This window comes from Excalfactoria chinensis, chromosome 3 (assembly GCF_039878825.1).
Source record: "Excalfactoria chinensis isolate bCotChi1 chromosome 3, bCotChi1.hap2, whole genome shotgun sequence".
NCBI lineage: Eukaryota > Metazoa > Chordata > Aves > Galliformes > Phasianidae > Excalfactoria > Excalfactoria chinensis.
The window spans coordinates 87,730,405-87,872,693 of NC_092827.1; the positions used below are offsets into that span (position 1 = coordinate 87,730,405).

General features: G+C 44.7%; 4 protein-coding genes across 15 annotated transcripts; all 4 read left to right on the forward strand.

Annotated features, from left to right (window-relative positions):
* The first annotated feature begins 12,617 nt into the window (after nt 1-12,617).
* MARK1 (microtubule affinity regulating kinase 1) lies at nt 12,618-64,271 on the forward strand. 11 transcript variants are annotated; one of them, XR_011903051.1, is made up of 19 exons: nt 12,623-13,214; nt 32,671-32,874; nt 33,478-33,531; nt 39,445-39,493; nt 40,639-40,704; nt 41,600-41,670; nt 42,639-42,695; nt 46,640-46,876; nt 46,965-47,084; nt 50,903-51,002; nt 51,550-51,662; nt 52,795-52,969; nt 54,109-54,302; nt 55,841-55,941; nt 56,749-56,910; nt 57,686-57,940; nt 60,153-60,197; nt 62,138-62,709; nt 63,002-64,271. XR_011903051.1 is itself a non-coding variant. In XM_072331619.1 (18 exons), the coding sequence occupies exons 1-18, from the start codon at nt 13,164-13,166 to the stop codon at nt 62,490-62,492; spliced, it is 2,409 nt and encodes an 802-aa protein (XP_072187720.1). In that variant the 5' UTR covers nt 12,623-13,163; the 3' UTR covers nt 62,493-64,271. The 11 variants fall into 11 exon arrangements, 10 of the variants coding, with proteins under 10 accessions (XP_072187730.1, XP_072187720.1, XP_072187721.1 ...); XM_072331619.1 differs by having other exon boundaries at nt 62,138-64,271; XM_072331620.1 differs by having other exon boundaries at nt 12,624-13,214; nt 57,689-57,940; nt 62,138-64,271.
* A 1,531-nt stretch (nt 64,272-65,802) lies between these two features.
* On the forward strand, nt 65,803-68,736 carry C3H1orf115 (chromosome 3 C1orf115 homolog). Its single transcript, XM_072332684.1, has 2 exons — nt 65,803-66,169; nt 67,559-68,736. Exons 1-2 carry the CDS (start codon nt 65,915-65,917, stop codon nt 67,676-67,678), a joined length of 375 nt encoding a protein of 124 aa, XP_072188785.1. The 5' UTR covers nt 65,803-65,914; the 3' UTR covers nt 67,679-68,736.
* Nucleotides 68,737-72,900: 4,164 nt separating this feature from the next.
* Nucleotides 72,901-80,776, forward strand: LOC140250559 (mitochondrial amidoxime reducing component 2-like). The gene is made up of 7 exons (XM_072333344.1): nt 72,901-73,223; nt 73,306-73,479; nt 76,419-76,581; nt 76,913-77,053; nt 78,072-78,133; nt 78,229-78,300; nt 78,835-80,776. The coding sequence occupies exons 1-7, from the start codon at nt 72,958-72,960 to the stop codon at nt 78,959-78,961; spliced, it is 1,005 nt and encodes a 334-aa protein (XP_072189445.1). The 5' UTR covers nt 72,901-72,957; the 3' UTR covers nt 78,962-80,776.
* A 24,749-nt stretch (nt 80,777-105,525) lies between these two features.
* Nucleotides 105,526-108,441, forward strand: HLX (H2.0 like homeobox). Of its 2 annotated transcripts, XM_072332953.1 has the most exons (4): nt 105,526-106,226; nt 106,518-106,697; nt 107,085-107,269; nt 108,008-108,441. In XM_072332953.1, the coding sequence occupies exons 1-4, from the start codon at nt 105,653-105,655 to the stop codon at nt 108,344-108,346; spliced, it is 1,278 nt and encodes a 425-aa protein (XP_072189054.1). In that variant the 5' UTR covers nt 105,526-105,652; the 3' UTR covers nt 108,347-108,441. The 2 variants fall into 2 exon arrangements, with proteins under 2 accessions (XP_072189054.1, XP_072189056.1); XM_072332955.1 differs by lacking the exon at nt 106,518-106,697.
* The last annotated feature ends 33,848 nt before the right edge of the window (nt 108,442-142,289 follow it).

Here is a 142,289-nt window from a genome sequence, read left to right on the forward strand (position 1 = left end):
TTTTGCATATATTTTTTCTTACTCTTCAGCCTGAAGCAATCTTAGCCTGATACCCCTCAGTTGTGAAATTTCATTGCTATGCAAACTATAAATAGCACAATATCCTTCTATGCTGTTAGCTCCAAATATGAGTAAATGCAGTAAATGCAAACACATATTCTTGGTTAAAAGACATTCCTTCCAACTATTTTCTCATTGCTGAAAGTGGGCACAGGATCTTGTTTCCTTGACCACAAGAGGCAGCTTGCCAGTGCAGTCTTTTTGACTTACTTATGTCCAGAGGATCTCTTGACCTCTTTCAGTTCTTCAAAATATTTCTCTTCCACTGACAGATGTGCAATAACCAACAGTCAGTTCAGTCAGCTGAACAAGCCCAGCTCCCTCAGCCTTTTTTGACAGGAGAGCTGCTCCAGCCCTCTCATCATCTTCATGGCCTACTAATATCCTCCTGTGCAATGCCTTAGTAAATTGATGCAGCAGCAACCTTCTAACAACACCACCGGTGTCTATATAACAACCCCCCTCTTTTATAAAACTGAATTGCAAAAGCTATTAGCAACCCAGAGTGATGAATGGAAAGGAGCTTTTGTGTCTGTGCTCTGCTCTACTCGCTGCTGCTCCAGAAGTGGCTACGGATGAACTCTTGACTGAAGTATACGCTCAGTTTGATCAAGACCAACACCTAGGGAAGAAACAGAGCCCCTCAACCCTGTGCTTTGTGTTGGCCACCCCATAGTGAGAGAAATCATTGAGTGAGGATGAAGCAGTGCATCATCCCAGCAGAGCTTGCCTTCCTAGAACACCACTCTGGCTATTTCAACAAGGCCACAGCTACGTCAGCATTGATCAACAAGTAGGGTACTATAAGTCAGCATTGTGGCTTGGCTATATTTAAACTCCACAAAGTTTAATGAGGCTTGAGCAAACAAAATCTGGCGGCACAGTATCTATGTGTAAATTCATCGTCGTCACTGAAAACACTGCAGTGTGAGCTCTACTGGGAAGGCCTCTCCCTCACTCACTCCCAGAGTAGACTACAAGCACTCAAGAAGCTTTCATGCAAGCCTTCCTCCCACTAGAAGGAATTGCATGAATGCAGCAAGCAATATACATTCAGCTGTAACCCATGGAAAGCGTTTGAGGAGCCATTTGGCCTCAGGCCAGGCTCAGGCCAGCTGAGTGCCTGTGGGAGCAAGGGGCTCCTCACTGCCAGCATTGTCCTGAGGCTGACAGCTGGGGAGGAGTGCACCGAGGAGGCTTGGCAGAACATTTCACATTACTCAGTTTGTGCAAAATGTTGGTGTAACATACGATGTTTTGGAGCAACTAGCTGAGTTATCATTAAAACTCTCTGAGTGGGGCAATGTTCCTGTGCTGCCCAAGGCGTTGCATAGCCATCTGTTTGCCGGATGGGGATGCGAGGGGCTGCATCACACTCCAGATGTTTTCTGTGTCATCCGAGCATGGGCTGCCTTCAGGAAAAAGAGAGATCGAAAAGGAAATTCCTGAATAAAGGCAAAAAGTTCATACCATTTATGGTCATGAGTATTTGAGGATGACATGACGATAAAAAAAATTGAAGATAATAGCTGCTCAGAATTATTGCCAATTTGTTCTGACAAACACTTCTGGCTTATCTCATATGATGGTGTCCAGTGCTTCTAGAGCTTTAAAAAGAACTGATCTAGAGACAACTAAAATAAGTGGGATCTGTCCTGTGACTCCATTGGGATTTGGACTGTAAGCGCCAAAATACAGTCAGAGTTTTATCTCAAGCTGCAGTACTGCCTAGCAAATATTTTGTCTCTTAGATCTGAAGATTGCAACCTTTGACACAAGAGTTCCAGCACAAGACAGGCAGGGAAACCTTGACAAATATAAAGGGAAGGAAACATAGATCTGGCATACCATAGGTATGACTGATGTGGGCACGGATAAAGATGCCGTAAGGACTGTCTGGTCAAAATCAGAGTTTTTATTTCTTTTGGTAACTGACTGCTAAACTGCCAGTGGTGACATTCTTGGCCCACTGAAACAAGAGGGGTTTGTGTCACTGACTTGAGATGACCAGGAATTTACCCTACGCATTTAGCTGTGAAACCAAGCCAAAATCCCAAGTCTGCCTTGAACTTTGTCTGACTTGATATCCAGTTTTGAACTTCAGAGCTCATATTCAGTTTTGTAGGACAGATGCAAAGCAGAGGCTGTCATCTTGAGAAATGCATCCATAGAGGACTTTGTCTCAGAGACAACTTTGGGAAAAAAAAAGAAAATCACAAATACATTTTTCATCTTGATCTCATTATTGCTACTAACTGTATTGGAGTCAAGTGTTTGTCTCCACTTCTCTCCAATCCAGATGTGTTTCCCCCCTTTCCCTTGATGGAAAGCATGTAAAGCATGAAAAACTATTGCCAAAAATCCACCTGTTAATATCTCAGACTAACAGGGGTGATTGTTATAAAGAGAAAAGATAAAAAGATTTATCACCATATTTGGAAGACAGCCAGGTTCACGATTCTTTCATGGTAGATGGGAATTCCCTCTGGAGGACCTTCCCATGTCCAAGTCCTCATTTAATAAAAGCGAGAGATTCCTCTCATGATGATTCTGTAATACAGAAGAGCTTGGGTTGTAGAGATCATATATACTTATGATATATATGCATGAATATATTTCTGAGTATAATAGCTAGATGTACATAAAGGAAGGGTTGTATCACCTCACTGGAGGAAAGTAATAACTTATTTACACCAAGAATACACGCCCCATGGTTGAGATTCCTTTCTAGAAGGAACTGAGAGGGACCTGGAGGAGCTTCCCAAATGCAATAATCAGAAGGGTCTTTTTTCTGTCCTTGCTCTATCTTACCATGAATCTGTTCTCACATGGCCAAACTCACTGTACACTGATCTTGGAGTTTAATCTCAAGCGAAGGGCAGAGTACTGGATTGACACCTTGTTGTGGGGAACTGAGAAAAATATATTACAACCAGAATGTAATGAAGGATGTGGGGGCTCATCATGGCACAGAATTGTCAGCTGGAAGCTGGGATGCTTTCTGGTCTCTTTCATGACTGAGAATATTGATAAGTCATAGCAGCCTGGAATGAGAGCATGTGCAGAAGGCTGCTCATATGATTTGAGATAGAAGTTTGGAATAGTCAGGACCTAACAGTAGCACCATGAAATTGTTTAGTGTCCTTTATATTGGCAATATGCTTTAAGAAAGCTGTCCTCATACTGTTGCTTGTCAGTCATGTGGGATTATCAATATCCTTTCCCATACACACAGGAGTAAAGACAGCAGCTTTCTCCCACATGTTGTCTATGCAGCTTTGCAGCGGTGGTATGTTTCTGTTTGGTCCTTTTCAGGATTTTATTAAAATCTCAGTGGCAAAAGCACTCCACAGCTCAATGAAATATTTTGCAACAAGGGAAATGAAAGTGTGGTTTTAGTGGAAGTGCAAAGCTGTATCTCAAATATGGCATTAGCCAATTTACCTGTATAAGGAAGAAATGTCAGCCCGCGCTGTGTGTGTGCCACCATGAGATAATACGCGCCTTCTAGGAATTAGGAAACACTCCGCTTTGCTTGTGCCTTCAGCACACAAGGAGTAACTACCATGTGGTAATAAGAGACACGAAATGTCTAATTCCTTCCACAAAATGGCAAGGAAGAAATAAACAATAACTTCCTTGTTATGAAAGATCTTGTTCCTTCCCACTGACGGAAACATCCGTAATGGAAGATGTCTTTAATTGGAATTTGGAATTGCTTTGAACATGTGGCAATATTGCTCCTTTAAAAATGCTCTACATGCTAATGCTGCAGTAAAAGGACAACGATTCCCACTGGAAGGATTTATTTGCAGATTTATAACAGTTTTGGAAACAATATTTAATTTTGCAAATAATTAGGCATATTTTAATGGATTATATCAATGCTGTTGTTTCTATAAGTGGATTTTTTCAGACTTGTAGAAAGAAGATTAAATCCACCTCCCCAAAAAAGAAGAAGGAAAAGAAGAAGAAAAGGTAAAGAAGGATGCTGGGACTCGGCTGTAGGACTTGGAGAGTTTTTTGTTAATTACTGATTTTGTCATTTGTTGTATGTGACATGTCCACTCAGACTGACAGGGAAGCTATAGGATACTGTCGTCCTTTGTCTCAACCCTGAGCAAAATATTAACAATGAAATGGCATTCCTTAAGCCTTCTTCCATTGGTAAGAGATCAGTGAACAAATATGTAGCTCCATAAACACAAGCCTCAAGACACATTACTCTTCCTTGGTGTGAGAATCAGCCGTCTTCATCCAGGACATAGCCTTCAGTGCTAAAAACTGTTTAACGAATGACTGACAAGGCAATTTCAGCCATTGGCTTTCTCATGAGCTATACATTAGGACTACTGCTTAGCACATCAGCTGCATGTCCTTTGGCCTGATTTGTCACATGGCACTGTTTGTAACCCCTGTCTGCACAACTGGCCAATCCATTGGAAGGTATTGAGGTGATCATGTCACACAGTTTATGAATGGTGTGAACACTGGCACAAATTTTTGCAAAGCTTTTTCTCTATTAAGAAATGCAGACCTCAAGAATGTGTGAAAAAACATAGAAGACCACACATAGAAAATATAGCTCAGAAAAAAACATCCTGCGTGTGGAAAGATGTATTTATTCATATATTTATTTATACGGTTCTCTCTCTTCTGTAGACTCTCTGGACAATTTCATTGGTGTTTTCCACACTTCAATTTCCATTAATACAAACGGCATAAGATTTCCCATGAATTCTAATTAAATTTTGTAGTGGCACCAGGCAGCTCTGAAGGGAGGAGGACTGTTACTGTGTGTGATATATGGATGGGGACAGGAAGGGTAAGAGTTTGCTTCCTTTTCCATCACTCCTAAAGCAGAAGCTTTCTCCCTTCCCCTGACAACCAGCAATCCCTACCTATGCCTACTATGCTACCAGTAATAGGTGAAACAAAGCTGAGATCAGGCCTTCATCTTGCTGCAGTAAAGCCAAGAACAAAGATGAAGAGAAGGATGGGATGGGATGGGATGGGATGGGATGGGATGGGATGGGATGGGATGGGATGGGATGGGATGGGATGGGATGGGATGGGATGGCATGGCATGGCATGGCATGGGATGGCATGGGATGGCATGGGATGGCATGGGATGGGATGGGATGGGACAAGATCGGGTGGAATGAGATGGGACAAGGTTGGGTGGAATGAGATGGAAGGGCAGGGGAAGGAAGGGGAGAGAAGGGAATGGAAGGGCCAGTCATTAATGTTTTCTTGATTGCTGGCCACAGCAAATGACTCTACTGTGAGTATGTGACTACTAAATACTAGTCAGTTTCATTGGACCACTCTTCCTAAATTGAACAACCATTTTCTTGGCCTTGTCCCTTTGGATTACATTCTTTCCCTGCTATTTTCTGTGCCCACTTATTGCATCATTTGCATTTTAGACTGTCCTTTCTTTTGTCCTTCACATCTTGGCATGCTGTGTAATAATAACCAAGATTCAGATTCTGAGCTTGTTAACAGAAAAATAAATCTGAAGCATCTGTGTTAGGTTCAGCTGAGGTCTGCACAGCTCACAAGGACCACGATGTTGACACTGAAGCTGTGAATTCACATGGGCTCCCAGCACAGAGCATGCTGTAACATCAAGGCCTTGTTTGTATGGAGCCCTAGAAACACTGGACTCCTGGTCTCTCAAAGGGTATTAAAATAAATGAGTGTTATAAGAAATAAGCAGTGCTCATAATTAGTAACACAGTTACAAGGAGAGTGGAACCCATCTCCACGCGCTATTTAAGCATTATTACTCAGCATTAATGCTTGCCTTGGCCTGACAAATGAATCACAGCGAGGGCTGTCTGGATTGGACATGACAGGGAGCAGCTTGTTTGATGGTGTGTAATGGGGCAGCCCCAGCGGGGTCAACAGAGAGGAGCTGTCTCAGCCCTGGGGTGATAGTGGCCTCAGGGACTCCGCCATGGGCCTTGCTGGGACTGGGATCCAGTGTGCAGCGTGCCTTCTCCGAGAGCACAACAAAATGAATAGCTAACCAGGAATGAAAATTAGGGCACAAAAAAAAAGAGATGCTTGCACAACCGCGCGGTTCACTTTCGGCAATTCAAGTTTATTGTACACGCTACATCAAAACAAACCTTCGCAATTACTTTTTTTTCTAGGGGGAAGGGAGGTATTTTTGTTTTTTCTGAACTCCTACACCCTTGTTAAAAGCTTAAAGCAGGCTGAGTTGTGCAAGGATCCGCAGAGGCTGCTGCTGTGGGGAAGCACCATGCGTGTGAAAGGGATTCGCTCCCGGAGCCTGTCCATCCTCCTGCACCTTCATCTTCCACCCACATGGCCATGTCAGCAGCCTGGCCAGCCCTTACTCAGCAGCATCTGCCATGGAAATCAGAGGGAAGGGTGCGTGCTCAGCTGCTTTTTATCCATCTGGTTGGAACAACTATAAGCTTTGTTCCCTGAAAGAGCTCCATAAAATCAGACCGGAAGGCCTTCAGATTTGGTGGGGTGGATTTTTAATGTGCTTCTGTGGGGCAAATATCAGCAATGCAGGAACAATGCCAAACATTAGGCATGAGAAATAAATTTAACCTGAACATTTTGTATACATGTTTTTGCAGCTGGAATGAACTTTTTTGTTCTCAAAGCTGGGCTTGCATCTCTTATGGGACCTTCCGTTCCATGCTTCATGGCAAGCATGCTGGATCTTTGTAAAAAAGAAACTATTATCTTAAGATAACCGTTGGCTTACTAAACATACTCTCTCCTATTTTAGTTAGCTTTTCAGTGCTCGTGATGATATTTCAGCTGGATGTCCTTAATTCAATTTACACCCCTGTCACCAGCACTGCTCAGCTGTGCTTTGAACAGGATATCCCAGAACAAAGACTGGCATTTTCCTCCTGCCATGTGATCACCACAGAGCGTTTTCCCTGGATCTGATCAGAGCTGATGAGTTACAGAGGGGAACAAGTTCAGCAGCAGCAGAAGCGTGCTGGGTGTCAGGCAGCAACGAGTGGCCATGCTTAACCCTGATAGATCTGAGTAGTGACCTAGATGTGAGAAGCAGCGGATCACCTAACAACACGATATACAAACATAATCCATTATCTTTGTCAAATGCAACGTTGCATTTCAGCCTACTTCAGGTATGTAATGACTGTGCTGTGGGCAAGGGTGAAAATAGCATGCTTGACACTGTGCATTAATATAATATGTCACAATGCTTAGCATATATACAGCACTGCTCATTTTCAGGACATGTAATATCATTCGAACCTCAAAAAGCTGTGAGATAGATCAGTACGTTGCTCTTTAAAAGATTACTTTTTCACCAAAGCTCACATGTAAGTGCATCACATGAAGGAACAAAGCATCTGTGGCCGGATTCTGATCAAATTACTTTGGTGAAAATATTAAGTGTCTTTGAAGTCAATGGAAAACTTCCAGCAATACAACCGAAATCAGAATTGGGATCCTATTTCTGCATGCCATAAAGCTGAACTGTTATTGGATAGCATGGCACATCTAAAAATAAACCAAGAGGTGTATTTTTAGCTCATTCTGGAAGTTGTGTTGACATTGTTTCTTTCTTCCCTGGCTAACTTAGAACATTAAATCCGACGCTGTGCTTCTTTTTTTGCCTTCTGTGTCTGCGTATCTGTTTCCATGCTGCCTCCTTTATTGGGCTGGGCAAGCAAGATGATTTGTTTGTGCAAGACAATGTGTTTGTGCAAAACAAGGAGTTTGTGCAGGATGATGTATTTGTGCAAGACAGCGTGTATGTGCAATGGCACTGGTTACAGACAAAGGCCCTGCAGGGTCTCTTCTCACAGCTCACGGTGAGATTTGCTTTTAACATGAATCTTAGGTGCCATGAAAATGCCCAGGATCAGACCTTATTGACAACAAGGCTCAGGGCAGAAATGTGTTTTCTTGCTAAATGCTATAAGCTTTTTGAAGGAGACCTCTAGAACCTTTCCCCTTTTACATCCATCACTGAAGCTGTGACAGGCAAGGTTATTGCCAGCTCTGGCTCAGCTGCCACTACAGGATGTCTGATGGCCTTTCTCTGCTCCTGATAACCTCTGAGCAGGCTGCACAAATTTCAGCCCAGCCTTTAGCCTGCTGTGAGATGCAGCCCATACAATTCATTGCTATATGCGGTTCTTTGCCGTTTTGTTCCACATACGAGTTCTGGAAGGGATAAAATTTGCTTTCTCTTGCGGGAGTAACTCATTCATTTCAACAGGCCATTGTGGTTTAACTGCTAGAAAGTCCAAGAATGCCTGTGTCAGATATTTCCTTCCAACATTTTACCCTATACTGTCATTTTGTCAATTATCTTTAAAGCTCTTCTGCCAATTTAATGCTGTCAGCAGAAAACAATGCTGGGATACTGCAGTTTTTTTTTTCAGGGGGAAGTGGAAAATAAAGTTCCCAAAATCTCAAGATGTTTGGAAATAGCTGAATGACTCAGTAAAAAAGGAAGCCCCGTCCACTCAGCAAGGTATCTTATCCAGATAAGCCAATCAAATCTTAACCAAACAAGATACTGAATAAGAAATAACAGTAAAATAAAAGCTGTCCTAAATAAGGAAATAAATTCACTCATACACACGCACACACATTTAAATCTCTCCATAAGAAGTTTAGCTAAAACCTTGAAGCAAAAAATAATCTTTACATCTTCTTCCATCTTCATTTCACCTTCTTTGATCAGCTTAAAGAGGGGGAGAGAAAGGAGTGCTGCAAGTGACCCCAGATTTGCTGAGGATTACACAGGGCCTTTGCAATTGATAAAGACCTCCCTGTTTTTAGAATAATTTATTGGATTAATTCATATCAAAACCCCAAATTATTCCTCAGTCAAAACAGGTTCTAGTTTGGATCTGAATGTTTCTGCATTTAAAATCTCCCATTGCACGGCTGCAGCACGGACCTTTGGAAAAAATTAGTTCCTGTGAGGGACAGCAGCTCCATTTAGGACACAGAGTTTATCGTTCCACAAAAACCACAGCACTGAACTCCACAGAGGGCAGATACAGAGTGAGAACATCTGTGACCACTTAGGTTAATTGCCTTTCCCAACTCTTCCCCCACTTCTGGGCCCTGATGGCCCCCTGAAGATCAATGGCAGGTCACCAGGCATCTTGTTGCAGGCATTCTGCCATCCTGCCCCATCTCCTGGGGTTATCTAAATCTGGTTTCAAGTCTGCCTTCAGAGGGTCCCACAGGGCTACTTACAGAGTCTGCTGTCTCTTTTGTCCCTGGCTTCCTCCGGAGAGCAACAGCCAGGGAAGCTTCTCTGCTTCACAACACTAACGTCGTGGCACATTATGTCTCCTGCAGTAGGTTCAGACACAGCTCTGAGAGGAGTCGTGCAAGTACCTGCTCTAAGTTGTTACTTTACTCTTAGCTTTCATAGCAAAAAAAGGCGTTACAGATAATTCAAATGCACTGTGATCTAAATATCCATTTATGCTGTTATCTTTTGCCAAAATATATTGTAGTTTTTCAGAAGAAAGTCCATGTTTCCATAAAATGCCTATCAAAAAAGCATGGTGACAGCGCTGATGCGTGGAAATGATTTGAGCCTTACCTCTTCTTCCATTTTACTGAGTCTAAACCCGACCTACACAAAAGAAAGGGAACTTTTTAAAAAGCAAGTTTGAAATCACTATTGAAACCCACCAAAGGGCAGCAGCAAATGAAAGCAAGCACTGAAGTTCATGCAATGACCGCTGCCCCAGGTCTCACTGCGGTTCTACCTCACCGCTACGGTGGCTTGCTAGCTTCCCTTCTGAAACTCTTCAGATGTGGGAAGTTGGCTGCAGCTGTAGAGACTGGAGGCGTCATGAGAAAGATGAGGTATCAAAGCTGCAGGAAACAATCGAAACTAGTTATTTTTAGGAATGGTTATGAAAGGCCGGAGCAGAGATCTTTAGCGATGTACAACCCTTTTATATCCTCTGTCTGTTTTTCAGCCTATCAGAGGTGTGCCCAGGGACAGGGAGAACCTCCTTGCCAACTGCGTCACACCGCCGACAACCAAGCAAGCTGCCCCGGCTTGCTTCTGAGGGATGCAGCTCTTTTTCAGGTAGCTGTCCTTCTGAAAGACTGATTTGCTAATACTGTTGTAGGCTCCCTTGAGATTTACAACAATAAGAAAGCATTGGGGATACGTTAAGCTTTTCACTGAAGTGTGCTTCCTCATGATTCCTAGGGCAAAATCAGAGTGCAACTAATAATGCATTTAAAAAAGTCGACATGCATGTAATTTCATCTTCTTGTGTGAAAGTAAATAATCCATGGAGCCTCGTACCTGTAGTTTGTAATGACCTCGGGAGTTGGAAATGAGCACAGAAATGAGTTGGGTCTTTCTCTTTTGCCTTTTTAAAAGCGAGGGTTGTTTCCCCTTTCCCAGCCACTGGGAATGTCACTGGACTGCCACGACTTCTCAAGCAGGATGGATTGTGGCTTAGCAACTTCATCCACCAGTCCCTCAGGACTGTCCTTTCTCAGGTCTTTCATTTCGTTTTTCAGAATATAGTAGATGTGCTGGCATAATTAAAGGCAATAATTTAGGTCTGTTTCATTCACATCTAAGTGACCAACTTTTCTTGTGTTATTTCTGAGCCTTCCTCTTTTGCTGCTGAGAACCAAATTAACAAAAAAAATTGTAGGGAAAATTTCATTTGACTTGTATCCCAAATTGCTCATAAAATTGTGGATGGAGTTCTGTTCGGGTGGTGGTAGAACCCTTCCAGCCCTGAATTTCAACCCAGTCACTCAATGCACACCGGAAAGCTCCCACACGGGAGCTGAGGAGACTGCAGTTTCCGTGCTCACCTGGGTGTGCAGCTCCCATCCAGCACATCCCTGCAAACACAAAGAGGGACTTGGCAGCAGCCAGTGGGCTTCCTGAAGGAGAAGGCACCTGGACCTGGTTTCCACAAGGCAGAAGGCAATGAGTCCACACTGTCCATGTGCCAAGAAGCTGGAGCTGACTCACTGCTGGATTCCCCTTGGGAGGGACAAGTGCTTGCAGAATTGACTGACATCTTCATTCCTTCACTAAGCAAAGTTGTCCAGTCATAAATGAAAGTGACGTTTCTGGGAAAAATACAGAGAACGAGCAATGGCAGAACAAGAGCGGTGCAGAAAACTCTGCATGACGGCGTGACCTTATTGCTTTGAAAGCTACAGATGATGACAGTAACAACTCCAGCCACAACAACTGCAGAGCAGGTCTGCAGATAACAAGAATTATTATATACTTTTAATATCTTCTGAACCAACACGCTCATACAACTTACTGACCAACACATACTCAAATGGCAAGGCAGGAAGTTTTTCTAAGCTTTCCCTCAGCCAGCGGTGCCAATGACTGCATTAAGAAGATGTTTGAGTGCACTGCTCTCCTCCTTGACCACAAGTGCACAGACAGATCCATACTGCGGTGGGCTGGCAGCAGGGAGAGGCAACCAAGGCAGGCTGTTGAGCCAGGCCCCATGCGCAGCCCCAGACACAGCCTTGTACTTATTTGGAATTAAAGTGAGCGCATTTTGATGAGCTAAGCAACCAAACTGGGTTAATAGCCAGTTTGTCAACAACTTGTTTTGGCTTGTTGACGAGACCATGGTTGTTCCCAGGAAAAAGAAGAACCCCAAAAGTCCCCTCACAGTGCCAGTAGCAAGCAAGGATTTGGGAGGCTCTGGGCTGAGGACTGGCTGGGCTCCAAACAGACACATCATGCATGCTCAGAGCAATGGGATGCTGAGTGCTCAGAAGGCCTGACCGTACTGCTATGCTAATGCAGCAGTGCTCTGTGTGTGTGTGTCAGTAACCAAGATGCTTTCCCAAACATCTGGAAAGCTCCAGTGTCCTCTGAGCTGCTCTGGGGGGCACTTTCCAAATGACACAACCAGCCAGACCGGAGCATCTTTATAGGTAATAAATAACAAAGTACTTCCTTTCACAAGTGCACGAGGGCATCCTGGTGATAGGTGTGCAGTGCATCAAGAGCACTCCAAAATGGTTTTCCAAAGAGACATGCCTGAGAAGACCAAGGATTGTTTGCTTAATTTATTAACACGTTTACAAACCCAGGTACAAAAGCCTCGACATACCACAGGGGAAGTACAGGCACATCAGTCTGTAGGTTCTGGTCGTGAGCTTTTCTACTTCTCCAGATTGAATTTGACGAAGGTTGGTTGGTTTTATAGTGAAAGCCGCTGTCACGTAAATACTTGCAACTACTCAAAGACAAAAAACGCGTGCATGTTTCTAATATTAAGCACATGAGGTCATCAGCGGAGTGCTCAAGGGCTGTGCGGGTCGGGCAGAGGGATGCGCTGCCCGGTCTTGCCGATCGGATTGCAGCTCCGCTCGGGCTGACTCAGAGGCACTCACACTCGACTTGCTTCACCCAGATGCTGACGCAGGCTTTTACAAGTCTCCACAAAGTCTGAGCGTGGACTTTCCCTAGGAATAAGCGAGGCACGGACAGGCATCACGCCCCTCGCCGGCCCGCCCCGCCTCCCTCGGGCCTCCTCCGTCGCCCCCCAACGCCGGCAGGCCGAGGGGCCCCGCCGAGGCAGCGCACAGCCGCCCCGGCCGCATCCCCGGGCTCACCGCCCCTCGGGGACGGCACCGCCGGCACGGCCCGCCCGCACCGCCCGGCGCTCCCTGCGTTGCGGGGCCGGGGGCGGGGAGGAGGAGGAGAGAGCCGGGGAAGGCAGCGCGGGGCAGCGGCCGCTGGAGGAGGGAGGAGTCGCCGCCACCGCCGCCGGATGCTGCGAGGAGGCGCCGCGGCCCCCCTGCGCTGCCGGCCGCTCACCTGAGCGGGCAGGAGGGCGGAGGAGGAGGAGCCGGCGGCCGAGCTGCGCGGAGCCCGGCGGCGGCGAGGCGGGCGGCAGCGCGGCGGGCGAGGCCATGGCGGCGGGCGCCTAGCGGGGCCGGCAGCGCGGCAGGAGGCCCGCGGCCCGCCCTGAGCGCCCCGCTGCCGGCGGGGACAGCCGGCGGCCTCCACCGCCCGGTCGCGGCCTACGACAGCGGGCGGCCTTCCCGAGCGCGCCGGGCGCGGCGCCGCGGCCCACAAGATGTCCACTCGTACGCCGCTGCCCACCGTCAACGAGCGGGACACGGAGAACGTGAGTGCCGCGTCGTGCCGGCCTCCCCGGCTTCCCCTTCCCGGCTCCGCCGCCCGCCCGCGCCTCGGGACGCTCCGCGCGGCGCTGCCCGGCCGGGCCTCCCGCTCCGCCCGGGACTGCTGGCACGCATTGTTCTGGCCGGGCCGGGCCGCCCTGCCCTTATATGTACTGAGCGCAGCCGGGCGGCCGGCCTCGGTGCTCCGCCGGGAGCGGCCTCGAGCCCTGCCTGTCTGCAGGCCGGCCTGCCCGCGGCTTGCGGGCTCCTCCGGCGCTGCGAGCTTGTGGGCTGCCGGCCGGCCGTACTGCTCTTTGTTTGGTCTGCACCTTGGAGATGAGCTCTCGCTTTCCTGTTGCTGTATTCCTTCCTCTGGTTTGCTTTGTGTTTTATCTGTGTTCTCGGCCTTGGTACCTCCCGAGTTGATTGTTTGGATCTTCCTTTGTGTTCTGCTTAAACATCTTTGCGCTCTTCCTCTGCTCCGCCCGGGCTGGATTGAAGCGTCGTGTTGTTCTCCATTGTAATGACCTTCCCGTGAAAAATAACCCATCTCTTGTCATGGTAGGCAGCATACCCAACCAGTCCTAAAGGCCTAGACAATGTCTGATCCTTTCCGCTGGTGGGAATTACTTAAGCGGGCACAGCATGGGAGGTGTGAAGGTGAGGGAACCAAGATTAGAAGAGTTATGTTTGGAATGCGTGCTTGATACCACTGGTTGCTTTTGGGAAAGAGAAGGTGCAGGAACGGTTCTATTAAATGTCTCACACGTGGTCCTACCCAGTTTCTAGTTGGGTAGAAGGCGATCAGTAGGAAACGAAGGGAGGTGGTGAGGTGGGTTGGAACAGCAAGAGGTGTTTGGGGGTTCTGGCCAGCATTAGGCCTCGCCTGTATAAGCCGAAGAAATTGTGTCTGCTTGATGGGTTATTGAATTATATGAAGTGGCTTTAGAAGGTGAAGGTAACAGAAATATGGTAATGTAGTTAAAGAACTGAAGGCTTTAATCTCAGTTGCTAAGTGGAAATTTAATTGACGAGGCAACATCAGCGTAGTTGCTAGTTGAAACATAAAGCAAGTAGGTGCACTTGGCCTCTCCTCAATATTTGTTCATGCGCTGTCTCTCCTCTGTTGGTGTCAGACTGGAAGCATGCAAGTCCTTGAGATGAAACGAGTGTTTAGATTCAATTAAATGACAAGATCCCTATTTGAGTGATATGTGTTACTTATGAGTTTCTATTTCAAATGCATATAGGAATGTAGAGGAGCGGTAGATGACAGAAGGAGATAAGAAATATTTATGCATCAACCCAGGAGCACAGTACACAAGACTTGCAAAGCACATTTACACAAGGCAAATGGAAAGGTTTTCAAACGTCATCAACTTCTGTGAAACGAGAACTTCAAGTGTTAGTAGTTCATTTAGGAAACATGCTGATTTTGAATGGCGTTTTGACAGCTAGATATAGGTAAGGATATATTCTCTCTTTTTCAGAGAGGGCATTGGGTTTTTAAAATCGGGTTCGTACAGGATATTGAAGTCTTCAGAATTGCACGTTTGCTACTGCAAATCTTGGTATAAGTCTGTAACCTAATACTAATGAATATAATCCTCTAGTCAGATAAACAGTAAAGAGCTGCTCAGCGGTGAGTTCCTAAATCTGCCCCAAGTAGTTCTGGTGCTGTTGTGAATGGGGTTCTAGAACATGGATCCAGGGAAGCCCATTGGGTGTTGTTGCTGGGCTCCCCAGCCTCAGGGCTAAAGTGAGGAATGTGGGGTGAAGGAGCTGGCCTGCTGGTTGCTTCAGAGCAGCAAAATCCCTTGGTTTAAAATGGACTCTCTCAGGGTGAGGTGAAACGCTTAATTTACACTTAATGTGCTTCCTCCTACTAATAAGCGCTAATGGACTGGAGAAGCATTTGTGCTGTCTGGATGCACAAAGGTTAGCTGGTAAGCACTGGTAACTGGGTGGTGAGACCTTGCAACTAAAGGGAGAAGTTGTTAGAAAGGGAGGGCTGGGAAAGCAGGAGCTAAAGAGCAGTGCGTTTTTTGCCTGGTGAACTAAATCCCCCTTTGTAGTGCCTATTTTCAATTCCCAAGCACTTGTATTAGCAGAGCTCTCAGAAGACATGCAGTTAACAGTGATCTTCCTTTCCCTCCGCCACGGCTGCCTCTCAGAAGTGTTGCTCCATTGTGCAGCTCTCAAGGGACAGATTGTAGCTCTGCATCCCGGAGAGAGCTGATTGATGGCTCTGAGTACAGACCTACTGGACGCGTCCAGCTGTGCTCTGCACATGGCCTGAGTTCGTTGCATGGAGTTACTGGGGCCTACGCGACCACTGCCACCCCTGCTCTCTTAGCAGCTGCCAGCAATGTTCCTTTAGAGAGAAAAAAATATATATACGTATATATATTTGTGTATATATTCCAGTGTACGCTTTTCTCTCAGTGAGTATGCAAGCATGTGTTCTGACATTGGAAAAATAAAGTCAGATATAGCACCTGTCATAAGAATATACGTGCTTTGAAGAGTTATGGGAGCTCCTGGCTGGATGTGTGAAAAGCAGGCATGTTTCCACCATTGTTTGTGCCTTGTGTGCCACAGCGCCCTCAGAAGGTAGCCCAGACGGGATGGGGTCCTGCAGCACATCAGCTGATAAGCTCTTATCAGCAAGATGGAGTGAAAGGTAAGAGGGCTGATGACAATGGGCAAACAACAGGTGGAGGGGAACGGTCGTTGTGGAACAGTCGGTATGTGTGTAACTGATAATCCCATGCTATATAAATTCACACCCATTTTTTCCCCTTTCCACTCTTCCTTTTATCAGCCGCTGCAATACTTCATTTTTTCTAACGCGTCGGTCCATAAGTGTTTTTCACTGGGAATTCTGTTTCTCTTTCACCAAAACTATGTTTGAAGAAACAAACTATAGTTGTCAAACATTTTTCTTATTGAATGGTCAGTTGGGAAAGTTGAGGGAAGTTGATGGGTGGAGGCAGCGCAGTAAAGATTATTTTTATGCCTATTATCAGCTTTTTGTTTTGTTTAAAGTGAAGGGTAATAGTAACGTTGAAAATAAGTGTTCTTCCGTGTTTTGATTTTGTATATGTAGCTATTTGCAGCTCGCTCTTGGTAGCGCTGTGTAGGCTGCTGAAGGTAGCGTGTCTGCATTCAAACAGTTGCAGTTGGGGTTAGTTTGGGTGAACGGAGCTTCCTATCTGCTGAGGCTGCAGGAGGAGAGGGATGGGAATCCGAGTTTGCGAGCTTGCAGCTCTTTTGTTTTCACTGAGTTGGGATTAAGGGGGGGTTTTGTGTTTTCCCCTATTATACTGTACAGTGATTAAATTTGGGAATGGCCTTCTTGAATTAAAGCAAAAGAAAAGTTTTGGTAATATATTCTCTTCAGTGTCTTTTGAGAGTTTTTGAGAGAAAAGCCACGTGGAGTGGGCTGTATACCACTTGTTTCAGGAAGGTTAATAAAAATGGGAACGCTGTAGCTTGCTGCCTCTGGCATAAATGTCTCCTAGTTTGGCATAAGAGTTTTGCTGAATTTGGTAGTGAAAGTGATTTGATCTTTTGAAGATACTACTGTCGTTTGTGGAGGTGTGACTGTGCTGTGACTGTGTTGTGGCATCATCTCTGCTGAGAAGGTTTAAGGCACTGTTCTGTGCCATGGTTCTGTGTTGGCCACAGAAGAAGCAACAACCAAGGCAAGAATGCTGGATGGCGATGCTGGGTGAGGAGGAATGTAGGAACCATCTGTCCTTTGGCTTACCTGGCTACTGCCTTATGAGTGTTACTAGATGTCATGGCAGAGGGGAGTCATGGGGAAGAATAGTATGGTGAGATGAGGTGGTGAGATCTGCATCTTCATGTAGGCAATTGCAGCAACATGCACAACTCATCTCAGGCTGGTCAGGAAAGGGGACATCTCAGGTGGCATCAAAAGCAGATATGGCAAAGGGTGCTGTCTGATAGCAGAGCCTAGAAGGCAGCTGCATTTCTGAAGGAAGCTAATTGAACAGGGCAAGAGAGGAGAGGATGGAATGGAGTGATAAGGTCGGGATAATAATAATAATTATACCATGTTTAATTTATTTCCTTTTTTTTTTTTCTTAGCCTGGATTTGCTTTTGCACAATAAGAACACATGGCTTTGATTTGGACAGAGGGGGCGTGGGAGAAAGTATCTGACAAGAATTCTTTCTTTCAGTGCCTTAAGCAGAAGGATGGCCTAGTTTCCAGGCCTTGTGGGTTCAAGAGTACAGCTGTATCTTTCTTATCCACAAGAGAAGGACTTTCGCAAACTGGAGAATGCCTGTGTTTTTTTCAGTATACAACGAATTTCCTTGGTCTTATGAACTCCATTAGGCCGTATGTTTGTTCACTTGGTAAAAACAAGGTATGTTCTCCCAGCCTGAAGTTTTCTGTTTCCTTTGTGCAGATTTTTTGTAAGCTTTTGGCTCAAGTCTTGAGCAAGCTCCTAAGTTGTGGGGAAAACACGTTTAGCTACAGCATAGAGCACAAAGGTGGGAGGGAGCAAGGTCCATTTTATTATGGAATGCATTAACCGTTTGGATTTAACCTTCTGGGTGAATCACAGGTGGGACAGGCAATGCACGTTTAGTTTCTTTTTCTTTCTCCCTTTTTGTAGAGAGAAATATTTTAGAGCAGATAAGCGTACTTAGCTAGCTTCATGCTTCACTGTTTTTCCTAGGTGTCATCAAAGAGCCCACGTTGGCAGAGTTTAGCAAGAGTTAATGTGGTTTGATGGCACTGCTTGTTTCGTTTCACACTCTGTGGGTTTCTGGAGGTAGCATTAGATTGTTTGTGGCTGCTGTTCTGAAAACTGTACGTACGTGGTCAGTGGATTTAAATGCATGATGAGAACAATGAGATTAAGTTGCAGCCAGCATCGGGTGGGGTGGGGGGGGGGGGGAGTCTTTACGTCATCCTGTCCTCAGCCTGCAGAATTGCTGTTTGTGTTAGTATGGCTTTTTGTTTTCTAACCCTGCACTTAGAATGTTTCGATCTTCAGTAAAGGTAGGGTTTGTTTTTTTCCATGGTACCTGATGATAATTGGAGATGAATGTTTCCACCATAACTGTGGTAAGCTACTGCTGTGACAGCTGCTGCTCTTGGGCAGAGGGAACTCCTGCTAATTTCTGCTATCAACAGCTTCAACACTAAGCAAAGTAATATTTCCTTTTTATTTCAAGTGCAAATAGTGGGATTTCTCTCAAATTATGTTCTTGATCAGCAGTCTGTATTTGCACATGCAGGGTTATTTTCTAGTTCCAGAATCTAGTGGAGACCTATCCTTAAGCTCTTGCTGACATCTAAGAAAACTTAACTTCAGTGCAGGTTCATTGAGGAACTGCTGTATAATTAGGACAGAGGTGGTCATACCGTTAATGTGGAGCTCAAAATCTCTGGGCCAAATAAAGCTCTGAAACAGAGTTGTTACAAACTGCCCTGTTAACACCTTGTGCAAACCCTTCAAGTGTTAGCATTGCAGAGCTAGCATTTTATCCATGCTGTTCAGATACTGTCTTTTAGGAGCTTCAACTTTTGTTTCCCTCTTTTCTTCTTTTCCCCATTTTGTTGTTGTTCACATACATGTATGTTTATGCCCCGTGCTGCCCTCTGGGTTAAGTATATGACATCTAATTTGCTGTAGACAATGGTGTGTTTCAAACTTCGCTTATTTGTGTTGTGGCTGTGACATGATGTATTATTTTGTTGTTGTTGGAAACACAATGCGTGCTTTCTGTGTTTGTCTGGAATTTCAGAATCACCATTTTTTTTCCCTTCATTTTATGACTTCAGTAATTCTTCTGGGTCTTCTTTCTTGAACGTTCGCTCTCCTCTAGGTAGTGGTGTGCTAACAACAAATGAGCTCCAGTTGGATACTTTCGAAAACAACTAAGCAAGCAGGAGAGCTCCATTGAAACATTCATATCCTTCAGTGTAATGAATATAACGCAGCTGAAATCTGAGTCAGTTTAACACTCAGTAGTAGGGATGCAGCTCGGGGGAGTTTTGATGGTCATCCTAGCAAAGCTGAGCTTAAAAATTCCAAGTGGCTCAGATGGTTTTGTTTGATCTTACTTTACCCAAGTAGTAACTGAAGATGCTCTAAGTAAAAACACCAACTTATACTGAATGCCGTATGTTCCTGTTCGTAGCAAGGCATGCGCACAGTTGCATTCAGCTGGGCTGCAATTAACCTTTCAGGCAACGAAGTGGATGTGCTCATGGAGCAGTGCCATGGTTTGGACTGTAATGCTCAATCAATAGAGTGTCCTGATGTAAAATCTAAAAGGATAGGCTTTTGGTGTGTCTGTGTAGAAAGTAAGGTTGTTACGCTGTTGTACAGGTCTCCATCTTATCAGGACTGCCACCATTAGGTTCTTGTAAATCATTGTGGAAAACAGACTTTCTGTTCTGCTAGAATAAATGTGTAGTTGGCGTGCCTTCAAATTTTCCTAATTCTGGTTTGTTTCTTTTCAATATGGATTCAGCAAAACTATTTTGGTTCTGTTCTCCTGCCGCCCCTATATTTGTGGGATACGTCAGGTGCAGACTGTGGGTGAAGCTGTGAGAAGTGGCCTGCACTAAACTGCCTTTTTAACATCAGTGCTGCTATGATGAAGATGACTTCTGTAAAGGTTCCTGCTGAGCTGCTTGAGATTTAAGTGCTTAATACCTGTGGCTCCTGGCTCTTTGTGTACAAACTGTTGCAGATTTGGGACATCTTATAGTAGTATAAATTGTTATAGAAACCAATGTTCATAATGGAATAATCCAGTGTGTTGTGGGAAAAAACAAGAGCTATTTTTTTTTCTAGAACAACAGTCCTGTTTTATGTTTAAACATGGAGCCCATGGAATTCACAAAAGTAGCAAATAAGACAAGCTAATCAGAGCAGAGGATGATAGCCAGAATGTGATAAATGTTAATAGATTCAACAACGCTGTATTTTAAGCAAATGCAGCTGTGACGTGGACAGCTTGGATTGCACAAACCAACTGTACTTTTCCCCCTTGAAATGCTGTAGTGCATCCATAATGGCACAGCCCAGTGAACACACAGAGCTGCTGGATAGCCCGTGGCACACTTTGGCAGGAGCGGGTAATGGAAATAATACTGGTGACAAAGTCTAATTGTTTTTATATTATAAAGCAATAGCGGTGCGTGATAACTAAAATCTCAAGCGGAGACAAAATTAGACGAGGTTTTTACATGCTATCTTCTATTAGATAGATGTGGTTGGAAAAAATAACCGAGCTTCTGGATGCAGCAGGCTCCAGCAGGGCTGGCTGGCAGGGCTGTGCCCCGGGCTCACCTGGTGGTAAAACCTGCAGCGCCTCTGCTCAGCTGCCGAGGGAGGGCCCATCCCGGCTGCTGGTGCAGCAAAGCACACACTCCGAGGTGAGCCAGCCTGAGTCACCCCGAGCCGCTGCTATTTTCAGCTCGGCGGAGGCTTGCCTCCTGCCTGCCTTCCTGCACTGCTGGTGGGTCTCATCTTTGCCATCTTAGGCAAATACATGAGGAAAAAATAGAAATAAAAGTAAGGAAAATGATTTTTTGCTTGTTTTCAAGCAGCCACCCTTTCCAAGTGGGAAAAGCCTCTTGATTGCAACCTTAATCTTAATGGTTATTATCTATGTACTTGGTCAGATTCATTTTAAACCTAGTGATAATCTCAAACCTGCTACCACAACAGCTTTCTTACACGCTTCCCAGTATCCATCTGAGATTCCCTTAGCCCATATTCGTTAAGTTGCTGGATGGTTACTACCTGTAAGCTCCAATTCTGCCACCTTCCTCCCCTCCCCCTTTGTTTTTCCCACATTTTGATTACTAAAGTGCTTTTGTACTTGGGCTTGCATAGCCACTGCCAACTTCCTTATGCTTCTCACCCTTTCTGGGACCACTTCCAGCTTTGCTCATGACATAACCCAAATCAATACAAAGCTTTACTAAAGCTATGTAGTTGTATCTCCTGTTTATCCTTCAAGTAACATCCTTTTGTTTGGATCCCAGGGAACATGTTTGTATAGGAATGGCCTGAATTGTCCAGTTAAAGGGAGCGAAAAAGTGCTTTGCTCTGTGTGGGCTGAGGGGAGTTGGTTTTGTTCTGGGGATTCTTTTTGGAGTTACAAGCAGGGAGGATTGTTACCACTTGAAATATTTGCCAGTTACAGACTTGACTGTCCCCACTCTGCATTTCCTTCCTTCCCCCTCCTCCCCTCTGCCCCCCCAGTAACATTACTGGGCTTTTTTCTCTAAACTGTCAGCTGAAAGTAACCAAGATTGTGATATGATTAGTCAGAAGGGATGCACGACTTTATGCTACCCTCTGTAGAGGGTTTTTTGTGATCTCCATTAACACATGAGGAATTTATTGTGAGAGCTGCAGAGCTGGGGGAGCTGAGTGTAGGAGATAGCACGGTATGCATAGCAGCAGTGTAAATTGCTTGTGCTTAAACAGTAAATATCTGAAATTCCTTTTGAGAGTGCCTGCTTGGCTGCAGTTGTATATAAGTATCTAATTCTTAGATGCTGCCGTCACTACTTAAAATAAGCACAAGCGTAGCTCAGAAATTCAGAGAATCTTGCACAATTAAGAAGAAGCTGAGTTTTGCCATGGAAATTACCTTGCCCTGTTAAATGCCACATTGAGCTTTTACAGAGGATGTAGTAGTTTCCCACAAATGGATTGTATGTGTAATGTTTTTATTCATCTCTATTCCAGATAGTATTATCGATTGGTGGTAATAGAATTCTGTAAAGCATTCCGGCTTTTGTTTAGTAAATTTCTTGCAACAAGAGTCGGATGTTCTTGCCTTTGCAGTTATCATAGCAGGGGCTGCGTACCTGCAGCTGCAAGAAAAGAATCAGGAAAATGTTGTTGTTTAGTGACGAGTTACAATAGTATTTTCTCCTAAAGGTCGGACTCCAAAAGGAGCAACTATTGTACTCATTTCACACTATGAGATGTGCACAGAAATATTAGCAGTGCTGTCTTTGAGCAGTCTGTACCAGGCATGTGTGCGCCTAACAGCTTTTCAAATCCTCATCTCTCAATTTGCTATGATGCAAACAAGGCTGGCTGCTTTTTAGACGTCTTTCTTCCAGCAATGGACAGATGATGCACACGAACAAAGAAAATGTGTGAGAGCGTTTCACAGTGCAACTCTTGCTCCATCTACTGCATAGCACAGAGAAATCTAATCTGCAGAAAGTCGGCGTGAGCAATTTGAGTTGATCTAATAAAGGTGCTGGAATGAGTTGATGCGAGGCGTCGTTATTGGAGAACGTATGGCTTATTGTGGTGCTTGTGAGCAGGCGGACAGAAATCTGATAACTCAACCTGTGCAAAGAAAAATATTCTGGTGAAATAAACTATATTGAAAGGTCCTTTCTAATAAAGCTAAATAAAGCTCTTCTTCCTTTTCTGATGAGAATCGTGGTACTGAAATGAAAATCAAAGTATTTTTCAAGCATTACAGGATACGTGTTTTTCTGTTGTTGTTTGTGTGTTTGTGTTTTGTTGGTTGGTTGTGTGACCTTTTGGGGAACTTCATGCTTTGGTGTTGCTGTCAGCTTTTTCACTATTGCTCATTAAATACATTTCCGGTAGTGTATAATGTTTTCTTGAAATAGAATTATTTTCAAACTGGGTGGTTCAGGACTTCTGCAGTAGCAAAGAAGATGCAAACTAGACTCATATCCATCTGTTTGTTCTAATTCCCATCGTGTAATAGTTACTAACCCAGAGAAGCTAAACTAAATACAGCAGTTGGCTATTGGACTAAAACTAGACCTGATAAAATGAAATATCAATAGTACATCATATGTTTTCCTAATATTATCTTGATTTAATTGAAGATATGTCCAAGACTGGCTCAGTGGGACGTGGACAGAAGAAAGCAGCAAGTGAAATGGGAGACGGAAAAATATGTTGACGGGTAGTACTGTCACCATATGAGTAACTTAACCATGGAGTTACGTTTTTACCCTGAGATCACTTTGAGGAAAGGGTAGAAGGCTGTGCCCAACTTTATGTCTGTCGTTGGGTGGTAGGAAGATGGCAGGAAATGAATGGATTCTTCGCTGGCTGCATGTTGAAGAAGATGGTGAACATGAGAGCTCTCGTTCCCGGAGAGTTTTGTTAATTTGGCAAGTTTAAGGAAAAGAAATACAGACTGAGTTTCATGGCCTGTGATGATTATTGATTACATGTTGTGTTTGGGGAGATTCACTGCAGCCTGACGGTGGGGGAGAGAGTATCACAGACTGACCCATCCTAAGGCTTGGGATGATACTGTGACTTCCATTTCCTGTATGTGTAAGGACAGTCCTGCTTAAAAAGTTTGGAGGACAGATTCCTATTTGCTGACACTGTCCTCAGGTTTGCGGGGCTTCTTTCCTGATGTTCTTTTCTGTAACGCTGAAAGAGTTGCTGCTAACAGTGAGTCAGAGGCCACCACTGCTGCCAGAGCTTACTTGCTGTCCCTTACCATCTAGATAGAGAAGTCTGGAAGTGCCTGACTTTGACAGCTTGCAGGCTGGGAGGAGGTTGGAAGACCATAGCTAAGGATCTGTGATTCCTCACCCACTGGCTGTCAAGGTCTGGAGAGAGAAAACTCTGGTTATTTTTTGTCATTTTTTTTTGTTGGATTGGCTGTTTGTGTTTCAATGTCTGTATTCATTTGGAATGCCTGTTAGCTTTTGTTCAGTCCCTTAGACAAAATTACTTACCTTCTTAAGCTTCATCTGTATATGTGTATACACACTCAAATAACATTATTTCTTCCAGTTTTTCATATCTCTTTATTTTAATGGACAGTAAATTCAGCGCCTGTTGTTTTTGTGATGTTTTTCCCTTCACTTCTTTTGCTGGCATGCTTAACACAGACTTTCGTTAGTTATGTTACTTCTTTTTCTTGAGTTTGCCTTTTGCATTTCTTTTCTATGCTTGCATATGACTTCTGTTTGTGGCTTGAATTCAGTACATTGACAGATGTCTGCGGTATGTGTCAGCCTGTTAATATTCATAATCTACTGTATCAGCCTGTTTAAAACTGTAAGGAAATATTTTTAGCCGTGTCACATACTTTGCAAAATCTTTGAGGAATATTGCTGTTGGTTGCTTTTCTTTCATGCCCCTTTCCCTCCCCCTGGATTTTGGTAGTTTGAGATGCTAAATAGCTGAAGCCCAAAGTTCATAACAAATGGTTGCCTGAGTGTAGAAAAAAGGGGCTCCAAGGAGCTGATCATCTGAGCACAGCTCAGCACATACACTGATAGTGAGATAGAAGCTGGTCAAAGGGGCAGTGTTTGGACTGCTTCAAGTTAAGCATAAACACGTGCAAGTTTGGGAATATATTTGTCAAGCTGAAGTGTGTTGTAGCATCACCCACATAGGGGTAAATAGTTACTACAGTCCAACCGGTTATGTGCTTTTTGATCTGATAATTAACAGTTCCATTAGAAACAGGGCAGAGTGCACCAAGCAACAGATTGCCTTCATTTTGCTTTGGCTTTTCTTTCAGTTCTCAGTGTTTCACTACACCTGCTACTTCAACTGTGTCGTGATTATCTTGCTATAGAGATCATAGTTTACCCTTAGAGAAGACCAGTGATTTTTAGCACTGTTCTTACAGCATTCCTTACTGTAACGGGGAATAACTCCATCTCCAGCCATCAGATCAGGCTCATCTAGACTGCAACTGGGACAAAACTGTTGTAATTTTCTAGGAGGGGCTTTGTCCATGGCAGAGGGTTGGAACTAGAGGATCTTTAAAAGGTCCCTTCCAGCCCAAGACATTTTTTCCTTCTCTGATAATGGAGTGCTCTTGAGTGCTCATTGGTAGGAGTGTCCTGCACCAGCTGGCCTGCTTCCTCCTTTTAGGTTGGTTTTCCTGGGCTGGGTTGCATATCCTTTGCTCTCTTCACATAGTCAAACTTTGTATCAATGCTCGTGAAAACAATGTGTCTGCATTATGCAGAGCCTGATTGAATCCTGGCTTAACTGTTGGAACTGCATCTCCTTGGCTGAAGGCTTCCAGAGTCCTCTGTTGACATCGGGAGGAGTTAGGAGGGCCAGGAGATATTAATGTGCTTGACAGATGAAGAAGCTGAGCTGGTGTCCTCTAGCACAGGGGTCTGTGAACATGCTCTCCTGACCTGGAGGGATTCATTGCCTCTACCATGAAGGCTGTAGCACCTGAGAACAGGCAGAAAATAGGCTATTCATCTGCTGTACATCCATGTAATTTTTTCTCTTTAATTCTCAAAATCAACAGGTTGCCCAACTACTTTTAGATATATTCGTGTTATATGAAAGGGAATTAGATGAGTCTCCATGCCCTTTAAATTAGAATTTTGAGAATTTACAAAGGAATATTGCAAAATCCTTCTCAGTATTGGAGATCTTCAATTGAGACACGGTTTAATGGAAATCACACAGCCCTGTGCTGCCCTATGATTTCTTTTGTAGGATGTCGTATTGCTATCAGATCAGATATCGTAATTGGCCATCTCATCGCTTTTCAGCAGGAGGCCGTACTTCAGAAAGTTAATAAAACCTTGAGGTGAAATGTTTTTATCACAATGAGACAGCAGTCCGTCTTGATGGATTCATCATTGGAGTAATACACTCATGGGAATGTAAGGACTCAGGTACACTGTCTAGCTTATGAGAAATACGTTTTCTGTTTCCTGTGATAGAAACGTTAAGTGTTTTACCCATGCATGTCATTTCTAAAGGTTAGCTTCTTAAGCAGGCATTGTATGCTCTTCCATCTCACCAAGCCTGTGTTCATGAACAAAACAAATCAGCAAGTCTCCTTTCTTTGTGGTGCTTTTAATCTGCTTTAGTTAATTTCTTTTTCCTCCAGTTCTTTTGACTCTTTGCTTTGGCTTAGTTGCTAACTGGTTGCTTTTTTGTGAGCGAGCCTTGCAGAGAAGATCTTGCTGCTCTTCTCATCATCTGGATGCAAGCCTCAGGCTTGCAGATTGTAGTTTGCAGAAACAGCCCTTTCCCCTCGGTTTTGAAGCTGGGTATTAAAGCATTTTCCATTTCTTGTACTCTTGCAAACACTTTGAGAAACTCCATGTGCCTGATGTGATCCTGAGCCTTAGGTTGTTTCATGTCTTTCTCCTCCTGCCTTTCATCAGGCCAGCTGAAAAATGGCCTGGCTGCATCATTTATAAGTGCAATAAAAGCTCTTGCCAGTTTCCCATGCCAGAAATTTCGCTTTCTGGTTGTGTTCCTGTTCATGTTTGGTTGGCTCCAATTAACTATCAGCATTAGCTTTTCATTTCATTTTGTACCGTGGAATATTTTGGAGCTAACTGTGGGTGCCTGGTGCCTGTGGGTGCTGGCAGGGGAGCTGAGAATGCTGTCTGCAGCTCGGTGCTGGCAGAAGATCTCCCAGAAGAAAGCAGAAGAGACTGGCAAAGCTTGAATGATCATCTCTGGAGAAAAGAGCAGCAGCTGGCAGGAAGCATTGGATGGTTTAAACGTGCCTAGGAGGCTGCAGAAGGAATGACTTGTCTCCTTCCTTCCCCCTTCGTCTTCTCTGCTAAAAGGATTCATGTTATGTTTCACCTGTGACATATGTTAACCATTTTATTTTGGAAGAAAAAAGGAGACTCTTTTGCTTGGTACAGCTTGACTGGAGCTTCTAGGGGTACAATGAATGATAAATAATTAAGAATTAATAAACACAACAAGATGTTAGGAAGAATTTTTTCCTCCCCTTGGCTGCACCTGTGGCTTATTGCAGCAGATTTTAGCTGTCCTGCCTTAACTTTTGTTGGGTTTGAGGCAGTGAGCTCAGTTGTTTTGCAGTAGCAATTAATGGAGAAGATAAGGGCTGGCTGTCCTGAATTAGCCCTGGAAGATGTTGTTTGTGTGTTTGAGATGAGTCAGGAGCGAAAGCGCCAGGTTGCAATAACAATGCCAATTTTGAGCACAATAAAACAAGCACAGGAAGGTGCTGCTCTATGCACCTGCTGCCAGCCTGCCTGGGGAAGCTTCCTGAAGGAGGGTGAGAAGCAGAGGCATTGCTGGTCTGCAAGGCCTAAAATGCTTTTCAGAGTTAAGGTGTCAGTTAATAAAATGCTTGCACGTGCTTGACTGCAAGCAGCTTTATTCAGACTTATTGTTTCTTACATCTGATGGCTTCAAGCTCTTCCAGAAGTTCATGCCTGGAACTCCTGCATGTTATGTAAATCAGATGTAAACAGAGAGATGCGCATGCGTGTGGTTGATTAGTTTCAGTGAGCACTGCTGGAAAGCCTGTGTGAGCAGGCCCAACATATGGGTACAAGGCAAAGATAAGCTCTTCACAATTTTGTGTCATTCTCTTCCACCATGCATTGGTATCCAATTAAAACATTCCGTGTGTTCTGTTTCCCTTACCGTATTTTTGTGGGGTTCTTTCTTGTTTGCTTTTGAGTTGTGTCCTGCGTGTTGTCCTGTTTCAGTGGAACAGGTTGATCGTTTCATTTCTTTTAGTAACAAAGTTCCTGTCACACGTTCACAGTCTAGTTTAGCTGCTGATGAGGAATTAAGAAAAGAATTCTGTGCACACACACACATTTTTGTCTTTTTAGTTATGCCATTCAGAGTACTTTCTTCTGTGTCCTATGCGGAACGTTAGGGTGGAACGTGCTCTGGGAATCCTTTGAATAAGATCAGAAGTGCTTTAGGAATTGTAGTGTGGCACGATGGTACTTGTGGCAAGAGTAAGCCGTGGTTTTGTGCAGGTGTGAGGTTTACCTGGAGTAACAGGGAATCCTCTTCTGGCAGTAGCTGAGGGATCGCATGCTGTCACCTGCAGCTCAGAGTTGCACCGCACCTCCCACTGTACCACAAGCTCTCCACAGGAGATGCTGAAGAAGCAGATCTGAACATCTGCGTTGGTTTCACGCTGAAGTTTGCCATGGCTTTTCAAAAAAAATCAACTCAACTAGTTTGGTTTGGTTGTTATTTAAGCAAAAGGGGAAAGAGGTGGTTTGTGAGAATCTCTTATGGAATGAATCAGTAGCTACAGACAGCAAGCTGTTAAAGTACAAAAACAAGCAGACATCCAGGATGTGACATCTCATCCTTCTCTTTTTCACCCTGCCCCCTTTGCATTAAAGCTGTTACAAGTCAGAGCTATAGAGAAGAAAGTTTCTGAGCCACTTAGAGTTCTCTCTCCGCACTGTTTCTTTGGATAATCTTGCAAAATATGACCGCTGTTACAAATACTTGTGTGTATGACGCATGCTTGAAAATGCTTGGGGTTATGAACGTGAAAATTGGCTGCAAGAAAGTGAAGTTGAGAGCAGGAGATAATATTGAGAGCAGAAATGTGATGCTGTGCCTTATCTAGCACTATGTGTTCTTTCTTCAGTTCTGTGGGTGACTGCACTGAGGAATTTGACTTGGGTAATTCAAGAAGGGGAAAATTCAGGACTAAGAAGTTTGCTTAACCTGATGAGGTATACTGCTAGGCATATTGATGTATGGAAGTTAGGTGCAGCTCCAGAGGACTGTCAAGGCCTTATGTGTTTAATTGAAAGAGAATGCGGTTTGGTGGCCAGAATAGTTTTAGGGACTTCTTAGGACTATTAGAATGGGTAAAATATTTGATGATGCAAGTTTAATTAAAGGATACAATCAGTGGGAATATATCCCAGTGGTAGCTAAACAATGGAAGGATGCTGAGTAAGTGCAGTAGAGAAGCACAGGCTTTATATCTACCATGACAGCTGTTTCCCATCATATAGATGTCAAGGTAAATTAAGATATCTCGAGAAATATCAGAATCCCTCACTAAAAACCCTTTCTAGGAATTGCAGGTTGTTAGTTAGAAATTGTTATTAGACGGTAGGGATTTGTACTTTTTATTAACAGCCCACTTGTTTCCAGCACCTTGACCAACTTCTCAGAGTTTAGAGGTGGTTGTTGTGAAGTGGCATTTTAAAATAGCCTCACAGTAGCTGATGCATAATGAATGGACGTATTGTAATGGACCAGAAATGTCTTAAAACTACTCAGTGGATATTGTATGCTTCTGTGGAAGTCAGCTTTAGTGCTGTTTGGAAGAAATCTCTGATATGCTGTTACGTGATCTAAGTTTTGTTGTGGGTTTTGTTTTTTGTTGTCTGTTTGATGTCTCAACTTTGTTGTATTTCTATTTCATTTAATGCTGATTTGCAGAAGCCAATGAGTTTCATCTGTAATTTCCCCTGTATTCCCCAACAACAGCGAGCAGTTTGTGTGAAAGAGAGGCTTATTTTAGAAATGCATATCGTTTCTGAATGAGCAGTGAATGTATGTGGCTCAGAACCTAAGATACTTAACCTTTTTTATGCATGTATTCTGAAATCCTGAGCCATAGCTGTGGAGAAGGCCTTACTATGCAGATAAGCTGTCTATGAGTTAAGGAGTTAGGAAGGAACATTTTCTGTCACAAAAGGACCAAAATCCAGGCTTAACATGAACCTTGTTTGCTTTTTTTCCCTCTTCATATAAGTTCTGTGTTATCTTGTCTGATAACTGATTTCCCTCTTAAATCTGCATGAAAACGATCTCTTGAGTGAAGCTCTTTCCTGTTGCCTGTGGCATTGGTTTTGTTGCCCATCCAAATGCTTATCTATAAGATCCTTTCAAGTGCTTACTGGAAGGAGGCTAATCCTATGATGTGTATGAAAGTGGCAATTAATATTAGGATTGCCAAAGCTTCTGGTAAGCATCATATTTCATGACAAGGTTTAATTGTGTGTATAAATAAGCTCAGAGACTTAAAACTCATCAGTGTAAGGCCGTGCTGGAGCTCTGGAGGGGGTTCTTGGTCTGACTGGAGTATTCCTGATCAGTGCTATACAAATAATGATCTTGCGGGATGTTTTCTTTAATCAGATTTTCATTTGGGCTCTGTCTATCACATGCAGGACTGGAGTCCTATGTTAAAGGAATGTTTCACAGCCTGTTAGCCTGGGGCTGTCCTTCTGATCCTCTGAGTCCACAAAGCATTTAATTACGCGCTTCTGAAGGATAAATACTATTGTTAGTGTGTTGTTTTATGGCTGAATAAATTTGACTGATATACAGAATCTGAACATGCCTGACTTGCTTGGTTCTGAAATAATTTGGAAAATGCTCTTTGTCTAAATTAAGCAGTGGGGGTAAAGCGGTGTTTTGCAGAGATGTTCAGATAATGAAAGGCTGAACAGAAGATTATATTTAGGACTGCTGTCCCGGCCATAATGAATAATGATAGAGGTGATGTAAAGAGAGCTGTGCTACATTTGGTAGGGACATTTTGGCTGTGGTGTACTCCTTGTTTTTTTCCAGTTTCATTGCAGCTGTTTGCTAGTTTTCCCAGTTCTACTAATGCTCGTGTACTGAAATAACTCTCCCAGTTTTGAGACTGTCTGTAAGCCTCGCTGTTTACAGGAGCAGGCTGACACCAGTCTGTAATAACCACATGCTAAAATTGGAAGCATCACCTTAAATTCTGTCTTGTACAAGTAAATAAGGACTTGCCTAGTGAATGACTGGGTGGGAGAGCTTACGGGACAACTTAGTGCTGCCTTCTGTCTCTTCTCTCAGCTGAAGGTGAAAGATCCAGAGACCTTTGGTCTGTGAACAGGCTCAGTGCTCTGTACCAAGGCACCAAGATAGCCACTTCCTGAGTGAATCAGTGGATAAAGAAAAAAATGCTACAGTATCTTGAGTTTTGTTTGTTTACTAAGAGCTGAGGGACCTGGGATGAGTAGGTGTGCCTTTCTGCTACAGAATTTAAACATCCACTGTTTCTACCTACAGTATTTGCCTGACTTCAGACCTGTAGCTGAAAAGATGAGAGGCCAAATTTTATACATAAAACATTTCATAGAGTCATAGAATCACCAAGGTGGGATAAGACCTCAAAGATCATTTAATTTGCCAATGTTACCAGAATGCACTTGAAATACAGAAAGACTTAATTCCTTTTTGACATTTTCTAGTACTTTGGTTACTGCTTTAAATGTTTCCATAACACATCTGTATCTTAGAATCATAGAATCACCAAGGTTGGAAAATACCTCCATGATCATCTGTGCCAACCATCCACCAACCACCAATGTTTTCTACTGCACCACATCCCTCAGTGCAACATCCAGACATTTCCTGAGTACCTCCAGGGACAGTGACTCCACCATCTCCCTCAGCAGCCCGTTCCAGCACCTGACCACTCTTTTGGAGAAGAAATTTTTCCACCGTCCAACTTGAATCTCCCCTGGTGCAGCATGGGGCCATTCCCTCTAGTCCTACCCTAGTTACCTAGGAGAAGGGGCTGACCCCCACCTCACCATGACCTCCTTTCAGGCAGTTTCAGAGAGCAATAAGGTCTTCCCTGAGCCTCCTCTTCTCCAAACTGAGCAATCCCAGCTCCCTCAATTGTTCCCCATAAGACTCATGCTCCAGACTCCTCACCAGCTTCGCTGCCCTTCTCTGGATGTGCTCCAGGGCCTCAATGTAGTGAGCAGCACATAAAATGAACGTAGCACTCAGGGTGTACCCTCACGGGAGCCCAGTGCAGAGGAATGGTCACCTCCCTGCTCCTGCTGGTAGTGCTGTTTCTGAGACAAGTGAGGATGCTCTTGGCCACCTAGGCATGCTGCTGGCTCATGTTTAACCTAGCGTTGATCAGCACTCCCATGTTATGTCTTTCACGCGTCTTGCCCATTATATAATGGGAAACTGGGTAGTACAGAAGCATTGCAAGTTTTAGTTACTGACATTTAGCATGAGATAATGTACTGACTTGTGTTAAAAACTGCATTCTTGTTCTTCTTAAGGCTTTTGAGGTCTGAAATGTATTTATGAGCCCTCATGGTATTTTTCTTTCTCCTGACTTTCTATCTAAAGATGTAGATTGTTCATTACTTCATTACTACTTACTTCAGGAACTTCTGTGGTTTGCAGAAAGGTGCAAGCAGGTTTGGGGAACACATCTTGTTTAAAAAATACAACTTTCTTGTAATGTTACTCGAGATGAAGGAAGTTGGGGAAAAAACAATTATCAACTGTTCCAAAAATACAAATACTTCCGTACTGCGTATTTTTTAAGAGTAAATTTTGTTGAGATTGTGTATTTGAAACACGGTGTATAGTTTGGCCTAGTTTTGTACTAGAGGAGGTCTGTAATGGCTTATTGGTTACTGCCTATGTGTCTCGAGTTTTACTTTTGGAGTTGGTAGTCTTTCTTCAGACCTTTTTCCCGAGTCATGCATCAAACTGTACACAAAAGCAGTGTGCTCTGCTTAGGCTGCCATCCGGTTATCAGACATACTTGTAAAAAAGTAAATTCATTCCTTCCCTCCATGCTTTTTTTTGGCTTTTAGTTTATTTAGCTGCAACGATCTGAAATCCAAGTAGGTAAATCTCAAATATTTTATCTTCTTCCAGCATACCTCTGTGGATGGATACACTGAACCCCACGTCCAGCCTATCAAGTCCAGTAGCAGACAGAACATCCCCCGATGTAGGAACTCAATTACGTCTACCAACGAGGAGCATCCTCACATTGGAAATTACCGCTTACTGAAAACAATAGGAAAAGGAAATTTTGCCAAAGTGAAGCTGGCAAGACATGTTCTTACAGGGAGGGAGGTAAGCCATTCCAATAGGGGGAAGAAAAAAAATAACCCATCGCAGTATTTTATATACTTTTTGGCTATCTTTATAATGAGTATTTCTACTTCTTTCTTACCTTCTGAATTAAAGAGCCTCATTTTTTGTATGAATGGTTATTTGATGTTCCTGAGTTTGCTTTCCCTACTAACTTGCCTCTTTTGAAAATATAACTTCTTGGAAAAAAGGCCTGGAAGTTTGTTGTCCCTCAGATGGTATTTTGGGTTTTGGGGAGGAGCTCCATTCATCCTCTCATTTTCAAAACCAAATAAAAACTTATTCATAGAGTATGTCTTGGTGCTCGGGAGGGGTGTTTTTCTAGCAAACAGGATAACATTGTTCTGTCCAAATACTGCTGAAAGTATAAAATGATGCCATTGTGGTACCATGCAGTGGCAAAGTCCTGAAATCCTGCTGGTAGAGCCTTATTGGTGAGAAATTTTGCCTGCTGGAATGTGTAAAAGCATACATATGCATGTCTGAAAGGCACATGTGTGCTTTTGCTCCTAGATATGCAACATATTGTCATTCACACATTTCTCTTAGTTTAATCTGAGTTTCCTTTTTTTTTGTTCCCCCAAGGTTGCTGTGAAAATAATAGATAAAACCCAGCTAAATCCAACTAGTCTGCAAAAGGTAAGCACATTGTGGTATCTGAAACTATAATCAGTTGAACTTTGACCTTCTATTTCCTTTGCAAAAATATTTGGTCATTTTATCTGGTTAAATAAACATCTCTGTGTATCTGTGACCTTTGGAGACACTGGTATCCTACAGCCTTCACTATGATGTGCGTGTGCAATTTGTTCGCTAGCAGTTACTCTGTACGGTTCTTAACTAAGCACTACTTCTTTGCTTTTCCTTCTCTGGCTTCAGTTTTTGCTGACAAGAAAATGTGTATCTAATTAGTTACACAAATAACTTGTCTACATACTAAATCAAGATGAAATGCTATAAAGGACAGTGTTTTTCTTGGATTTTTCTTTAATGTAGTAATTGTTTTTTTGTGGAGTTGTGAGAGGGCCAGTTTCTATGGCTTTAATGTTTTGTTTTTTTACCTTTGTTCTTTCAACTTCAGTAAAACATTTGTTAAACTCAAGTGACCCTTGGCAATTACTTCTGTGTACAGAATTGAGTGGAGGTAATTGGAACATTCTGGTTGGTTTGTTGCACTGTCAGTACCTGCAGATAGATATTCAGAAGCTCTATGTAGGCATTGCCATGCTGTAGTAAGTGTCTTACCAAAATCCTGGATTGTTGTGTTGGTTTTTTTCTTGTTCTTTGTCTTCTGTTTATTTGTGCTATTTAACTGTGTGTATATTTGTATGTTGACTGAAGCACAGAAAGGTTTTGTCCTACTGGAGATTACTCATTAAAAAAAAAGGATGTTTTTTGTTTGTATGTACTTGACTGCTGTTGTAACTGTGGATTGAGAAAGAAACTGAGGGTTATTACTGTTCCATTATCTCTGGCTGTTATTGTTCTGGGGTTTTTTTGTGTTTGTAACTTTGTATATGGAGAGTAGTGAATAACTTAGCTTTAATTTCTTTTAGCTCTTTTAATTTGTTTAATTTCTGCTCTGCAGTATTTTTGTTGAGTGTAGGTTCTCGAGGATTTTCTTAAATTCAGCCTTTTGGGCAGTGTCCATGCAAAAGTGTTGCTGCTCTTAAGGCCAGTCCTGTATGAAGCAAATCTCTTTGCAAGTTGGTGAAGAAGGACCCATCAGAGCAGTACTTGACAGAGTATTCAGAGGAAATCCTGTCCTGCTCCTGTAGCTTGTTTCCTGCCTAGCTTGTTATTTGTACTTGAACAGGTAGATGAGTAGGGCTGAGCAATAAGAAGGTGAAAGATGTGTTTTGCCAGTGTATTTTAATTGAGTCACCTTTTAGTTCCAGCCTCCAAATGAATTGTTCCAGCTATTTTCAACACTACTTTACAAGAATGCAGAAATTAACACCCAAATCTACAGAAAATACTTAGTTCTTAGGTCTTGAAATGACAGTTTGGGACAAAATCATGAGGAGCCGTTAGTGGAGATGTAAGGGTCAATATGTTTCTGTCATAAAAGAGGAGTATTTTTGTGGAAATAATCAACATATCCTTCAAAAGTATTGGATTTCTGATGTTCAAATTGATACATTCACTTACAAGGCAAAAATTGCAAACAAAAACAGGATGAATGAGTGTTCAATGAACTTTGTGCTCTAAACACTGTTAGGTTATGAGATAAGAAATGCTTCAGTCTATGTATTGTGGCATACGGTAGAGTTCAACTACTTTTGAGTTCTGTGTGTATATTAGGGTAGGAAAAATGAAAGAATTGTTCTCACTGAAAGAAAGATCTAGATACTCTTTTAAAAACGATGCCTTTTAAAGTCCTGCTTAGATTGAAGAAGTCAAAAGAAGCCACTAAGTGGATGTGATGCTATTTGGGTTGCTTTGATCTTTTTACTTCTAAATTTACATGTAATTATTTTTAAAGTTCTGAGCTTTTTGTTTGGTGTACTTCAGAAATTTACATATTAACAGGGTAGGTCTTACTTATTTTAACTCTCTCAGCATACTTTTCTAGCTTTACAGACTTCCCATTTAAGTTTTCCAGGAGGTTTTATTTCAGCAGTAGTTGCGTTAATGATAAGTGAGTTATAAGTAATGCAAGTATTTGGAGTTAGAATTACTAACCATTAGTATTCGATGTCATTTATGCATTAAAAATAATAAAAATATGTAGAAGTTACTCTGAAATCTCCAAGTTTCACCATCTTTTATAATGGTAAGTACAGAAAGAAAAATAGAACCTTTTGTTTCCTTGTGTTTTATTGAATCTGGGTGTGGCCTGAATTTTGTTATTTTATGCATCGAAGTTGTGCATGGGACTGCTAAGCAGTCAACTTTTCTTTAAGATGTAACATTGGAAGTAGGGAATGGTGATGGTACCGTGATTTAAATAGGAACAGATACTTCTCTAGCGATTATTTATAGCAGAATGCTAAAGCAATTTACTACCACAGAAATGCCACTTCTGAGTCTGAGCTCATCAGAAGCAGCATAGCCTAGAACGCTGTCACTTAATGGAAGTGGTTTGTTGTGTGCAGGTCAGCAAAACGTGTAGGCCTTCAGTAACTTTTGGGTGTGTGTTATTAACCAGATGTGACAAATGCATAGTTATCGCGGATTTTGTGAATGAGCTCTGTGCTTTCCCTCTCTATTACTCCCGAATAAAGGGCACAAATGGCAATTAGGCTTTGCTTTAGTACTTGCTACTGACCTAATTGGGTAGAATGAGCTGAAGCGTCCTCATTTCACATGTACTCTTCTGATTTGTAAACAGAAGAATCTGAGCACATACTGCAGTCACTGTTCGTGTCATGCACGCAGTGAAAGATTAGTTTGACCTTAGCCACTTCTTGATGTTATTTGTGCCGTGTTGAATGGACAAGCAATTTTGCAGGCATAGTCAAATAAAAACATCAGGTATTAAGTGATGACAGAAGCAAGCTGTCCTTGTGAATTTTCTGTTTGGACTCTGACATGCAGCGTGGTGAGTTGTCTTAAGTTCTGATGTTCTTCTTGCTTCAGGACCTCCATCTCTTTAAATAGGTAAGCAGCATTGAATGAAGAGCACTATCTTTTGTTTGCCTTTCTAATTTTTCACTGTGTGGTTCTCACTGTGAGCACCTGTGTAAGAGACAAAACTGACTTTTATTGTGGACTTTTGTCCAGGTAATAGTGTATTGTTCTGACCTGGCTCTTTCCACTGTCATGACAGTAACATTTTCCCAAATGTAGGCAGTTGAGTTTCATCATAACTTGAATTTATGTCAATAGCTGTTCTATTTTCTGTATGTCAGTCACATGAAAGCATCTTCTTGTATCAGCTTTGCTGGCGATGTTTCTGAAATAGCATGCTGGTCCTCCTAGGTATAACACTGTTGCAGAGAAGGAAGTGCTTTTGCTCTGAGTAGATGTCATTAGTGAGTGACATTTCCAGGTTTCCCCATTTCAGCAGTTCACTGGATCTTGTACTCACTAATTGTATCTTAGGCTACATCTCAGGTTCTTTTGAGTTTTCTTAATAACACAACAAAAATAAGTGGCTGAAATTGTTCCACATCTTGATGATCTTCAAGGTCTTTTCCAACCTGGGTGATTCTATGTGTTACCTCTGTGTAGCTATTGTCTTTTTGTTTGTCTGTTTGATTTTTCAGCCTCCCTTCTCATAATGATTTAGAAACTAGATTGACTTGGCTAAGATTTTTAGTTTGATTTTGAGTGACTTCAAGCAGTAAATCCTAATTGTAGATGTCAACCTGACAGCAATCAGATCTCTATTTCCTACAGTATGTGCCCTGAAAAAATGGAACTGTCAAAGCAGGAGTTGAATTTTCAGGCCTTCTGCCTTGTCCACAGGTACAAGCTCTACAAATTGAGTTTGGTGTTTGCTGTCCTGCACTGTAAGTGGAGCTATTGAGGCTATTACCCATTTGCAAAATGAAACATTGTTTGAGAACTTTCTGAATGGGAATGCATTTAGGACTGAAGAGCAGTCTTAGAAATTTGTGGTAGGCAGGGAAAAGGGAAGGCAGAGTACTTTCACCTTTTGAGTAAGCAATATTATGGTGCTACCTGCATTTGCAGGGAGGCAGACACCATCCCACTGGTAAAATAGCAAGTTTCTATTCAGCTTCTGCCTGATGTAATCTGTTTGGGTGAGTATCACCCAAGATAAATTGTGCTGCTTCAGTCTTACCCTGTTACTGCTTTAAGCATGCGTGCACATTTCAGCCTGCAGGAGAAATGCTTTGGAGTAAATAACAAGCAAAACAAGTGCCCCCCTCCCCCCCCCCCCCCCCAAGAAAAACAAACAAACAAACAAAAAAACGAAACAAAACCAAACAAACAAAAAAGCAAAACAAAACACTGGAATCTCAAAATTAATATCTCCAGCAGCAGCCACCTCATAACTACTCTCCTATATAAAATACCCTGTTTCACCTTGTGAGTTGGTTTGGTTCTTTTAAAAGGTTGAGACTTTTAAAGGGTTGAAGCTGTTAATACCTCTTCATGCATTCTTGATTACTACTACCACCACTGTGCATCTGTTTGACAGGAGAACATGCGCTTTAGTTTTCAGAAAAAAATTCTGTTCAAGAGGATATGTAATATGAGGTGCTGGGGATGAGAGAGGGGGAAGTCTATTGGCATTTGTGTGGAATAAACCTAGGCCCCAACTCTGGGTCATAATGATATTTCCTTGCTCAGGCTCTGAACAGAGTATGTTTCACAGAACAAAGTATGTTGATGAGGCTAATGGTCAGTTCTGTTGTCCTCAACACAGAACTGATTTTTATGTCCATTTCCTTTCTGGAACTAAAATTCCATGTGTAGAATGAAAGTTCTTGTTGCTAGGAAGACAATGTGAATCTTAAACCAATTAGTAAACTTCCAAATCCTTTGAGAATATTGGGTGGTACAACGCATGTATATTTTGACAGTGACGTGCTTCATGTTGCACCTAAAACTGTATTTCTTGATAGTGTTTTTTCGGAATTTGAAATTGTTTATAGAAATCAAATATTAAATACTGCCTATGAAGACCCGTGTACATGGCCATAACTTTCACAGCAATATTAATACTGTTGTGAAATTCTGTTCTGGTCTTCTGGTGGGAATGGCATTTTTGCATGCATATCTGCTTAGTAGCCTTTCTCAAGTAGTCCTGTTGCGCAGTCCGTTGGTTTTGATTTGTTAGCTTCTGATGAATTAGTTTACAACTTGATGTGATGGTTTTTTAACTGCCTTTGTGAACAAACAAGAATATTTTGCAAAAGCTCATTCCAGTGCATTGTATTACACACTCATGCGTTCCATTCTGTGTTGCTCATGTTTTCCCAGAGAAATATTTCTGTTGTCTCAAGCATTAGATATTAACTGAAGTGCTACTCCACTCTTTGAAGAGGTATTCAGTCTCCGGCTTCCATCACTGTACCTCTTTGTAGCCTTTCACATCAAGACTAATTTTAAACATGGTGAGACGTTCTCTGAGACAACAGATGAGCAAAACAGCCGCCAATCATTGAGCTAGATTTTTATGCAAGGAGGGATGTAGTGAATGTTTCCAAAATAGCTGAACATTGTGCTGAAGATAGTGAGCTTTTCCCTGTATTTCATCGACCTACTGGCACTGGAGTGTGTGTAGCACAGTAAACAGGTTGGATAGTGGGGATATGCTGCTCAGTGAAGTAAAACAGTACAAACTTACATGGTTCTAAAAGCTGTAAATACTGCTAAACAAAACTGCGTGGTCACTTTGGATTCCTTCTGTTTGTCTTCTTCCCTTCCAGCCCCTAGGTCAGTCTTGCAACATCTCTTATTTAGTTGGTAAAACCAAAAATGCAAGACCTCTTAAAGCTCTATCTTCTTTCTGGTACTCATAGATAACTTTTTCTGCTAATGTTAATTCCTATGGCTTACACTGTTCCTCTTCACCTTATCAAATCATTTATCTTGAGTAACATGCTCTAAGAATGTTTTCTTACTTCCCAACAGTTGTTTCGAGAAGTACGAATAATGAAGATACTGAATCATCCCAATATTGGTAGGAGTCCTGCATTTCTGCAAACTTCTTTCTTTTTACTATGCTGTTTACACTCTGGGCTTTATTTTGAATGTACTTTCACAGTTATGCTTTTGTTCCTTAAACTTCTGAGATAGTAGGACAGTAAGTATTGAGTAAATATATTACTGTCTCACTTTATTGATCCTGCTTGAAACAAGATTATTGACGTGAGGAGATAAAATGTTTAGTCATCAAAAACATCAACAATGAGCACTCTGGTCAGCCATGGGCCCAAATTTCCCTCTTTACACTGAAATGATATGAGTTTCTTAGGTGAAATGAGCAAAACTCCATTGTTTCAGTCTAGGAAAGACTCCTGCCACCTGATATTTCCAGAAAATTAGACTTGCCAAGTATGTAATTTTCCCTTTCTGCTTTAGTTCTTTCACCTACCCCACAGCTTCAGGGCCCTACTTTGTGATGACAATTCTTCTGGCTGAGGAGGGCTGGACAGTCTTGTTCCAGAGACACTTAATGTTCCTGAATCGGCCAGAGGGCTTGTTGCATACAAGGTATGGACAAGGCATACAAGTTACTACATGCTAGGCACTCCCTTTTCATCCCTTGAATCGTTTGTTGCTTTTCCAACATTCTTAGCTTCTGCTGGTTTTTGTTGGGTTATCTTTATTTTTTTGGGGGGGAGGGGGAAGGGAGGGCTGTGGTGGTGGTGTGTTTGTTTTAAATGAGTGCTGGCTATTGGTGTCTGAGGGAAGTCTGTCAGACTTAACAGTTCTGATAGCTATGCAACTTATAGTTGGTCAGTATACCAGTTTTCTAACTGAGAACAGTTTACTGGTGAAACAGGGAAGGTTTGTATGGTCTTACAGAAATCTGTCAAATTAAACACTAATTCTAGCATGAACCTATTTGTATAGTATGCATAAACTTCTGAAGAAATTATGAATTAATGTGCTTTGTTATCAATCCTGAAATTAATTTTGCTTTCCCTCCCCCACCCTCAGAAGAGTGCTAACCTGAAGGATATACGATTTCCTTACAGTATAATGTTCTCATTGGCAATGAATTATACTCACTTCATGAATAAGGGTTTATTGTTGGTTTTTTTTCCTGTTTGTATTGTGCTTTTGTTCCCCACTGCAATCTCTTATTCATTTTTCTTGCAGTAAAATTATTTGAAGTCATTGAAACTGAAAAGACATTGTATTTGGTAATGGAATATGCCAGCGGGGGTAAGTGAAAATTCTGCTTTCAGGATGAACTGAAATGCAGAAAGCCATGCTGCTTGCATGCCTAGGAACAACTTACGGATTTTATGCTTAATGGGTTATTCCAGCCTACTCTTCAGAACCATCCTAGTAGACATCCCAGGTCATACTCTTTCTTGCTTGCATAATGCTCTGTAAAGTAACCTATTAGATTTGTGCTTGAGGGTAGTTACTGGTACATGGTTTACTGCTGAAAACCTGATGCTGATTCAGAATGAAAACTTGACTCAGTATCTGCTATGTTTAAGCAAGCACCAGTCTTCAGATGTGTGCTAAAGCACTTGGAGAGGCAAGTCCAGGGGGCGTGAATAAGGAGTAAGTGGGACCAGCAGGACCATAAAGAGCAAAATGGATAGTGAGTGCATGCATGGGAAGCTGCTTATTGACTGAATGGAATTGTTTGAATGTGGGAAGGGAACCCGGCACAAGGCTGGTGACCAGTTAGGAAGGTCTGGAAAGAATTATAGCGACTTTTATCATGGAGAACAACTAGGAAGAAAGAGAAGCAAGTAGTGCATACACTCCTGAGTGAAGTGGCTAGGGATAAGCAGTATATTTTATATGCAACATAAATTTTTTTAACGTAACAAGTCATTTTATTCTGTTTTACAAGTTGCATTGGAGAACTGAGGAAGTCTTAGTACAAAGGTTTTTAATGTTTGTATTTGTTGACTGTTAAATGTCTCAAGAAGAAAGTGAATGCAAGTAGTAAAATGCAGTTTTTCATGTCTGCTTCAATTTCTCTGTGCTGTGAAAAGGGGAGGGTTTGTTTTCAAGCATTGCCTGATTGTGCTTTACAGTCAGCTTTGAAGTACAGCTGTGGTCAGTAGGACTGATGTTTTCTTCTACTTGTGTTTAGGAGAAGTGTTTGACTACTTAGTTGCACATGGAAGAATGAAAGAGAAAGAAGCTCGTGCAAAATTCAGGCAGGTATGAAATTAACATTCAGTCCTTCAATTCTATGTATGATATTTTCAGAGCGTGTGCACACATTGTTTGCTTTTTTGTTTAAAAAAAAAAAACAGTTCATTGTTGCCCTGATGTTTATTAAAGCTGGAGTGGAACAAAACGCTATAGAAGAAATACCTGCTTCCTACATACTACCTAAAAATAGCAATAGGCTGCGTTCTGATGTTTCTAGTGGGTGTTCCTAAGGGCCGCATTTGTTATTGTGACTCACTTGAGGTTTTCATCCTTTTCTGAACTTTTAAGAGTTTAACAGATCTCTATCCGGAGTTGTTGATATTATTGCTTATCTCTTGCTGTATCTTGTCACATATATTTTCTATAGAGGATATTATGTCGAAGGATTTTATATCTTATTTACAAACCTTTTCATCCTAACTTTTTCTTGTACTGTTTTTTGTGGAAAGCTTTAATAGATTGATGAGCAAAAATTGGAATTAAAGCATATGCTTAACACGTAAAGAAACTACTGTTAACTTTTTCAGGCTTTTCGTTATACAAATGAAAAAGATGCATGTGAAAATGTGTAATGAGCTGTTCTGTTGATGATGAAATATGCAGGAGGGCTACTGGTATTTCAGAGGATAAAATCTGAAGTGGAACATTCAGCTACTGATTTTTCAAAAGAGAAGAATTATTTCCCATTAAGTCTATTGTGCAATCAGTATTTAAAACAGGTGCTTCTCTGCATCTGTTGTCTGCAGGAGAATGTATTAAACTTTTTAATAAGAAAACGAGTTGTTCTTAGGGATTTTAGAATTTTAGTATTTGATATTAAATGAAACTTAGAAGAATATTTTCTAAAAGGAAAGCTTCATGTATTAACTTTCTTGTTCTGCTGAATCATGTCAGGAGCTAAAATTACTAAATAATATCAAAAATTAATATCGAATTTGAGCTAAAATATTTCTCTGACTGTCTTGGTGTTTCAGATTGTATCTGCAGTGCAGTACTGTCATCAGAAATGCATCGTTCATCGTGATCTTAAGGTAAACTATTATGTGTTCTTCATTGTAACTATTGACAGCATAGACTTAATTTGATTGTATACATTTGTCCTTGCCGTAGTCTCTGAACAGATGAATGTGGGAACTATCTCTGTGTTTTATTCTTGATTTTTCTGAAGCACAGAAACAGTGTGGCTTGCCTGTTGGAACAGGGGTGAGACAAGAACAGAATGTGTGCTGCTTTCATCTCAGTTTTGGCTCTGAGAGAAAGATGCATTCTCTGAAGAATTATACCTGCTGGCATACAGATATCTATGCATTGAAGCTGCAGACGTTCAATGACAGCAGTCAACGCCACTTAATTAAACTATTTTCAGTTTAAAAATGTATTTATTGCAGGATATAGAAAACATTCCCTTACTGATTCATTAAAAAAAAAAGTAACATTTCTAATCCATCTGAATTTTTGGTTTAAACTTCAATTCAGATAAAAAAAATACATTGAAGATAAACATAAATTACTCCAATTTCCTCTTATTTTTATTTAATGCTTTCTAGTGCTTTTTTTTTTTTTTTCCTATATACAGATACCAGGCCCCTATTAAAGAATTCTGCAATTGCATGCACAACCAAAGCCTTTAGTCTGAAGTTGTGTTTGTGCCAAGTTTAGATATCATAGGACCTATTTAAAAGCTGGCTTGTGCTCTTGCTTTTATCTCTGTGTTTACAAGGTAAACACTGGTGTGGGTTCTTTATTGCTAATATATCTAAATAATTGTAAAAAGATGAGTGAATAATTCCAGCAGCGTGCCTTTATCCTCTTTGTTATAAACCTGTCCCCTATTAATTGGATGCCGGAGGTGCTACTGCATGGCCAGTGCTCTTAATTCATAATGGATGGAAAAAGCTGATCTTACAAAATCTTGATTTAAGAATAATTTAATTATTTTTCTTCTTATATGGTGGTGGTTTGGCACTTGTAACGTTCTGTCAAGCTCCCTGGAGTAGCTTCCTCCTTCCACTGTTCAGGGCGTTCTAGAAGGCTGGCCCTACAGGCCTGCTGGCTCAACTGGACAGCTTCTTTCATTGGTCCCCTCTTAACAGCATGAGGGGGAGTGGGGGAGGAGAGCTGGCCACCTCCTTACCCTTTACCTAGCACTTACTTGATCTGCACAGCTACATAATGACTCTTGCTGTATTTATTTAGCATCCTGCACCTTGCTCTTTCTCCTAGAGCCCTTTGCAGCCTCTACCCTTAATTCCCTTCTTAGCTGCTTAGCACAGTGAAACTGGTGAAAGGTCTGAAGCACAGGGCTTACAGGGGATGGCTGAGGGAACTAGGATTGTTCAGTCTGGAGAAGAGGAGGCTCAGGAGTAACCTTGTTGCTCTCTACAAATGCCTGAAAGGAGGTTGTGGTGAGGTGGCGTTGGCCTCTTCTTCTGGGTAACAGTGACAGGACAAGAGGTAGTGGCCTTAAGTTATGCCAAGGGGTGGTTCAGGTTGGATTTTAGAAAAGAATTCTTAGATGGAGTGGCAAGGCATTGGCACAGGCTGCCCAGTGAGGTAGTAGAGTCCCCATTCCTGGAGGTGTTCAAGAAACATGTGGATGTGGTACTGAGGAATGTGGTTAATGAACATGGGTTGACAGCTGAACATAATGATCTTAGGGATCTTTTCCAACCTCGATGACTTTTTGATTCTTTGCATAACTCGGAGGACTATGGAAAACTGCTCTGTAGTATTTGCATGGTATTGCTTTTAACATCTGTCATAAGTGCTCTGCTGCTGGTCTTTTTCAAGATAGGCAGACAGGCTCCAAAATCATGTGCTACTTTGCTTTTCTCTCCACACTGTCTTTTATATAGAGTTATGCATGCTAGACTCATTTGAAATGTTCAGCATGAAGTGTGATGGAGAGCCAGTCAGACTAGCCAATGGAAAATGCATAACCTAGAGTGAAAAGGACGAAATGTATGGTTATGAGGAAGTGTTCTCACTTCCTCTCTCCTTTCCAAACGTCGTGTGTCATCTCCCCAGCTCCACACAAAGAGTTTTAAGTGAGACAGAGGAAGTAGAGACAGCTTTTAAAATTGTCTGTGTTCACATCTGCTTCTATTGCTTTTCTCCAAGTTACGGGTATGGCTGATCGATTAACTTTGTTAGCACCTTAAGACAGAGGTGTAGTACCACAGTGGAGATTTGATGAGCTTTTTTATTTTTTTAAGAGGAAAAAGGATAAACTCGGTGATATATAAATTACTTCAGATTCAAGCAGGAGGAAGCATGAAAGGTGCAAGTGTGTCTAGTCCATTTTGGTAAAAGAGAGGGAGTATAAGGCCCATTGCTATTTAAACTCTTCTCCCATTGATTTGCTTCTGTGAAACTAAACAGCTTGAGTAGAAAGGGTTATAACTGAATCCAGTTTTCTGATCACAATATGATGCACAGCTCTTATCATACCCTTTCAGTGACTGTTAGTGCTTTTTGGTCTGAATATCTAGCCAAAAAGAGTATGGTCTTGTTATTTGGCATATTAAAATTGTGTGTGTGTGGAAGGAGGTGGGAAGAGAGGAGGAGAAGAGAATAGGTGGGCTGTTGGTGGTGGTTTTGTTTGAATAAGAAACCTGAAAGTGCAGGATCTTTGAGTAGCCACATACTGTTCAACTAGGACTATTGTAATCACTGGGCAGCTGCACTGACAGTAATGTTTTCACCACAAGGAAAATGAAGTCTTTGTGCAGTAATGTAGAAGGCTGTCGTATCTGGAAAATATCTCAGGCTGTGTCTGCAGGCACATCAGCTGGAACCAGCTGAGACTACAGGTCATGAATTGGGAAAATAAAATATTAGTGAAAATGGGCTATATTTTATTTCTGACAAAGGAAAAAATCTGTCTCCCAGTTATTGGGTTAATATATTAAGAGCCTCCTTTCCTAGTCATTGAGTTTGATGAAATTATTAAGAATAAAACAAACAGTGGGGGGGAGAGCATGTATTTACTGCTGTTAGCAAAGTAAACAAGTTCAGCGATGCTAAGCCAAGAGATCTGTGCTGGTGGTTTTTTCTGATTGTTTCCTTCTCTGAATGGAAGGAAAGATAATCTGTTTCAAAGGGGACTCAAATGAGCACAGCATCTGATGAGGGAATTCAGTGTTAGCGATAAAGCTGACGTTTGGCAATTAAGAGAATGCTGCACTTTGGCTAATGTCTGACCTGCTGAAAAAGAGATTCCTGCACTTCTTAGTTTCTGGGCAGTTGTGCTGTTGATATCTCCCATCAGGAGCCTGGCCACAGATGAGTAAACACTGTGTGGTTCTCCTGCACGCACTGCATAGCACCCTTGTGCTTGAGGAAATGCACTTCATTCTTCTCCAGTAGCATAGGAAAATTTCTCTAACCTTGTTCCTTTGATCTATGATGTTAAGTATAAGATACTGTTCACTGATTCTTTGGGTTCCTGAATACTTGCATCTGCATATTTGTGATGGATTGTATTCACACAGCGGTTGTTTAATGCCCACTAACATTGAGATGTGTAATACATGCATTTTACATACAGAATGTAATAACTGAATGTTAAATAATATTGTTATTGCTAAAGCGAAACACTAGCAATAAGGTGGGGAGAATTTTTTGGTGCAGGATGCCAAGGAAGGGCGTATAGCTTTTCAAGTCTTGAGTGGAAATGGAAGGTGATGTTTGGGATTCAGTATGTGCTCCATGGCGTCAGAAGTTGCTAGGAAATTATCAAAAACTGAAACTGCTGTTTTGAGAAGTCCAGGTGCTTCAATCTGACACTTATCAGTTCCATTTTCCTGGGTAAATACAGTCGATTTTCAGCCTTAGTACTGCATTAAGGAGGATTAGTTCCATTCTTAATGCAAGAAAGATAGGGAAGGTGAAGCAATCTTGCATTTGTTAAATGGTATGCTGTGATATATTGATCTTATACATAGCTTGTCCTTCTCTTTTATTTTTCTCTTAGGCAGAAAACCTTCTACTTGATTCAGATATGAACATTAAAATTGCAGACTTTGGGTTTAGTAATGAATTTACAGTTGGTAATAAACTGGACACATTTTGTGGAAGCCCACCTTATGCTGCTCCTGAACTTTTCCAAGGAAAGAAATACGATGGTCCTGAAGTGGATGTGTGGAGTCTTGGAGTGATATTGTACACATTAGTAAGCGGATCGTTGCCATTTGATGGTCAGAATCTAAAGGTAGGCTTATAATATGAAATCTAGGCTTTTCTTCTTTTAAGTTTTCTGTGTCATTTGTAGGTTCATCTTTTAACAATTTATTTTAAAGGAACTGAGGGAGCGAGTACTGAGGGGGAAGTATCGTATTCCGTTCTATATGTCCACAGACTGTGAAAACCTACTTAAGAAGCTACTAGTACTAAATCCAATCAAACGAGGCAGCTTGGAAGTAAGTAATTAAACCTTTTTCCTTTAAATAAATAAATGACAAGTATTATCCCACCTGAGGGAGCTGGGCTTGCTCAGCCTGGAGAAGTCTGTGGGGTGACATCATTGTAGCCTCCCAGTACCTAAAGGGAGCTTACGGACAGGAGGGGAGTCAACTCTTTACAAGGGTAGATAATGGCAGAACAAGGGGAAATGGTTTTAAGTTGAAGGAGGGAAGATTTAGGTTAGATAACGGGGAAGCTCTTTATCAGGAAAGTAGGGAGGTGCTGGCACAGCTGCCCAGAGAGGTTGTGGATGCTCCGTCCCTGGAGGTGTTTAAAGGCAGGTTGGATGGGGCCCCGGGCAACCTGGTCAAGTATTAGATATGGAGGTTGGCAGCCCTGCCTGCAGTGGGGGCGGTTGGAGCCTGATGATCCTTGAGGTCCCTTCCGTCCCAAGCCATTCTATGGTTTAGATCAAGAATGAGTGAAATATAGTCACTGCTTAAGTCTTCTTTTATCTTTTATGATAGTTATCTCCTATTTTAAAGAACCAAAAATCTTACTGAAAACGAATAAACAATCCATTCCACCCCACTCCCCAAAACAAAACCTCAGCTTGAGTAGATGTTAGTGAATTGCAACTAACTGAAGACTATAATCTAAGAGCATTTCAAAGTGCAAAGTGCTCCCACTTGTTTGGATCAGATAATAAACTCAGAACATGGAGAAAACTGGACAAGATCATAAATATCTTCAACTTTGAGGAATTCTTTGGGGGAAAAAAAGAAGGAATAACAGCAGCAAGCAGTACCATAAGCATAAGTAACACCTGCTTACCATAGAGATGAAAGTAGAACAGAAGATAAATAAATGCTTTGAAAATAGTATTTGCATGAGTTAATCGCCAGTGACCTTTGCTTTATCTTTCTGTGCATAGCTGTGCAGCAGTGAATAGAGTTCCAGAGATGAAATCCTTTTTAAGCAGCTTTATATTCGTGTTGGTGTGACTTCTGCCTCCTGGCATGGATGCTACCTGTGCAAGGACGCATGCATTTACTGAGCTGTGTCTGCTTCTTTCAAGCTGTTACTGTTTTGTGACTTAATATGAGCAGTTTTAACTTGAATATAATCTGCACAGAAGAGAATAGTGAGTGATGACTTCCGTTTGGGTATTCATTAATTGTATTGTATCCATCCTCATCTAGAGGACACAGTGATAGGAGCTTAACCATCACAAGACATTGAAAGATTGCTCCTCTCTCCTTACAATGTCACAATTCAGTTTTAGGAAGTACGTTTTCATTTTATAGTACTTTTTCTCTGTATTTTCAGCAGTTGCAGTTTCTCTTCAGACGTAATTTCGCTTTCGTTTGAATATCATGGCATTTTCTAGTCCTTTTAAAATTCCTTTTTGTCCTTGGAGAGAGATGTTGCGTAGCAGCCTCACAGGGAGCAGCATAGTAATCAGGTTGTATGGAAGTAAATGTAACATGGGACAGGGGTGTTTTGAGTCAGTACTAAAACAGTGATGATATGGGCAGTAGTCAGTACACTGATGCAAGGGGGAGAGGCAGTACAAACTTCCTTTAAATGCGTGGTCCTAAAATTACATTTGGAGTATATATTTAGTAGTTGGTCTGGAAATAAATAGCCGTTACATTTGTGCGAGCACTTCTAAAAATACATAACTGGAATTAGAAGTACTTACTTAGGAGGAGCTTTTAAAAGGCAGAAAGATAATGTTGTCTTGGGGAAAAGTGTTTTTTCTTTGTGCTTTGTCTTAAAATTGCTTGGTCAGCGCTAGCCATAGATGCACGCATGGCTGCCATGCATACTTTTCCCAGACCATCCAATAGTGTGCTTGTCAGTGACTTAGCAGCAGAGCTGAGGCTGATACAGTATCAGCACTGCTTATGTATCCTGCATATGTATCCTTTACCACTCTTCCTCTGGTAAGAATCAGGTAAACTTCTACTCAGATAGTATGTATTGGTTGCAGGCTGGTTGGCAGCAGAGAGGAAACACTTGAGAAGCAAGAGAATGTTTCTATAGAACTATAAACCTTCCAGGAAGAAATGGAGAAAGAAAACAGTTTTGGAAGATATGTGGAACTCTGTCAGGTTTTCAGGAAATCCATCACCCCACCACCATCCTCAAGTTCTTTGCGACTCAAAACTGAAATACCCACAGAGCAGATCTGTGTTTACAAACCGTAATAAAGCACATAGTTTTGAGACAAAACAGACCTTCGGTCAGGCAGGATTTTTATTATATAGCCTTGACATTCAATAGAAACTTTAATAATATTTATTTGGTTGAAATACAGTTTGGGTTGATGATAATCAGATCTTTAGATACCCTGACCAAGGCTGCTATTCTGTAATCAGCTGACTTTCAGAGATAGAATGTTGATCCTAGAATAACATCATTTGTGTCATTTCAGAATGTTTATAAGAACCTGTTTTAAGAGTGATACACTAATTGAGACTGTCTGTGAGACCCTCTGGTTAGTGAAATATTTAATTAGCAGTATTATAATGATAACAAAAAACAAAAACAAAAACAAACAGCCACAAATGCAGATGCTGTACGCTACGCCTTTGAGAGTCAATCATGTTATTACAAGGCCACAAGTAAATAACCAGAATCTATCACTAAGTAAGCTCAGGGTTTGTGTGCCAGAAATGCAATATAGCAATGTGGTGACAATTCTTCCCCCACCCCAGCCACCCACAAAAGCAAAAAAAGTCAGTTATGTGGTAGGTAGAACTTTGAATAAATCTTTAAGTCTTACTGTCAGCAAATTGTTAACGGGTTCCACTACGAAGTTTTATATTGCACTTGTAAGGATACAGCTATTTGTGTCTTTAATTTGGCAGCAGCACTGCATACAAAGAATTAGGTTATATCAGTGGAAAACTGAGTCTTTTGCTCTATGTTAGAGATAACTTAATTGGATGTTTGCAAGGCATATTTGGAGCCTGTGGGAAACTAGACTTATTGGCACTTGTTTCACTCTTCTGTCAATCTAGTAAGCAATATTAGTATTGTCCCCAAAAGAGGCATGTGTGCCTCAAGCTGTAGGAGGAAAATTGGATTTAGCTGTTTTATAAAAAGATGATGAATATGTCCTTAAGGAGAAATTGCAGTGATGGTTGGGCGTTCCAGCTGATGGATGCTGCAGGCATACAAGGGGTCCAAGCCACAGCAGAAGGAAATTATTTTCAAAGAATGCAGGAGAAGTTTTTAAAGTTAATGTCTGTGTGGCACGGACAGAGTTAAGAGGCATCATCCCCTAAAGACTGTGGAGTCTTTAGTTCCGTTGCAGTGGGAAGATCCATAGGAAGAAAATAATAGTTTGAATCAAGGCCTTGAACGATTCTGGGAAGTATAGACATGCTTATGTATTATTCCTTAGTTTCTTGCTTTGCTATTATTTGAAGGAGTTATTTATTTTGATATAATCTGCTTTGTAGTAGTGGCCAGGAACCATAACTAAGATCAGGGCGTGCGTGTCAATCCTTCAGCCCCACAGGATGAAGAGACTGATGGAAGTGAAGAGTACAAAATGAAAGATTTGAGTTTGTTCCAACTGCATTCTTTTTGTCCCAGTAGTATTTCTGATGCTTTAGCTGGTTGCTTATACTGTATAGGGTAAATAAACTAATGAGAAACAAAGAATGTGAAAGAGAAAAGGAGATACGAGAAGATGTGAGTTGGGGAAAGATGGGGGAGAGAGAGCAACCTTCTAATCATTTTGAATTGCATATTGTTCTATTTCTCAAATCAGCTGGCACAGATTTAATCAAGTACTGTAAATATTAATTTCTTTTCATAGCAAATTATGAAGGATCGGTGGATGAATGTTGGCCACGAAGAGGAAGAACTGAAGCCATATACCGAGCCTGAACCAGACTTTAATGACACCAAGAGAATAGGTAAGACTTCTAGAAGAAGGCTGTGTATTACATACACAGGCAATTCTCTCTTGTATGTCAAATTAAACTCTTTAACAGAATTTAAGATACTTATACACGTAGAATATTTCCTTATTTAAATGAGAAATTTCATTACAACGCTTTCCTTGTAACTGCTACTGCGACAGAACTGACACGAATCTCCATGCACAGGAAAGGACAAATCAGATTACAGAATTCAAAAGGCAAAAGGAAAGGGACTTTGATACGCTAGTAACATTTTCGTTATCAGCTGTGGTCAGAGAATGGTACTGTGTTGGCATTGTAGCAGTTGTAGCTTCTATTTGCCAGTGTTGAATCTGTGGGATTACACTCAAGATGAAAAGAACAGTGAAAGCAAGGAATTACAATCTTTCCCATTTTGCACAGCAGAGGTGCTCAGTGATTTGAATTCTAGTTACCTTTTGCATCATTACATTGTTGTGGTTTGTTTGTTTGCAGTGTTCTGAATTGAGAGTAATCCCAAAAGCTTAATTCTGCTAATGTATCTATCTCTCTTTATTTCTAGACATTATGGTCACGATGGGTTTTTCAAGAGAAGAAATCCACGAGTCTTTAGTAAACCAAAAGTACGATGAAGTCATGGCTACTTATTTGCTTCTAGGTAGAAAACCACCTGAAGTAAGTGATACCTAATTTACATATGTTATCTAGGGCTTTAGGTCTGGTTGATTTGAATATTCTGATGGTCAGTGTTTTATGAAAAATATAAATTAACATATTAAAATGTAATTTAGAATTGGTAACTTCAGTAATGCATTACCCATTCTTTTTATGTCTTCTTGGGTACCTTGTTAGTTCCCACATGAAGAAATAGACTAAGTGTATATCTTCCTGTTTACTCATATATAGTGTTCTTCCTGTCATGTGATAGGTGTTCGCAGTTAAAATCTGAACTAGTTAAGAATTTAACTAAATGGATTGCTTTTCTTAGCTGTGACATCCTTGATTTCTCAGAACCAGACTCATCCTTTCTGACTTATGATGTTACACATATCATTGTATAATCATTTAATCACAGCCATTAGTAAGTCTGTGATAGGAATTGTTTTGGCTGTTTTGAAACTAGTTGTATCTGTAGATCTCCTGGGATACAGTAAAAGAGCTGAGAACATAGGCTTTCTTCTTTGAAGGACTTTCTGTCTTCCTGACGCTTCCTTGGCCTTCCTTCATTTCTGAGATAGTGTAGCTCTGATATGAATGTGCTTTCTCACAAAACCTCTGAAGCAGAATTTCCTTGTGATGGCAGAGCGTGGAGAGAATCTACCTGAAACAGTTTTGACTAGAGCTTCTTGAAAGAAATTTCTTCTTCCACTGCTCTTAATGATTTATGCTGCTTAGGTACCATGAAACCAACAGCAGAGTTCCGTACCTTATAAGGACACTTCAGATCCTGTAGGAAGTCCTTGAATAAGTAATACTTGCCCCTCTGACTTAATGCTGTAAATTTTCTTTAAGATTTTAAAAAAAATGCAAGAGGAGAAATTCTTTGGTTCATGTTTAATGCAGCTTTGACTCCTGTCAAGTTTATCCTGATTTTATTTTAAGCATTCAGTAACTTTTTAGCTTTAAATACGAGTTTCTAAAACATACGAAATTAAGCGATTGGAAACCATCTTGGAAACTGAACTGTGAATATTATTTTAAATATAAAGGATAGTGCCTTTCGTTGGAACTCTTCACTTTCTTATGCCATAAAAGACCCAGAAACGTTGAATCACTTTTATGCTTTGCAAAACTGTTTTTCTTGTAGTTTGAAGGAGGCGACTCCCTGTCCAGCAGCAACTTGGGTCAAAGGTCTCGTCCCAGCAGTGACCTCAACAACAGCTCTGTTCAGTCTCCTGCTCACTTGAAGGTCCAACGGAGTATATCTACCAATCAGAAGCAACGGCGGTTCAGTGATCATGGTGGGGATGACATTCCAACAAGTAAAGTAACATACACAATTTAAGTCTGAATGTGCAGTGTTTTGTGAACCTGGCCGGTCCACCACTCTGTGCATTTGTTGTGTATCTCGTCATGCTCCGCTGTGATGCTTTTATCTGTATGAACGTTTCTATGGTAAATCCGGGTCAATGCAAGTTAGATTTATTTTTTTTTTTGTCTTGCTACTCGGTTGATTCACTAATAATAAGAGCTTGAGGATGTTTCCTGTTTAGGAAGTAGAAGCAAAATATTGATCTGAATAAACTCAAAACGTGCAACCCATTCCATCTAGCAGTGCATTTGGAGTTAGGGCCAAATTGTTTTTCCTAGTGGCAACAACGGTTTTACCAAGTGTTCAGGAAACATCTTCAGGTGCAACTAGTTGCATCAAAATTGAATGTGTATGTAAAATATTGAATGAAAGGTTTCTTCCTCATAAAGAACTCCCAAATGACTTGAATAATTTTTAAGTTGTTTTGCCCTTCTCTCTAACGTACGTTGTTCTTTCCAGTTTCTTTTTTTGCAGTGCTATTCTCCCTGTGTGTTAGCGTGGCATTTAAAAAAACAAATTCATCAATATTGTGAAACATCATTAGCTGATGTGACTATTTCATGAGAGCATAAAATCCTGTCGATGAAGGATTTGGCCCAAAGCTCTTTAACAGTTCTTCCCCCCATAATGATTTTTATTTTCCAAGTATAAATGTGCTTTTAAAGAAAATAGCCTTAGCATTTTTGAGGGAAAAATACCTTTCCTACTGGATTCAGGAAAATATATGCATCAAAAAGTACAAGGAGTCAAAAATGTGACACTTCCTCTCGCTTTCTTAATAATACTGCAGAAATTGCGCTGGTTCAAATGAGAATTATACTGTTCCTACTTTATATCTATACATGAATCTTGAAACTAATTCTCAACTGCACGTTGTTAATACAGGGAGCATGTATAAGAAGGACTTAGACTGTCAAAGCTCAGTTTAATGCTTTGATGTGTGTGCTGAGTTGGCAGTTGTAGTTCTTCAGAAAGTCCAAATATAATCCCCATGAGTCAGGAAAAAAAACAACAACAAAAAACAGAACCAACCCTGTTTTGACCAAGAGATTATTTTTAGGTATCGCTAATAATGTTTTTATTTGACAGTTGGTCCATCAATTCCTCCTACTGTGTCGTACACAAAAAGGGCTCAGGCAAACAGTGTGGAAAGTGAACAGAAAGAAGACTGGGACAAAGATGTGTCACGCAAACTTAGCAGCACAACTGTGGGATCCAAAGGAGAGATGGCTGCAAGTCCACTTGTGGGACCAGAAAGAAAGAAATCTACTACAGTTCCCAGTGTGAGTGTGTGTGCTTTTGTTAATTTTTCTCTAAACATTATTATAGGCAGAATGGTTACTGAACAAGCTACTGATCCTTTTTCTGACATATTCTTCTGGCAAACAGAAATAGGCTACAATGAACATTGTTTAAAATAAACCTTTCCCTTCCCTCCCTAACTATGTTTCCTAACACTGATGTAGTGCTAAGCGTGCGAATATCTGCACTTGGGCAAACTGAAGATCTGTCAAGGCAAATAATGAACACTTAAGGAAAGAATGTAGGATCAGAGCTAATACAGAGTGCTCTGTTCTTGGTTTTTAATGCTTTCCCTGGTTTCTGATGCTTGTGTTATCAACAAGAAAGTCAAAGGTCTTCCTGAATCAGAGAATTCATCTGAATGTTATTTTGCAATATCCCTCATGAACTGTCTATCTGTTTCTCTGCCTGTTTCTCTTTCTTGAAGCTGCTCTATTTTTGGCTTGAGAAATGGGATGAGATGAAGGGGAATAACCCGTTTGTTCCCTTGTGTGTACTTGTTGATATCACAGATTATCCCAAGTTGGAAGGCACCCATAAGGATCACTTGAGTCTGACCATTGGCTCCACACAGCACCATCCAAAATCCAAACCTTATGTCCTTCTTACACTGTAGCATATTTACCATCTTCAGTCATATTAGTCTAACTTCTAAGAGTTTAATTTCAAAAATATTTATTGTAGTTTTTAATCTTCCTTGCAAAATTATTTTGAAACAGTTTATTCAGGAGTTTCTGCAGGGAAATACTACAGCAGAAAAGCTGTAGATCAGGAAAGTAGGTCTTGCAGAGCTGAGTTTAATGTATTTGAAATGGAGCAAGTTTTCATTATACAGTTCTGTTCTTGGCAGGAGGAGAGGATGAGAATGTTTGTATGTATTTAATTGTGTGTGAACTAAAGTTAGTAACAGAAAGAGATAAGGTCTCATCACTGTTCATTGCTACAAGACACTTCTGCCACATGTTACTATAAATTCTCATGGTCAAATTCTTCTCTGTTCTGCATCCTGATCTCAGGTCTGACTGACGAAGACCGATAATATTTTCATTTTTCTCTTCAAAACCCTTTTGACAAGGGAGGTAGCAAGCTTGAAAGTCAGAGCCCCAGTTAGCAACCTAATCTGTGCAGGGAAGCCTTTAAGCCAGCCAGATGCATGTGTTCTTGGGGAAGTTCCAGTTCACTGTTTCAACTCTTGGTCCCAGAGTCAAATAATTCAGTAGTGCATTATATAGAAATTGAGTTGTAATATTTAGTAAAGCAAATATCAGCAAAATTAAGTTTCTCTATGCTTTCTCTTAGTGAACTTGGAATGGTACAGTAAGGAGATGGTGAATAAAGTATTGGGAGGGGATAAAAGTAGCTAGCAATGTAACTGATTTGGGTTAGCATATTAACTTGGTACATTAAAGGCATTGGGAATGGTGGAAATTCTGTTTCGATATCCCAGGCTTGCTGTCTGTACAACATAAAACACAGTAGAAGACTGAAATTAAATGAAATGCTTTAATTTTTCTTCTAGAATAATGTGTTTTCTGGAAGTGGAATGACAAGAAGGAACACTTACGTTTGTGAACGTTCTTCAGATCGCTATTCTGCAATACAGAACGGGAAGGACAACAGGTATTCTTTTCTGTGTGTTAATTTGGGTACACAGACTGGAGCCATAGGAGTGTGTTATGCAGTAATCAGTGTAATTATGAAACATGGTATGAAAAGTAAAGTTTTACTGTGTGTTTTTATCTTCTCATCCAACACAGCATCAATATTTGTGATGAAATACTAACTTGTAGATCTGTCTTTGCCTCTTCTTCTGGATAACCTTTCAATTCCCTTCATAATTGCTCAAATATTGAAGAATTTAGACTTGTTAGTGCTTCTAATACATCTCCTGAGTGTATTTTATAGCTTCCTATGTTTTATTTTGCTTTCAGTACTTGCTTAAAGGTGGGCTGTGGGGTTTTGGTTACCATGAGTTTGGTCTGTAAGGATTTCATCTATTGGGAAACATCCAGCGTCGCAGCTCCAGGTGCTGATCACCAGAAGATCTTTCAGATTTCAGTGCTGTCGTTGTCCAAAGTGTTTTACAGCATGATGACATTCTTTATGGTATCAGAGATGATTTTCAGAAACAAGTACAGTCTTGTGTTGCTTGATAAGTAGCTGCACAAGAAGATGCAAGCAGTTCCTTGTGTGCATAGACAGCTCTCTGAGGTGTTGCCACAATAGTAGTTGAAGTCATAGAACTACGAGCATGAAACCAGATAGTTTTGTAGGCAGCCTCATCACTCTGTCTCCTGACTAAACAGCACTTGCTATGTTCTAAAAGAAAACACAACTTACCATATTCCATACTGCAGGATTTTACACTTAACTGTTCTTTTTCCTTTTCATTTCTCTGTCCCTCCTGCCTTGCTGCTGTGACAAAAGCCTAACAGAAATGTCTGCAAGTAGCACGTCTTCTGCAGGCTCTGCAGTAGCTTCTGCTGTGTCAACACGGCCTCGACATCAGAAGTCTATGTCTGCTTCTGGTCACCCTATAAAAGTCACACTGCCAACCATCAAAGATGGCACTGAAGGTTACCGACCAAGGTAATAGATTGCTTACTATTTCCTTAGTGCTTTAGAAATGATGTTCTTCAGTTCGTTAGGTACTTTGATATGTTTGTACTCAATTTTAAACTTTCGTAACAGAATGTAACGTGACACAGTAACTCACTCAAGTAATTTGGGTGCTTAGAGGTGACTTAAAAACCAATCTTGTTCACGATGCCTTTGCATAAAGTTAAAGAAGTTCCTTGACTGCCTCCCTCTGGAAGCTTCTGGAAAACTGCTAGGTCTAAATGTAACTAATTTAGACAGGGCCATACAACACAGACTGCCATAAGTTCAACTGAAATACTGGAGTGTTTTGGAGATTACTAAGCTTATTTCTGTCTGAAAGCGCTGTAAGGTTCCTACTATTAATTGCCCAAATAACTTTATACATTTGTGACATCTGGCTATTTGAGAAATATTTAAGCTCTCGGAGTACTTCAATGTTGAAGGTTCTGGTTAATGGCTTTTTTTTCAGGCTGGGAAACACTTTCAGATCTCACTAAGACTTTTATCTCTCTTCTTTGTCCTATTATCTTCGTATGTTTTTATTTTAAACTGCTCTTAATACCTGAGGTAGTTGATTCTACACTGAAAATCTCTTGATTCGTTTCCAAGCATGAATCATTGAAACTCAAATCAGTAGCAGATTCAAGTTTGTTTTTAAACAGAAAACTTGAGTGGAGATTTTTCCTATCATTGCGAAATGGTTGTCATGTAGGAGGGTTTTTTAGCACACTCTTGCTCTTTATTTATGCTTCTGTTTTCCCAGCAGTGCAACTCAAAGAGTGCCTGCTGCTTCCCCGTCTGCTCATAGTATTAGCACTACCACTCCAGACCGAACCCGCTTTCCTCGGGGGAGTTCAAGTCGAAGCACTTTCCATGGTGAGCAGCTAAGGGAGCGGCGTAATGCCACTTACAATGGACCACCTGCCTCACCATCACATGAAACCGGTGCTTTTGCACATGCTAGAAGAGGGACATCAACTGGTATAATAAGCAAGATAACTTCCAAGTTTGTTCGCAGGTTAGTACCTCCATTTCTAAGTGCCCAGCCTATAAGTAGGGCCATAATTGCAAAGTCATTGAGAATTTCCAGTTCAACAGCCTGCAATGTATGTAAATTGAGTTAGAATGCCGTTTTGTGTGTTCCTTTCAGAAACTGCCTTGTTTTACTTGTGTATGGAGTAACATTCCTGTTTGACCAGCTATTCTCCTGTTCCTTCATTGTGAAAGAGCAAGAGAATGCTTCTCAATTTTCTTGTTTGTGCTCTATAGCTGAAAGGTAAAGGTGCTACTTCTAAGTTAAAATCAAATGAGCTTAAACGGTGCCTTCAATGAGTCGTTAGTTATGATTTCAGTGTTGTGCAGCCTCTCATGTCATGCCGTTACGGTGTAGTAAAAAGCCTTCAAAATTAAGTTCAGGATTCTGAAAGAAGAGAAAGGACACGTGCAGTGGAGTTTCCTGGAACTGCATTCACCCCTATGGTGATGCTAACAGCAGTATGGCTGTGAGGAGTGGAGCTGGGGAAGATGTTCAATTACTCCAGTCTCACCATGAATTAGTGAAGGTGACATTACAAAGGGAGAGTGAAAGCCTGGAATGCGAAGTAAAAGTGACTTCACCTGGTCTACAGAAAGCGTGCCAGTGTTGTGTCTGTGAAGATGAGGGAGGGAAGGGAAAAGAAGGAGTACGTGAATCGTTTTCTTGTTTCAGAAACCTGAAGATGACAGATCCCCCATTGTTGCTATCTCCAAAGTTGGGGGAGAGAGGCTGCTCTCTCTGTGAGAGTTACAGTAAAGTTACTCAACTACATTAGCAGTGTAGATTTCCAAATGGAAAGAAGGGTATTTTCTGATAAGTAACCGATCAATTTCTTGAGTGCAGGCTGGCTTATGTTGTAGCTCAGGGTTTTCTTATGAGGAATAGTACCTTGAACTTCCTCATTTTAAAGAGAGAGATGGAAGCTTTACTATGTTTGTTATGTTAAGCTACAATAATATTGTCATAAAACACATGGTTAGAATTAATGTATTATAAACAGTGTTGTCTTTTGAAACAAACCTTCTTCTATAGCACTTTTAATATGATTTACTAATGTTTATACTGTGAAAAATGAAGATGAAAATTACATTTGCTTGTAGTGAAGACCTTTATTTTGGGCTGTTTGAGACTTACAATGGCTGGGATTACATAGATGGGTTTGTTTATTTCCAGTTCTTTCAGTTGGCATCATGTAAGTTGCATGCCTTCGACTTCTGTGCTGTTGAGGAAATAATGGTTTAAAGCATACTTTGATCAGAAGGTATCACAAAAGATTTTATCTTTTTTATCTTTTTTTAATCTTTTGGCAAATGTAAATGTCCATTTTGGTAAGTATATCAAATAAATGCGTAACGAGAATGTTTTATGCGTAGGATATCAAAGTATTTTCTATCAGTGTTTTATAACAAACGATACTTCTCTGATAGTGGTTCCTAAAGTGTTTGTTTTGAAGGTATTACAATTAGTTCATTAAGGTTGTGTCCTTTAAATGTTTGCACTGCAGCACTATAATAAACCAGGTGGCTCATATGGTCTGTGAATATATTTGCCAGCTGCTTCAGACTACAAAATATCTCCTAAATGAAGTTCAATTCTAATTCAACAAGGTGGGGAAAAAATGAAACAGTTAACTTCCAGCTCACCAGTAACCTTAACTGAAGTCAGTGTAACAGCTGACGTGCTTAAAGTTGAGCAGATGTTAAAAAAGCCTTTCTGAGCTGGACCCCAAACACTGGAAGATTCTTAGGCATATCTTGTCCTTATTGCCCTGAGTCCACTAAGGGTGGGCACGCACTGAAGTGCTGTCAGCACAGCAAGGCCTGGCCCATAGGGATGCTGAGCTGAGCTCCCCAGCCCACCTCAACTTACCGCTGCTGTTCCGTGCTTGCTGGAGTTACGTGTGGCATCTGCTCTGTCTGCAGTAGGCTGAGAACAACGTGTTCATTTTACCATGAGGTTTAAAAAAAACAAAGAGTAAAAATTACACCTCAGAGCTGAAAGAAGGGAAGGTGTCATAAAGGGAAATAAAAATCACAGATGTGAAGAAATACTATTAAACAGTACTAGATTGACATTATTACACTGATTTTTTTTTATCCTTCAGTAGCTATTTAACATTGTACTAGATGCAGGTTATTCTTAACTTTTATTTTTCACCTTTATCATTGAATCTCAACCTTAACTTTGTTTTGAGGGATCCAAGTGAAGGCGAAGCCAGTGGCAGAACTGACACCTCAAGGTGAGGAGCCACTATTAATACTTCGCTCCTAGGTCTTCTGCATCACGGTTTAAGTGATTTCTTAAAGACTTTAAATCAGGGTGTAAAATAGAATAGTGCTTAAGTAATGTTGTGGATTTGGGGGGAGGGGGGGAGGAGGTTACGGTGAGGTCCTTTGCCAATCATTCTTGCTTTTTTTATTTTTTCTTTTGCAAAATACTTATATAAACCTCTATTCCTTTGAATAATTATGTCCCGATAGGAGTAAACCAGTCATTTAGACATCTAAAATCATGCTTTGGCTTCTCAGTATTTCACGGTGTTTACTTTTGGTTTCAGTGGAAAATGTAGCGTGCTTTGTGTGTGTCTGTGTGTATAGATCTATACACTAAATTCTTACAGTTGTCTGCATACCGTGTTAATTACCGAAGCTACTGTTTGCCAGAAGTAAACACCCTACTGTGCCTGCTTAAATGAATGCCACTTTGCACTGAGAAAGAAAAGTAAGTGACATTCAGACAAAAAGGGTGGTGACTGCTAAACACTGAATTCGTATGGCAGCTGCCATGCACAAATCTGTAGGTGATGCTCTAGTAGCAAAGCATTCCTTCATATGCTCCTTTTCCAGCATACCTGCTCTTTTGCCATCTCTCAGCATTTAATTCTGCATTTTCAGCGTGCTTAGCATAGTGCGTAACTTTTTTTCCTGCTGTCTGAAGGACAGGCTTTGCAGTTTGCATTCTAAGCTGGTCAAGTACAGAAAGTTTTTAGTTTCCAAAAAGAGACACTAGACCCTTATCTAAAAACAAAAACAAACCAAACCTAATAATAATAATAAAATAAAAAGTAAATTTCTGAGCTGGATAAACTGTTTAGCACACAGCACGTTTTACCTTCATTGAAGTCTGTCATAGCTAGAATTCATGACACGATGAAAGAAAAGACATTAAACGTTCAAATGAAATTAAGTGTGAAGTTGCTTTCAGCTCTTGCTTTCATTCTCTAGCTTCCTCTACTTTTTGTCATCCTACATTGTCTGTTTCGGGCTAAAAGTTGTTTCGGATGTTATCCCTGTCATGCTCTATCCTGTAGTATTGATGTGGTTCTTGGGAGATCACAATGAATGTTAAATTTAAGTGTTTGCTTTGGCTTCTCTCTGAGTAGCAATAAATTATAGACTATTAAATGGAGAACAGCACCTTCCTCCCCTCACTTTCAACCGGTGATGGATGGAGGAGGCATCAGGCATCTTACAGACCTGGGACAAGAACAGAAATTGTCGGCTCTGAGACGTCTCTAAAATAACGAGTGCTGTTTCTCAGTGTTGGCTGAGTACTTTGGGAACGTACAAACAAGATGTGCTTGTGATGAAGCACAAAATTCTGCTTCATCAGTTGAAATAGAGCACGTCGTTATAAGGTCTGCACAGAGAGAGGTCAAAAATAGGCGAACAGGGGGAGGGGAGAAGTGGGGGTTGGAAAAGGTAGAGGGGAAATTAACTGAAGACTTGTGAATTGCAGGATGGGGTTACTACTTCCTCTGCTGCTTCTACAGTATGGTTTATGCTTCAGGATTGTGTCCCTCAACTTCAGTTTTGTTGGTGTATGGCATGCTGCAGATCATGAAATCAGCAGAACTTCAGTCATGCTTTTACATAGCTCCCGCCTCCTTTGGAGCAGTATGGAGTAACATGTGTCTGCAGTTACCATTACATGTGTTGTCATCAGAAGGTTTTAGAACAGGGATTTCCAAACTGCGTTTGCTCGTGTGCCACCACTGGCAGCTGCACCAGCTCTGGTAGCAGCTCCCAGTGCGGTGCAATGCTGCACATGAATGCACAACTGTTCAACCAGTGACCGTTTAACGCAGTTTAGAAACCCTTGTTCAGAACCCGTGTTTCTCTTCTCTCTCTTGGTTGTACTGCTTTCGCTTCTGACTGTTCTGTATGTCGCTTCTTCCAGGAGTGTTTCTGGAGAGCCAAAAGACAGAGAGAAGGAGGATAGCAAAGATTCGAAGCCACGCTCCTTGCGGTTCACGTGGAGTATGAAGACCACTAGTTCTATGGACCCAAACGATATGATGAGAGAGATTCGGAAAGTGCTAGACGCCAATAACTGTGATTATGAACAAAAAGAGAGGTTTTTGCTCTTCTGTGTTCACGGTGACGCACGACAAGATAGCCTTGTTCAGTGGGAGATGGAGGTCTGCAAACTGCCGCGGTTGTCACTCAATGGAGTTCGTTTCAAGAGAATATCTGGAACTTCTATTGCGTTTAAGAACATTGCATCCAAGATAGCGAACGAGCTGAAGCTGTAAAGAGAAACTAAATTCTTTTGGGATCAGGGAAGATTCATACACGATCTACACTTTGAATGTACTGGTTACGCCTAATGTGATTGGCCTGTGAAACTCCCATGTAGAAATTGCCCTTATTGCAATAAGGTTATACATAGTTATTCAGAATTGTAAAGTTAAATCCAGTATGACCTATATTAAATAACTGTAGCTAAAGAAGTTATGTTCACATGTACAGGTAAGTATATAGAGCATTCTGTTCATTTTATGTTCATAGGGTTGTATAATAAAAAGATGACTGCTTAAATTCAGATCTTGTATAGTTGTCTAGATTTCTGCACAGAAATGTATGTTTGATGCTTTGAGTTGGAGGAGTTCTTCCCTATCATTTACATATTTTGGTGGTTTTTATAAGTCTTACCTCTATCATGCGTTTTTTAAAGAAAAAAAGAGAAACAGAAGACTTGTGTCCTGAGTCAAATGCACAAACGTAGTTTTCACAACTGTAGCATGACCATTTTTATTTAAAGGTTGCTCGTGATTTGAACCCAAAGTCGACGGATGAATTGGCTTTAGTTTCACACAAGACTGTTCCTGCTGGTCTTTGGCTCTTGTTATTGGACAGCGCTGAGTTGAACGATGCGAACGTGTTTACAGTGTCGGCACTTATAGTTGAAAACCTTTGTTTTGCCTGGAGCTGGCACAGAGCTGTGGGGGAACAGAAACCAGGCGTAAGTGGGGTTTTGTCCGCTGATGATAGCGCTTGCTCCCGTGGCCCATTAAGAAATGTAGCACCAAAACGGAGAACTGTAGTTCTTTCCTTTGAGTATCACGGTGTGAAGTATCACTCGTTGGCTGCCTTCCGAATGCTGTAAATTCCATTCTGTGGAAATAGATTGGGACTGTTTAATAGCACAAGATGATCCGAAGTGTTGACCAATTGTATAAGTTAATTAATACCACCTCAGGAATTAGCTTGGCTTTTGGAATACGTGTCCCCAAAGAGTACATGCAAATTCCGCGTCATATTTTACAGCTGAACATACATTGTTTATAACGATGAATTGTTGAGTTATGCTTTTTGTGGTTGTAAAGTTTGTTCCCACGTAACCTGTTTGTGTTTAAGGTTTTTACCAGGTTTCTTGTATTTATTCCACATCATTATGCCTGTAATGTGCAGCTTTGTCATTAGGCGTTTGCCTACGGAAGAGAGGAAAACAAACAAACAACCCCCTTCATGATTAATGATTATAAAGTATGTAAAACCACTAGTACTGGTACATTTTAATACTTGTTATTTTGTACGGAATTAACCATAGAGGTTGGTTGTGCAATGTTATTTAATGTCGTAATTACTGTAATATCAACATATGGGCCCCATCCGCACACTTCTTGTGAAGAATAGAAAAGTTCATTAAGAAATTGTCACTTTAAAAAATAATAATAATAAAAAATAATAATTAAAAAAAAAAAAAAAAAAAAAAAAAAAGCTGTGGTAAACTCTGTAACCCTACGTTTAGAAGGCTGTAAGTGTAGTAAATGTGCCATTCGGGAATGGCTTCTTGCCGGAGATGGACTTGACATACTGTACTGTGATGTAGCTTTCCTCTGTAACAGTTATGTTCTGAAATGGACGTGTATTGTTGCCTTAGCAAAAGGGTGGTGTCTGGAAAGAAAGAACTGTAGCCCCTTTCTTTTTCTTTTTCTTTTTAAATCTGATGTTCATGGAAACAAAATCTGATGCAAGTCATCTTGATTCACTGGTGCACTCTATTAAAAACTTACTTGAACAGTTCCATACTAAAACACTTGTCGTTGGCCCTTTATGCAAGCACAGCAATTACTGCAGGTAGCGACGCAGTCCAGAGGTCTCTGATGGCAGGTGTGCGTTGTGTCTGGGTGTTGTAGAGTGAAGCCTTTGCGTCCTATGTGCTGTGTCCTATGTGCTGTGTCCTATGGGCTGTGTCCTATGGGCTCCCTGGCACAGCGCTTCTTGAGAATGAATGTGTGGCCATGAGCTGTTCAGGAGTTAATGACCAATCTGGGGAAGGGATGGATTGTGTGTCTGCTCAGTGTGCCCGTAAATGAACCGTGGAGGTTCATTTATCCTCAGAAATACACCGCTAGGATGCAACCGTGGAACGAATCCAGCGTCGCATCTGAACTCTGTAATGAAACAAAACCCTTGGCCTTCTTGAAAGGTTCGGTGTAAAAAATGTAGGTCATGCTCCGGGATGGTAGATTAAGTGCTTAGGATGGCTTCCTGCTTTACGTGCTGTGTTTTCACAGGGCTGGCTTTGCCCCAGATTGTTTGTGTTTCATGTAACAGGAGCTGTGCTGGTGCTCCAGCCTTCACAGATGATGTTTCAATAGGACCGAGGTTATAACTGTTAGTTCAGCCCTCCCAAAGAAACACAGCACCCCAAAACGCCCATTCAATGTTTCCAAAGGGGGAGCAGTCAGTCTGTAAATGACGCTATTGCCTGTAACTGCCAGCAGGGTGAAATGGTGCTGGTTCCCAAATCCCGTTGAATGTGACCTTTTTTGTTCCCTGTTGGAACAGAACGGCTCAGCTGTGAGCCAAGCTGTGCTCCCTGCAGCAAAGCCATGAAAAATGCTTCCGTGCGGGCACAAGCTGAGCGCCAGAGCTGAAGCCGTGCTGCACCCCGACCCGTCCTTAAGCTTTCAGAGAGACCTGTTATTACTTGCAGGGATAAGATGGCAATGGCCACAAAATGGACTTTCAGAGCGGCTGGCTTTATTGGTGAACGGCACCTGCTTAAGCATGGGAGTCAGTAGGATGCTGCGTATTGAATCCTTGGCATGGCTTTAGCTTGCGGAGTCTGGGAGATGGTGAAGTGCTGCAGTTGTAGGAGAGGAGGGGGGTGTCGCAGCCCCTCGGACGGCCCAGTTCATTGGGCTGGGCATGGCACACACCGCTGCCCTCGGAGCCTAACCCTGTAAACGGGGGTCGGCGTGGAGCTGTGTCGGGGGAGGGCCGGGCGGGTCAGGGAACGGTTCTACCCCGGAGGGCGGCGGGCGCATGGACAGCCTGCCCAGGGCAGCGGGCACAGCGCGGAGCTGCCGGAGTTCAGGGGCTGTTTGGGCAGCGCTCTCAGACGTAGGGCTTGGATTTGGGTGGTGCTGCGTGGAGCCTGGGGTTGGACTCGGCGGTGCCCCTGGGTGCGTCCCAGCCGGGAATATGCTGCGACTGGACGATGTTCCCCGCAGTGACGGACCTGAGCTTTAGGCGCCGATCTCCCACCGTTTGGGATCTGGCCGAGCTATAAGGGCGCAGGCGGGGAGCCGCGGGCCGAAGGCTCCGCTCCTGGCTGAGGAAATGCCCGTCAGAGGGCCGCCCCGGTGCGGGACAGCGGCCGCCTCCGGCCACACCTGTGAGGCGGCGACGGCGGAGGGAGCGGCGGCGCGGGCGGGACGGCACCATGACGGTGGGGCCGCGGCTGGGGGCCAAGGCGCGGAGCCGCTTCTCGCGGCGGGGACCCGGCGACGACCAGGTGTGCATCCTGCCTGGGGAGGACGAGGAGGCGGCGGCCGGAGCCCCGCGGCCGGAGCAGGAGGAGGGTGCGGGAGGCAGGAAGGTGCGCTTCGCCCTCCTGCCCGACTCCTACCAGCCCCTGCGGCCGCCGCCCCCAGCCGGCAAGCGGCCCTACGGCAAGAGGCTGAGGAAGTACGGCAAGGTGAGGAGCGGGGGGCCACGCCGCGTTCCCAGCCCCAGAGCGGCGCCGAGCCCAGCCGCGGGACGGGCGCCCGACGTGCCTTCGCTCCGCGTTTCTTTCGGCGTCATTAGTTCGACACCGTTCGTTAGAGCTTCCAGCTCATTAACCTTGATTTCTGCCGGGCAGAAATGACGGAAAGAAAGCGCGGGGAAGTTCCTCCAGCGCTCCTCGTGCTTTCCAGGGACCCAGCAAAGGCCCCTCCGCAGCCGGACGTGGGGCAGGCCCGGGGCAGGGCCGCGGCCGGTGAGCGCGGTGCTGGGCTGTGCGGCCGGCCGGAGTGCCAGGGGAACGAGGTTACTGCTCTTCTTTTACTTACAGGCGTCTGGGCCGTGTCTCGGGCACCCATAGCAAGGAATAGTTGCAGTGCCAGCAGCAGGAGCCTGTCTGGGGTCTGGGGTGGCTTCCTACCTGAGAGTACAGATGTCAGTATGAGAATGGGCGTCCTACCGCACTCCTAACAAAAATGGTGGCTTTCTTCAAGTCCAGCACCCAGAGAACGCCAGTTAGCTTGGCAAAGATATTCCCTATTGAAACTCATAAGACTTTGCAATTGACAGCACAGTCACGAGCTGCCTCACGGGTATTTGTGTTTCATAAAGGAGAGATGAATAGGGACCACTTATTTCAGTGTCCTGTGATGGGTTCGGTATTTGGAGTTTCCAGCATTGCTTTCCAAGTTGCAGGCAATGCACCTCAAGCAGCAGCCTCGAAGCGGGAGAGCTCGCCGTGCTGCACATGGAGCAGTTTGTGAGCGTGGTTGCATTGCAGGGGATTGGTTTTGCCCATTGCTGCTGCTGCTGTGCAGATGCTGATAGCAGCCCCGGGGCCCTGTGTGCCTCTCCCATTGGCATTGCATGGATTCCGTAGCACTGCCATAGGGTACAGCGCCTGAAGGTGCTGGTGAGTGCAGCTGGGGTGTGGGGCATATAGGGATCAACGTGGATCAAAGCGTTCGGTTTTGACTAAAAAAAGATCATGTTTTGACACAAAATGTGCTTTTCACAAATTGCTTTTCAGTTACTAACATACATAGGGGCGTGTTTTTGGGGGACACGCATACTGGATGTGAACCGAAATAGTTTTTATTCCTGAATAAAAATCCAAATAAAGCCTCACTTCCTGCAGAGGCTGCATCCGCTCGGTGCGACTGTGCTCCGTGGGTGTGTATTTTTATGTAAAAATAGACTGTAAAACAGCCCCGTGCTGAAGCCCTCGTCAGCTGCGGGAGAAGCCCATTCTCTGGGTTGTGAACCCTGCGCATTAAGGTAGCTGTCAGAACAGCCTCCTGGGAAGCTCTTTGCCATTACCCGTCTTTTCTTTATCCCCCCATCCCCTCACCTCTCCCTGCAGAACGTCGGCAAAGCCCTGCAGAAAGGATGCCGCTACTTGGTGGTCGGCTTGCAAGGACTGGCAGCAGCCTACAGCGCTCCCTTCGGGGTGGCAGCACAGATGGCATCGCTCGTCCGCTAGAGCACGGGGTGAGCGTGAGCCTTTCCCAGAAGACTGCAGCGATTTCGGCTCTCTTACCATTAAATCATCATCCAAAACTGCATCTGAGAAACCTCTTGGACACGGACAGCCCCAACCCCACGCAGCACCCAAGCACTGTATTCTCTTCTGCAAAATACTCCGGCGCCTTCCAACCTTTCAAATCAGATTGGGTCAGAGGAACGCAAGGACGAGGAAGTGATGGTGGATTAACAGAGCTGAAGTTCGGAGTCAGGCATGCGTTGGTTTTCTAAAGCTACGTCTGGAGGGGAGCCAAGGACAGATGGGAAAGCAGGTAGATGAGGGAGAGAGGTGAAGAGAAGCAGAGGGTGAAGGTGGTGGATGGGAGGTGGAGGTGACTGGAGTCAGATGGGAAGGAAATAGTCAAAGCTGTTGGAGGAAACGGGTAACGAGAGATAGGACAAGGCAGCCTTGGTGTCCTACGTCCTTTTTTTCTTTCTGAGGTGGTTAAAGTGAGGAATGATCTTAAACTTGTGGATATGAATTGACTGGGAAGACACAGTGGGCTTGTGCCATTTGGGGCAGCATCTTCTGTATAAGAGTGGACCCACATAACTTGCTGGTTCCACCCCCATTTCCGCGTGTCAGAGCTGCAGCCAGGCAGTGTCAGTGCTGGATGGCTCAGCTCAGCAGTGCGGATGGAGCCGCTTCCGTGTCACACCTCGAGGGACATCAATCTCCTGTTGATGGCACAGGAACAGCTGCTCTTATGGGCCTTCAAAATGCTGTGAATTGATTTGGCTTTTTTTCCCCCCCTCATGGTAGCAGTAAATGATTTCCTCGCCAGCACTTTCTCTGTACTGTAGATCTTCCTAGTTTTGATAGCGTTTTTGTAATCAACTGGCGTGTTCTGGAAACAAATGCTGTTCGTTTATGCTCTTTGCCTTTTTGGAACGGAGGGGCAGCACACATCTAATAGCACACCACTGTATTTCTTCTGAATGTAGCGAATGGAACAAAGGTGGGTTTTCTTTCATGCTCTTTTCTGTCCGAACAGTAAATAAAAGTATGTGATCCATGTGCTGTGACTATCCGTGTATGTAAGCGTGCGCACAAGCGAGGAGCTTCTCAGCCATGGCCCAACCACAACGCTCTGCTTCCCACCATCAATCCAGGGCACGTCTCTTGTTTTCATACAATCATAGAGCCACCACGGTTGGAAAAGACCTAAAAGATCATCCAGTCCAAACCCTTTTCTCTGTGCATTGCACCTCCACGTGTCCTCAGATCAGAACGGTTGCTCCCTCATTGCACCGCACATTCCAGCCCATTCAGTGCAAGTACTTTCCACAAAGGTAAACATGAACTTTAGTTTGCAAACTGCTTGGCACAGCACTTGCCACTGACTTTTGTCTGCTGACCTGTGCCCTCTGCTTGTATGGTGCAACCTTAAAGGAATAATAACTTTATTGCCATCCGTGTGGACTTAGAATGGTTTGCAAACAGCCTTTCTTAGTGAGAGAAAAGCTCGTTGCTGCATGTTGGTGAGCAACCTACTGAACAAACTGTCTCTAAAATAGACCAGTAACAAAGAAAGAGAGAAAGCAAAAGTAAGCAAGTAACGGGTGCTGTTGCTATAAAACAGCCAGTGATTCACGGAGGACAATATTTTTCCTCCAAATGAACTCTCTCTCTCTGAGGTTACCAATTACAGTAAGCTAATCAGTGCTCCTTAGCTAGTAATCCACTCCTCAGATGGCACGGTGTGTTTGTGAGGCCAAGCTGTGGTCTGAGGGCTTGTCGTGCTCTTCCCCAGCCAAGCTCCAACAGCAGCACCCAGTCATGGGCTGCAGTTATGTCCAGCAGAGCTGTGGGAGAGCTCAGCTATGGGCACAAGCAGGCTATTCTGTTCCCAGTGTCTTCCCTTCAGCCTTATTCTCCAAGCTCCTCTTAGCCTCTCAGATGGATGCCAGCCCTTCTCATGGAAACGTGAGGGTTGTGGTGGATGTTGCAGTTGGGGAAAGTTGGATTTCAAGGCCTGAATGCAGGCAAGCAGTTGCTTTGCACCTCTGCCTGCCATGGCGCCGAGCAGGTGTTGCTTTTCAGTGCCGTGCTGCAGTGTGTCTGGTTGCCTTCACACTTCCACCCATCTTTCACCATGATTTATGACACATGGCAGTGTGAATAAGCCCGGGAAGCTGGTTACGTGACGAGTGGTGAGAAGGAGACAACTTGCCCGAGCTTTTCTCAGAAAGGGACTTCAGTCCCCCAGCAGCCCAGCGAGTCTCTCTATGAACAAAATCCCTGGCTGGTCCTAGCAGTGAGTCATGGAGCAAAGTGAAGCCCATTCCTGCTGGGGTTTTTTTTTGCCAGAGCATTTAATTGCTGCTTCAGCCTCACAGCCCCGAGGAAATGGCAGTGGCCTCACAGCTATTGTCCTGTGTCCTGTGAGGAAGCGCTCTGGCACCGCTGCTGTGAAGTGCCGAGACTGGGGGAAGCCACACCACACACACCACACAGTGCTTGCGGGACTTTGCCAGCCACAGGCTGAGGTTCATTCCTCATGTGATGGGCATGGGGGCAGATCTGGTCAGCCTTCTCCTTTCTTTGCATCCTAAGGCCCTTGTCCTCTTCTGAGACAAAACAGATCCTGAAAACTCCTTTGGAAATCATTCTTCTTCAAGGAGCAATAGAGACGCTAAGGAGCAAGTAGATGAACGAAGATAATGGAAGTAAACTCTCTCACCCTTGTCATTGCAGGAGGAGGTATCAGGCTGCCAGGGTGGTTTTGGGGTGAAGTCCAGGCTGAGCTCAGCAAGGGTGGTGCTCCTTCCTGGATCCTGCGTCACCAATGAGGAAAGGCTCAGGGCCCCGGGCTTTGTTTAGCTGGAGGAGAGCAGGAGGAGAGGGAACTAATGAAATTCTTCAGTACTGAAGAAGAGATTGCCAACAAAAGGCAGCCAAGCATCTGAGGCACGAGCAGACAGCATAGACCATGGTCATCTGCTGAAATGAGGGAGTTCAACAGATACAACAAGTTCACTAATACAATAGTTCAGCACAAGAAGAAGCTGCCCTAGAAGACTGGGGTCTCCATCCCAAGGGTCTAGAGCAGAGCAACCCAGTCCAAATGCAGCGCTGGCACTGCTGTGAGCAGGAGGTTGGACTAGAGACCTCCTGGCATCTCTCCCACTTTCAGTTTACCTCCTGCACGGAGGTGGAGAAGAAAGCCGCTTTCATCCCTCACCATCCCTTGCTGAAAACACAGAATGAAACAGGGAGCGACTTGCAGAGATCTCAGGGCAAACTGCGCCAAGAGGTTCGGCCCTCGGTGAGGTTTCCTCTGAGCTGAGCGATGCCGACTGAAAGGCAACTGTCCTTTAGTGCCATCTCCTGGGAAAAAGTCACATTTCCACCCTTGTTAGCCTCGCTTCTTCATCTGTTTCACCTCCTCCTGCTGAGTTTCCTGCCCTCCCCTCAGCTACTTTGCCAAGTCGTAACTACAGGATGTTGAGCCCGGTGTTTTGAATCTCTGTGTCCTGTGTGCAATTGTTTCAGATGTAAAGACATGGAACACTGTTCTCTTTTTTGCTGTTGTTGTTGGCGGTGGTGGTTTTGTTGCTGGTGTGTATTTACCTTTTTTTCCCTTCTACACCCAAGAACGTATTGTACTTTGCAATTCTTGGTTACCAACATTCATGAAGCTTGTTTCACTGGAGGAATCAGCCCTAGCCGCTTGCTTCTAAATCTCGCCCTCTACTGGGAGAGATCCCTGCTGCTTACCAGGGGAGGAAAGGTTTCAAACACCGGAGGAAGCCCCGGGAGCTGCCTTGTGCTCCAGCACAAGTGTAAGTAGCCCACACTGCTTCACTGCTTTAATTCTATTGTTGTCACTTATTCTCCTGAGATTTTTTTCCCCTATGCTAATTTCACCCAGCTCATTTCTAGTGCCCCACTCACTGAACTCTGGTTTCCTTGAAGATTGTAAGAGAAAACAGCAGTACTTTCATCCTCTTCTCTAATCCTTTTCGATTTGTTTGTTGTGGTGACTCTAGAAGGATGCAATTGGCGCGGGGGTGTGATGTAAAATATGTTTTGACCGTATCTGTCTGAAATCAAAGTGGGCTGACTGCAAAGCCCTGCACAAAGGGCTTTATTAGATTTGTTATATTATATTTAATGATTTGAAGGTGATGGGGATGGAGGAGTGGAACTCCTGCACTGAAGCTGCTCAGGCAGAGTGGGCACCCCCGCACTGCTGCTCATCCAGCATCCCCCTACCTGAAAGAAGTAGGCAAAGGCATATGTAAGAAAACCAGGCTTATTTCCTTTCTCTGCTAAAGCTATGACGGTGTCACCATATTCAGGTGGAAGATTCCTGTCTCTCTGGTGCCATTTGCCTCACTGTCATGTTGGCAATCATATTGTGGATCTTATTGAGGACTCCTCCACGGACTCCTCTGTTGCCCATGAGGAAGATCAGGGCTTTGGGGTTCCAGCCTACACAGATGGATCTGCTGTCACCACCTTTGCTTATGATGTCCATCACGTTGTCTCCTTCCACCAGCAGGCTGTCACGAATGACAATGCACTTCTTCCCTGCAATTGTGATTCCAGTCATCAGGAACGTTTTCCTGTGATCAAATTCACTCCGTGAGGTGAGACAGCTGACAGCAGCCCTCCTGGCTTGGCTACCCACACACTCTTGTTGTCAGAGTGGCCCATGGTGGCCACATCATCAACGATCTCGTCGTTCAGGATGCAGTCAGTGTAATTCTTCCAGCAGTTCCTTGTGGCAAGGCTGCAGAAATGTGAAGCACTGCCCCTCCTTGCTTCTTTGTTGTTGCCTTGGTCTTGGCAAGCTGATCCTAAAAATGTTGGTTTGTGATCCTAAGCAGGGAAACCAGAGGAACCAACGTAGCAGGCTCCCACTTTGCCCTCAGCAGAGACCCCGGAAGCTGCCAGAAAGTTCCACAGCATCAGCAGCAACAAGCAGTGTCATGATGTTGCACCTGCCTAGCAGCAAGACCCTACAGAGTGCCATTACTGAGGCTTTCTAATCAGGTACCCACCAAGAAGGAAGCCCTGATGTCGGGCCTCACCCAGCAGCAGCTGCGGGACCTGCTTCCAGGCTGCCCCGTGTAGCTTACCGAGGTCACAAGCTACAACCGAGCGCACCGCGCGCTCCGTCCCACACAGCCCGCCCTCCCCGTGCCGCGCTGCGCCCCCCGCGCCGGAAGGGGCCGGTCCCGTCCCGCCTCCGGGCGGCCGCCGTCCGATCCGCGGGCCGCTCGGTCGCCATGACGGGGATGCAGGGGCTGGCGCTTTCGGCGCCCCGGGGCTGGCTGTGGGGGGCGGCGGCGGTAGCAGCGGTGGGCGTCCTGCTCGGGGCCTGGCGCTGGGCTCGCGGGAGAACCGCGGGGCGCCGCCGCCGCCCGGGCCGGCTGCAGCGGGTGGGCACCGTGTCCAGTCTCTTCGTGTACCCCGTGAAGTCGTGCCAGGGGGTGGCGGTGCAGCGGGCGCGGGTGACGCCTATGGGGCTGCAGAGCGGGGACATACGGGACAGGTAGGGCAGCCCTGCGCGGGGCTGCTGCGGGGGGAACGCTGTGCCGGGCCTCGCGTGTTCAGCATCGCTCCGTGTCCTTCAGGTTCTGGCTTGTGGTCAAGGAGGACGGGCACATGGTCACGGCTCGTCAGGAGCCGCGTCTCGTCCTCATCTCTACCGGCTGGGAGAACGGTTACCTGACCCTGAGCGCCGACGGGATGAAAAAGCTGAGCCTGCCCGTGAAGCTGCCCAGCAAGAACCCGGTGCAGAACTGCAGGTACGGGACGGCGGGCCGCTGCCGGGGAGCCCCGTATCCCTCCCTGCTCTCTGCGTGCTGCGGTGTCCCTCACTCACGTGCTTTGCTGCAGCACCGGGCGGTGGTTGGCACTGTGAGTAGAACTGGCAGGTGAAATTCTCTGCCGCGTGATACACAAAAGGCCACATTGATGGCCGTAGCAAAAGGTCCGCTTCTGATAAACGGTAGTGGAGATAAATCTCAGGGAAGATAACACTGTTCAAAGACCGTGAGTTGTGATCTTTAGTCTTCACACCATGTGGTGTTCACTTGTTTGCGTTTGCTTGCCAAGTTGTTCTCACTTGGGTTAGTAGTTGTATCTCAGCGCCTCAGTCCTGCATTTCCTCATCTCTACCACCGTGTGCAGCAGCAGTTTTGGATTCAGCTCTGTGTCCCCTCCCAAAGCTGTTTCAGGTGAACTGCTTACAGGCACTCATCTCGTTCTTAGATTCTTGCCATCATTAAGGCTGGAAAAGACCTCTGAGATCATCAAGCCCAACCATCCACCTACCACCAATACTGACCACGTCCCTCTGTGCCACGTCTCCATGATTCTTGTACACCTCAGGGACAGTGATCCACCACCTCCGGGCAGCCTATGCCACTGCCTCACTGAGAAAAAGCTTTTCCTAATATTCATCCTTATGCCTGCAGTCATGTGGGATGAGCCTGGCCTGGTTATTTCACTCCTATTGAAATCTGTGCTGGGGAGGTGGAAGGAGCAAACACCTCTTCCCTTGTAGAATATCAGTTCATGCCTAAAGTTACTAGTACCTGTACTCGGTGTTAGTTTCTGTGGGGATACTGCTAAGTGCTGTTAGTTCGGATAGTGCAGAAGGTTAATGTGCCAACTGGTATATTTAAAACTAAGAGTGCTGGAAGGGAACTCTTATTTGCTTTTAATATAAATCAGTTGCTGTGATGGCCTCTGATGAGCTCAGGAGCTCTGTAGATACAAAGGAGTGATTTCGGTAATGAGAAGTTATCTTAGACTTTGCAATTTCAGATCTCAGTAATGTCCTTAGTTTGATAAACTTTTGTGCTCTCTGTCTTTAAAATTGCTAGATTTTTGGGAGAGCAAATAAGCAAAAGTTAGATGCAGGTAAATGGACTACTGACATTATGAGGTCATCTGGTGGTGCTGTAGGGTGTGAAATTAGCAGCACCTTGCCTAGTTCTTTTCAAGACAAATCCTGAGGTTTTGCATGAATTTGCTGCTTGTGTGCTCAGGGCTGGCTGATCAGATCCATTAAGAATGAGGTTTGGAGACAGTAGTATATTCAGATGAATGAAGATTTGGTTTTTGATCCCAGATTTTTCCCTTGCAGCCTGTGAGTGGGAGTTGCTGCTTTGCTACACCGTAAACCTGTGGGCAAGGAGAGCGTGATGCCTTCAGGTCGGTGCTGGCTCGTGCCCAGTAGTAGGTGGGAACTGACGCAGTGCAATATTGCATCTGGCTGCAAAAGGCTGTGTAGGTCTGCACACGCACATTGAACACACGCAAATAAATTTGGGGTGTTTCTGAAAAGAAAGTAAGCAAGCAGGAGTGATCTGTCAGCGGCTCCTTTCGCTGGGGTGGTTTGTGTGAGCGAAAAGAAATGGATCTTTTTGGCAGCAGAAGGAGCTGGAGCCCCGAGCCTTCCCATGGGTGTTTGTGAGGCTCTGGCAGCAGGAGTGGGCTCTGAGGAGCTGGGTGCAGGGTTGGGTGTGCTGCCTGGGCATCTGCATGCATAAAGCTACATAACACGTTGTTGCAGGGATAGAAGAAACTGCAGAGCATTTGTAAAACAATTAATGGCTATTGCTGGAGTTCATGTATTGAGTTGAGGTTTACTTTGTCCTGTGAGGGAAGTGTTTCTTGCATAAATTTGTTTTAAATTCTGCTGCTGGTGGCTTTTTGTGCCCCATGGACTTTGCTTCCATTATAAATGTTTAACCTTTCCTAGCATCTGGAGTAGCTCAGTATCTTAAATTTGAGCTTTGCTTGTTGAATTAGTTGCCTGTTGCCAGATCTCGCTGGGGCGAGGTCATGCCAGCAGCCTCATGAGAAGCTGGCATGTATCCTTTTGTTGTTGTGCCTAGTGAGGTGAGGGGAGCAAAGCCATCTTCCAGAGACTTCCTGGGAGACAGAGAGTTTTTGGGGAAGGGTCTTGTTGAAAACAGTGGTTCAAGTTAGTGTTGTACTTCCTGCTCCACTTAGCGAGCTGACAGGCTGACTCTCAGGTAGTCTCAGTGTAGCATGTGATTTGATTTTGCTGGGTTTTTTTTGGTGGAATGTGTAAATACCAGCTTCTAACAAACTATTTTGCAGCCCCAGCTGTTTCATAGTTCAAATCCGCATGGTGTATGTAGATCTATTAATGTCAGAATGCAGTGGGAAGAGATCTATAGGTGGCAGAATTTTACTCAACTTTGGGTAAATTTTACAGCACTAAGATGAAGGAAAACATCCTTAACAGTCAGGGACAATATCTGCAAATTCCAGTTTCTAACCACATCCTTCAAAATGCCACTCATCAAATTAATTACCTTTCAGTTAATTTCTGGGTAGGGATCTTTTGGTGTTAGTCATAAGTAACTGTAGGAAAATGCTTATTTCCCCCGCTTGAGAATAGACAAACATGTTAGTTAATGGTTGCTGTGTGACAGTTAGCCCTGGGCACTTAAAGTCTTTGTGGCTCGCTCTTTCTCCAGCTGGTATTGTCCAGCTACGTCTGTGTTACGTAGCTTCCTTCAAGAAGATTGCACATTGGATATGATCCTCATGCCAAATTCAGATACCAGCTTCCACCTTGTTAATTCAGGTGGTTTATTACCTGTGTCTAGTTACTCCTGTTAAAGTGATTTACTTTTGAATAATGACAGTGCTTGAGCCCTTGGCTTTCCAGCTAACTTGCTGATATGCCTTGTGATCCCTTTAGGGTGTTTGGAGCGGATATTCAAGGCAGGGACTGTGGTGATGAAGTGGCTCAGTGGATCACCACATTCCTGAATTCAGAGCCGTATCGGCTGGTGCACTTTGAGCCTTCCATGGTGCCAAGAAAGTCAAAGGATGTAATAAACCTTTTCCGTACCACTGACAAGGTAAATGAATGTTGTTTTTCCTCCTTAAGCCACCCGTACTTGCATAGAAGTTGTGGCAGCTTCTATAATTTCAGCTTAATTTTATTAACAGAAGTTTTAATTTTACAGTTTGAGCAAATGAAAGTTGTAGCAGTTTCTGAAATAGCAAGTGAAGTAACACGCTGTTTTCTAACTTACTTCCACCAAAACTAAAATCTGAATATAGCATCTTAATACTGCCAGACGAATACATGGCCTCCTATTGCAACTTATCAGTGTGTAACTTACTCTTTGCCACTTACTCCCATGCTCTTACAGCAGCTTGGCAATTTGTTTGTGTCTGTTCTTGTAGGTTGCCTATCATGATTGTAGCCCAGTGTTGATGATCTCAGAAGCTTCCCTGGACGACTTAAATACCAGATTGGAGAAGAAAGTTAAGATACAGAACTTCAGACCGAATATTTTTGTGTCAGATTGCGGTGCTTTTGAGGAGGTAAAGTAGATCTTAAATGTTTCTTTCTTAAACTCAATTTCCTTGGGATGTGGTGCCAACATGGATGAGAAAAGCTGCTATTCTGTGATATACAGCTGCATTCCAGAGAGATACAGCCATTGTTCACTTGAATCCATGTAAAACAGTGAGGGGAGGTGAGGGGCCTGTGAATACTTAATTAACTTAGCAAAGGATGACATCAGTGTATTTAAGTGGCAGTTTACTATTAAAGCTTGCCTCTAGGTGTGAAGCAAAGAAAGTTGTGCCTGCTGTAATAGATCAGATTCTTGATATACATCAACAGTTTGCAAAATTGTGAATGCAGTGTTCTATAGCCTTTGGCACAAGAGTAAAACTGGCCCTTGTCATTCTGCAGTACCATCACTACATCTCTGACTGCATTCTGGTGGTTCCAAAAGTACTGTTTCTGAAGGTATCTAGTGATGAAATTGGTACCTGTCAATGAATTCAGGGCTTTCAGCAATTCAAACACCTGAGCAGAACTGTTCCCTTGGGAAAGTTCTTGTTCCTAGATAAAGAGGTCATGTGGAGCCTAAGAAGTGGAGATTCAGCAGTCCACCAGCTTTGAGAAGGAAGTAAACTGTACCCTGCTAGGGTGGATAATAGGTACCATAGTGAGGTCAAAGCAACAATTAAAAACTCAGTCAACAGCCATATTTTTTTTGTAAATAGATTTTTGACCATGTATGGGACCTGACTTATGTAATACACAGCCTTTTGCCTGGACATAACCACCAATGACCCCATATCACAGCCCCAAATTAACACGGCGCATACATGATATTAGACTTTAATATGTGCAGCAATCCCAGGAATAGGTGGCAGTGGGTAGAAATAGGGTGAATATTCACATGTTGAAACATATCTGTGTGCTTTCAGTCATGGTGATGCGTGCTTTTAAAGGTGATCATCTGGAGTGGTAACTGCCTGTTCAAGGGGTGACTGCTGGGATTGGTTGTGTGTGGGTCATCTAATCTGTGTATAAACCTTTCCTCAGGACAACTGGGAGGACATTCTTATTGGTGACGTGGAGATGAAAGGGACGGTGTGCTGTGGAAGGTAAACATTTGGGAGTGTTACTTTACACAGATGTATAAAGATTTATAGTAATAAGTAAATAAATGTTAATGAATTGGTGCTGTTCATCATTGCAGGTGTATTTTAACAACTGTTAACCCAGACACTGGAGTCCTGGACAGGAAGGAGCCTCTGGAAACATTGAAAAGGTTGTAAAAATACCAATGTGTTTCAGGCTGTGTGATTAGATTTAGGCTAGATCCCAACATGTGCTAGGCTGTTGTTTTTAGAGTGGTTTTAAGTATGTGTGGGATGTAATAACGCAGTATAAAGATCTGTGTTTATTGGCCTCCATTCCACTTCATGCAATACTATGTGGTAGGAAAATTCAGGAAGTTCTCTCTTCTTTCTTGCAAACTTTACATTCACTGCCGCTTTCATCGGTGCTAGTATGAATGATTGGTGTGGCAGATACTTCAGGTATTTTAAAGGTTTGATTTTTGCAGCTTTAGCATTTCTTTTTTAAAGTATCTTCTGTGTATGTGGTATATGTAAGAATGTGTGAGTGCAGTCAGATTCTCTCTCTCTCTGTCGGAAGTGCTTAGTTCTCTTATTTATAGTGCTTGTTTGGACCACCGTACTAGACTACAAACTAAACATCATATGTCCTCTCTCTCACCACTGATATTTTGATGTTTAGAGCGTGCTTCCACTGCTTCTAAGGAAGCGTTTTCTCTTTGTAGCTACCGCCTGTGTGATCCATCAGAGCGACACATATACAAATCCAGCCCTCTCCTTGGAAGACTCTTTGCTGTTGACAAAACTGGAACCATTCAGGTTGGAGACCCTGTGTACAAGATGATCGAGTAATGGCAAGCGTTTTTATCAGAAGATGACTTTTCACTTAGATACATAAATTGCTTATCAGTAAACACAGTCACTGATGCAAATTCATAAGTTTTTTCTTATTCCTTGCAATGTTTTCAATGCTGTGTTTCTCAGTAAGGTGAAGGGTTTCTTTTGAAGCTATGAACTCTCAATCATTTTAGATCTGACCATCAAACAGCATGCGTGTAGCAACCAAGTCTTTAGTTTTCTGAATGGTGTTGGAGAAGAAAGTCTATGACAGAATAAACTTCACAGCACTACTGTGGGTATCACACCTCCTAAAATTTTATGTCGAGCCTAGCATTGGTATCCCAACTAATTTTCAAGGACTTTGCTTCATGTAGTCGATACCTTCAGTGCCTATGAAGAACTTTTATCCTTATCCGTTACTCATTTAGTTCTTTCCTCTCTGTGCTAGCCAAATGCCAGGAATTTGTATGAAGCTGATAACTACAATCTTTTATGTTTTACACTGCACAGAACTGACAGGGATGTGATGCAGAGGGAATGAGCTCTGGATGGTATCAGTAATATTTTTTTCTTTAAATGTAGCTTAGTCATGAAAATGAAAAACTCCAGGTCATCATGAAAAAATCCGAGCCTGTCATCTTTTGAATGCTTGGCTGTCTGACGCTCTGTTATGAATTGCTAGATCTGGAAAGGCTGTTGAACTAGCCAAAAAGAGGAGTAATTAAATGCGAAGGACAAGTAATGATTCAGTTTTGTGTTTGGATTCGTTGTATTCTGCTGTGAAAATGAAATTGGAATTTTGCTGCGTGTTCACAGCTCAGACCTGTAAGATGAAGAAATTTCGTGCCTTTGAGTAAATTCAAATGAATGTACCTGGCAAGCGTGAAGCAAGCATATGGGGAAGGTAGTTTTCTGTTATTTGTGAGCTCAGAATTGCTCCAAGTAGCCTTTATTGGCAGAGTGTTGTGTCAGTACTTGGTTTTCCTGTGATGGACAAGTACTCAGCTAGGTCTTCACATCATGTATCAGTACGTAGTTATGCCTAACGCAGCGACTAGTAGGAGGAAGTGAGGGGAGAAGTGTCTCCTTTTAAATGCAAGATAGTCCTGAGGTTCACTTTCAAATAGTGTTTGTTAAAAATCCTGAATACTAGAGGCTGAAGCATAATGGAATTCCTGTTAGTACTATTAAGCAAAGACAGCCCGCTGGCCTGCCAAAGCAATTAGTGAAGTGTGTTTGTTCATTAAGTCAAAGAAGTGGAATGAACCAGCTGAAGTTTTGCCTTTGGCCAAGTGTACTTTTTTGTTGTTATTCGAGCACCACTTTAGGAGTTACATCACGCATGGAGTGGCATAGATTGCATTTCATTTTGTGCTGTCATTGATTGGACTAGTTTTCAAGTGAGATAGTCTTCCCAATGAAAAACTGCATCTCTGTTCCTGTTAGGAAAATGCTATAGATCTAAAAACCTGATTTATCCCTCTCAAAGCCCCTTAGGAGAGTTTGGTTAGAATGCTAAACTGAGTGTGCCCTGAGTATTACAGATTTGACAAATGATGTTTAAATCTGTTATGTGGGGAGCTGAAGAGGGTAACTAATGAATGTTGTAATATAAATATGTTCTTGTAAACGTTGAACTGCTGTAACTTTAGGGATTGTATTTGAATTCACAAGAGCCGTTTTGGAAATTGACTGCAAAACATGACAATATTTTTGTAATTGTGCACTTTAAGATGTTAATGGTTTTTCTAACGATAAAGAAAAGAGCTGTAGTACAAAATTCTATCGAATCCTGACTGTTGTAAGGAGTAAAACTTGTTCATCGTTTTTCTTTGGTTTCCTTTTTGACATTTAACTTCTGCTGCTGTTTACTGGACTTTGCATGTAATTAAGTAGAGTTTGTTTAATTTTATTGTTTATTTTCCCGCTTAAGTTTGGGAAAGTATCCAGTTAACCAGAGGATGCCATACACAGAAGAGAGCAGAAGCATTGGGTGTAAGTGGTCCTCTACCTCAACTTCACAGCTCTCATGATCAAGAGGATGAAAAAAGATACTTAACAGACCACCATCTTTTCTCCACAGACATAAAAAGCTGGGAAAATTCTGAAAGTAGGAACGTGTAGTACAGTGATGTGAATACAAGAGATGTGAAATAGGAAATGCCCTAAATAGGAAGCCAAGTCTTGTTCTAAATCATTTCTTGGGCCAGTGTAGTTCTTGCGCAACTGTGAGTGTGAAGAACAGCCCTTGCTGGCAGAAATTTCCTAGTTGCTTAGGATTTGAGAGGGGTGCATTGTAAGCCAAAACTTGCCCTGAGAAACAGAAAGAGCTAAGTTTTTTGCATCTTAAGGAGGGGCTAAAAGCCCTCCAGAGGCACTGCTTCACTTTGTATGAGAAGAAAAGGGATTCTTGGCATTTGCTACTCCCAAGTAGCAAAGGTGTTTGAAGAAAGGATTGCCACAGTGTTTATTTCTAGTTTCTACTAGAAACTTACATTGTCTCATTCTCATTTGAGGATCTTTAAGAAATTCCCTGCCCTGGGCAGATGCAGAGCTGAGAACTACTACATCTACGTATTTTTGGTCTGCAAGAAACAAAGTTCTTAAGTGTCTCCCTGTTCTCCCCAAAACAACCAACAGCAACAAAAACTTCCAGTCATTCCACCAGGAAAACAAAAAACCGACAGGAAAGAAAAGCTCACCACCAACACACTTGTATCAGTCTTTTCTTCAGCCAGGGGAGTTGCAGGGTCCCTCCATCTGCTCAGCAGGATGTCAGTGCTTTCCCATCAGGGAGGATCTGTTCTGGAGGAGCAGTTCTTTGATTTGTTTATTATGAAAAAAAAATAATCCAGTGCCTCAGCTCCGAGTCATAGAAAAGTTGTGTTACTGATCAACAAATGGATTTATTTAATCAGTACATGTAACTGCAACAGAGACAGATACCAGCATCTTTGTACTGAAATTGTGTTTTCCTAAGATGTTCTGTCAAGGTGAGTGTACTTACAAGATCATCTTCCACGGTCCTTTGAATGCCAATGCTTGTCTTGCATTCCTCTGACCTTTCTGCAACTCAAAAATAGCTGATCCTACCCCAGTGAACTTTCTATGTAAATAAATATAGTTGATGCCAGCTAGTTTTGAAGAAAGACTATATTTAAAGCTATTCACTAATATCACATAATTTCTGCCTTCCCTCATGCCCTTGGGACTGTTTGCCCTTTTTAAGTGGTGTACATTTGGATAAAGTAAATGTATCTGGCATGCCCTTTCCAAAGGGTCTTCCCACAGTTACTGTTTAATATATCTTCCATTAATCCAAGCAGGAGAGGCCGGTGTATTTTATCTCATTAGCTAGAGGGAGCTGTCAGATTGTATTTTGGACTGGATTGGAAGACCTAAAGATGCATGAACTGAAAGCAGGGGGAAGCAGGCCCAGGTGAGTCTGGATACAACTGCAGTTGTACTAATGAAAAAGCTACTTTCCTCCCCCCCAAAAAATCTTCTCTCACTTTCTTTGGGAGACAGTGTAATATGGACATTGCATTTCCTTCACTCTTAAAACCTTCATGTATTCAGCTGTTCACAGTGTGTGTGTCAGCGTGTATATGTTTCTATGTATGCACGTTTATCATTGAATGTGTAAAGGAAACTTCAATATCCAAGTAGCATGGTTTGCATACCTTGCTTCTGCCAGGTTTCCCTGCCCCAAACAAATATCTGAAGGCATCACAAGCTGGCAAGACAGCAGTAATTTCCACTTTATTTCCATCCCTGATTGCTTACTTTTTCCCATGAGAAAATGCTTCTGAATGACATTTAACTTCTGTAAGGGACTGGAAGCTTCATTCCTGCAAAAATGTGAAGGTTCCCTGGCTTGCTATTCTTGTTTCATTCTCACCACAACCTATTATAGATGCCTGCAAGGATTTTTTTTCCTCCCCTGGCAGATTTCCATTGAAGATGGAGGCATCACTGTTGATACATCTCTGGGACTGAAAACTTACTGGCATCAGTAAAATACAGCAAGATGTGACATTAGTACAACTTGTCCCAGTCCTGGATGAAGTTGTCTTCTTGTGATAATCAGCTTTTGAAACTTCAGAACAAAGCTTTTATTTTTCTTTCTTTGCTTATTTTTGTCGTTCATTCTTCTGTCTTAGTAACTGGAAGCCAACTTGGTTTATAAGGGACCTTGTAGGGAGCCTTCTCTACATGTTAAGCCTCCATCCTCCCATTACATTTTAAGTGCACTTTGTCATACAATGGCAAGTCCCTTAGAGTGTTCAGTCATCTTTTCTTTAGGTTGAACATCTTTCCTAGACTTGTGTTGGCTCTCCATCCAGTGGATCATATGGCTCTCAGGCAGTGGGGTGACATGGCTGGCTCTGCTTAGATTGAAGTTAAAACCTTGGCATTCAGCAGTGCCAAAAACATAAATAACTAACCAAAATCCTCTTTACTAACCTGTCCCAAGTGAAGTGTTGTACATGGTTATTTTCAGTTTGGTTGCATCTGTGGCCAGAACCAGGATGGGCCCTGCCAGCAGCATTGCTAACAGCAGCCTGTGCTTTGGGGAGCATGCAGTTGAGTGTACAGACCAAAGCCATGCCAGGCAGCAACAGGAGAGTGACAACAACCACCTGAAGGTTTCACACAGGTGAGCTGCTTGAAAACTGTTCATGTTGTCAGTCTGATAAGAAATAACTATGTTAGACAAAATCTCACAAGCTGCCTCTGGGGAAAAGTCTGTGGTTTCTTTGTCAATGATTACAAACTTGTGAACATTCCTGGAGCCAGCTGGTGGAACAGGAAGCCGCCTCTGAAAGAGAGCTAGGAGGCACTTGTACAGCACCATGGTGGCTGCCTCACTGAGGGCTTGCAGTTTCTTGGTCAAGTCTGGAGCTTCCTGCACACCCCAGTGGAAGGGGGGAGTCTTCCTTATCTTCCTTGAAGTGAAACATGAGTGGTGAGATGCTCTGATGGTGAGAGTGGGCCCTGCCAACACTTCACAGTCAGAAGGCAGTGGTTGGGCAGTGTTCTGGAGCTGTTGGTCCTATGGGGCTGTAGAGGCAATCATAGATTCATAAAATCATCGAGGTTGGAAAAGACCTTAAGGATCATCGCAAATCTTCCTGCTTCTGGAAAAAAGACAGAACCAAAAGCAAAAGAAACAGTAATACTAAGGCATATGTTATCTGTTGACACGATGGAAAACTGAATTAGTCTAACATCTTTAGAGAGCACAGCAAATGTGTGGTTTCATTGCTGTTTTCATTTATACTTGTCAAAACTCACGGCACAATATGATATATTTTCACCCTCTGTTTTTGCTGGAAATTGCTTTTAGAGTGACTCATTTGTTTGTGTTTTCTATGGTTCCAGAGACATTCCATGTTTCAGTAGCTCTGCTTTTGTCTGCTCTGTGCCTTAGTCACTGGGATCTAGGTATTGTCTTCAAACTGTTAAATTGAAAGGTGTGTTAACCCTAAGAAGTCCATCCATTATCTCACGTACCCAAGAGTCAGACCTGAAACTGAAGCGTTTCACTTGAATAAGGTGGGTAGGATTTCTCTTGGGATCTCAGTGTGCTGTGTTATGTTCTTTGCCTTTCTCCTTTCTTTGATATCTTTTACTTGAACACCACTGCAGAGATTTGTGACCTTAAGCCTGACTGCTTACTCTTCAGAGCTGTTTTTTTTTTTTACTGTGAGCTGTTTAAAGTTTTAATGATTAACTTTCCACAAAGGAGCATTTCTGCTTTTGTTAATATGTTGTTTATGTGCAAATGCAGTGCTGGAAAAGTAGAGATTTTGCTGTAAGGCCTGTTTTGCTGAAGCCAACATCCACAAAATGCCAACATGGTCTGCTGTAGGAGACTTAAATGTGTCTGTAAAGAGTTTTGTTGCAAACCAGCTGAATTCTACCTGCTTTCAACCATCTTGAAGAACTCATAAACATTTCCCAGGTGAATGAATTCAGCTTGAACTCTCTATCTGATCTTAGAACTCTGTATGAGGTTTAAGTCACCATACATGTAACAAAGAGTGGGTTTCCAGGAAAGGGAATCATTAATTTGTGGGACCGATGTCCTTTGCTGCATCCCCGAGGACAGATCCAGCTGAGCATCTTTCACTCTTGCCTGGAGAGGCTTTGCATTTGGCAACCCTGGGTCCTAAATCTGTGCTAGCTCTACAGTTGTCAGCAAACTGTTCTCCTACCCTTATGTTTTTCCAGATGTTCAATGAAGTAAAGCCACATTTTATTCTTATTGTCGGCTGTTTGACAATGCTTCTGCTTTTTTAAATAAATACAAGTCTTAAGATCTTAAATCAGTGATAAAATATAAATACTCTTTCAAACTATGTTGGAATAGAGTTGCTGTTGCTCACCTGTTAGGATACTATGGCTATGACTGGAGCTCAGATCCCTCTTGGATGGACATTCTGGGGAGCGTTGCCGCCCTTGCTAGGTAGGTGGAAGCCCAGCTCTTTCAGTAGGGATCTTGGGAGGGATCTCCCTTGCCGTATGCAGGGAAATTGCTTTACTGTGGAATTGGCTGACCCATATATCGATGGGAGTTGTGTCATTGTTTTCAATAGAAGGAAGACCAGGCCTTCAGTGGTTTAATTCATGTACTTCCCTTATTTCAGAGCATTTCTGAAACAACTGCCACATTCCCTTCTGATTAGGGTTGTGTTGCATGAACCCTTGGAAAAGTATTATCCCTACCCAGATCTTAATGACTTGCCAAGTTTTATTTATTCTTTCCTCTCTTGTCACCAGGTGACTGATGTTCAGTCTTGAAGCTTTGCTAGCTGCATTTACAGCATGACTTTACTCCTCCTACTAGAAAAATGGTCATGAAATGAATACAAAGTTATTTTACAGCATGTGTTTTATCTGACCAACAGAGTGGGGAAGTTGACAGAATATGACGTGCAGGACAGCTCTTTGGTACTGTATTTTGTCAAGCAGACCAATGTGACTAAAACACAAGCTGATGGAAAAGAGCACTTTGAAAGTATGAAAGTTTAATGTTGGGTGTTGAAAGGTGAAAGAAATAAAAAATGGATTTTCATTTTTCCCAGTCAGAGTTTTTGGGAAAAGAAAGTGGAGGCAGCAACTTATCATGCTGCTGTAGTTATGTTAGTGTAGTACGGCTGGGTTCCATTAACACATCAGAAGTGTATTAGAGATAATATTGTCCAGTCATTATTACTGTAGAGAATGAATATGTATGGTCAATTTTCCATCCAAAGTCCTTCTGTCTGTCTCAGATGGGACTGTTTCTTGGGTAACAAGAGCAGCAGGCGTGTTTGGGGACACATGAGCTTGGGACAGTTCCAGCTGCTGTGAGCAATAGCCCTTCATGCTCGTGGCTGCTTCATTCTGTCATCAGAACAAGCACTCGGAACTTGCACAAACAAACAGTGCTTCCAATGAGCGTGTTTATTTACAGCACAATTCATATTGAAGAGTTCAAATCAACTGAAGTGCTAAAACCTTTGCTTATTTATTTATTTTTAAGGAGCCTAGATGTATGTGACTCTGTGTTATGGGGTCTGGTTGTGATCAGCTCCTGGACTTTGTTTTATGCGTTTTGTGCACCTCCATCCCTAAACTCTTAAACGTAGCCAGCAAAAGAAAATTATCAGATGGCAAATTCACACACTTGGAAGAAGAGATGATGGCTTTTAGAGGTAAGTCTGTCCAGACTTCCATTGACTAGATGCCTTCTTCACTGGCTTTTTTGTCAAATGGTTGAGTATCTTGAGGCAGACCCATGCTAATAGAACTAAATGTGTTAGGAAGGTGGTAACGTGTATTGTCTGTGTATGTTGTGGCTGTATCTGAGTGATGGCAGTCAGGATTTTCCAGTTCTCCATAATTCTCTCTGCAGCAGCCAGTGCAGGAAAGTTGATGCAGTTGCATTTTGCTTTGTTAATGGTTATTTCTTTGTTTGTCTGTTAGTGGAAGTACGTAGGTGGGATAACAGGAGCACAGGGGTAGGCAATCTTCAGATTATAGGATTAGCATAGTTATTTGGAGGTGAGCAGTGGGGTGAAATGAATGAGACTTCTGTTTAAAGGTGAACACTGCTCTGAACTTTGCCTGAAGTGACCCCATGGAGCCGTCTTGTGTTTCACCTGTGACCTGGGTGGGTTCCTATGCACTTTCCTTGTGAAGGAGATGGAGCTGCATGTAGCAATAAACTTTCTGAAGTGTCAGGACTATTAGACATAATCAGCTGCAGAAGCGAAGGAGGGACCCCCAGTCCCCTCCAAGCCATTCCCTGGCGCCAATGCAAGCCCATCTCTTCTCCCACCAAGTGCTGGGTTTGCTGATATTCATCCTCTGTTTTTATAAGCCATGGAGGAGGGACAATAGGTTTAATAAACATGCTCAGATCGCATAGATAAAGCCTCTTAAGAAGTGCTAAATCAACATCAAAACATTACTTTAGGGACTTTGATTTGCTCAGTAGTTGTGGAAAAACCGAAATCTCTTCATCTCCACAATCACTTATTTTGGTACTATATTTACATCCAGGTTTTCTCTGTCCCTTTTGCATGGTGTTTTTCCCTCATTTGGATGAGTCTTTCAAACATAAAAAAGGCTAAAAGAGCATAGATTAAAGGAGATGATTTGATACTTACGCCTTGTTAAGTCTTATTGATTTGTGGTTAAAGATTTTGGCTCAACACTTCATTAGGATCAAGGATAGCCAATCACTACAATATAAGAAAAAGTGTAGTTTAATCCATTAGAGCTGAGTATTTGAATGTATTAATATATTAACATGACTAAATGTGTATCCTCAGCAAGCCATGTGCAGAAAAGCTTACTGAGCTTTTGGGATGTCATATACTGAGCTCTGAGCAAGAGCTGTTTTTTACTGCTTGGATGCCCTTTCCCCACCCCATGTCCCATCTTATCACCACTCCAGCCCCGGGTCTCTGCTATTTTGACACCTGTCGGGTCTCGAGTTGAACCCAGTTAATTAGTTCATACGTTGTTGGTTATTTCAATAAAAATACCAGATTGTTTACCGAGAAATTAAGCAATCTGCCTCTGAGCACAGCCTCATGGGACATCCAAGGACAGCTGTAAAGTTCTTTTAAAGAAGTTCTGGTTAATGTCAGCTGAGAAAGCTCTTGGTAAACAAATGAATAATTGATTGCTCAGCTTTCACATAGCTACTGCGTTTCTGGGCTCACATGACTCATTTGTGAACCATTCCTGTCGTCCTAATGCCATAACATTGGAGAAATGATGATTGTTTCTTGGAGGATTCTTCTGTGGATGTAGTTGCCAAGACCAAAGCTGTAATGGTTTGTTATTATGACCTTTGTTATTCCATTAGGCTCAATAGCTTTAAAAAAATATAAAAAAAATGATGTGTGCATACTTTAGGAAAGTTTTTACCCTTTACATTGACCTGACATCATAGTTTATACTCCAAAATGTATTAATGACAAAGTAGTGTTTTCATGTCAGGAGGACAAATTTTAACAACTATAATCTGCCCTAACTCATCATAAATATAAATGTATTGGTAAAACAGACCTTGTTAATGCAGCCAAGACAAATGCTGGGCTATATTTCAAACCAATTGAAGCGCTAGTCTATACCCTGGCGTGGTTTTTTCTAGCGAGGCTTCAAATACATTATTGTCAAAACACTGTTAACGTGCGTTTTCCAGAGGGTATTGCGGAGCAGTAATGACCCCTCAGATGCAAACAATCCCGGTCGTTTTTCTCTATTACTCAAAGATGTGTAAATGTCTTTGAGGATACAGAAGGGCAAAGGGAGCATTCAATTAATATTGTTTTGATGGGTTTTTAATACTTTAAATATATATATATATATCAGTGGTAAAAAAAAAAAGCACTGTGAGAATGACAGTCCTTGCAAATTGCCTCATGCAGCAAACAGTTTAATTTGCAATAAATTCTGTGCATTGTAGTTAGGTGATGAAGCAGCCCCCGCAGAGATGACATGAAGTAGGCTTGCAGTTTCTGATTGCTCTTCAAAGCTGATGTGTAGAAGTGCTCCTTTCTGCTTTTGCTCCTGTTGAATTCATGAACCCTGTGCCACAGACAGCTTTGCTTTGTGCCTTGTACCTTTCATTGTATTCTTTCAGAAGTCTTTTGTGCAACTGGAAAGGCAGCAGAACTGAGTCAAATCTGGCTGTTCTTTTATGGAGCTTGGGCAGAGTTTCTTCACTCTGCTTGCAGGAGATACTGAGCTGACCAAAGAGATGCTTACAGGAGAAACACCCCAGAACAATCTCACTTTGGTTTAAAATGGTACTGAAGAAATGCCTCTGTCACTTAAAATAACCCCCCCAGTAAGGCAACTTTAGGAATGTTTGTCCTGTCTGGGATATGAGCTGATATAGAGGAACAGATATTTACTTCTATAAAGAGTGCTAAGTATGAGGGCTGCTCCAAAAGTAATGCCTCCTATTTTACTATGTTAGCCCACAGTGTGAGAGGTGGATATTGGTGTTACAACAGGAGGTGCTGAACTTTCCCACCAGTATTCCATTATGTGTTGTTGCTGTGGAGCAGATGTCAGCACAGAGGCAGTCTGACACAATGGCGTCTGACATGGAAGTGAATATGAATATGGAATATTCATAGATGAAAGGAATATGAAGCAAAGCAGCAGAATTAGGTTCCTCCATGTGGAAAAATGTAAACTGAAGAGTGGATGTGAGCACAGTGAGGCAATGGGTGGTGCCTTTTGACAGTGACACTGGTCACCTCAGCTGATGCAGACTTTATAAACATGGCATGCAAGCTTTTGTTCATCACAGGTAAAGATGCATAGCTAATGGTGGTGATTATTTTGAAAGCTAGTGTTTTGTAGCCAAGAATCTGCTCTGTCAAACAGTGTTGTTGTGCTCTTTGTGTCTTTTGTAGTTTCCATGCAAATAAATAGGATGCACTACTTTTGGAGCAGCCAACATATTTAAAGGCTCATCTCTCTGTTTTGAGGCCTAAATCCTCATAGAAAACAGTCTGCTTCTTAGGAATCCTGGATGCAAAACTGCTGTGCTTCTGCTTGGTGCTGTTTAGCTGTGGAGTTAATCAAGCACAATTGCTCAAGGCCCTGGAGGGAAGGATGTAATAAATCTTGGAGTATTTGTTCTGGTTTATGGCTGAGAGAAGCTGCATAACATGAAATCAGATGTTATAAACATTCACAATGGCACATTTTCCTTACTTAGGGCACTGTGGCATGAGTCTTGAGAAACTAGTCAGGGTATGTCTTAAGGGCTGGACACGTTTCTTTTCATTTCATTTATTTATTTATTTTCATAATACAAGGCACTGGTTTCTGAGGGCAGGGATGGGTCTGGCAGCAGCGAGCTGCTGCTGTACGTCCTGCTCTGTCGGGTAGAGGGCAGTCAGACACAGGAGATGGGCTCAGCCTGCTCCTGCTTCCAAGCCTACCTCTAAGGAAACCTTGCTCATCTGGGAGAAGGGGATGTGGAATCATGGCACCTGGGCACTGTGTGCCTCTGGAGCTGGAAGCATCTGTGGGCAGTTTGGAAGAGACGATTCCTAGGGCTGGGGTGGTTTTGCTGATTGCATGTGGAGCTTCTCTTTGGAGATGGAAGCAGAGAGATGCAACAGCCAGATGAAAAATCATCCTCCCTTAAATATGAATGTCCCCAAGTTCCCACGCACGGCACGTGGCATCCCTGGGGACTTGGGTTGCTGGCTCTGGGAGCAGTGCTGGGAGCACAGCCATCTGCCTCAGCAAGGATGCGTTCCTGCCATCCCCGCTGTGCCCCTGTTCCAGCGGACACTGTTGTGGTACATGTGAGTCATTCAGTACCCTGTTCCTTCTGCAGTGGGTTTCACTCACCCTTCTTTGACTGTAAAACCCAGCAGGGAGCTGCAGCCCTGAGGATTGCCTTGCTTGTGCCACCTCTGGGATGCCTGCACCACACAGGGCTCTGCTTCAACCACAGTCCTGGTGGCTCAGTGATGCTCAACTCATTTCATGTTATTTTTTCTTTGCAACAAGGCCACACCACAAAGTATAGTAACCTATTATTATTATTATTATTATTATTAGAACAATTTCCTGGGGAGCTTTTCTTTTATTTGTTTTTTTCTTCTTTAACATTTAGGTTTTTAAGACAGGAACCAAATTAATAAATAGCCCAGGGAAAATGGATTGGTGGGGCCTGTTGTATAACACTGGAACAAAGGGGCATTCGACCAAATTAAAGAGTGGCAAATTTGAAACAGGTTAGAGGAAGCACTTTTGTACCACATGTGCTTGGGCTGAGGAGATAGTAAAGGCTGGGAATTGGGCAGGGTTTTAAAAAGATAGGCATTCAGGTAGTCAGCTTACTAATACTGAAAAAAAAGGCTTATTACATTAGCTATGTAGCAATAGAAACCTTCCGTGCAAAATCTGTAGTGAGATGAGGGTCAGCCTCTTTTCCCAGGTAACACTGATAAGACTCAAGTTGCTCCAGGGGAGATTCAGGTTGGATATTAGGAAACACTTCTCAGAAAGAGCGGTGTTGCAGTGGCACAGGCTGCCCAAGGAAGAGGTGGAGTCGCCATTCCTGGAGGTGTTCAAGAACTGGGGAGATGTGGCACTGAGGGACGTGGTCATTGGACACGGTGGGGATAGGCTGATGGTTGGGCATGATGATCTTAAAGATCTTTTCCAACCTTAATGATTCTATGATGCTACGATAAGTCAGCATCTGGTTATTGTGGGATGGCTGTGTGGCTGTACTGAGCTGCAGGAGCTGGTCTGAACATCCCCAGCCTGTGCGGGGAGGTTGCCAGAAGCATGGAGAATGGCAGAGAGGATGATGCAAGGAGCCACTGGCAGCACCAAAACTTGAACCCAGGTGTCCCATGTGTTATCCATGGGGACATCCCACTACTTAGAACTGGGCTCTGGCCTTCAAAGGGGCCATTCATGAGACAGTGTGAGCAGAGCTTGGCTGCAGACATTGGTGACAAATCATAATTGTGAGTGTCAAGAAATTTGGGTTTTATTCCACTGCTTCAATGTTGTTATAAAAATAAATCTCTTTGGAGATATTCATAAAATTTAATGGATGTCTTGAATAGAGCTTTTTTTTTCTTTCCCCCTTTTTTTGTCCTTCTACCAACCTAATAAAATGTACTGCTTTTTCTCCTAAGTATTTTTATATTAGCAGGCAGTGACTGCTGCTGGAGTAGAACTGTCCCGGTGCCATAAAACGACTCCAGATGGAGGCCCTCTCACCATCCACTGCCTTCAGGCCTGAGTAAAGCTGAAACGCAACGCTTGTCCTGATGATCACCAGCTTCATCCAGGATATACTGAATGTGTTTGGCTCAGGGAACAGCAGTGCTCTCCCCTCTCAGCATCTGATTTATCATATGTCTGTTCAACAATAGTTCTGGAATAATTTTTAGATTTGCTTGAAGTAAAGGCAGAAAATTAAGATGAATGAAATGGGACCGATGCTCTGGGCTTGACAGAAATCGCTCCCTGAAGACCTGGTGCTAAAAGTCACTCTGAATGCCTGGATGCAGTGCTCCTGGCAGATGCTTTTTCCAGCTGCTTGGGAAAGTCACCGCCGCCCGCTCCCAACAGCTGATGTGGAGATGTGGCCAAAACCTTCTCCCCGCAGGAGACACAGCAGCAATGCCACCACTCCATCCAGCACTGGGAAAGGTTTGGAATGTGAATCCAGTGCACTGCTGAGATGATGGAAGTTGGCAAAGGCAATGGAAGTCCACCACCACTGTGACCAAATGCTACCCAAAGGAATATATATATGGAACATGAGTAGTGCCTGCTGTGTAGGGAAGGAGAAAAAAAATTGCTGCACTTGGAGGTACATTTCTGCTCTGGTGAGGCAGTGAATAGACCCTGCATTGTGTTCCTTCTCTGATGGAGAAGGCAGAGGAATGAGCCAACCTAGGGTTTGTAGCACAAAGTAGCTTTGTGTCATGCAAGATTTTTGCACTTGTAGGTGAAAGAAGCACCGCCCCTTCTTGCCCAGCAGACGGTTTTTGTATCCTGTGCATTTTCTTCTGAGATGACTTGAATGTTCCATTTTTATTCTCTTTTTCTGCCTCCTGCTGGACTTTATGTGCCTTCCAAGTGACCTACATTTAAACAACGAGTCCTGGCAGCCATGCTGTTGTCCTGCAGGCACGTGGCTATGGCTGTCGCTGTTGGGCAGTTCATGTTTTGGTGATGTGTGGCTCAGTGTTAAGTCTCCAGAAGCCAGCAGAGCAAGGGTCACAGGAGCATCCCTCTCCTGCAGTGCCTGGCAATGGCCTGGGTGCTCTGCGTACATGGCTGTGCACACACACAGGGAGCTCACCGGGGAGATTTCCAAGCATTCCTCCACTGGAAGCCATCTGTAAGTACACGCTGCAAGCCAAGTGCTTGATTTTTCTCCATCCTTGCAGCAGCACACCGTGGCTCAGCTGTGCACCACGTTTTCCCCTTTCAGAAAGCTCAGAGCTTTCAGGGAGGTGAGTCGCGCTGCATTGTTGGATACCAGCTCTGGCAGGCTTTCTTCTGCACTGCAAAGAGCCAGCAGGAAAGCAATTACAGGAGCAGATGTGACTTGTGACGTAAATGTTCTTTCTGGCTTCTTTTTCTTTTGCTGGCTTTTTTGTTTTGTTTTGTTTTAGGAAGTCCAGAAGGGTGATTCCAAAGCCTCAGTCAGCTGGTATGTGAGATATATGGGCTATATTGGTGCACAGTGGCAATTTCAAACCTTTCTTTGATGGAATCAGGTGTGGAGACAAATTGCAGGACTGCACAAGTCTCTTTTTAAAAGGAAATGAGCAAGTAAGGCAATTTTTTTTGGTAGCAGCTTCTGTAGGTGTATCCTGTATAACACTGGGTGATTCCCACTGTCTCATTTGTTGCCTTACTGTTGTCTGTACTGAGCAAGATAGAGGAGTCATATGGAGTGATAAATCAGTCAGTAGTCTGCATCTCATGTTTCTCTTGTGGACAAATTAATTCCACGGTTGAATTAAATCATTTAGGCCTGTAAATCACTTCATTTTCAGAACACTGAGTAATTTCTGCTGATGCAATGATAACAAAATGTGGCTGTGACCTTCCCAGGTGCACCTTTGCCTGGTGTTCTGTAAGGATGAGGCCAGCAAGTTGCCATGTGTTTGGTCCTGCTGTGTGCCAGCTGTCAGTGGGATGGCTGAGCCAGCAGTGCCAGCACAGCTTTGCAGGGCTGCAATGGTACCCAGGGAAGCCAAGAACCCAAGGCCATAAAGGTGTGGGGAGTTGATTTGGGCAGCCACTGGTGGGTGGGTGGTGAGACGTTGTGTTGTTGGTGGGCTGTTGGTCAGTGGGCAGTGTGTTGTTGCTGCGTTTCAGTCAGTGGGTGGTGAGTAGTTGCGTTGTGGATGAGGCCTCTAAGATGGAATTGGCTCACGTGGGCCAATGACACGTCAGGCCATCAGGAAAGAGATGCAATATATAGAGGGCTTGGGATCGGGGAGTGGATTTGCCCATGAATGCTACTGCTCATGTTATCCAAGAATGTGAAATGTGCTGTACTCAAGCAAGCTGAGCAGCTAAAACTTCTTTGGTGTGGAGGATGATAGCTGAAATATAAAAACAGGCCTGACATGTGAATTATATCAGGCTCCCACAAGTTTGCCATGGCAAATGCTATGTGTTTACATGTGTGGAAGTAGCCACCAGATGGCTGGAAACATATCCAATATTGCTGCCCAAAACACTGTCCTGGGCCTTGAAAAACAAGTCTTGTGGTGACATGGCACCCCAGAAAGAACTGAGCCAGATAATGGGACTCATTTCTGAAATATAACCTTATTGACACCTGGGCTAAAGAACATAACACTGAATGGGTGTATCACAGCCTCTATCACCGCATTGTTGTTTCTATTCCCCTTTTCTTTCTGAGTAAATAGATTTTTATCTCAAACCCACGAGTTCTATTTTGTTTCCAGTTCTCTCCCTCATCCCGCTGTGGGGAGTAGTGGGATGAGTAGATGGCAGTGTGGATTTCCTGCTCTTTGAGGAATGGCGGAGAGGAGGGGGCAGCTTGCTGGCGTTGGGCAGGTAGAGTTGAACTTGTGGCATCTTTCTATATGAGGGCTGGATTTCTCTCACATTTATATGCCCTTATTTCTGACTGCCCCAATCTGCACCCTGCCTCACTTCCCATCCTCAACCAGAGACCTCTCCAAAACCCAGCCAGGCTTCCCAGCAGCTCACCGCAGGCCTGCTTGCACACAATGGCTCCGGTGGGTTTTATTGCATTTTGCTTTTCCTCTCTGCGTGGCTCACAGCCAGCAGAGATATTCTGTACAGAGATAATGGCTTTGACTTTATCATTCACCTCTCATGTGTCTAAAAGGAGTTAAGGACACTGAAAGCTTCCAAGAAAAATAAATGAACTGTGCTTGTTCAATGGGGCCTCTTTAAGGCTGTTTCACTGATTTAAAATAATAATAATAATTTAAGATAAAAAAAAGAGAGAGAAGCAGTGAGTTGTTCCTGTGCATCACCCATACCCTATTTATTTTTAAACGTGTGTTTAACTTTGGAGGACCAGTTGTGAATAGAAGCATTATAGAGTGCCTGTTGAGATGGGTCGAAAGCGAGTTCTCATCAGGCTCGTTCCTGGGGGTGTTGCTCTGGATCCCAGCTCCAGGGGACTCCATTCTATGTCTGTGAGTGCGGCTGATATGCAAAGCAAAAACAAATGCAAGATCTCAACCGGCCTTTGTTTTATTCCCTTATTTCTAAGTATCCATCGTTCTGTCTGGTTCTTTTTGTGCTGTTCATATTGTGATGCTCAAAGAGGCTGATGCTTCAGAAAATTTGAGGGACCATTGAGGGTCCCACTGAGATCTCTTTAGGATGGGACCCCACTGGATGATGTAGTTCACAGCCAATATCACTGATTTCTATTGGAAATGAGGCCTTCATCTCAGCCACAAAACAGCCCTTTAGCCTGGCCCAGTTGTGAGGGGCAGTGATTAAAGCCATCTCTTTCTCACTCACGTATCTCACCCACAGAGCTGCTGTGGAAATGTCTGACCTTGGGAACTGCTTGTAAAGGTGCAAGGTTTCGCTCTCAACAACACTGAATATGGACACCTTCCAGTTTTCCTGAAAAACGTGATATTCTCAGGGTAAGTGCTCGTGGTGGGTAAGTGAGAGGAATCCTTGCTTGTGCCTGGGCTGAATCAACACACCAGCAGTGAGGCTGAACTTAAGGAACGAGCCTCTAAATTGTACCGTGTCAGGGGAATCTGAGTCATCCAACTGAAGGCAGCATTACAGCTGATCCTAAGTCTTATGAGTGTGGTCTGGGAAGAGGTGAGTGAGTGCCGCCTGGAAAAGCCAGGAGCTCTGTTTCTCCCTGTGTAGATATCATAGAATCATGGAACTGTAGAATGGTTTTTGTTGGAAGGGACCTTAAAGCCCACCCAGTGCCAGCTCCCTGCCATGGGCAGGCTGCCCACCTGCTCAGGCTGCCCAGGGCCCCATCCAATGTACATACATATGTGTGTGCACCCAGCACCCCTTCCCACCAGGTGTGGAGGGCTCTGCCTGCTGCTCCCCCCTTTGCACTGCAGCCTTTCTTTGGGTAGTGCAGTGTGGACTGAGAGGCTCACTTATATCTTAAAATAGTGGAAAAGTGAATAAAGCTGTAACTGTCATCACCTATTTAGAGAAATTCCTGAAGTGTAGACACCCATTTTCCAGCCTTTGATGACTGGGGGAAAAATTATCTTGCCAGGTGGAGTGTGATGTCTCGTTCTTCTCTTTAGCAAGTGAAGGGCTGAATTTAGTGGGTTTGGAATGAGACAGAAGCAAAATGTCTCTTCCTCTCCTCCCTCCTCCTGGGCCAGCAGCGTGTCCCTCGTTAGAGAACACAACTCTGAAGAGGTGTTAATTTTGGAGAGGCTGTAATGAGACAAGGGGCTGGGCTGCCTTCCCCCCCGCCCCCAACCGTGAGCTGAGCTGGGCGCTCGCTGTGTGACTCTGATTTTCTGTTTAAGAACTAGAGCCCAATGGATGCTGTCTTCGCTGATACCACTGGGACCAGAAGGTCTTTTTTTTCCCACCAACCTTAAAAACATGCTGATACACTGCAGATTTTTTTTGTGTGTGTATGTTTTTTGTTTTTTTTTTTTCCCTTCAGTATTTTGTTGTTGTTATTAAAACAGCACCAAGTCCCACAGCACCAAAGGATGGGATCTTTCCTGATCTTTTCTCCCTTCCTCACCAGCTGAGAAATAAAACACAGGGTAATTATCCATAAATCAAAGTGTTAAAGGCTTGCTGGGGTGTCCCTCCCTGAGCAGCTGGTGGCTGGGCTGAGCTCAGAGCACTGGATGGGGCTGCAGCATCGGCATCCCACCATCACCACTGATGGATGGGGCGTGCTTGACCAACCCTCGCTGCCCTCAGACTGATGTGTCTGACTGAGGCCACGTGTCTGCTCGTGTGAATCCAGCTGAGCCCAAAGGAGCAGGTCTGAGGCCAACAGCACCGCCCCACTCCGTGGCATCATTCACCCCAAATTCCTCCAATTGCTGTCCGCAATTTCCAGTCACTTAGTCAGCATCTGCTGCTCTGCCTCCAGTCCGATGAGACCTGGATTTTCCCACACTCCCCCGTAAATGGAAACACATTGTTCATCTTCATTTTATTTATTTATTTGCTGCAGAAAAACAAGATACTGCTCTGACTTTGAAGTGCTGTCTCCACAATGGTTTGTTCCTCTTTGGAGCAATGGGTTTTCCTAAAAGCCTCTCTCAGCAAGATCCTTATCAAGCTTTCCTTAGCTGGAGACAATGAACGTTTCACAGCGTGAAAAGGGAAAAAAAAAGTGGAGAAAGGTCGTGGGGAAGACAAATGCTTTATGTGAGGAGATGGGCAGGGTGCAGATGAGCTCCCCCAGCCTTGTAAACACAGATTATTTTCTGTCCCACCTCCGGTTTCAGAATGTTTCCCGTGTTGAGTCAGCTCCGGAGCTTGTTGTGGGCTGGGTACTGTTGGAGCAGTGTGAAAAAAAGGGACCTGAGAGCCATCTGAACCCACAGAGCTCACCCTGACGTGACCTGAGAGGCTGTCTGTGAGGCCAGTAGTGAGCATGGGGCAGTAAGTGTAGGAGCTGGGGGACACATGTGCTTCTGTGGGCTTCTGTTGGTGGTGGAGCGTCTTCAGGCAGGGCAGGTAGCAGCTTCATGCAGAGGAAACCTGTGGACTGGCGTCTGTCATACATCCAGTTATTGGGCAGCTGGTTGAAGCCAAGGATCTGCAGTCAGTCAATGTTTGTGGGTTAAAACAGAAACAAACAATGGGATAATGTAAACAAAGAGTGCTCGGCTTAGAGCCTGATGATAGCGCCTGCATTGTGGAGAAGATCCTCATCCAAAGGCTTTGAAGATCTCTGGCTGTATTTGTTTTCCTAAAGATGGGTGTCTTTTCTATTTGCTCAGCTTCTATGGGCTTGAATAGACAAGGGTCCAGTAAAGGTGGGTCTGGCTCTGAACTCCAAGGGAGCCTGAAAGGAAAATGTGTTTTGGATCCTGACCTCATCCAAAAAATGTACCGCATTTCACTACCCTTAGATAGCTCACGCTTTGGAAATGCCAAGTAACCGGAAACTTTCGCTCCAAAGTCAACTCTGCTTTCATTAATAATTATTTTAAGACGGCATTTGTGGAACAAAACAGTACTATATGGAGCAGTAGTAGGCCTGGGGGAGCTCAGGGGCAAGAATTTGCTCCTCCAGCTCCGCTCTCAGGCTTGATGCCCAAGAAGTACCTCCCAGGTGCAGGGGGGAGCAGACGGTTGAAGGCCAATCCCTTGGTGGTGCACAGACCCCAGCAGCACCAGATTCCTTCGGGTGGTGGTGATGTGCGCTTGGGCCCATTTTACAGATGGGAAGGCTGAGCGGCGGGGGATGGAGACACACGTTGTACTGACAAATATGGGTCTCGACCTTTTTCTCTGGGATCCCTTGGCTTATTTTCCTGTCACAATGATGCCGCCTGCGCCTGCAGTCCCCTTCCACAAGTCGTGTCGGTCATTATAAATACCATTAGATTTATCACCGCTGTATGTAATGTGCCAATGCTGGCAAAGGCAATTGAAAACACAGCAGCAACGAGAAGCGTATGTTCTGAGAGCCGCCTTACTGGGATTTTTTTTCTGCCAAGGACAATAATATTTTTTTTTCCTTTTTTTTTAAATTTTTTTTTAATTTTTTTCTTTTTTTTTTCCAAATAAACATCACGCTGGAATGTGCTGCAGCAAATGGCTCGGGCTCTATTATATTTCATGCAGCTTTCTAAACAATTTTTAACCCTGCTGGCACGGTGTCAAACAGAAGGCAACCAACAATAGCAAAATCCCATTAAAGCTGAGAAGGTTCCTTCCTGAGGTGAACATGGCCAGAAATAGTAATCTTGGCTCTCTTTTCAATTTGGCATTGGGGACCAATAATGCATGTTCTGCTAATGGAAATTATCTAATTTCATCCAAGTGCAGCTCCAGAGAGAGCTGGGCTGACGCACAAACAGTCAATATAACAACATTCTTCTTGAAGAGCTGAACAATAGGGCTTTGGTGGGACTGTGATTAACAACGTCAAACCAAGAACAAACAGAAGGTGTAAAAATAGGCATCTGAGGAGCTGACACAACGGACTATTTTTCATCCGTAAGGCCGGAGGAGAATGGCTTGTTAAATTGTGTGCTCAGAGCACTTCATCACATGCCGTGTGGAAGAACCCAAGAAAAAAAATCCCATTTCCCATCTGGGTCTGTGTGTACGAAGGAACTGCACATGCCTTATTAATATAAATCATGCTAGGAGCATAATTCCCATTAGCATTGAAGAGCCGTTTTTCAATGAAAGACTCTTGCACCAGAAACACCTAAGGGGAAATAACAACGTTTGCTTCATTTGAAGAGAATGGTAAAATACAGCATGGGGACTGAGGAGGCAGAGAGCTGTTCCTTCTCTCCAACACTACAAGTTTGGGGTTTTGACACAACTATCACGAGCCACCGCCTTCTCTGCCCCTCCCAGAAGCTGTATCCAGATGTGGTACGGAGAAGAGGTGGGCATCCAGATGTGCCAGTCCAAGGAATGAGCCCATGTTGGCCCCCAGCCTCTGCATTGCCCCACAGGGATTAGTTCCCTTTCCCGCAGTCCCAGCTCTCCAGGAAAGGATGCTTCGGCCTTGAAACTTCAGACAGCATTTCCACCTCTGGTTAAGCAGGTATGTTTATTTTTAATTATTAGGAAATCTCTGGCAGCTGCTTACTCAGAGTTATTTTTAGAGTGTGAGAAGGGAGCTCCACGTTTGGATGAACTCCTGCCATGCGTGTTGGGTCACTGTGATGTGGGGTATGGAACAGTCCTACTGCCTCAACTCTGCATCTGCACCCAGCGCCCTTCACACCCACTCTGTGCAATGGGATGGGCCCATGAGGTTCTTCTTGTTCCCCAACCTGAACATCATCTAACCATCAAGGTTTGAAAGATGAATAAAATCATCTAGTCCAACTGCCAGCCCATGCCTGTGACCTCTCTAGGCCATGTCCATCAGTGCCAAACCTCCATGGCTCTTGAACCTCTTCGGGGATGGTCACTCCATCACCTCCCTGGCAGCTTCACCACTCTTCCCGAGAAGAAATTTCTCCTAATATTCAACCAAGAAGTGGTAGAACCCATAGAAATCGCTATGAATGAAAGAGAAGCCGGGGAGCTGGGTAACGTCCAGCATCCAATGGGTGTGCAAAGCACAGTGAGGTGTTCCAAGATGAGGAAACCTGAAACACCTTCAGAGTATGGAAGGGAAAAGCCCTGTGGCTGATCCCAGCCCAGCAGCTGACCCTGAGCTTTGATGGTTTTGCAGATTTTATGTTTTTTTTGCACTAGAGGGTGCTGCTCCATTAGCATTCAGGAACGCTTGCAGCACAGTGTTGCTTTCACCGCTGTGTTGTGTGGGGTTGGGCTGAGGGGATGTGTGTTGGTGCTCACAGAGTGCTCAGACAGGGCTGGGGTAAAGGAGAGCTGCTGAGCTGGGAAAGAAGAACTTCTTGGCATAGAAAAGTTCTGTACATCTAGGGTCAAGGTTAAAAACACGTGGGTTATTAATGGTGACAAATGAGAGGGAAAACTGGACGCCTCTTCTTTTTTCCTCTCTGTTTCGCAGTTTCAGGATGAATGAGTTCCTCAGGGAGCTGAGAAATGGGACAAGGCGGTGAGAAGAAGACTGTGAGTGCAGACGCTGCCATTACTGAACCTTTGGAATTCACTGCTGCAGGACAGATAGCCAACAACTTGTGGCAACGTGCTCTAGCACAAGTAAAATCAAAGTGCCCTTTTATAACTGTTTAGATGTAAAGTGAAAGGGAACCAGCCCTCTGATACCTGGATGCAAAATGATGTGTGGCAGAGACTGTGGGAAATGACCTCCATGCATGTCCATGCCCACTGACCGTGTTTGCATCACACAAGGCACTGAGCAAGTGGGCAGTGCCCAGGGAGAGGACACATCTCCTTTGGGCAGTTGGGTCCTACTAGGGTTCTTTAAGGGCTGCGATGGCACCATTCTGCAGAGATGTGCTCCTAACAAGGAAGCTTTTAAGCTGAAGGTTTCATAACCCACCAGGCTGGAGCTTGCTGTGTTTAAGTCCACTCAGAGCATGGAAGGAGGGCTGGAAGATTCACATATGGGCTGCCTGTGCTAAAGATACACCTGCATTCTGATAGCTCTATTTCCAGTGTTCTTTCATTTCTGACTGCTGTTGGCAAGCACCTGTGGATTGTTTCTCACTCAGAGTTTTCTTACACACTCTTTAGTGTCTCCTCCTTCAATCCTGGATGTCCTTTAAGCATCGCACCTTCAAGGTGCTGTTACTGCAGGGGCCACATTAGGAGGCATTACCACACAAACCGGATTAGTACGGGGGATTTAGGTGGAGTTATTCCAATGAAACCATTGGAAAATCCCCTGCTCTAGGAGAGGCAATCACCCTGTTAAAGCAAGCTGGGTGTGTGCATCCCGGCAGCTGTGCAGGAGCACAGCACAACAGGGCAGCACTGCTGCCGTGTCAGCTCTCATCAGCTGCTGAGGCTAATTGCAGGGGCTCTCTGCAGGCCTCTCAGCTTGTGTGGCCTGGAAAATCCCAGGGACAATCTTCAGGCAGTGCACAGGTGGGGTAACCCATGGAGTCCGCAATGCCAAAGCAGAGTTTGGGGAATGATGGTAGACAAGTGTTTCTTCCAGGCGGAGTTAATCCTCTCCATGCTGACACCCCTGGGGAGGCAGCAGGCAGGGTTGGAGAAAATCTGGGAGGCTGGTGTTTCGACTTTGAGCAGCTTAAATGCAAACCCTGCAGCACCACGGGATCGCAGCTCCAAATGCCTGAAAATGGGCTTTGCAAAGGCCAGCACGCAGAGCAGAACTGCCAGATCCAACTGCAAGGAAACCCTGAGGAAAGGACCATCTTGACCCAGCTGTCCCGCAGCACACAGCTTCCTTTCCCAGGGCTGTGGGGGTCCTAGTTATTACCCTGATGTTTTTAAAAACAGCATTGATGTAGCTGCAGGATTTCATGAAAAATAAAGAGAAAGAAAGGAATAGAGAATGAAAGGGAGGTTAGATAGAAAAAAAAGGGGAAGGAAGGAAGGAAGGAAGGAAGGAAGGAAGGAAGGAAGGAAGGAAGGAAGGAAGGAAGGAAGGAAGGAAGGAAGGAAGGAAGGAAGGAAGGAAGGAAGGAAGGAAGGAAGGAAGGGAGGGAGGGAGGGAGGGAGGGAGGGAGGGAGGAATTACGGAAGGAAAGGAAGAGGGAAACAGCAAGGAAGAAAGAAAGAAGGAAAAAGAAAGAAAGAGAAAAAGGCAGAAAGAAATACGCGGTGCCATCGCGGAGCAGCGCGCAGCCCCAGCGCTGTGCTCTCGGCAGGTGGCGGCAGAGCGCGGCCGTGGGCCGGGGGGGCCGGGGGTGCTCGGGCTGCGCTGCAGCACGGAGATCCGAGGGGCAGTGCGAAACGATTGCAAAATGAATTCCCCTAGAGAAAGCGGTTTTGCTGTATAGCATCTATGCGTTTCTATCCGTAGGTATGGACAGAACGAAAAAAAAGACGTATTGAAGTCTAAAAAAGAGAGAGAGAGAGCCGGGGTGGGACGCGGGGAGGCGGAGGGAGGCCCGGCCCCGGGCAGCTGGGTGGGGAGGGGGTGCGGGGGGCCCGGCCCATCGCGGGCTGCTCCGAGCGGGGAGAGGAGCCGAGTAGCAGCGGCGGTGGTGCGGGATGCGCCCGGTTGTAGGCGTGCGGAGCTCGGGAGGTTCTTCTCCACCTCCTCCTAGCTCGGCATCGGGGGAAAAAATAATAATAGTAATAATAAAGAATAATAGCAATGAGGAAAGTCCTTCGGGACTCCATTCCGACAGGACAAAAAAAAAAAAAAAAAGGGAAAAAAAAAAAGCACATCATCTCCAGTCCATTCGCCTCCTTCTCGAGTCCCTCGGAAAGCGAGATTAAAGGGGAAAGTCGCAGCTGTATATTTGTGTTTTCATTGCTAGAAGGGAATTGATTTCCTCGCATTTATTTTTGTAGTTGCAATACACAAGGGCGGATTTGCGTCACCAAAGCAACTTGCTGGTCGAGATAAAGTTGCACAAATATTGAAAAGGGAAGTGCTCGCGCTCATTATGAAGTTTTTCTCCGGAAGAAATAAGGATTTCTGCTGTATCCTAAAATACTGAAGCCGCTTCTATTTTAGGACAAATCTCGCAGGCACATCCGCTCATTTAGTCCGAGTTGGAACCTCTCGAAAAAACAGGAGATGACCCGGGCTGCAGCCGAGCCCCGCGCTTCCTGCAGCCTTCGGGCACCGCTGCGCACGGGCTGCGCGGCCGCGCAAAGCTGCTCGCCCCGGGGGCACCGGGCGCTGCTGCGGGATCCGGGAATAAAAGTGGGAAAACAACCGAACAACAGCAGCGATCCGCCTCTGCTGCCGATACATACGCGGTCCCGGTGTCGGTGCCGCGATGACTGAATTTCCCCCCCCCCGCGAGGGGACGGGGTGGGGGTGGCGGTGTTCGTTGCCGCCGGGCACAGCGGTGGGGGGCACGGCCCGACCGGGGCTCGGGACCAAAGGCTGGGCTCAGACTCGTTTGGGCCGGAGCCACAGCGGCGGAGCCGCCACGGGGTCGGCGGCGCGGGGGGATGCGGGGAAGGGGGATATGGAAGAAGCTCAGCGCCGAGCCGGTCTTGCTTTCCCCTCGCTTTCGGACGCGGCTCGGCAGTGGTTATTATCGTTTTCATTTCAACGGCGCTCATAAAACCAGCGCAAACCAAAGCCGTGCCCGTGGGCGCGATGTCACCCGCTCCGGGAGCGCACTCGGCCTCGAGCACAAAGCGCGGCCGCCCCGGACCTGCGGGAGGGGACCGTTCGTTCTGCCGTCAGGCCCCGGGAATGAGCCCAATTTCGAACGCTATTTTCAAAGCTAATAATAATGTTTTCGAAACAAAACCAAAGCAAATCCGCAACCGTTCGACTCCAGACCTGCTCACAGCGTCTCCGTTTGTGGAAACGACGACAAAAAAGCGCTCTTTTTATGTATCCCATTTGTATTTTCATCGCTATTTGCGTTTAAATTTGTATCTCTATTTCTATTTTTAGCCGTATTGTTATTGTTGCCGTTTCTATTTTTATGCCCGTTTCTAATTCTATTTTTATTTCTATTGTCTTCCCAGCACCAGCTCGGGATAGATGTGGACACTGTATATCAGCACGACACACACGCTGATGGGTTTGCCTCCCAAATATTCCAGTGACTGAAGTTTGCGGCCATGTCCTAACAGAACAACACGGGCGCCATTTGGCTGCCAGTTTTTCCATAATTACGAATGGGGCTTGAGGTGGAAACGGTGCCCGAGCAGCGGCCGAACGCCTCCTCGAGTCCTACTCAAGGAGATGCCACCGAGGCGCAGCTCCCTTCCTCCCGCAGACGCACGTTGCGCGCACGGCGTCACTGAGCGTCCCGCTCTCGTGTGTCATTCTGAGGCTGACGCTGTCACCGGGCGCGACCGTCCCGCGTGGGTTACCGCGGGTGGGGGCGCGGACACACCTTGCGGGGCCCAGCACGGCCCAGCGCAGCTCAACGCGGCCCGGCGCGGCCCATCCCGGCCCGGCAGCGCGGGGCGTGTCGGCGGGCGGTGCGTCCCGGCCCCGCGGAGAGCGGATTGGGTGCGGGCGGGCGAGGGGCGGCGGGAGCGAGGGCTGCGGCGGGGCCGGGAGCCGCTGCCAGAGAAAGTTTGGGGAGGGAGGGGTGCATTTTTTCCCCGGCGCGAGGAAGGGGGTTTGTTTTGTTTTCTTTGCGCCGCTGCTCTCCCGCTCTCGCCGCTCGCTCTCTGCCTCTCGACACGAGTTTTGGGGACTTCTTCCCTTTTTTTCTTCTTCTTTTTTTTTTTTTTTTTTTCTTTTTCTTTTTTTTTTTTAAATTTTTTTTTTTTCATTTTTATTCCCCCCTCTTTATATTTTACTTTATTTTCCCCTGCCCCTCCGACAAGCCCCCTCCATCCTTCCCCATGCCCGCGGGCCGGCGGGCAGCCCCGCGCCGCGCTCCCGGCAGTTGAGCCGCTCCCCGGGCTCGCAGCCCCGCCGCCGCCGGCAGGATGTACACGGCCGGCCTGGCCCCCTTCTACGCCTCCAACTTCAGCCTCTGGTCAGCGGCGTACTGCTCGGCGGCGGGGCCGGCGGCCGGCGGCTGCTTCCCGCTGGAGGCGGCCAAGAAGCCGTCCTTCTGCATCGCCGACATCCTGCACGCCGGCGGAGAGGCGGCGGCCGGACCCGCCGACGCCGCGCCCGGGCTGCCAGCGGCCGCCGCGGCCGCGCTCGGCTCCATCCTCCCCGGCGGCCCCTTCCACGCCGCCGCCTCACCGCTGCGGCCGACGCCCGTCGTGGCCCCCGACGCCCCCTCCGGGGCCGCCGCGTTCCCTCCTCGCCTCTCGCCGCTCTCCGCCGCCTTCCACCCCCCGCACCACCACCGCACCCCTCAGCACCGCAACCACGCGGCGGCGGCGGCGGCGGCGGCACCGGGCGGAGGAGGGGGAACCCCGGCGCGGGGACCCGGGGGCCACACGGGCGGCTCAGCGCCGGCGCCCGCCAGCAAGGACCTGAAATTCGGCATCGACCGCATTTTGTCGGCGGAGTTTGACCCCAAAGTGAAGGAAGGCAACACGCTGAGAGGTAGAGAAATCGCCGCGTCCGCTTTGCGTGCTCGGCGCTGCGTTGTTTTCCCCGTCCCCGCGGTTTTACACTAAGAAAAGCGGAGAACGAGGGCTCTCCCCGGGCACCCCGCGCGGCGGCACCCCCCTTGGAAATAGCGATAGCCTCAATGTAGCGAAGCTGAAGCGGGCAGGGCCGCGGCCTCTCCCCGCAGCCCGAAGGAGGGAGCGCACGGCGGGGCCGCGGGGCTCCGTTCGCTCCGTCGGGGCCCGACCGCGCCGTAACCGCGCTCTCCTTGTTCTGTGCTCGCAGATCTCACCTCGCTATTAAGTACCAGCCGCCAGGCCGGGGTTCACCTCCCCGCCTTGCAGCCGTCCGCCGGCCAGTTCTTCGCGTCTCTAGAGCCCATTAACGAGGCCTCTGCCCTTCTGGGGCCCCTAAACACGGCCCCAAGGAGCTCAGTTCAGCACCAGTTTCAGGACACTTTTCCAGGTACATCTCGCTCCCCCCGTGGCACCGGGCCCGCAGGGACTCGCGTTTGTAAACGCTGGAGATGGTCATTATTATTTTTTAAATAATTATATAGTGATTATTTGATTCTTTTCTTTGCGAGGCTCGGGTTTGGGATGCCCCGTGGGGGGAGGACGAGCGCCTTAGGGTCCGATCCAGCTTCGCCCCGTCCCGTAGGGAGAGCCCGGAGAGATGGGGTCGGGGGGGGGGGGGAGTGGAAAGCGCTTGGGGCAGCACCCCGACGGCAGCAGGAGACCCCCGACGGCAGCCAGGGCCATTTTGCGCCGGGCTGCGGGCTGTGGGCTGCGGGCTCCGTCCCTGCGCGAACCCTAACGGGGCCGCCCCGTGTCCGTACGTCTGTCCCCACAGGGCCGTACGCGGTGCTGACCAAGGACACGCTGCCTCAGACCTACAAGAGGAAGCGCTCGTGGTCCAGGGCCGTTTTTTCCAACCTGCAGAGGAAAGGGTTGGAGAAGCGCTTTGAAATCCAGAAGTACGTCACCAAACCGGACCGCAAGCAGCTGGCCGCGATGCTGGGGCTCACGGACGCCCAGGTATGGGGTGACGGCTCCCTGCTGCGCTCGGGGGGGTGAGGGGGGGTGGTAGCAAAGGCGGGGAGGGAACCGGAGAGCGTTTTCCCTTCGCTTCTCCTCTGAGGCCCCGCACGTTTTGCCGAGCCGAGCACCGGGGAGGCACTTAGCTCCGAGGCAGGGTAGTGTCTTTAATGCCCCTTCCCCGTTTTTTCTCTTTTATTTCCCCTCTAAATCTCTTCCTCCCCCTCGTTGTGAAACCCCTGAGTGAAGGGAAGCGAAAGCTCTGCCTCAAACGGAGCCATTAAATGCCGCTCAGCGATGATTTCGCTGTTGAGGGCCCGCGGTGTTGTATAACGCTGCGGTTTGTTGAGCAAGGGCCTGAGTTTCCAGGAAGAAGGAGGAGAAGGAGAGGAAAAAAACAAAAAACAACCCCCCCAAACACCAATAACAAAAACCCACAACAAAACAAAAGGCGAACAAACGAAACAAAAGGAAAAGTCTGGAAATATATATATATATATCCAAAGCCGGGAATGCTTATTAAAACGTGCAAACAGTAATGGAAAAGTAAGCCATAAATTATAACAAAATCATCCTCGTGATGTAAAGGTGGAGGCAGATGAGGATGAGGCTGGGGATGAGGAAGATGAGCATGGCCCCCCATACGTCCCCGCGCTGCCCCACTCCAGCGGCGCTGCGCGGTTTTTGCGCGGGTGTTGCGCGGTCCCGTGAGCCCGTCTGAGGGCGGCGCGGCCGCAGGTGAAGGTGTGGTTCCAGAACCGCCGGATGAAGTGGCGGCACTCCAAGGAAGCCCAGGCCCAGAAGGACAAGGAGCCGCCTCCCGAGCCCGAACCATCGGCCCCCAGGGCCGTCCAGCCGCCCGCCGCCGCGGGGGAGCCCGAACGCAGCCCCAGCCGCTCCGACGGCGACGGCGACAGCGACAGCAGCGACCCCGACTCGCTCGACATGGCCCCCAGCGACACGGAAAGGACTGAGGGCGCCGAGCAGAGCCAGCCCCAGGCCGGGGGCTGCAGGCCCTCCGCCAGCCCCGGCCTCCCCTCCCCGCCGCCCGCAGCCGCCAGCCCCGAGGGGCTATAGACGGGGCGGCCCCGACGCCGCCAGAGCTCCGCGCCGACTGAACGCCTTCTCCCCGCCGCGGGCCGGCAGCACGGCTCGGGCGGGACCCCGCGCACGGCACGGCACGGCTCGGCACGGAGGGGAGCGGCCGCGGAGTGGGAGCTGCAGCTCCAGGCGGAGGGAGCGCTGCCCCGGGAGGAGAGAATGCGGCCCGGCCGCGGGACAGAGAGCGGGACTTCTCGTTGTCTTTTTTTTCCCCCCGAGGTCTTTTTGTTGTTGTTTTAATTATTATTATTTTTTAATTTTATTCTCCCGCCTTCTCTGGGAAAATCCGAGCGAGGGACTGAGCTCCGAAATCCCCCCCAACCCCCCCCCTCCGCCCCCGAACAATTTACAATGTGAAGTATTTTCGCCGACATCCTCCTGGGTTGCAACGTGTTGCTTCGAATAATCCGACCGAGAAATACTGCACTGACAAAATATAGAAATCTATCTATCTATCTCCTGTAAATAAAATGTTTGCTATGGTTTGTAACCACGTCCACGTCTGTTGGCCGGGCTGAGGCCGCGGGGCTGCCCCTCTCCTGCTCCTCGCCTCCAACTCCCCATCTTCGCCTTTTTAAGTCCTTTTTTCCCCTTCCTCCGCGAGCGGAGATGGTGACGACAACCGGATTTCATTACGCAAAATTGCGCTCGGGCGAGAAAGTCGCCGATTCCGTTTGCAGCTCCGACGGACGTGGATATCTCGGGGACCATTTGGGTTTTGGTACAGGATCGTCCAGACAGGCGAAGCGCATCAGGGAGTTGGGGGGGAGCTGCTTCAGAGGGGGGTTGAGGTGGTAGCGCCCTGTGACGTCACGCTGTCGCTGCGTGGTCCGGGAAGCGCGGCATGACGTCACGGGAGCAGAGTGCGCAGAGGAGGCAGCGCAACTTTCGAGTGTCCGTCGGCAAAAATCAGTGTAGGGAAAAGTGAGCCGGGGCAAAGTGCGAACCGAGGGGGCTGCGGTGGGCCAGGAGGGGATGGGAGAGGTGACAAGGCGCAAACGAGAGCGCAGAGCCACGGCGCGCAAAGCTACTTTCAACCGTGCCGCTGCGCCCGTGGATGCGCGCAGCGCCTGCGGTGCCGTTTCCATCGGATCACTGTCCGCCAGGAAAGGGGTTGTGCATAGGGCGTCCCTGATGGCTTTACGGGGGGGTTTGTAGGGGACAGCTGCTCTTCTCCTCCGGCCTCAGGAAAGCGGCGCCGTGCGATGCCCATATCCAAACGGACGGGCCAAAAATCTCCCTTCATCGCTCCGGTTTTGGGGCGGCCGCCGGGAGAATAACGGTGTTCGTCTCCAGAGGAGAAAGGAAGAAATTAAAGCATCAAATTCGGCGTGTCCCGGCTGTGCGCGCCCTCGGGCAGGTGGACAGAGCCACGAGGGGAGCTGGGGAAAGCGGTGCGACTGCGCCCGTCCCAAGTGGGGAGTGAGCTCAGTTGCTGGGATAACGGTGAGGGGAGCGTCGGGAGTGTGACAGCCCGTGAGCCGTCCCTCCGTAACGCAGTGCTGCACCCACCCGGAGAAAGGTCCCAGCAATCCCGGGGGTCTCTTTTTGTTTGCTTTATTTCTCGCTGCTGTGCCAACACGAGCGGATTCGGGAGGTGGTGGTCGCCTCTAAAGGCGGAGCGCCGAGCATCGCCCCGCGGATCCTGTTCTCCACTCGGGCTCGAGGCGGGTTTTCCCCCAGCATCCTTCCGCGACTCACCCCAAATTCGGACCATACAATGGTTAAGGCCAGGGTCGGCCGGGAGGGCTCTATAAGGTCGAGATATTCTATGATTCTATGACTGATGCTGTGATTTCGGGCCGTGGGGCAGAGCAGGGATGGCTGAGCGGAGGGTCGTCGTCCCCGTGGAGGGGAACCGAAGAAGGACGGGACCGCGGGCGGCTTTGGGCCACTCGACCCCTGGGCGCAGCTCCCGATGCGCGGCCGCGTTCGGCACTTCGAGTTCCTCCTGCTGCGGCTCGGGAGCAGCTTTGCAGCGAGCTCTCATTCCACCCCCATTACGATGCGCAACGAGATTCTGTTCTTCTCTCCCGATTTCTTCCCTGAAAGCTCTCTCAGCTCCGAAAAGGCTTTGAGGAAGCTTCGGGAATAGGAACGGGCACGTTAACGGGAGAAAAAAACAAAAACAAAAACAAAAGAAGAGGGAGAGAGGGAGAGAAAAAGAGACGCAATATTTAAAACAAGCGATTTAGTGGAAAGGCGAGAGGGGTCCCCGCCCGCGGCTCCCGGCCCAGAGGCAGCGAACCCCTCGTTCTCCTCCCGCCGCACTCCTTAGGAAAATATTTGCGTTTTATTTAAGGTCGGTCTTCTCCCGATGTCTTAAAAAATAATTGTTTTCAGGCCCTGCTCCTCTCGGCATCGCCGCTTCGCGCTCACACGCGGCGCTTTCGCTGCAGCCCTCGCCTCGGGACTGCCTGGCGTCGGCGAGACAAACTGCGAGCCCCAAATGTCAGCTCCTGCCGCAGCCCCGCTGCAAAACCGCCCCCTCCTCACGGCTGCGGGGCGCTCATCGGGAATAATGGCTGTTTACACAAAACCTTTATTCACTTTCTTAAATAAACAGCAGCGAACTCAAATAAAGCGAACCCTCGGCTATAACTCAGGCGCAGCTCTGGCTGTGCGCATTCCCGGCTGCGGACCCGGAGAGCCTCCGAGGGGAAAAATCCGAGGGCTCCTGTCACAGCCCACCTCCACCAGCACAACCTCCGCGAGGACCTCGGCCCGAGCTTTCCTTTTCCTCTTTTCTTATTTTATCTTCCCCTTTTCCCTGACGAGGAGGAGATACTCCCTCCTCCTCCCTCCCCAGTCCCTTTGCAGAGGTGGGAGCCCCAAGTTCCACTCCGCTCAGAGACGGCGGCGAAGGTCCCCCTGAACACCCCGTGCGCTGCCCCCCACTCCCTCGGCCCAGGCCCTAATGAGCTCCATTAAGAGCGTTATTGATGTGGAGGTTCGCTGTGAGGTCTCGGCTGGAGGGGAGCGCAGCTCTGCTCGGCAGATACGGCCGCTCTGATCCGCGCCACCTGGCTGAAACCAGAGAGCCGCCACTTCATTAATGGGTTTAGCCTTTGCTAATTGGTGTCTTTAGGACCCTTGCCAAAATCTGCTCCGAGATCTTTGGAGACAGTTTTTGTTTTTCCTTCTGCCGGTGACATTCGTTGGCGGCAATTAGAGCCGGTAACGCTCCCGCAGCCGAGCTAGGAGCCCCGACGGGGCGGGCTGCGCTTCGACCCCGGCGCTCGCCCGGCAGCCGGACCCCAAACGCGGACCGAACCGACAGCCGAGCTGGTGAACCCCTTCAGCCCTCAGCCGGAGCAGGTGGAGAGGCCGGGCGTGGGCCGAGTGAGGGGTGCCGGGTCCCTGCGAAGCCTCCGCAGCGCGGCCAGCCCGAGCCGTGCCCGGAGCCGCTCCGCAACTGCCGCAGCCTGGAGCCGCCGGCGCCACGCCCGGAGCCCCCGTTCGCTGTCCGCCCTCGGGGTCACCTTCGTCCCCGGCCCTGCGGCCCTGCCCGGGTTTTCCGGGACTCAAACGACAGCAGTTAATGAAATCCGCCAGCCTCAAATCACAGAGCGCTGCCGTACGCTATAATCAAATTTCTGCTTGCCTTAAAAAACCCGGGCCACCCTCCTCCACCCCCAGCCTCCGGGCAAACCCCAAATCAAGGGTTTCAGCCATCGCCGTTCCCACTCCCATGGCTGTCGCTCCCGGCCCACGCTGCCCATAGCGGCTCCCGGTGGCCGGAACCGAGGGGGCAGCCCGGGATGGGACGGGCACCGCGGGGAAGAAGTTACCCGGGGTGGGGGTGGGGATGATAGGGTGGGAATGGGGTGCTAGATTGGGAGTGATGGGGATGGGGGGATGATACGAGGGATCGTGGAGGGGGTGATGGGACTGATGGGATGAGAGTGGTGGGATGGGGATGGAAGTGATGGGATGGGTATGAGGGTGATGGAGTGAGGATTGTGCAGGGATGGTATGGAAGTAAGTCTGGGGATGATGGGATGGGGATGTTGATTTGGGGGGGATGGGATGGGAGTGGTGGAGAATCTGTGGTGGTGATGGGATGAGGATAGTGGGGTGGGGGTCATGAGTTGGACGTGATGGGATGGGATGGTAGAGGGAGTGATGGGATGAGAGTGATGGGGCTGATGGATGAGAGTGGTGGGATGGGGGTGGAAGTTATGGGATGGGATGAGGTGATGGGATAGGGGTGATGGAGTTGGGGCAATGGTTTGGGGATGAAGGGATGGAGATGGTGGAGAGTGTAGATGAAACGAGAGTGGTTGGGATGGGGTTGGTGGGATGGAGGTCATAAAGTGAAGATGGGATAGTGGAGGGGTGATGGGATAGGGGTGATGGGATGTGAACGGGAAGCATGGGTGGCACGTCTCCCCCCATGCTGGCCGCAGCAGATGCGTTTATTTGTGTGCACACCCTTCGCCGTAAATCCCTCCATCTATAACCATTATCCACACGGAAACTTTTGCCCCCTGCAGCCCCCAGGACTTTCCTCCTTCCGTCCCCCCCCTCTCCCCCCCCTCAATTCCCCTCCAGTTAGCGGTGATGATTTTAAAAGCATGCGATGATCTAAGCCCTAATCCTAATATTATGCATCATCCGGACAGGATAACCGCGCCGCCTTGTCAGCCGCCGCCTCGTTACAGGACCCATTTGCCGCATCGCGGAGTCATCGCGGCGCTGACGGATGGGCCGGGACCCCCGCGCCCCCCGCCCGAAGCGGGGAGGAATGCGGCAGGCGGAGCCCCGAGCCCGGCCCGCTCCCCGCCGGCGGCGATTTACGGTCTGTGTACGTTTGCTGGCTCCAGATATCGGCAGCGTAATGGATGGCTCTATTTTATGAATCCGAGCCTCGGATTCGAGGCGATCGGGAGTCCCTTCCTTGTATGGTGCACTCCTGTCTCAGCCCTAAGCCGCCCCGCAGGCAATAAACCTCCCCGCGAAATGTGCCGGGAGATAACGGTCGACTTTATTGATTGCGAGAAAACGCTGGATACCAAATAAAGGGCTTTTATGAGGATCCCTGCGAAGAGCCCTTTCTCCGCGGCCATTAGCGCGATATTGACGTTTTACTGCGAGTAAACTGTGAACTCGTTCGGCCCTAAAACCTCGGAGCAGGCGGGGAGCGGAGCGCGGAGCTGCAGAGCCCAGAGCCCCCGCTCCTCCCCGGGGCACGGAGACACAGAGGGGGCACCGCGGGACCCTCCCGGGATGCTCGGGGATCGACAAAGCCCTGCCTGCAGGAGGGATGCACGGGGCAGCGCCTGCCAGAGGCACTGAGTCCAGAGCTGGCCGGCTTTGAAACAGCCGAGACTTATTATTATTTCATTGTTTATTTTCTAATTTCTTTTACTTTTGTTTTCGAAACGATTCTTTCACATTTCGTTTTTATTCCATTTTCTCCAGTTCGGATTCCATTTTCATCCCGTTTCCGTACATTCCGGGCTCAACACGTTGAGCACGCTCCCCTCGCACAACGCTCCGAGCTTTCATTCTCGTTCCATCCGTCTCCAGGCGGCCAGCTCGGAGGTCCCGAGCACGTTATTTCCCTCCCACCGCCTTCCCACCAGCCTTCGAGAGCTGATTTTTAGTCACTTGTTGTTTCGTTCTGTTTGCCTCGCTTTGCGGAGGTAACTGTAAAACCACTCAGAGGCTGAGAGTTGCATCGCATTTTCCTGGAAAGCCATAAAACTGTCTCATTCCCCGATGCTCCTTGATTAACTTATGAGCATAAAGGAAATGCTTGAATAGTGTTCCCTCTGCGGTTTTCTTTCGGCGAGGGGAAGCTGAGGGAAGATGCTAATATTGTCATCTTATTTTACAATTTATACCTTCTGCCCAAACAGCGTACACACAGCCTAAGGCACAGCGGGGTTCAGCTTCTTAAATGCAGCCCATATATTTCAGCTCCTGGAGAGCCGCACAGGCAAATAACTCAGCCTGCTTTTACAAGGCTGGCTCCTATTGAAACAAACAGGATGACCCGGAGCTGCTCAGAAGAGGTCCAGCTAATGGGATGTGCCAGTGCTGCGTGCAGAGCCCCATAGACCAGTCCCAAATACCATCCCCATCCCATACACCATTCCCACACATCAACCCCATGCTTCAGCCCCTCTGCTCGCCCCATGCAGGCTCCCCCAGCACTAACAACCTTCACATGGTTCCTTGGCTCCTCCACACAAGCACCATGTGCTTGCACTTAACTTTATCTCCAGTACATGTGGATCTCTGCGTGTACGTATGTGCTGGAAACACATGGCCAGCCTTTATATGTATATATATATATATATATATATATTTGATTAAGCCTCAGCCAGTGAGGTTTTGTAAGGAATATTCAGCTCATTAGCAAACGTCATTGGTAAGAACCAAGCTCCAGCAAAAAGGGCACAAACACTGCTCCTCACAGAACACTGGAAGTTGCTAGATGCACTTTGGCTCATAAACGAATAGCTGATATATTCTTCAATCAGGACAAAGCCATTAAGGTTTGCTCAGCCCTGGTCTATGGGAAAATAACTCCTTTGATGGAACTCCCCCCCCAGACTCCCAGAAGCTCTCTCTGCTGCAGGAGCAGCACTTCTTCATGCCTTTGGATGGAGGGGAGAGCTGGACCTCCAGAGAAACGCAGCTCTCTAGCCTCTTGAATTTCACTTTGCATCCTTCCCCCTACCTGCTCAGCTAATTCTTCTTTGCATTCGGGACCTGTCCAAACCCACCCAGAGAAAACTACAGAATAATGAGAGTGGTGCATCATCATTTATCAGCTCTTTCTTCCTTGCTGGTGGCCAATATTGCAGCTCTGAAGGAAACAGCCTTGTATGGGGGGGCTGAAAGAAGGGCATGGAAAGAAATTCAATCCGAGGAATGAGAGGAATGGATAAAAAAAAGAAAACAGAAAATATAAAAAAGCCGTGCTGATGACTTTTTCATTGCATGGATTTCCTCCTGGAGCAGTGGTTAGCGATGCCGGCTCCGTGTGTTTACTCAGTGTGTTTTACTGCAGCGCTCTGACTGCTCAGGCCTGGCCCAGGGATAAGCAAGGGGAGAGAGAGAATTCTGCAGCCTGTCCCCTGCCTGGTGGCACACCAAACCCATTCACATTTGCACGGTGCTGGTTTAGGGTTTCCCGTGCCTTACTGGGTGCAGCTCAGAGGACCCTCTGCTGGGACAGAGCTGGCAACACATGGATAAGTATCATGATATAGACATCCATCCATGATCGTTTGGGTCAGGGTGAGCAGGGGGCTCCCTGTGCTGGCTGTGGCATTGCTGCTGAAGCTGTGAGCCCAGCCTGGGGCTCAGTAAGTGCCCATGGACATCTGCACACAGCTCTCAGTGCCAGACTCCAACACAGTCCCAGGTACTGCTCCACCATCTTAGCCCAAGCCCTGGTCCACCATCTTAGTCCAAGCCCTGGTCTACCATCTTAGGCCAGGCCTTGCTCCACCATCTTAGTTCAAGCCCTGCTCTGCCATCTTAGCCTAGGCCATGCACCACCATCTTATTCCAAGGCCTTGCTCTACCATCCTAGCTCAAGCCTTGCTCTGGCATCTTAGCCCAGGCCCCGCACCACCATCTTATTCCAAGGCCTGGTCCACCATCTTAGGCTAGGCCTTGCTTCGCCATCTCAGACCTGGGCTGGGGGTGGGCTGCAACAACATGGAGCTGGTAGAAGAAGAAACAGAGCAAAAAAAAGTAAAAGCAATAGCACTAAGCCCACTGGGGGAAAACGTTGTTTTGGCTTAATCAATTTTTATTTTTCTTAAAGTTTGGCACGATAGATTATTTTAAAGGCAATTTACACAAGACACAGTAGGTGAGATTCCTTGAATGACATTGTGTAAAAGGCTGGTGTGGAATAGTAATCAGAAAAATGAGGCAAAAAGAGCCTCCATTCCTCCCCATAGGAAAGAAAGGCCAAACGGGCATTTTTCACCCATAGTTGTCTTTTTATTTTGTTACTTAAAGCAGCTTCCTAAAATATTCTTTGAGGTATCTTGTTACACTTTTTCTGGAGCAATTATTTAATCTGCTATTGCACTGGAATGTGGAATTATTTTCAGCTCTGGCTCTCCTAAGCTTGTCCCTAGTGTAGCAAAAGCTTTTGTCTCGGTGCTGACCAGCTGTGTGCAACAACAGGCTCCTGGGGCTTGGTGCTCGGTGCTACTCAGTGACAATTATGGGGCTGCTCTGCTAAAAGGCACAAAGCACCTGCAGGAAACAAATATTTCTAGGATCTATTATTATTATCTTCAGATTTATTTTGTACCTTGAAATGTGAAGATCTATCTGATATGCCTAAGAGGATAGTGGGGGTTGATTGAAGGTAGCAACCTCAACTTCATATTCCTCAGTGTTAGCTGAGAAATTTAGGGATGGTAAAGTAGCATGTACTCACTTTTTATTGCAAATTTTAGGGCAAACTTTCTCTCACTACCAGGAACCACAGCTTAAAAATGTGTATATATTTCATGCTTGAGTGCTTTTTTTTGTTTTGTTTTGTTTTCAGAGTGTGTTTCATAGAATTTTGTAGAATCAGAGAATCATCGAATGTTCTGGGTTGGAGGGGACCTTGAAGCCCACTCAGCTCCAAACCCCAGCTGTGGGCAGGGCTGCCCCCCCCCTCCCCCAATAAGCTCAGGCTGCCAAGGCCCCATCCAACTTGGCCTTGAGTGCCTCCAGGGATGGGACACCACAGCTTTTCTGGACAGATGTGTCAGGACCTCACTGCTCACTGAGTGAAATTTTTTCCCCTGATATCTAATCTAAATCTCCCCTTTTTTTAGTTTAAATCCTTTCCCCCTTGTCCTATCACTACCTGCCCATGTTAAAACTTATTATCCCTCCTGTTTTTAAGCTCCCCTCAAGTACTGGAAGGTCACAATGAGGTCTCCCCAGAGCCTTCTTTTCTCCAGTCTGAACAAGCCAAGCCTCCTCAGCCTGTCTTTGCATGAGAGGTGCTCCAGCCCTTTGATCATCTTTGTGGTCTTCTCTGGACCTGCTCCAACAACTCTGTGTCTTTTTTTGTGCTGGAGGCCCCAGGCCTGGATGCAGCACTACAGCTAAGACCTCATGAGGACAGAGTAGAGGGGGACAACCTCCTTCACCCTGCTGCTATCTCTCTTCTGGTGCATTGCAGGATACTGTTGACTTCCTTATCCATCAAGATCCCCAAGTCTTTCTCTGCAAGGCTAATCTAAGGGAGTTCTCCCAGTCAGTATACATACCTAGGGTTGCCCCAACCCAAATACAATAACACCTTGCACGTAGTCTTGTCACCTGATGTCATCTTCTCATAGCTTTGATTTCTGGATTGAGCTGTTGATGTTACCATACGATGACTTGTCTCGTACTGCTCACAGAGATTCCCTGCTCCAAGATGGCAGGAAAAAGGCATGCTGAGCACATCCCGGTCCAAAGCCACCTGTTGAAACAGTGGAGATCATTCCATTTCTAGCATGTGCACAGCAAGATGGGCTGTGTGAGAAGCTTCCAAAACAGGTGGCTGTTGAAATCTCAATGGAAGATCACACTCCTACACTTCTATGCCTCTGAAATACGAAGTATTCATTAGAAGTGATAGACTTGAAGCCAAGACAAACAATATCATAAGCTAAACTCGAACACTTGCAAATACTGGTCTTGTGATGACAGATTCATTTTTCCAGCTCTGGCAAACTTGTTTCTACTTTAGCCCTGCTGGAAATTATCCCGCTAGTGTTTATAAAGCTGTCCTGCTGCTAAGGGTTCTGTGTAGGGCGCTCTATTCAAACGAAGGAAAGACCTCCTGGCTATCAGCAAGGTGGATCTATGTAAGTAGTTTTGGGTTTTGTCTTTTACTGATGAAAATCCTTCAGATCTCTCTTGCTAGTTTGCATCTCTTTATTTTATCACCTGCTGTCATCTGCTGGGGTCAAGGGATGGAAGCTGGGAGATGGAGTCTTGTCTGGTTTAGGTGGGTGTGAAGAGTCTGCTTCAAAGAAGGAAGGTCTTTAGCTGCCTGGATCTGGTGGGAGAGGTTTGTGGGCATGGCCATGAGGATGTAATGATGAAAGTGATGAACACGATGAACAACATACCCAAAATGTAAGGTTTGAGTAGAAGAAAACCACAACTCTTGAGTGTTTTCCAAGGGCACAGAGAAACAGACAGAAAGCCCTAGAAGGGGTGGTGGTTGGAGAAGAAAAGAGCATGCTTATTTGTGAAACGTCTCATACAGACACAATGCAGTGTTAGAGAGGAGTCTTTGGCCATCTCTGTAGGCCCAGGGCAGACCTGAAGCTGAAAGCAGACTAGCAAAGTAGCTCATCTCAAGGCTATCAACAATGTGGGTTGGTGTTAGAAGTCCTGGGCTTCCACCTTCTGCATCTGAAAACCTGTCATATCCCTTTGGTAGGAGAATGTGCTTGTTTCTTGCTATGTAAGCCATCGACCAGAGGCCCAAAAAGTCTCTGCTCTCACTTGGAAACAGTTACCCCAGTGCCAGGTCCAATCGACGTTTGATTGCTCACTGTAGTATGAAATAACCACCCTCTTCACTGCCCACCCACCACAAATCCCACTGCTGCTGTCATCATGCTCTCTCTAAGAGCCTTCTAGCAACATGGTATAATTAATATTAAGCAACAATTTACTACAGTGTTATCAGGTGGTAGTTTACCCCCACACCCCTCACCCAGAGCTGTCTCGCTGCCCCTTTTCCCTGATTATCTGTGTCACGCTGAGCTTTCTATTAAAAATTGACACTGGAAATAAAACAGTGGCTTTTTTACTTGGCCACTCTCAGCCTGAAAAAGCCCAACAATCCAAATAACCAACCAAAACCCCGAACAAAAACAGATGTTTAAACCAACAGAAAGTGGAGGAGGAATACTCTTTCCTTCCCTGAATGTCATGGTATATTATATTCGTTTATGTGAGAGTACTTGAGAAGGACAAAGTCATTTTCATTGGGTAGATAATTTCTAATTCCCTCACTGGGAGCTGACAAACTCCCTTCAAAAACCTGCTGGCTGCCTTTAGCCATGGGGTGATGGGCTTGTGGACAGGATGCTCAGGACACCCAGCCTCTGTGCTCACCCCCAACCTGCAAAGTGCTTCATTTTTCCCACCTGTGCATATTCAGCCCTGTTTTCCACTAGTGGGACAGCTGCACTGAGATGGAGGGGCTGGGGCTGATGCTGGAGGAAAGGGCTGGGGCAGGGACTGGGATTTGAGAGAGACCTGGTGCTCACACCCTTCTCTCAGAACAGCCAGCTGCCCCACAGCCCTGAACCTCAGTTTCCTTCCATTAGGTGCGGTGGGAGAAAAGGGCTATTTAAATACCAGGGGAGACTGGACTCAGGATGCGGGTATGGTTTAAATTAAGGTGTGATTTTAAACTAATAAAAGTAAACCTTACCAAAAGGCTTGGATGTGTACTTATTTCAGTTTAAATTTGGGTCATTTAGGTTGCTCTTAAATCATACAATACACATAACTGTATATTGACTCACTTTTAAACTAAAATAAAAATATCCAGACAGTGCTTTGCACAGCTGTTCAACAACTGTTAAATACATAAATAGCCATCACGTACTAAAATACTGTGTTGATATGAGCCATATAAACAGAAGAGAGCAGAAATACAGTAGTCTTTTTAACCTGATCTAATTTTGGGTCTATATAAGCTTTATTCAGCATCAGTCTGCCTTGATGCTGCTCACCTATATGCAGAGAGAACAACTAAAATGTTGGTGGGGCTGATGTGGTCCCCCTTCCCAGAGCCATTTCTTTTTCTTCAAGGCCTAATGCTTCCCAGATGAATGGCAGAAGTGTTTCCAAGGCTGATGCTGGGGTTGCACAATGAGTATGCCGCCATGAGCTGAGGGACTGAGTTGGCAGCTTGCGGTACCACCAACACGACATCTCCTCTCACAGCCTGTGGGTGCTTTGGGGGTGAAGGTGACAAAGAGATGAAGGATGGGTACATGGCTTTCCATTTGATCTGTATTTTTCAGTGCAAAGAAATAAGTCTTCTGCCAATGCCTTGTTTACCCGTTGCTATGAAAATCACTGTATGGCCTAGTTGTAGCAGCATTAACATATATATATTTTTTTCAGTAAGTGATTATGTTTTATGACCAGTTTAGACTTATATGGAGGTGCAGTAATGTGCTATAAAATTCTACCCCGCGAGCTGTATACAGGACATATCAAGTAGTCTAAAGTGATTACATTAATAAGCAGGGAGCCAATCCTTCTTACGATTCCACGTTAAAGCAGATGAGCTCACCGCTCCCCAGGAAGACATTAAATCATGTTTGTGTGGAAGGTGGAGGGACCCGCTATGCGACTACTGTTTCAAGAAAATATAACGCAGATCCAGACCTAGATCCAAGCACGGAAAGGAGCTGGTGGGCCCCTCCGGCTTTCTGGCAATCTCTGAGCTACTGAAGAGGAAGAAACAGCTGCTCTGGCTATCAGTGGGAAGGAACACAGCAGAGAAAAACTGGCCTCATGGAGGGCTCCAGGTCCCCACACCACTGCTCGGGGCTGGGAAGGGCACAACTGTCCCTGCATGAATGCATCCCTGCTCAGGGCTGAGTGCTCCCGGGCATGAGGGACGAGCTGGCCGCTGTACAATAAATAAATGGGCCTGAGGTTTACAGTTCAAGCAAGCTATGAGGAGCCACCACAAATCAGCCTGTCATGTTGCCACCAACTTTGCAATCAATCTCACGTAAAGGGCTTAGGCTCTGACTCCTTCCCTGGGTTTGCTTATTTTTGTGAGCTAACTGGCTGCAAAGGAGTCGCTAGTGGATGACTGGGCTTAGACCTTTCTGTTTTAAAAGGAGCAAAGCACTCATACACTTCAGCAGGGGAACCTACTTGGAAAAAAAAGGGATCAGGAAAAAAGCAAACAAAAGCCAACCAGCTCTGTGCTAATGGTTTGGGCCTGGTCAGAAAGGCTCATTGGGAAGTGGAAATGGGGGATGAGGTGGCCAGCTAGAGCCTGAGTGGCCACAGTATAATGAATGAAACCCTGGCATGCACCCTTTGCATGCTGTACAATTAATCCCCATCACACTGTTAGAATGAACTTTTGGATCCCCTCATGGTTACCTCCCCTCACAGCCTCAGCCCCAAGTCCTGCTGCCCCCACGGATGTGCTCATAGAGGAAGCTTAGTCCACCCCTCTGGGCAGACCAGGCTCAGAAACAGAGCATCCCATCCAGTGAAGATGGTCGGCATGGTGTCTGGTGGGATCCACCAAAATTTCCATACAGGAACACCATCACCTCTTTAGCTTCTACTTTTGCTGCTATTCTGCATTGGGCTAATGTTTTCCATGTTTTTTCCACAACGACTCCCACATGTTTTTTCCTGACCTGCTAGCTGAATGGCTGTTTCATTTAGCACATCATCATTAGCTTCACCCCTTTCTACCAGGTGGATTATTTTGTCTCTGCCTTCACCAAAAGGCATTTGCCATCTGCCGATTCACTCACAATGACACTGGTGTTGTAATATTGCATATAACAAAAATAATAATTATATGTTTGTCTTCTACCTTGTATTCTTCATTGGGTCTCAAAGTGCTCAAAAGCCCAATTTACTCTCAATCCTGTTACCAATGTTATCCACTATGTGGGAACTGTTAAGTCACGGCCTGAACCCCTGATTGATCACCTGAGGCAAGCACTGAGTCAGCCCTGGGAGCACAGGTGAAGGCAATTCAGCTGAGTAACCAGAAGGGGTAGAGCCTGTCTGCACCTCTCCTAGACCCATTTAAGGGCTGACTGTGAGTGGGGAGGGCTCTTTTTCTGGAAATCCCTCCTTTGTGGAGCTTTTGATTGTAAACCTATATCTCTGGATACAGGTGAGTGTTCTTTCTTTGTTCCTTTGCTGTCTCACTACAATACTTTTTTCCAACTGATTTTTGTTAACTATGCATCTGCCAATGTGTCTGTCCTGATTCAGACTGCACAGTCGAGGCTCCTATTGTTTTGGGGTTGGAATACTCCTATGCCAAAGTAACACTTTTGATTTTTGGGAAGCAGGTTTCTACCCACTGAGTTCTAGTCTATTTTATATGTTCTTAATTGTCCATAACTCTTCTGTGTTGCATTTTGACCAGTTTTCTGTGTGGCCAACCCCACTCTGCAATGCATGCTTCTAGCTACACTCCAGTGTGTTAAAGTTACAGAGCAGCCAAATGTTTGTTTAGACTCATATTTACTGCAAATGACTCTCAGGGAATGAATCTATCCACATTGCATCGTAGCGGGTGTAGACTTCACACTGATGAGATTAGAAATGTGTGTTTAAAAAAAAGCAGCTTTCAAACTGCCTTTCCAAGGCAGCTAATTGGAATTTCCACTCTTTCTTTCCCTAATCTCCTCTAGGCTCTCAGCAGCTGTGGAGCTCCACTGAGGTAAGCATATGATTTTTCACACACCTGAAGCCTTTCAGTCATCTATTAACACACCTTTCCCACTTCGAGTACTTAAAAATAGAAAAGGGCAACAAAGGTATTAAAGCAGCTGAAGACCACCAAGTTAGCCAAAGTAAGGTTGTGTGTATATGTAGAGCAATGCAAAAAGTGAAGCAAATGAGAGAAGTGATACGAAGGGATTTTCCTGCTCTGTCAATAAATTTACCACAATTATTGCTTCCTTCAATATGTTTGCTGCTAATGGACCTGTATGCAGAGCTACTTACAACATAATACTTTCTGTGATTGGAGTTCCTCTTTCTCTTGGCAGAATATCCATGAATAGGAAAAGCGCCTTCAGTTTTCTGATTTGAAAGTGATTCTTCAGCTTGCTACTGAGCTGAACATATGCATAGTGTTTGATATGAGTAGATACTTATGGGTCCCACATGAAATGGGAAGTTGAGATGAACAGTGCTTTTGCAAGTACTAGATATCTGGAGAAAACTTTGTTCAAGGAGAGACAGCCAGTTGCTGGGAGAGTGCAAATCCTTCACTCACAGGTCAGTGAAACACTGGCACAGGTTGCTTTTAGAAGCTGTAGGTTCCCTACCTATGGGAGCACTCAAGACCAGGTTGGGTAGGGCCTTGTTCAGCCTCAGCAGGTGAGGGGCAGCCCAGCCAACAGCTGGGGGTTGGTCTGAGTGGGCTTTAAGGTCCTTTTTGACCCAAGACACTCTGAGACTGTATGGTTGTCAGCATGGGGGTGCTTCCAAGGAGAGAGGTGCAATAAATGGAAACAAGCTCTGAAATGCAACAAAATGTCACCAAACATACAAAACTTCATCAGAGTGAATATTTTTAGAATGCTTTGTTTACCCGGTGTTTGCAGCTTAACTTTGGTATTGCAGCAATAAAGAAAACAGATACTTCCCACAGGAACAGGAAAAGCTTCTGTCACTTGCTATGTTGCAAACTCATTAAAAAAGAGGAACTCTTTCACCTTCTGTATTTGATAACAAAAGCACAGGCAATGCAACAGCTTACTGTGATTGTCAAGGAAAACAGGACAGAGGGGTTGCCCTGAGCTGGAGGCAGGCTCATCCTTTTTCTTTTTTTACTGGAGGATATTCTTAGGGAGGCATTACAGCCATAGAGCAAGGGTCTGGTGCTTGTTATTGCAGATGGTACTGAGGTGAAGATGAATACCAGACACATTAGGCTTAACAGGATGGGTTTTAACAACTTGAACATGTTGATGAAAACAGAAAAGCTAATAAATCAGCCACCAAGCACCAGACTTAGAAAGGCAATCTTTGGGATTTCTTTTTAATGTGGGAAGCTTCTGGGGCACAACAAAAAATATTGCAGATGCATACTTGTTGTGCTAATGCAGCGATATTTGCAATCTGTTTGGATATTTAGCTGAATTTAGACACTTTGGATATAAAACTGAGAATCAAGGCTGACAGAACAGATCAACCCAGGCTGGTTCTGAGAAATGGGCACTGCGTCTCCTGCTGTTAGCCTGGCATGTGTGTAGAAAGGATGCATCTCTTTCAACTTCAGTTTTGGGGCTCCCAACACAAGAATGACATTAAGTTGTTGGAGAGGATCCAGAGGAGGGCCACAAAGATGATCAGATCTGGAGCACCTCTCCTATGAGAACAGGCTGAGAAAACGGGATTTTCAGCTTGGAGAAGGCTCCAGAGAGACTTGATAGCTGCCTTCCAGTGCCTGATGGTGGCTCAAAGGAAAGCTGGAGAGTGACATTTTATAAGGGCATATAGTGACAGGATGAGGGGAATGGCTTTTTACTGGAAGAGGGTGGATTTACACTAGACATCAGGATGAAATTATTCACTGTGAGGGTGGTCAGATACTGGCACAGGTTGCCCAGAGGCTGTGAATGCCCCTCCCTGGAGGCATTCAAGGCCAGGCTGGAGATGGGGCTGTGAGCAGCCTGGTCTAGAGGGAGGTGACCCTGCCTGTAGCAGGCGGGTTGGAACTAAATAGTCTTAAAGGTCCCTTCCAACACAAACTATTCTATGATGGCAGTGAGCTCTTTAACTGCCGATTTATGAAGCGTGAGAGTATGGTGAACTATTAAGCAGTACCATCATTGTCCACAGGCAGTAGGATATATCGTCAAATTTTATGGTGTATGTGAATCAGCTTAAGGATCAGCCTGGAGTACACTTTTGAGAAGGTTGCAGTGATTTCCAATAAGCTCTATTAAGTAGGACTGGGTGCAGGGAACCTGCTAAGAAGAAATGAATCCAGTTGTTGGCATTAATGTAATTCTTTGTGTTTTAATGGTCTTTGCTTGCCTTTATGATCTTTATGTTATGGTTCTATGTAGTGATAGGTTGATGGATGGACTAGATGATCTTAGTGGTCTTAATTTTATGATACGCACTTTTGTCAAACATCCTTTTTCCTATTTATTTTTTTTTTAATATAAAGGGAAGGGAGGTCGAAACAAGTTCAGTCTAGGACTGTGTAGACCTGGCTGAAACTGTGTGAGTTACTTGTGTAAAGATAGTTTTTGCTTCCTAAGAAAATATGAGGGAAACTTGAACCATGTCTTCCGTCTTTGCTGCTCTTGCTTCCAAGTTGCTTCTTGCTTCATTACAGTGGCTCTCCATTAAGGTGAATAATGTTTTCCTGAACTGTGATTTAAGGAGGTATTTTGGAGGAATGCAATAGCTATTTTAATTTCTTAAGCTGTATTTAATAGCCATTTAATTTACTAAAACATAGCTTTGCAGAAAGCTGACTCAGAAATACTCGTATACAAAGTAGCATGACAAAAAGAAGGAAAGGAGATGTGAAAAGTAAAGCTTTTCATGCTGTTGCTTGAGTAGTTCTTTTTCTTTCCTTGTATTACTGTCTCACTTGAATTCTTACAAATATCCAGTTTTCCATCAATGAGGAAATGGAAGACACTGGACTGCTAGAAATCTTATCTTTGCAATCTAAAACTCAGTGATGTTGCTGTGGTTTCAGATTTTCAGGAAAATATTTTATAACAAATGACTCCTATGAAATTATGGGATATAGTAATGCCAACAGAAATGGTGAGTACATCAAAGTATTTAGTTTTTGTGGATGAGGAAGATAGGTCAGGGCATAAATAGGTCACGTAAACCTTGGTTTCTGCCCTCACCTAAGGGTGAGGTATACTCCTGGCCACAAAAGTAGTTTTTCTCTATGGAAGCATGAGGATTTGGAATGACCCACATAAGCATTAAACTCCTATTGTGAATCCATAGCTGACAATATCCTGTGGTGGCACTCAACGGCCACTTCTACCTCAAGGTATTTTCTATGCAGCATCTGTTTGACTTACCTGTATTTTGTTTCTCTGAGTAACCGTTCTTCCCTTCCCTCAGCACCTCACCCCCCCTACAGATTTGTCTTTTTTAGTGTTTAAAATCTCACTGCAATAGAATCAATCCATTCACCTAAGTAGACCTATTCAAAGCACTTGCTGGCTGGCAATAGCATTGAAGGAGATAAATAGATTCGGGAACTTAGATAAGTATTTGTCACTTGGTTGTCTCAGCTGAAATTGGTACAGTGAAACTAATGGTCTTTCCATTAACTTTCCATGTCTATTGGAATACAGTCCACCTCTAGGCCATGCAGGGAGGAGGAAATTTGTCTTTTTTGTTTTGGTTTTTTCCTTATATGCTTGCTTTTGAGTGTGTGAATTCTTGTAAATGGTTGTGGGAAGCACCAAAACTATTGATTTTTAACTGGATTATTTGAAAACCGTTGGCAGAGGAGCTGGATTTTTGTGTTGGTGACTTGTAATACAGCGAGTTAATCATACTCTTTGCTGACCAGAAGCAATGCAATGAGCTTGGTGTAGCAACAACTTAAAGAAACATTAAAAAAAAAATAATCTGTGAACAATGCAAAGGAGATCTTTCTTGTGGGTACAACCCATTCACAAATGCAAAACAAGAAATGGTGACATACATGGACAAATTGGTGGTGGGGAATTCCTTGTTCTGCACACACCAAGTCTCTGCTCTCTCTAAGGAAGTGCTTAATCAGTATAGTTACACTGAAACTTGTCATTGCCTTCCAGTGCAAAGTCTTATGTAGATTATTTGTGGTGTCTTAAAACATCACCTGAACTAGAGCTTATTAATTATGTTAGCTCATTATAGTCTCTTTTCCACAAAGGAACACCAAGGTTTAACATTTGCACAAGTGTTCATGCAGACCATCGCACAACTTGACACAGCCGCATGCATAAATGGGCAGCCACTACATACTGCTTTTTGGACAAATTAAATGAACACTGTCTTTAAATTATAACAATTAAAGGCAGCTCAGATTTGGACCTTAAACTACTCAACACTCTTCCTTTAATCTGGACTCCATGGCGTTTTCAACAAAAAGTATTATCCTATTTTCCAGAGGTAAAATAAATTGGCTTTAAGCTCATGCAAAGGTAAACATGCTGATGCCTGCGTAACTTTTCTGAGTTTGAGATATTCTGGCAATGGGAACGCAGAGGACCATCATAAATCCTACCTCACACAAGGACCTCATTCCTGGGGTGGAGTGTGTATGTGGGAGGTTCCTCTACTGTTCAATGCAGCTTCTCCTAAAACTATAATTAGGAAATATTAAATCAGCATTAGTGTAAATGCCAGTAGCAGCGTGCTTTTATGCCAGAACTTTTTCCACTATAGTTCTGAAGAAGTTACCATGTTTTGGTAGGGTGCAATAAGATGGATCGGGAGGCATCTACAGCCATGCTGGATGGTGCCATTCTGACATTATGCAAACAGAATTTGTAGTTCCAGATGAAAAATAACTCGGGGATTACATCCTGTATTTTATACCCAGCCCTTTTGAGCTTTTCTATTATTGTTATTTTAATGGTTGTGGAAGTATGTCAGAAATCTTTCAGTGCTTTCATAGATCTATATATATGCATATGTATATACATGTGAGGATGTGTGTATATATACACACATATTTATATGTAAAAGTCGTCCATTGTAAATACATGTCATTCTATAAATGACTAGACTGTGTGGGTATAAATGTCTTTTAAAGACCTTTTCAGCTAAAGGATTTAAATCATTGGCTCTCATTTCTGAGTCCTGGCTTTAATGAGATCTGGCTGGAGGTCAACAGAGATGCCTTGAAAGCAGTGACTAGTATAACACTTAATGAAGCAACACAAGCTTTCCTTACAAACAAGGGCTGCTAATGAGGAGAAAGGGGGTTAGACTGCAGCTGATGCAGAGGCTTTTCTCACCAGCACACCCCTGACTGTGGCCTAAATGTGATCATCTTTACCAACAGGATAGCAGGAGGACATGGAGCTCAGTGCTGATTGGGCCCCCTTGCTTACTGTAGTCCCCTAGTTCTCTTGCAGCTGCAAGTCAGATCTCTGAGTGCTGGGGAACTTGGAGTATATGTATATGGAGGGGGAAACGGGTACATTTATTTCATGTCTGGTTTGGTTTTGCCAGCCTTATGTTCTCTGAAGATAAATACAAGGAAACTTCAGTTAACAGCGGTATTATGGTGAAATGCTCCCAGAAATCGAAGTGGGGGGTGGGGATGATGTTATTTTAAAGGGTCTCCATTTATATTAAGCAAGCTAGCCTGGGGTTTGTCCAAGATGCAGCAGAGAGACCACCAAGTAGTCTCATCAGCAGAGCACTAATTGTGGCCATTTATTATAGTCACTTATCTGATAGTAGCTTCTTTATCTGTGATAGCTTTACAGGGATAAAATCCACCAGGCATTCGCACCAGTATATAAACATGTTACCTTGTGGCAGAGTGTCTGTTACTTACTGTCAACACTTGCCAGCGAAAAAATGCCTATCTCTAGCTTATATGAAGTAATGATGAGTTTAATATGCTCCAGTGAAAGCCACAGGATAAACAAGGCATCACAAGTGTTTGCCTTGTCTGGCCTCTTAAACAAATAAAGGTGACTGAGAAGTACAAACAGCGCTGGGTCGCGGCTTATCAGTGTGAGCACCGCTAATGCTGTGCTTGTAGGATATGGCAGGAAGCACCCAGGGAGCCCTTAGCAAGGGGCATGGGGTGAGGCTCTCCCTGCATGCATCTCGCCACCAGCTTAGAGATGGGGTATGGAAGAGCTGTGCTGGTTGTATGGATCCTGTGCAACAAGGAAGACTATGGGGTCCCTCTCCAGGCTTGCACTTTGAGGGAGGAAAATAGCACCAACTTATGCTGGCTAAGAAAGAAATTAAAAATAGTTATATTGCTGGATCAGTGAGAACAGACTCATTTTACATGTAATTGCTCACGGGCAAAAGTTGAATACTTGGATCTGTGGGTAGTGCCTTTGTTAGGGAATTGCCCCTATTAAGGAAGGCACTTAAGACCATCCATCCCCTGGCTGACAATAAATAAGCTTGCTTAGCTGCACTGTTGATCTTACGATAAGTGATGGAAATACATCCCATTTGTCATCATGAAATACTGGGGACAAGTGGAGCTAGCTACCTCAGACAGCTGTTTTCCATGTCAAACGCTGCATAAAATCACCAGAAAGGGAAAAAATTTGATACAGATTGAACACTTTGTAGAGGATGTCAATGTAGGGATTGATCAAAGCCCAGTTGATCCATGCAGGCATAGACTTACACAGAAATTACAACATCTTTCATAGTTTGTAAAGGCACTTGGCAAGCATTGACACCACTTCTTGACTTTGTGGAAGGGATTCTGATTCTCAGCTGTGCAGATTCAACTTGCAGCATTCTCTATGCAAAATGCCATGTGCAGAATATATTTGCTTGCACCAAATGTGTATTTTCATGCAGAAATGCCCTTCCTGCAATTCTGGCCATCAGGATAGGAACTTCCTGCTTTGAGCTGGAAAATATGAGGCAATTGCAGCTTCATCATCTTTTGCAGTGAAGAACAGACGGGCTTGAAAGCTTTACTGTCTGCTTTCAGTATGCTTATTTCCAGGGCTGCACACAAACAGCTGGATTGTTGGGTGACAGCATGGCATCTATTTGGCTCTGAGAGATCGCATCATGGAGAAATCGTTTGAAGGGATAATTTCATTTGGACTTGCTTTTTCCCTGTAAACAAAGTATCCCAGGACCAGATGAATGGCACCAGCAGCACAGCCCACCTGTTGGCCAAACCCTTCTAAAAATAGTTGAATGCAGGTCAGATGTGGGAGTACTCACAGCTGGGCAGCACTGCCTGGGGCCCTGGTTAGGTTGTCCATCCCATCATGTGCCCATCAGATCCATCTCAAAGATACTGCTGGTTCTTGATTTGCAGCTCGAGGAGGTTGGTGTGCAAGAGCTGGAGATAGGAACTTGAGTTCCCGGCTGCAGCTAAATACATTGCATATCAGGGGAAAATGTGGCCCAGTTTCTATAGTCAGCTGGTCTGTGGATCCAGCCCTGGATACAACAGTTGAACTAATCTCTTTGCACAGGCAATCAAAACCAAGCGGTTAGAGCTAATTACCAGTGCTGTTGATGGTGCGTGAACCAGAGGAGGGCTGGCTGCTTTTCCCAGGGCTGCACAGTTTCTATGCTGCTAGCAGAGTAGAAAATACAAAAACAAGGTATTATTTTTGTCCGTAAATGAAACATATCTGCCTCAAATTTCCTGCAGGAGACAGCAGATCCATTGAGTGAAAGCGTGTCATTTTTACAGTCGTGTTTCTGAGCATAACTACATTTAAGAAAGCCACAAACCTGGATGGCAATGTGATTTTACATTTAAAAAAGAGATTTAACGTGTTACAGCACATTTTCCCTGGGCTATGGAGCAACGGTTTCTTGCTTAGCTGTGAGTTCATAAATTATCAGGTCAGGTTCATGCACTATAGTGTTTCAAGACGGAGCTGTTTTACAAATAATACAAGGCGGTTGTTCTCCTCCATGGGCAGGTATACAGGGAGAGCCAGCTCATCTGAGTGATAGATATTGCAGGGCAAGAGCAGAGAGGTGAGAGCAACTGATTCCAATGGAGTTAAAGATCTGTTACTGCTTCAGCAGCTCTTGCTTAATCTCCTGTTTGCAGAGCTGATAACGTGACTATAAAGTTCCCTCCTGGATGAATGTTGGCACAGGCATTTCTCAGAGCAGAATTGATTTCCAAATACAAATGTCAGGACTGCTGTGAATAAAACCTCCTCATTGCAAATAATAGACATTCAAATAAATGATGAATCTGATTTGTGGTAAGAATTGCTCAGGTCCAAGGAGTACCTGACTTTGTAAAAACAACTCTGCAAGGAGAGAAATATAAAATAATAGTTACCATAGCATAGAATCACTAGGGTTGGAGAAGACCTCTAAGATCATCGACTTCAACCATCCACCTATCACCAGTATTTTCCATTAAACCATATCCTTCTGTGCAACATGTCAATGATTCTTGAACACCTCCAGAGTTGGTGACTCCAGCATCTCCCTGGGCAGCCTGTGCCAGTGCCTCACAACTCTTTTGGAGAAAAGGCATTTCCTAACATCCAACCTAAATTTCCCTTGGTGCAGCTTGGGGCCGTTCCCTCTCATCCTATTGCTAGTTACAGGGGAGATGAGGTTGACATCCACCTTGCCACAACTTCCTTCAGGTAGTTGCAGAGAGCAGTAAGGTCTCCTCTAAGCCTCTTTTTCAAAGCATCCCAGTTCCCTCAGCTGCTCCTCATAAGACTTGTGCTACAGACCCCTCACAGCTTCATTGCCCTTCTCTGGAAATGATCCAGGGCCTTGATGTCTTTCCTGTAGTGAGAGGCCCAAAACTGAGCACAGTACTCAAGGTGCAGCCTTGTGCAAAGCTAGGGACTCTCTTTAGTTTTTTATTGCACTGAATGCAGACAGCTATGAGAGGTGATGACTTGCTCTGGAGACCATTGCCACCCTTGGATTTGCAGCAGTGGCAGTGAGCTGGAATGATATTTGGAAGGCAAGATGGCTTTTTCCTTCAAAGGGGGCTATTTTCAAGAGGAAGATAATCCAAACACCTTCTCTGGACAGCCCTGGAAGGATGAGGAGAAAGCTTCCCATTTCTAGGCCCAGGGAGCGATCATTTCTAAGGACTAAGTGGGAAGTTGCATCTAGAAGGTATGACTTAAATCCTAGCTCCCTAACAAACTATTTGTAGGAAATATTTCTGCTCTGTGAATCTCAGAGGGGAAATTCTCTCACCAAATCCCAGTTTAGCCAGTTCTTTCTCAATGGTAGTTAGGCTGGACTGGTGATTACAACTGGTGTCTCTCCCACTGCTCCCTAATCTTTAAAACCTGACGCTGCAGCTCTGACAGTGCTATGGGGTTTTGTACCTTGCAAAGAGTTGCTTGGCAATGCATAAAGCAGAGCATGTGAAGCTGTCACAAGTGTATTAGTGTGGGAAAGAATGGATTAATGCCATGATTTAACTATTTATTTATTTATTTATTTTAATTCAGAAACATAGCTTAAAATTATAACTTTTTTTTTTTTTTTTTTTTTTTTTTTTTTTTTTTTTTTTTAGCTTTTTAATAATAGTGTCATTCAATTCAATCTTTACTTTTCCTAAACGACTTCTTGAATCCCTAATTTTAGACTGTTATTCAGACAAGTAACTGCTGGTACCTATTCTTGCCCAACATTCTTGCTTTCTTTCTCTGCTCCTGTCACCAGCCGGAACTTACAACACCAGCTTCCTTGGGAGTATTTTGATGCTTTCACTGCCTGTTAAAATCAGGAAGTATAAAATGCAGAGAAAACTTACCTAAAATAAAGATAAAAAGTTCTTTTTACAAAAATACTTCTTACAACCAGATATCTGATGAATCTGGGAACAGGTTATTCCATTGTCTACTACTCTAAATTTAAGTGTCCTGTGGCACAGTTGTGATGATGTAGATGCCTGTAAACATTCTGATTGCATTAGGGGATGATCATAGAATCACAGAACCATAGAATCATTTGAGTTGGGAAGGATACTTGAAGGTCAGTCAGGTCCAACTCCTCTGCAGTGGACAGGGACACCTAAAGCTAGATGAGGTTGCTCAGAGCCTGGTCTTATACTATGGTCTCGTGTGATCACGTATGAAATACTGGGAGCATGAGTAGATGAAGCACCCCTCATGAGGACACTGATTCTCAGCTGTGCTATTCCCACACTGCCCCAGTGCTGGAAAGGACTCATATTCAGGTAAAATAAGTAATGCTAGGAAGATTCAGGCCCATCGCTTGAAGACCATTGCGATGTTGAGGCACAGAAGGATGGATTACAGATTGTTCAGCCTGAATTCCATCCCAAAAATCTGTTTAATCCCCCTTTTAATACTTGTGTGAGTGCCAAAAATGTCTTTTATTTGCTCCAGCAACAGCAGCCGGTTAGCTAGATGCTATCAGCTACTTCTTCATTCAGTTGTCCTCTTCATACTGATAAATACCACAGAAGACAGTGGAGAGAAACCTTAAGCCACAAACTTATCCTGTGTATAATAGGATGCACCTTGAAACAATTTTGATGTCTCCATTGAAATCAGCTTAGGTTAAGCCTACATAAATAGTGTCAAAGGGGAACACACCCAGAACGCTCTGGGAGATCATGATAAACACTCCTGATGCTTTGCAGCTGTGCTCATCATCTGTGCATTACACAATAAAATTTTACAAAGCATCCAGACACCCAGCTGGTTGTATTCACTGTGAGATGGTTTCCTCCAACATGGTATTTTGTTCTGTGTCTGTGGCGCTGTGTTACTCCCTCCCCCAGCTTCACTCCTCATCACTTATTTCTTACTACAGATAGCCCATCTTACTCTTTTTTAGATGCAGTGGGCTTCAGAAAGGAATTGTACTTACTTGTACATGAGTAAAAGAATATTCCATGAATAGAAAGGAGGTCTGCGTTGCAGTTAATTGGATCCAAGAGCACGTGATTTCCAAGTTTCTTTCAAGTAGTTTTGAGTCAGTATTTGCCAGTGACTGCAGTTTCTATCTGAAGGGACTAAGCCTGAATTCTGAAACTTTTGTATACTTGGCAAAGTGTTTCTCCTCTTGTCTCTGTTCTGAGACCTGAGATATCCCAAAAGCCAAGTGTAGCTATTTGCAGGAACTTGGCCCCTTTTTGTAGAAGGGAATGAAGGAAATCAAACTAAGAGGGCATGCACCTGAGCCTCCTCTCACTGACAGCGCATCACTGGCGTGACTCCCTTGATGAAAGTGGAATTCACCCTGATTTACACAGCATTAACGTTCAGCGTTCAGGTCTTAAGTGCTCAGGCTTAGCTGTATTTCTTCTGTTTTCATTCCTTCCCCAGTGATTCCCAGGAAATATCACTTTGGGGAGATAAGTGTCTAGAGGAATGTTCAAATTAATTTCAGAGCTGCCTGAAGTGGCCATACAGATAACCAGCAAGAGGAAATGCCCCAACAAAGGGATTTATTGTGTTATCAGTGCTCTTCGCTGAGCTACAACATCTTAATCTTTCATGATGACATTATTATGAACCAGCAATAGTAGAGAGCGCTGAGAGCACAGAACACTGAGAGTTTCCTCAAGACCTGCTAATCCTTGATGTTAAATTGAGTAGGGCTAACCTCAGCTTGATGTCTGAAAACTTGCTGAGGGTGCTCTTTATTCCCCTGTCTATGTTATCAATAAAGTTATTAAATAGTGCTCGTACAGACCTTGAGGAACACTGCTTGTCACTGATCTCCACCTGAACACTGAGCCATTGATTGTAACTCTTTGACTACCCGCATCATTTCTTATCCACAAATACTATTCCATATCTGTATCTTTCCATTTTAGAAACAAGGATGTTGTGTGGGACTGTGTCAAAGGCTTATGGAAATCCAGGTAGATGATGACATCAGTAGCTTTTCCCTTGTCCACTGGTATAACCACTTTACCACAGAAGGCCACTAGACCTGTGAGGCACAATTTACTCTCATTGGGCCCCATAGAATGTCTTCTACAGCATCTTCAGTTTCTTTGTGCTTCGAGAGAAAGAAGTGATTTTTTCCTGACTGGTAACATTAAAGGCCATAAACGGACCATTCCTTGACAAGCTATGCATTGCTCCATTGTTTTTAAGAACCAGGACTGAACACAATATGACCTTCCCTCTCAACTTTCAGGATTACAACAGTTTTCTCTGATTTCACCCCAGTTACTTGGCTTTTAGGCTGTGATCTGTGTTGCTCTGTGGAGTCCCTTCTTCTCCTGAGGTTAGATGTCAGTATTGAGTCTGAGACGCATTTCAGACAGCTTGCATCATTGTATAAACAGTGATAACAATATTTAATGATGATAAATCTGAATTTCACCACAGAACTATAAAACAACCAAGAGAATGAATTATGCAATTTACAGCTAGCAAAAAGGCAGCCAAAGGGAAAGCAAAGGCTATGTACAGTGGAGAGACAAATTTAGTGGTCTGAGACTACAGTGTCATTTGTTTTTGTGTTTAGTAGCACTTAGCAGCCATGGTGCGTAAATAATCTTTATTACATGGGAACCTGGGAATGCTGTTGGCGTCTATTTGTCACTGTGGGGGATGACTCCTCTGTGTGGAACAGCAAAGTGGACCCTGGGTTGAGGATCCACCTGAGCTGATCCTCAGATGTCCCGGGGCTGACTGGGTGACACCAGTCTTCTTCCCACCACTAGGGCATGTGAAAATCCTGGTACTTGTTAAAGGCACTTTCTATTGCAGTCTAATGCAATTCTACTGTGCTTGTTAAGTTAATTACTTGAATGAATTATAAGTACATAGACTGAACAATGGCACAAAAGGACAGAAAGGGAGTAATAAAAGAAAGTCTCATGGAGGAGAGCTACAAAAACTCAAAACGCTTCTATCTTATTTTTGGTTCACGTGTTTATTTTTAATATAGAAACATCAAAAAGAGGAAGCAAAAATCAGGAACACCATCTGTACAATATATTCCTTCCCTTTTTCTTCCTCCAGTGCCAACCCATCTTTTTCTTTTTAATTATTTTTTCTCATAATCCTTCTAGAATTGTACTATTTCTCTTGCATTTCTCCACTTTAACACAAGAACAGATACAGAAAGTCAGTGCGCTGTAGAGGTTTCAAGAAATGTGCATTTTGAGGAAGGAAAGTTTTGTTTTTGAAAACTGAACATGTTTTGATTTTCTACCTGGAAAAAGAAGTGGAATCTCTAAATAGCGATGGCTTTAATTACAGCTTTGGTGACCATTTCATTATTGTGATCCTCTGATGATACAACGTAGATTGTGTTGTATGCTTTATAATAGATGTTGAAGGAAGAGTCAGGAAAGTGCCTGACCAGGCGTACAAACCCATCATAGACATCATACTGGTAGGACTGAGATTCCTCATGGGCTACTAAATCCACTGGAGCCAGCCTGATTGTTCTCCCATAAGGACAGCAGAACCATGATGTCCTTTCATATGTACTAAACTCAGTGCAACTCTGGGCCCCGTTCCTGCCAGGGCCACTTGCCTTTAGCGTGAAAAAATGGGGACCATTTTCAGATCATATCTACCCACCTCTGGTGAACATTAGTCATTTCTGTCCTTAAATCCACTGTAATCCACTCTAAGCAGAAAATGTCTGAGCTTCCTGCAGCCCACAGTGAGAAAAAATCACTGTGAAGAGTGAGGAAATGCCACATTGCTCAAGCTCTCCATCCTTCTGGCTTCTAAGAGGATACTGTAAATTACAGTGTAAACAGCTTTTGAAACGACACAAAAAAAGTGATGTGTCACTTGCCAGTGTCCCTTTAACTATGAAAAATAACAGCAACATAGGAAAAAAAATGTAAATTTACCATCAGGCAGATCTTCCCCCACAGCATAACGCAGAATTTGATGAATAGAATGAATGAAACAACAGAGGATCCAAGCATTACACAACGGCTATAATTGTGCTAACCAGCTGTAGTCATCTGCTGCTTCCAAAAAAAGTTCAGAGCATTTTGACAGTGTCGCCTGTGCGGATTGGAAGGCTGCAGCAAAAATGTATTTCCATTTATTATTTGGGAAACAAAAAAAAAAAAGAGAGGATCTATTACTCAGTGTCAGATTTTCTTGGAAGGTGCCAAGACAGCAGAGAGTGAAGAACAGGATCACTTGTGGAGTCAGGGAAAAGAAAAAGCAAAATAAATTAGAAAAAAAAAGAAAAAAAAAAAAAAAGGAAGAAAGAAAAAAGAAAAGCATCTCTTCTAGGGAAAGAAGATTTTAGACAAGGCACACACTGCTGGTTCCAGCTGCACTGGTGACCGGAGTAATCCTTGCCTTTTCCCAAGAGTGGTTGGAGTGCCATGCTCAGCCCAGGCCAAGAAGAACCAAACCTGAGCATTTTAGTTCCAAGGAAAGGTGGGGTTGTTTTGCCACTGGATTGTTATTCTGAAAGAATTACATAGTGACTGGCTTGACTTCTAGAGGCAAGGCTTGGGAACTTGGCTTTGTGAAGCCCGGCTTGTAGACACTGTATGCAACACATGGAAAAGGCTGAGATTGTGCAGCACTGAGCCAGGAGCTACCCAGCTTGGAGAGCAGCTAAGGCCAAGACTTTCGTGATGGCATCTCCTACAGCTATGGTGTTTCATGTTGGCATCCAGAGTAGTGAGGCACTGGCACAGGTTGTGCAGAAAGGCGGAGAATGCCCCATCCCTAGAGACATTTGAAGTCAGGCTGGACGAGTCTCTGAGCACCTGATCTGCTGTAGGTGTTCCTGTTCATTGCAGTGGAGTTGGTCCAGACAACCTTTACAGGTCTCTTCCAATTCAAATGATTTTATGATTCTATGATATGGGGGTTGGGGAGGATACTGTAACTCCACGGGTGTGGGGTGATCTGGGAATGCAGATGAATCCACTTCAGGAAAACGCACCATTAACATGATTTCAAATGGACTGCTTTCTAATAGAATGCCTTTTTTGATACTTTCACGAGCTGCGGAGCTCTAGGAATGCTTTGGTGTGCATGGTGTGCAGGTCAGATTCATTTAATTTGGAGGTGAGACGGGCAGTTTTATCCAGCTTTTAGTACTTGGTTTTGTTTTTGGTCACAGATCATTTACTGAACCTGTTTTAAGTGGAATGGAAGGCTTTTTTTTTTTAAGCCAAGAGGGTTGGTTCTGGCTTGTTACAAAACAGCAGCTTTCAACAGGATCCAAATCTATCTTCAGCTTTTCTGGGTAACTCTAAATGAGTACTTTAACTTGGGGATTTCTGTGCCGAGGAAGAAGGGAAGTTAACAACTCAGCACAGCACACAAGCAGAACTGGCATAAGGGTGTTTCTGATTGTGCGTGTCTCCCTTTTTGCACTTGAACAATAAAAAGCAAAACCGGGAAGTTGCCCTGCACCTTAGGAATTGCAGTTCTCTTGTTCTTTCTTGGATCTCAGCCCACGTGCTGCAGGACCTACAGCCAGAGACAGTGCGGACGGCAGTTAAGTAGCTGTCCTGCTTGGGGAAGAAAGGCCTTTTCTTTAGTTTAGAAAAGCCTGGAAGGGTTTTAGTGCTTGCCCACTTTCTCTGCACGAATATTTCCATGGAAATTGTTTGGCCTAATTATGTGAATTAAGATGAATTAAGGGAGCAGATATTGCATTCAACAAAATTCAGAGCTTTTGAAACTCGGCAAACAGAAAAATCACAGGAAACAAAAAAGAGAGAATAGAGCAATCACACAATCCAAACCCCGAAATACAGCTTTGGAAAAATGTTATTGGTGAGTCTTGCTTCAAGTGGGAAGTCAGACTAGATGTCCTCTAGAGGTCCCTTCTAACCAAAACTTCTATGATTCTGTGACTCAAATACATTTCATCATCATTTCTTCTCCTCAGTTGTTCTGTTAGTTTTTGCTGGTAAAAGACTAGAATGTGAAGTGAAAGTTCATTTTACGCCAAGATTTATGAGCCATGCTATAGGCAAACTTTCAGCTTCTGCTGCTAAAAAGAACCAGAAAGAAACATGCAAAGTCAGATAGGTTCCCTTCTTTCACCATCAGGTGCAAGGTCTCAGGACTCTCTCAGACTCCCTTATCCTGTCATGGTATTTCCATACAGAAAATAGGTGTGGTGGATATTGTGGTCAGGCTCAAATGACAGGGTCTGACATTTGTGTGCAAGGGTTGGAAGTGGAGGTGGGAACGGGTGCTGACCGGCCAAGTGAACCACTTTGCCTTGTTCTAGCTCTTAGGCTGGGTGACAAAGGTCATCCAACAAGGAATCCAGCGGGCAACAAACAGCGGAGAAAAATAACAGCCCACTTCAAAATATTTGTGTCTACATTCAGGAAGCTTGAAGGATTTTCTAATCCAGCCGTCTGTGAAAGATGAATAGTGTTGCAGACACAATGAATCACTCTCTCTTTATTAATTTCAGATTGTTTTTGGATTGGGGCATCTCTGAGCCATTTGAAAAAAATCTGGGCCGAGCAGATAGGACCTCAGTCTGGAGGTTTCTACTAGCATCCCCAATGCTCTTCCATCCCTTTGCTGAAGGGAAGGCACAAACACTGTGAGCTGTGAGAAGCTGTGTGGACCACTTGAGGAGCTCATCTACCAGTTTATCTATCTCACTGCCCAGCCCAGCAGTAAGGGGCTGTAAGGATTTATAAAGATTGGAAAACTTGCCTTGACTTCAGTAGACAACAATGTGCTGCCGAGTTCCATCTTCTTCATCAGCTCTTGTTGCCTTTGTGGTGATTTGGGAGTGCTCAACATCTCACATCACTGTGGCTTTCAGTTGCTCAGTACTCCCTTCTTTGCATATATCCTTATTCTTTTTGGACACCACACTCCTAAGAGCTCTCCTACGGTACGACTTCTTCTCATTTGATAGGCATTATGTGCTCTGTTATTATGCTATGGTTCAGGAAGACCACAAGACTTCCTGAAGATGCCATGCCCAACCATATGAACAAAGGAACAGTGGACTTGCCTCCTCTTGGGGGACCCCTGGGTGGCAGGAGGACCTGTTGTGGTGCTGAGCTCTCCTGCTTGGATATGCACCCTGCAAGTGGGTGTGGAGCCAGGCTGGGAGGTGGTGGCTCTGGCTTCCAGGAGCACACAAGCTGGGAACAGAGGTCCTGGGGCTCTCTGGAAGGATCTTCATGTAATTTCCTTGCTCTGGTTCCTCAGAGAGGCTCAGCCCAACCTCCCCCCCCCCCCATCAGCACCCACTCTCTGGAATTTGCATGGTTTATCTCACGCCCCAGCAGGGTCCGAAGCAGCGTGCCGCACTGAGCCCCTGCTTATCGCAGCTCTGACATGGCTTTTCTAAGCAAATGTTTAGCCCTACTTGACTTGGGATGAGTGCTGTATTGATTATTAACTTTAAACAAACATCTGGTTTTCATTATGAATGGTAGCAGACCAGAGAGGGGTGCTGTACTGGGCGGTGCGGTCACTTAACAACCATCAGGGCTGGCTATAAAGAAAATTTAACATATCCTGTAATTACAGTCTGCACAGCACAGGGGGATTTGGGATCTGCAGATCTGATTTCAGAACAGAAGAAAATGTTTATTGTATCTGCTACGCACATTTATTTACTCAGTAGTAGCAAGGCTTTTGAAATATTGCCTGTGCAAGAGCTTATTCCTTGCTTACGAGAAGGACTTTCTTGTTTCAGCCAGGAAACTTGAGCGAGGCTCATGGTCAGGATGGCCTGCTTAATGCTTTTACAGGCTTCGGGATTTCAGGGTTTGCAGATTACACAGGTCTGCTCTGAAATATAAATAATATCTTCCACCCACCCCTGGCAGCGAGGGGAGAGCTGCAGCAGGGACGGCTCCTGGTGGCCCGGGATGGTGTGGACATCACCCCCATGGCTGTCCCCAGGCTCCCAGCAGGGTTCTGAAGGGTCTCCAAGGGTGGCCCTCGGCCTGTCCCCACACCAGAGAACCAAAAAGGGTGCATCTGCCCCCGGCGGCCGCAGCATCTGTGTCCGGCTCCCAGGGAATTATCAGCCAAAGGGACGTTTTTGGGATGATGTAATGCTGTAACTCGAGCTCCAGCTGAAAGGACATGGTAGGTGGAGTTTCTATGGAGCCAGACAGAGCTGGGATCCTCTCCCTCTCTTTTTCTCTTTTCCTGGCTCATTCAGGCTGTCTCAATTAAAGCTCAGGCAAATTAATCTTACACTCTTAATGTCAGTTGCTATTTTTCTAATTCACCTCCACACTCTTAAAGACTATTTCTCCAAACAAAATGGTTCTGTTCTTCAATTTCAGGCTGTCAATTTCATGGGCTGCTGATACATTTATTAGGTGTGTAATTTGCTATTTTTAGGAGGCTGCGGGGGAGCAGCACCGTTTCTTTCTTTCTTTTCTTTTTTTTTTCCTTTTTGCATTTATAAGCCTCTTACAGTTCCCTGTCCACCGAAAATATTTTTACTGTATAAAATATAGTATAAAAGTGCAGGTATCTCCATCCAAATTCCTCCCCGGTGTAACTCTACTGACCTCTATTTCACAAGAAGTGAATTTATTCTCTAATGTTCTGCGATATAATTTTGGTAGACATGAACACTTCTTGGCCATTGCTGGAAGTAGGAAACCATCCAGCTGTAGGGACCGGTGACTTGATCAGCAATGAACCTCAGCTGCAAACTCTGCCGTAGGAAAAGCTTTGATATTTTTCAGTTTTGCCTGTCCCTTCGTGCGACTGTCTCTGAAATCACAGATGCTGATACACCACGTAGGGCCCACTGTCAAAATCTGCTGCCAGACTTTACTTGTTTCAAAGCAGTTGTGAAGAACTTGGCAGTGATTTGAGGCACATTCCTACGTGGTGTGGGGGATTTCTCTACAACCCTACAAGAGGGTGGCCAACACTCCTTGAGGGAAAATTCTCTTTTCTTTCTGTGTTAGCCATGTTCAGCCTGGGAGGTTCACCACCCACTTGTGGAGGCTGGTTGGGAGCAACCAGAGCCACCATGACCATAAAGACAGGGGGATGGCCATAATGTCTTTGAATGAGTCAAGGGGCCACCAGATCACCAGTCAAATTAACCAGTGATGGTTACTCAGTGGAGGAGTGCTTCCATGGCATGAGCTGTCACTGGGAAAGAGGAGGGCCACAAAAAAGATCTGATAGATGGAAAATCTCCCCTATGTTGACAGGCTGAGATAGCTGGGGCTGTTTAGCCTGAAGAAGAGAAGACTCCAGGGAGACCTGAGAGAGGCCTTTCAGTATCTAAAGGGGAAGCGGGGTGGGGGTGGGGGAGAAGGAGGGGGGTTCTGTAAGAAAGAAGGAGACAGAGTATTTAGCAGGGTTTGTTGTGACAGGACAAGGGGAAATGGTTTCAAACTAAAGGAGAGGAGATTCAGATTGAATATAAGGAAGAAGTTGTTTACAGTCAGAGAGGTGAGGCACTGACACAGGTTGCCCAGGGAAGTGGTGGATGCTCTGTCCCTGGAGACATTCAAGGTCAGACTGGATGGGATTCTGAGCAATATACTCTAGCTGTAGGTGTCCTTGTTTGTTGCAAGGGT

Bases quoted from the DNA above. Each gene is read 5' to 3' on its own strand.
- LOC140250559 (XM_072333344.1), top strand. From the start codon at position 72,958: ATGACGGGGATGCAGGGGCTGGCGCTTTCGGCGCCCCGGGGCTGGCTG. The intron at 73,224-73,305 runs GTAGGGCAGCCC...CGTGTCCTTCAG, and splicing joins AGCGGGGACATACGGGACAG to GTTCTGGCTTGTGGTCAAGG. The intron at 76,582-76,912 runs GTAAATGAATGT...CTGTTCTTGTAG, and splicing joins TTTTCCGTACCACTGACAAG to GTTGCCTATCATGATTGTAG.
- C3H1orf115 (XM_072332684.1), top strand. From the start codon at position 65,915: ATGACGGTGGGGCCGCGGCTGGGGGCCAAGGCGCGGAGCCGCTTCTCG. The intron at 66,170-67,558 runs GTGAGGAGCGGG...CTCTCCCTGCAG, and splicing joins GGCTGAGGAAGTACGGCAAG to AACGTCGGCAAAGCCCTGCA.
- MARK1 (XM_072331619.1), top strand. From the start codon at position 13,164: ATGTCCACTCGTACGCCGCTGCCCACCGTCAACGAGCGGGACACGGAG. The intron at 39,494-40,638 runs GTAGGAGTCCTG...TTTTTCTTGCAG, and splicing joins ACTGAATCATCCCAATATTG to TAAAATTATTTGAAGTCATT. The intron at 46,877-46,964 runs GTAGGCTTATAA...TTTATTTTAAAG, and splicing joins TTGATGGTCAGAATCTAAAG to GAACTGAGGGAGCGAGTACT.
- HLX (XM_072332953.1), top strand. From the start codon at position 105,653: ATGTACACGGCCGGCCTGGCCCCCTTCTACGCCTCCAACTTCAGCCTC. The intron at 106,698-107,084 runs GTACATCTCGCT...CTGTCCCCACAG, and splicing joins GTTTCAGGACACTTTTCCAG to GGCCGTACGCGGTGCTGACC. The intron at 107,270-108,007 runs GTATGGGGTGAC...GCGCGGCCGCAG, and splicing joins TGGGGCTCACGGACGCCCAG to GTGAAGGTGTGGTTCCAGAA.